The 144179-nt window shown below is 38.6% G+C and overlaps 1 protein-coding gene across 1 annotated transcript; it reads left to right on the forward strand.

Annotated features, from left to right (window-relative positions):
- The first annotated feature begins 12801 nt into the window (after positions 1-12801).
- Positions 12802-84484, forward strand: LOC141362585 (proton-coupled folate transporter-like). The gene is made up of 7 exons (XM_073864872.1): positions 12802-13108; positions 19902-20646; positions 25246-25343; positions 34624-34762; positions 42153-42236; positions 51625-51781; positions 84028-84484. The coding sequence occupies exons 1-7, from the start codon at positions 12992-12994 to the stop codon at positions 84071-84073; spliced, it is 1386 nt and encodes a 461-aa protein (XP_073720973.1). The 5' UTR covers positions 12802-12991; the 3' UTR covers positions 84074-84484.
- The last annotated feature ends 59695 nt before the right edge of the window (positions 84485-144179 follow it).

The following is a 144179-nucleotide window of genomic DNA, read 5'->3' on the forward strand; positions in this document are numbered from 1 at the left end:
GACTTTCTACAAAATGTAGTTAGCATATATTTAAAATATAGTTTTGGCCAGAGAAATATATTTTTATGCCGTATGGGTTTTCTTAAGAATGTTAAAAAGGTCTCAATACCAGAAATGATATGGCATTTATCGTGTATTCTTTATAGGTCAAACATGGCCTAAAGAACAGAAGAGTTCATATCAGACAGTCAGTCGATATTTTTAGGTCTTTTAATGCAAACTATAACATCCTAACCTTCACTAAAACACTATAAATTATTTTGACACAATAGACATCTTCAGTGCTATCTGGTTGAGTGTGTATATTTGGTTTGCATCATTTTCTATTCATAGCGACATGTGACATTTCAGAACAGACAAAATTCCCTGTTTACTGGATGGTGCACTGTCAAAGTGATATAATTAGATATGTTCTCATTATCAAACTGCCAAAGGCAGCTTTGCACCCCTCCATTTTGAACAAAACAAAATATATTCAGAAAATATCTTGTGATTTTCCTTTATATTCAGCTGTGTTTTAGTAAAGCAACACGTCTGTGCATTACAGTGATTTTCCAACTGGTAAGGGATGAATTTCCATGACTTGAAGCTTACTATTTTTACAAAACTGTGACAGCACCAAAATGATGAAAGATGAACGACACCAAAGTTTATGAAGCAGTTTAATGTATTATGGCAGATCAGGTGCATCCACCATGGAAATCTTTTCAGAAGCGATCCGCAGTCGCGCCGTGCAAATCGCGTTTAGCACAGATTTTGTGGGCACATTTGGTCTGTTACCTTATTTGCATAATTCGTTTAGTGAATCAGACACTATAACAGCATCAACCGTGGATACAATACACTTTTAATAAATGCCTCTTTACCACATTTCAAATCTCTGTCTGTCAGGAGCGAGACTAGAGTATTGAAAATCACACTGCGTAAAGTACAAAAGTGCAATATTTCTGCTTCATATGACCCAGAAAAAATTATGTTTGTAACCTAATGCAGTGTAATGAATTCAGTTAAAGGTATTATATAAGTTTTGAATAGAACCAGACAAAACATAAAGACTTAATGGTAACTTATTCAGCTAGTGGAAACCTGCTTAGTTTGACTCACATTCTCAAGCGTGTAGCATGGTAAAGTATGGTAAAGCATAAGAAATGCATGCTGCTGACTAAAGTTCCCAGAAGAACGGATCACCCGACCTTCATGTGAGCTTCAGTTTGCACAGTAATGTTTGTGATGCTTCTGTTGGATGCAGCACAATGGGCCCACGCACACACATACACACCTTAATATTAATATATGGCAACCTTAATATTAGCACTTTGGTTGAATCAGTGTAGTCCATACAATTCACCCCTGCACAGCAGTGGTGTAATTTTAGTCTCAATTTTCTGTGCAATACAAGGTTGTTTTTGCTAATTTTCTCTTTCAGGTGGGTCCCTAATGCGTTTTGATATGTTTTTCTGTCATGATGTCATGAGACTCTGGAGCGCGTGTTGAGCAGGTTTCGGACCCTGTCGAACGTGACACAGATGTGTAATAAGAGCCGCTAAGGCGAGCTGTTCGCAGCGCGTCTGACCTTGCAGTGCATTTGAGTTGCTCTCATGCATAAATGCATGCTCTCAGTTCTTTTGGACATCATTATCAAATGATACACCTACTAGAGAGATATTATTTGCTGGATGTTGCTCTGACAGATTACACGTAAGTGCTATCTGTGTGGATTTGAATAAACCGAAAACATTAGGCAAATTTGTTTTGCATCCTTTGTTGTTTCCGTCGCAGTGCTCATTTGCAATATTACTTTTCGTATAAACAACGTTCCACTTAATCAAATGCATTAAAATGTTGTAGAGGACCTACTCCTCGTGTACTGTAAACACATTCCCAATCCCTCCACACCACTGTTATTGTCTACCGCCACATTTGTCTTTATTTGAATCGAAAACATTGTGCGCACGCTGTAGTCGTTAGGTATTCCAAAGCTGTGAAAATGGTTTGCGTGACTTGAAAATGTTATAAATTGACAACGCGTACATAAACAAGCTCTAGTGATAAAGCTACAAAAATTCATCGGTAGAAATAATTACAGTATGTGCCGTGTAAAGCTAATGGCGGTAATAAAAATGTTAAAAGCCTTTGAGAACGAAGCCAAACCATAAGCCATCAATTTGGTAGTATTAAGACACATTTCTATTGAATTTAATACTAAGCACTTTGAAATGAGGGTAATAAAATGTGACTGAGTGCAAAGTCTTCTTGATCCAAACCGCATCTGCTGAAGATCATCATTATTTATCTGCGGCTGTAAACAGTTTATTTGCTTGAGAAAAAAAGATTTATAAGTCATGCAAACATCGTTGTCACTTTAATTAAAACTGGCAGGGAACAATCCAGAGGAAATGTTATTGCATTGAGACTGCTCTTCGTAGTTTGGGAGACAATGTTCTTAGAAATGTTTAACTGTCTCGGATGATTTTGTTTAAAATTCCAACAAATCATAACATTTTTAAGATTTAATACTTGTGTGAACTTGACATGCCTTTGGGAAATTCCAAAATGTCAACCTTACCATGAAAAGTAAAGTTTTTATCCAAAGTTTTTAAAGATGTTAATATTTGGTGTAAAGTGGTTTAAATACCATCCATAGTCTCTGTTTATAATTTTTTTTAAAATTATTTTTCAAATTAAGTGTACATTTCTACCGAGCCCCTAAGATGACATTGGAGTAAAAAATCTAAAGTTTAGTTTAATGTGCTCACGTGAAACTTTCATGTAATTTTTTTAAGTTTAGTTTCACATGCTCAAGTGAAACTTTCGCGCGCGCAGGTGATAGTTCCACGTGAGCACGCGAAAGTAAACGCGGGTAGTTTCATGTGCGCACGCGATAGTTTCACGTGTGCACACGACACTAAACTTTATTTATTTTTTGCTCCATGTCGCCTTTCAGTATTGTAATGTACAGAAGACAAGAATTGTCACGCTTTTTCTTCCTCATTAATGTGCAGACAAAAATTAAAATAAATAAATATTCCATGTTTTCTGAAGAGCTGTTCCTTCTCCATTATTACTTCTGGTTTGAATTCACAGAATTCCTACAAAATATGTTGTCTGCCAAAACCATCATTTTTTTGTCATATTTATAAAGCATGTTTCTCTCATCTTAAATTGTAAACAGGACTAATATTTTTCTGAACTCTATTATCAAGGTTTAGGAGAATATAAACAGATGGTTCAGTATATTGGTAATAAATGCATTCTTCGACCATTTGTATTTCAAGTTTTGACTGCAAATGTCACATCCATAACACTGGAATTGCTCCTATACATCATAATAGAAGTTTCTCAGTTGGTGAATGCTATCATCTTTGCTTTCAGTGCAGTTTCATCTGTTTAGTCACTTCCAAAAAACATTTTTAAAGAGCACCAATTATCCGATTCACGATTTTACATTTCCTTTGGTGTGTACTGTAAGTGTGTATTATTACATGTTAACGATATGCAAAAGGTACATACCCAAAGGTAAACGATGATGCTAGTTATCATCTCCAATGTAAATCACTTTTCTTGGACTACAACAAACACACAGATTATAGACAATAGTTTACTTCTTGGGATTTGGATTATCATAAATCCTCCTGCTTGGACTCACAGCCTGTAAGTTAACTCCTGTTAGCATTGCATAGTGAGTAAATCTTTCAAACATGGTAAGGAGCGTCACATTTCCAGCTGATGTCAGAGGTATTCAGACCAATCACAACGTACAGATTAGATGGCCAATCAGGGACACAGAGCTTTTCAAATTGATGAGTTTTGTGTATGAAGCAGTACAGTGCATTTCAGGAAAACAGGTAAATCTTGAGCTACAAAAATGTACGGTATGTGGGAAATAATGTGTTTTTTAACCATAAACCACGTGAACACATTGTATTATACCAAATACACAAAATAACATTGTTTTTTAGCATGAAATATGTGCCCTTTAAGCCAGTTACTTGAAAACTGTAAAAGTGATGTAAATGATCAAGAATTATGCACATGTGTAACAGATTTTCCCTCCAGGAATCTCTTTTTGCTAATCCCTTTTGATAGCATAGCTCTGATAATTTGGTCTTAAAAGTATCTTAAGAGAAAGATTTAAGCTTCATGTGGAAATTATTGGCTTTTGGACCTATGTGTTTGCAATTTTATTTTCAGATTTTTTTTATTTCTTTTGAAACTTCACAATAATCAGATGGGATATTAATGGGGTCTTTTTCAGTACAATGTGTGTCCATTCGTTCTCCATTGATTCTCATTAGTCTCTATGAGAAACAATGGATGAATAAACAAGATCTCATTTGCAATTTTTCTTTTTAAGAATTAAAAATCTAAACTGATACCTGTAAGCATATCTCAAACAATAGTGTTTATTTGCTTTTGCATTTCAGATCTCATCAACAGTTCCATTAGTGCCTCATCATGTGTGAATTCTTCACGCATTGAAAAACACTCGCAAATAAGTACATGTGCATGCATGAACTCGTGATTTATCACCCTAACCGTGTATCTGAGTAAATGTGGTAAGGTGAGAGATCCGCAAGATCTGTTTAATGTAGAGGTGTAGCCGGATCCCAAGAGATAGATCACAGAGAATTATTATGAGAGAGAGGAAAAGAGAGAGACCTGGTACAATACTTACTGCACCAACATTTCAGAAACCCTTTATCTCTTCATCACACAAGAAAAAAAGATAAATAGAGAGGTTGTGTGGAGGTATTTGAGTAAAAAGATCATCGCCAGATCAAAGACCTTGACTGATGGACTCATCTAATTCACATATAGTGAAAAGCAATTACCACATTTAAAGCTAATGATGTTTTTTTAATTTTAGCCCGCAGATAAATTGAAGGCAATGCAGCGAGATCAGGTTTTTGTAAGCGAATAGTAGATAGCAACCCTGAATAAGAAATTGCAGTATGAACTGTAGCGTGACAGGAAAGCTGCGGTTCTGCTGAGAACATGATTTTCTGCTTGGAAAGAAAACCGTAATGAATTCTTAACAAAATGAGCCAACTAAAACCAACGTGATGACGCATGATGCACTGCCCATCATGAAAAAGAGATTTAATAAAAAAAATCAATTTATCTCATAAAGGGCATGTACGTCACTGTTACCAAAGGTCTGTTTACTGAAAGGGTTTTCCTGAAACGCAGGTTTCATTCTGTACTGTATGTCCTTCATGCACTCAAACCTTCAAATGGGTCCTATATGTGTGCAGATTAGTCAGTTGTTTACATGCAGTACATTAAGATTTTAGAATTGAATTGTTTTTTTTCATATATTCAGTGCATTGTGCATGAAAATTGTTTTCCATAAGTGCAGTTTGTGAAAATATTCAGATATCTCATGATAATCCAGAACGGTAGTTAGGTTATTAGGGTGTCAGGAGAGAAACACGAAAAGTACATTTGATCTGTATTAAATTTGATTGGTCTCTACATTATTAAAAATGACCCAATTCAGTCATGAAACTCAATGTAACCAAACTAGTTGGCCTCAGGTAATTCATAGCAGTGATCATGCTTAATTTAAATCTTGTTGGTTTGCTGCTAGTAATATGGTGCAGAGCTTTTTAGCGGAGCTTTTACAATCACCTGCTCCATCCCCAGGTCCACCTATCTAGATCTGTTTACGGAGAGATATTGTGCCTGCAGCAGCATCATTTGCATGCTAACTGTAGCATATACATTAAAATAGGGATGCACCGAATATTTTCCCACCGAATTAATGCCACTTTTAATGCCCTTAATAGTGCACACACGAGAGAGACGCGTTTAAAAAAACAAGCGAACATTAAATCTTTCTGTTATTGACAGGGCACATACAAATAAAATGATTTCCACAGTATTCTTAAAAAAAAAACATTTGTTTATGTCTTAAAGGAACAGTATGAAGGATTGTGCAGGCCAAAATTGTTACTGCAATCACAAAACTTTGTGGCTAAAACTGGTACTGCAATCACACAACTGGTGGCCAATACACAACATGACAACATAAACATCAGTTGAGGGCTGCAACTCCACTTTTTAAATGACAATATCCTGGCCGGACCACTGTTGTCAGTGATATAAGTATTTGAAATGAAAATGATTTCTTAATGTCTAGTGACATATCAGGGCCATTTTATGATTAATTGATATACATTTCTTACATACTGTTCCTTTAAGTGTATGTATAGATTACAGTCAGAAACCAGTCTGTGCTTATTTGGTCTTAAAGAGACAGTAACTTCAATTAAACTACTTAAAGGTGTAGCGGAGGATTTTCTTGAATTTTAGAAAAGATCCGCCTTCTCCAATTTAAAAAAAAAAAGCAATTGCGCAACACTCCTGATTGACAACTATGAGGACCAATAGTCTTGATGATCCACCCGGAAAAAGAAAATCTTCCGCAATACCGTTAAGTCTGTGTCATAAATTTTAATCAAACAATCCAAAACAAAGAGAAAATCACTTCTGTAGCTCTAAAAATAATAATATATTTAATTTATACAATAAAGACAGTGTTAGGATTTCTTAAATTTGATTTCTATACCTAATGCTAATTTTCATATTTATTATGAATGTACAACTTTGTTGTTTTTTTATAAATGTTTGCAATTTCTTTATTTGTTATTCGATTTTTCCCACCCCCTTTTTGCTGATCCGAACTATAATCCGATCCGTGCCTCAAAAACTGTAATGTGATCTGAACCGTGAATTTTGTGATCCGTCACAGCCCTAGTTAAGTGAGTACACAGTGATAGCCATAAATGCAATGGTACTAATAATTGGCATAATAATTTCGGTGTTTCGGTTTTCGTCCTTGGTTTCCTGTTTTTTGGTTTGGCCAAGAAACATCCCTACATTAAAAGCAGCAAGTATTCATACTTGCTCTGCAACATAAGCAGCTTCACGTTTAAATGCTTATCCTGTTCTGTACACACAGTTCAATCATTTACGGGAGTGGCAATCGCATTCCTATACTGCATTAACTCCCGCAAAATACAGGTAGTGACAACCTCATTTATATAAACTGTGAATAGTGTGTACAGAACTAAACTGAACAACTTGTTGTTGATGAAGTATTTAAACATGCATCATTGATGTGACAGGTCTCCCTTCTGAAAAAAGAAATGCTTAGAAGAAGAAATGTTTTGTATGCACCGCACAGAAGATCACAGGTGTATGAGCATTTACTCAAATGTGTTGCCAGATCTTGCACATAAAAAACAACAAACAAGAAAAATAGCATGATAAACTGAAATAAATCCAAATGCTTTTCCTCAAAGACCAAAATAGTGGTACCCAGTTTAATAACAACAAAAACTTGATCGCTTCATGAGCCAACGCCAAAAATGGTTAAGTGCCACAATGGTATGTACTGCCCAAAAAAGACATGGACATGGCAACACTACAAAACAGCGCTCTGTGAAGCAGCCTCACAAATGCATACAACACACCACACCCGAGGTTTATTAAAATTGCAGAACATAGCGCTATAAGCAGTGAATAGTAACCATGTGAGACGGCAGAGCGTTGCTATGGTTACGTGTCTGTCAATCATCACATTTTGGGGTCTTGTTCCGTACAGACATGGAATGAACATTTAGGAGATTTACTCCTGCATTTAAATGCGGTTGTCACTATCAAAACTTTGAAGTGTGTACGGGGCCATTCTGTGGTATTCTTAAAAACTTTGTGGAAAACACATTGGCCATTGACTGAAGGTCAGATCATTTATCTCAACCTTTAGAAGAGCATTATACTGCACTTCGCACATGATCACATGGACCTAATGTAAAGCGTGTTAAAGTTTCGAGAGAAAGAAACCCAGATTCTCTGCACAGAGCTTTGGTTCATGATATTTTATGAGGTAATTTGCAACAATTACAGTTTTTACCTAGTGGAATACGCATTCATTATTCATGGCTGTCAAGGCAAATTCTTGCCATCTTATATATTCTATGCAATGGCACAGAAATGATTTGGAAAAAGGGGAAACACATTATGGGTGTTATTTATCTTCCGAGTGGGGAGATGGACATAAAATGTGTAGGTGAGGGGGCATAATGGTTATAATGGTTGCCAGACTTCTGATAGTATTGCTACATGTAGGGAATGTTGAAGAGATGTGATGTATAGTAAACACACAACAAAGTAAAAACACACTATATGAATATAAAAATTTTCCATGGACTTTGTTATATGGAACAAATAGTACAAGCACACTTTTCAAAGTATGTCATGAGGTAAAGTACAAATATGGTTAAAATACTAACTGTGTTGCTAAACTACTAAACTAAATATTTAGCTGCATATTTAAATGGATGACATTTAGGATGACTAGCATTATTTATTTGCAGATATCTCTTTTGTTTTATAATGTAATATCATTCATGTGTTTACATTTGCAGTGAAGGACAGTCAAATTTGTTAAATACCAAATGAAATGACTAAAGTGACATTTGTGAAAATACGACATTTCAATTACTGACTAATAACCGTTCCATTGTCATTAAAGTGAAATTACTGAAGAGCCTGATAAATAAATTGCAAAAATTTACAAGAAAACATGTCAGACACACTTAGTGTTTACATCTAAGCTCTTCATATACTTATAGTGTAAATAATACGATACAACAATCTTATGTTTGACAAGAACTGTGCTTTTCAAGCTGTATACAACGTGATAAACACCATTAAACATTTGAAGAAGGATGGAGCTGGTATTGACAAATATATAAGAGTGCAGTATGATAGACCAGGCTTGTGTCCAGACACAAATACATCTCCTCAGACAGCTAGCCTGTGTAAATATTTGAGCTCTGCCCAGCAGATATAAGGGTCCCTAGAGAGTCCAACACTATACCAGGTGAGAAAGGCTTTATTCCCATACTGCATTCCTGTTATATCTGATCTCTTTCTGTGGCTCATGCTTCTGGATACCCAGTCTGAAAGTATCTGAGGTGTAATCAACACCAAAATGCTTGAGACCAGATGAAAAATTTGGTGTTTACAATGTTAGTTGTTATGTAATCATTGTTCATACTGTTATAATTTAAGGGTCACTTCTGAGTGGTAATTTTGTTTTTACAACATGACATTTTTGTGTACAACCCAGACATTTTAGTTTAGTTGAGTATTTTTGTGTTTTAATATTACAGTGGTTTGCTTTAATTAGATTTAAAGGATTTTAAAAGTCAATGCTCTGCATGTGGTTTCTGGGCTACAAAAATGTCTATTATTATGATGCATTAGATTTTGTGCAAGCAAAAAAAATAAAAAAAATAAAAAAGACACTCTTGGAAAAACATAATGATTTAATATTAAACTAAATTATGATCTATTTTCTTGGCAAAATTTTAATAAAAATAATGTTTTAGTATTTTCCCATTACCAACTTTAGTAAAACTTTGGGTAAAAGATCATTTTAATATTTTACTGGCCTCCATATGTGGGGTGTTGAATAATGGGAGATCTGCAACATAAAAGTGCAGCCGACAAATCTCCAACTGTGTAATGCACACATAGTAATGTTTCCAGCATCATACTGAATCTATATCACAAATTAAAGGGGACATATCATGAAAGCCTGACTTTTTCCATGTTTAAGTGCTATAATTGGTTTCCCAGTGCTTATATCAACCTAGAAAATCAGAAAAATATCAACCCATTAACTTAGTTTTGGTAAACCATTCTCTGCAAATGTGAAAAAATAAGTAATTGAATTTGGCTCCCCCTGTGATGTCAGAAAGGGATAATACCACCCCTTAATCTGCACTATCCAACCACAGCACTGACATTTAGTGCAGAGATCAGCTCATTTGCATTTTAAAGGACACACCCCCAAACTGCAAATTTTTGCTCACACCTACAAAGTGGCAATTTTAACATGCTATATATCAAAATGATCTATATGGTATTTTGAACTAAAACTTCACATACGCACTCTGGGGACACCAAAGATTTAACGTCTTAAAAAAGTCTTGTGAAATGTGCCCTTTAAAAAAGTTCTGAGGTCCAATTCGATTACAAGCAAGGTGACCCCACACTGTAAAGAGTGAAAGTTTGATTAACTTAAACTCAAACCTAAAAAATTAAATTTTTTTAACCCAAATTTTCTCACTTTAACCCCCAGTTTCACAATCAAGGCTTAAGGCTAGTCCCAGAATAAAACACATGTTTGAGCTGTCTGAACAGAAAATAACTTGCACTGACAGATCTTAAAACATGCCAGTAAATTTTTTTTCTAAGGCATTGCTGTAAAGAACCTTTTAAGTACCTTAAACATTGAACATTATTTACTGTTATTAGGGGTGTAACGATTAACTATGCAAATGCGCATTTTGTCAATGAATGAATTTGAATGAATTACGGTGAAATCCTGGCACATCCGAACGCCAGGGGGCACTCTCATGCAGAAACTCCCTTTGTGCCACAGAAGAAGTAGCCTTACAAACGCTATTCCAGGAAATGTCTACAGGAATATTTATACACTGTTCTTCAAATTGTTTCAGGTATTTTCATGATAATAAAGAATATTTTGAATGATTTTTATTTAATAAGTGTTGCTTATGCACGTTATAAACGACTCAGACTCATAATGATTTTAGATTGATAAGGACTTCCTACTAACCAAATGCCGTAGAACACGAACAAGCTGTGCATGAAACAAAGAATCGCAGCCTTGCAATTCAAAATCGATTTCAGACAGGCATTTTTAATGGGACACGCGATTGAATCGTTACATCCCTAATTGTTATACCACAGGGCTGTTGAATGCTTTATTCTGATTGGCTGAGAAATGTTCCATGAGTATACATCATTTTTTGATAAACGCACACCTAGCCTGTCAAATGTCTTTAAATAACCACCAGAGCAATGTCTGTGGTAACCGTGGTATAATCTGAATATAATTGACTCCGATCCTTTGAATTATGTAAGGAATAATTGATGGCGGGCCGTTGAATTATAAGGTAATAATGCACACCCAAGTTGGTTATTGTCAGGATCCTGCTAGAACCTTGTCTCATTTTTTATATTAGTCCAGTATGGCAGGGTTCTGACATTACAATGTTTTGTGCAGGGAATGCGTGGTCTGTAGTGTGTGCTAACCACGTATTTCCCGTGTCTCGTCACTTTTTACCCGTTCCCTTACTTGTTATGATTTTCGCCTGTTCCCCTCATTAGTTCTCCTTATTTAAAGTCCTTAGCTGTGTCTGAAACCGTTCACTTATTCCCTATTCCCTATATGGGGAATGACAATTGAGTCCACTATATGGGGAAGAAGCAAATGAAAAGGAGTGAGCGATTTCGGACACTGACGTAAATATCATGCGTCATATATCATCATTAACATGTGGGGCTTTATTGTTGTGCTGTGAAATGGTAATGTTTACTTTCTTACTGTTTTCACATTTGTCATGTTTATTCTATTAGTTGATAATAAAGAGAGCAAAACAACTGCTTATAATATTTATTTACTGCTGTTTATTTATTGTTTAATAAAAATGTGTATTAGATATTAAATAAAAGATAACGCAATTATTTTTCATTTGTTTATTTTCAAAAAGAAGAAAATAACTGACAAGAAGAAGTAACAAAAGTGTATAAACCTAAATATTTTACTGTCAATATCCTTCAGCTGATTCAAGTTACGCGTTGTACATCGAATGTACCCTCAAAATCAGAGTGCATTGTGGGTAAAAAATAGTGAATGAATGTAGGTAATGAAGTTGTTCTATAGTGCACTATATAGTGGATAGGCAGCGGTTTCAGACACAGCTCTTGTGTTTGGTATTCTTTACTGGTTTGTTTTGTCCTGTCATTGTGAGTACCCTGAAGTATTGTTTAGTTAAGTCATAGTCCAGTTTCTTGTTATTGTCTTTGTAGTCTAGTCTAGTCTAGTCTAGTCTAGTCATTATAGTCCAGTGTTAATCATGTCTTCTGTTCAGTTTATTGTTTGTTGTTTGCCCCATCGTGGGTTTTGTTTTCTTGTTTTTTTTTTTTTTATAAAATAAAGTGTTTATTGTTACATCTACGTCTGGGCTTGGGTTCGCTTCCTGCTAATTTCTAGCAGTTATGCTGTGTTGCACCGCAGGTGTGCATTATTTTCAAATAATTCAAATGGCCAAAGTCAATTATTCCGCTTATACCCCGGTTACCAAAAATATTGCTCTGGTTCCTATTTTTAAGACATTTGAAAGGTTAGGTGTGCGGTTATTGAAAAATAATTAACCCCCATGGAACATTTATCAGAATAAAGCATTCAACAGCCCGTGGTATAATTTAAAATAATTGCACCCCCGCGGTTTAACGGGACTCCGCTTAGTGACTTGCATGCATTACCACCTTGAGTTTGCATTATTGCAATTATACCTTGTATATTGGCTCTTATGATTTATTATTGTGACTGACATGAATCAATAAAGATTAAAAATGTGTTTTTTTTTAGTCTACTATCACTTACTGTACGAAAGTAATAGTACATTTCATTGCTAAATTATTTAAAGAAACCTCTGGCTGTAACAGCCCTCTCAAAATTGAAATGATCATTCTTACGTCTCATTCTGCTATTAAACAGTTGTGAAGACATTTTAAGCTTTTCAGAGATTTCCTAAAACACACACTCTAAAAAAAGAGCACTATTCTGGCTACTTCTTCTTTATGCTGTGTGAATCTGTGGAGGATGTGTTCACAGTGTAAATAAAGGCCAAGTCACTTTTACAACCATGAATAAAAAGTACCTGATAAGAGAATGTTTAGTCAGACAGTTGTTGTGTGTGTTGCATCTGACATGCATGTGACTAACTTCAGAGATCATTTAAACAGGAAAAGACAATTCCCCTGTTCATGATTTCTTTTTGGACTATACAGACAGTTGACATGGATTCGTTCAACATAACACAGCTGTAATACAGAGACTGGATCTCATTTCCTTCCTTTTCCTTTAACAGTTACTGCTAAGCCGAATATGTCGACATGGAAAGAGAAACTAAGGCGAACTGTTACCGTGGAGCCGGTAATTTTCCTCTACATGACTGGCACTTTCATCGTGACACCTGCATATCAACAGATGATTATCACAAAGGTAAGAGGGCCGGTACTTCATATCACAGTGGGGGATTTTGCAAGTACGCAATAAAAAACAAGGAAAGGAAAAATAGGAGATAGCGAAAAGCGAAACATTAATCAAGTTTGTCCACAGAGTCAGCGCTGTGTTCTGTGCCCTGGAAAACAGGTCAGCAGGGTACGGTTCTAGTACACAAAACGGAAATGCCCGAAGCAAAACCACGGGGCGCTTGGAGAATAGCAGCAGAGCTCAAGATGTACTCAAAGCCCAAAACTATAGCAGGCATTAATCACGCCGAACCGACCATGACAGTCGGTAGAGCAAAACAACAAGCTCCGCTATCATTCATGCAAAAGATTAAACAATCGTTGACATTAGTCTGTATTCGGACGCTGAACTTAAATGTTGCCAGTGCTTAAGATAATTCACTGTCATCCTTTTAACCTTGTGCTTTGTGTGTGTGTATAGTATATCGTAACGCAATATATTTTAATATTTAAAGGGGACATTTCACAAGACTTTTTTAAGATGTCAAAAAAGTCTTTGGTGTCCCCAGAGTATAAAGTGCTCATAATGCCATATAAATAATTTATTATAGCATGTTTAAATTCACACTTTGTACGTGTGAGCAACAATGTGCCATTTCTGGGTGTGTCCTTTAAAATGCAAATAAGTTGATCTCTGCACTAAATAGCAATGCCGTGGTTGGATAGTGCAGATTAAGGGGCAGTATCATCCCCATCTGACATCACATGAGGAGCCAAATTTCAATTACCTATTTTTTCACATGCTTGCAGAGAATGGTCAACCGAAATTAAATTACTGGGTTGTTCTTTTTCTCTTTATCTAGGTTAAGATGAGCACTGGGGACCCAATTATTGTACTTAAATATGGAAAAAGTTAGATTTTCATGATATTTTCCCTTTTAAGAAATTTAACTGTGCATACACATTAGGGTGATTTAGCATCTGAATATTCATTTAAAATATTATTTGTTATTTTCTTTTCAAACGAATTTGTGATGGGTACAATGTGATTGTCCAACATTTGGTCCACTAATACACTCTGTGTATATGCCTCACATACAGAAAGTAATAGATCAGGCCTTGCGTACACTGTCAGAAACAAAATGGTCAAAAATGGTCCTTAGCTGTCACTGGGACAGTACATTTTAAAAATGTCCTAATATATACAATTTAGGTATAGATATATTAGGTACAGATGTATACATTTGGTACTTTTGGTACCCAGTTTGTGGCCTACACTGTAAAAAGTGAAAGTTCGATTCACTTAAAAAATTACTTCAATTGGTAACACACACAAAAAAGAAACTTTAAGTGAGAGATTTAAGTTAACAAAACATATATTTTTTGAAAGGGATAGTTCCTACCCAGTCTCATGAGATTTTGTGATATAGTCACATACATTTCTGATTCTTTTTTCATGATATTATCACAAATTTCTGCGTTTTTTCGTGATCGTATAACGAATTCCTGTTTTCGTGTGATTATAACGTATTGGTTACTGCTTTTTCCTATTTTCAAACCATTGTCGCTTCGGTTTAGGTTTAGATTTGGTGCTTGCATTAGAATATCACTTTATGTATTGGTTTATAGTATTTTTTCAGTTTTTTTTTAATATGTCGCCTGGCGTTAGGGTTAAGGGGGTCGCACACCGGCCACGCAGCTCTGCGCCGCGTGGAGTCGCATCTAGGTATCGTAAACCGGAAGTGCACATTAAATAGCGCGAGCTTCGTCAGATAGCGTCTACTTCAAAATGCAAAATATACGTTAGCAGCCAATATTAATCGTTAATGATTTGGGACAAATATGATGTTATTTAATGTTGTAACTATGTGAGTGGTGCTGTGTGTGGCGCGACAGGGATTTGAGCAACTTGCTGAGTTAAAGCTAGGCGGCGCGGACAGGCGCCACCTGGCGGCGCCAGTGTGCGTATGCTCATAGAAAACAATGTGTTCGATTTTTTTAGAACGGCGCAGCGCTGAGCTGCACAGCCGGTGTGCGATCCCCTTTAGAGTTGGGTTTGGATAAGGACAGTGGTGTAGTGCAGGGTATACGCAGGTATACGGAATATACCCACTTCTTTATTGGATGGCATGGAGTATACCCACTTCTACGTTTTAAAAATGGGGGCATAAATTAGGAGTATACTCACTTCAACAGGCACCACTACACCACTGGATAGGGATGTCATTTTATGTAAATCTAACCCTAAACTAAAGCGACAATGGTAAGAAAATAGGACAAAACAGTTGAGTAACCAATACGTAATAATCACACGAAAACAGGAATTCGTTATACGATCACAAAAAACCCCCCGGAAATTTGTGATAATTTATAATAAATTATATATATATATATATATATATATATATATATAATATTTATACAACAGTTCTTTCTGGTTCTCGAATCTGATTGGCTAAGAGCTATGCGATATTGTGCTAATATCGGCACTGTAACCGCTTCACCTTTTGTATCATTCCGCCACCTAGTGAATGGAGGTCCTAAGCAGGCTCATCTCTGAATGGAAAAACACAGACGCCCTGTTTGGATCACTCTCCGTGTATCTCATTTACTAGCTCATAAATCAGTCTGTGAATCCCCAATCGGAAGTTATTATTGGATGTTACGTTAAAGTTAATGGGATTAATGTCTTGTCACATCGTGTGGACGATTAACACTTGGAAAGAGGAATATAAACACTCGTTTTTTTCTGGAGCTATATTTCTTATCAGAACGCGAAAACACCGTGGAACTGCAGGTAAGCACCGCAGCTTTTAAATGTGGACATTGATCATTTATTTTATCGTGACGTGACTATTAAAACATGTTATGAGAGATCGCCACTGGTATATTTATAAGCAGCATGCAAAAACATCTCTCTGACACTTATAAAAAACCGTTTTATATAGTACTGACAAGAACAAAGTTTAATAATAATAATCGAGTGCTCGTATCACGTTAAGAATAAATGAGAAAGCAATAGTAACGTTATACAAGTTATTTTTTTAACTTTTACCTCGCGCCAAAACAATAACAACACAAAAGACACTAAATATGAATTAAAAAACAAGTAATAGTTTGATCATGACACCAAATACTGCTGATTTGATCTCATTTTGCCGATCATAAACAAACAAGGCCAACATGAGAGCCAGGGTATCTCTTTCAGACATGTAGCCCAGAGAGGGCGGTGGTCAGCGGGGCGAGTGAACACTGAAGTCCGCTCATGCTTTGGTTCTCATTCGTACCGAATCTCACTAAGCAAACGTTCAAACAGGCGCTATCTTTACTAATCGACTGCAGATTTAAATATAATACATATACATTCTCGACTGAACTAATCTTAAAACTACACTTTGTGACCAAGAAACGGTAATATAAAGTAACGGCTTTTCCGTCCATTGAGTTGTTATGAGCTTCAAAGCAGCCGAAAGTTTTACCTGTCATTCTGCCGCCCTCAAATCCGTGGCGGAAGAAGTAGTTCTCAAACAAAGAGGCTTTTAAAATAACTCCGTTGTTGTTTTCTAGTTTTCGTTTTTCAAACGTGTGCCGTCGAACTGTTGTATAAAAGCAATATCGCTCTCGGAGTCGTGTGATATAGCTCTATATCATCACGGCTGTGATTGCCTCCTGCACTCGGCCTACAGCCTCGTGCCTCTGGCCTAATCACAGCCGTGATGATATAGAGCTATATCACACTCCTACTCGAGCGATATTGCTTAAATATATATATATATATATATATATATATATATATATATATATATATATATATATATATATATATATATATATATATATATAAAAGTGACTATAACGTAATTTCGTGAGACTGGGCTGGTAGTTCACCTTAAAATTAAAATTCTGTCATTATTTACTCATTCTAATGTTGTTCTAAACCTGTATGAATTTCTTTTTTCTGATAAACACAAAAGAAGATATTTTGAGAAATAATGGTAAGCACACAGTTGAAAATACCCATTAAATTCCAACATATTTTTTATTCCTACTATGGAAGTCAATGGTCACTATCTGCTTTGTGTTTACCATCATTTTTCAAAATATCTTCTTCTTGTGTTTATCAGAATAAAGGTTTAAAACAACATGAGGATAAGTAAATGATGACAGAATTTTAATTTTAAGGTAAACTATCCCTTTAAGTATTAAAGGAACACGCCCACATTTTGGGAATTTAGCTTATTCACCGTATCCCCCAGAGTTAAATAAGTCCATACATACCTCTCTCATCTCCGTGCGTGCTGTAACTCTGTCTGACGCAGCCCCCGCTAGCTTAGCTTAGCACAAAGACTGGAAATGCATGGCTCCAGCTAGTATACTGCTCCCAATAAGTGACAAAATAACGCGATCATTTTCCTATTTATGTGTTGTGATTTGTATAGTCAAACCGTGTACAAATAACAAGGTGATATGAGACACAGCGATCTTTTAACAGTATACATACTGAGAACTATATTCTCTGAAGACGAAGCACTGCCGCATGGGCGGAGTGATCTGCTCGCAGCACACGAGAAGCCCCTGGTGAGGAGCAGAGAATTCGGTCAGAGTTGTGCAAATCACTCCGCCCATGCGGCAGTGCTTCGTCTTCAGAGAATATAGTTCTCAGTATGTATACTGTTAAAAGATCGCTGTGTCTCATATCACCTTGTTATTTGTACACGGTTTGACTATACAAATCACAACACATAAATAGGAAAATGATCGCGTTATTTGGTCACTTATTGGGAGCAGTATACTAGCTGGAGCCATGCATTTCCAGTCTTTGTGCTAAGCTAAGCTAGCGGGGGCTGCGTCAGACAGAGTTACAGCACGCACGGAGATGAGAGAGGTATGTATGGACTTATCTAACTCTGGGGGATACGGTGAATAAGCTAAATTCCCAAAATGTGGGCGTGTTCCTTTAACAATTGAAGTAATTTGTTCATGTAGATCCAGCTTTCACTTTTGACCTTTGAGGTATTACTATGCACTATTGCGTAATAATATATGTACCTTTGAGGTACTAATATGAACCCTTTAGATGCAAATGTGTACTTTTTGAAAGTGACAGCTTATTTGACGTTTTTCCTTACGTGTACTGTAACTGATGTAAACTAAATGCTACTTCCTCTTTAAAAAGAGAAACATTATAGCACCTGCCACCACCCTGCAAATACACTCACCTAAAGGATTATTAGGAACACCTGTTCAGTTTCTCATTAATGCAATGGTGTAATGGTGTGGGGGATGTTTTCTTGGCACACTTTAGGCCCCTTAGTGCCAATTGGGCATTGTTAAATGCCACGGCCTACCTGAGCATTGTTTCTGACCATGTCCATCCCTTTAGGACAACCTTGTACCCATCCTCTGATGGCTATTTCCAGCAGGATAATGCACCATGCAAACCTCAAATCATTTTAAATTGGTTTTTTGAACATGACAATGAGTTCACTGTACTAAAATGGCCCCCACAGTCACCAGATCTCAACCCAATAGAGCATCTTTGGGATGTGCTGGAACGGGAGATTCGTGCTCTGGATGTGCCTCCCAGAAATCTACATCAATATCAATGTGGACCAACATTTCTAAAGAATGCTTTCAGCACCTTATTGAATCAATGCCACATAGAATTAAGGCAGTTCTGAAGGCGAAAGGGGGTCAAACACAGTATTAGCATGGTGTTCCTAATAATCCTTTAGGTGAGTGTATGTCAGCAAAGTAAAACAAACCTGGTCACTAACACTGCACAGTAATATTATAAATTAATGTATAAAATTATAACATATTAAATGTAATTTAACTTATGACAGCGCATTAATTATATGAAAGTAAAATGGCAGGAAAAAGCTCTGCGTGAATATATTTTATGAATATAAATATTCCTGTAAATATTTGCACTAGCTTAAGGCTTATGTTTACTCGGCAAATCGTGTAGCTGTTTTTAACACTCAAGTCTCATTTTTAACAAGCATGCGTCCTTACCTTCTTTTCTCTCTTAATACTCTCTTACCCTTCCAATGAACTCTCAGAAAAAGCTCACAGAAAAAAACGTGGATGAATATATCATATGAACGAGCGCAACTCTGCGCAGTAAAAAACGTTCAAAGATTAAAAAGTGCCCAATCATTTATTGCAAAGCGCTCATCTACGCCACTCTTAATGGCCTTGATTCTCGCCATTTACTTCTCGATATCATCATATTTGTGTGGATGCAGTTCGGGAGATTCTGTAAGACGACGACTTACGATAACTGAAGGGTCCCCTGGCACGATGAGTAAGTGCCACCGTTCTGCATCATTCCCATAATGCCTTAGAGCATCATTACTGACACTGAATAAAAAATTGAGAAAATCCTCAAAGCTGACATAAGAAGTAATACCTGATTTTCAGTTCATAACATTTGAAGGAACTAGAATAAGATTTAAATGTCAAGCCTTCGGTGTGGGTCGTGGATTCACAGAAATCAATTGAAGCTTTTGTTAAATCCTGCTTTAAAAAAGTTACAGATCAATTCTTAGCAATTGTTGCGCTTTTTTAATACTTAAAATTTAATTTAGTTTTATTCCACTGCGTAATAAGTTATCATTATTAAATGAGTCTTTTTAAAAAAAATAAAAAATAACAACAAGTGCATTACAAGGTCACATTTTATTCCAACCTCTAATTCAATGTTTAACCTTTTTATGAGTATATTTTACTAAAAACTACAAAGTCCTTTATTACGTTCTGTAAAGCTTACAGTTGTGGGTGTCAAACAGGGTATTTACCTACCCATTTGTGTTTCATAGGTTTGTCATGAATTGCTCAAAAATGACACGATCTGCAGTAATCCTGAGCCCCACAAAGACAACGAAGAGGTTCAGATAAAAGCATCTTACATCCTCCTTTTCTTCAATGTCACCCTCAGTCTGGTCTCCATCCCCCCTGCAATACTGCTCGGATCATGGTCGGACCGCGCCGGACGCCGCATGGTCATGGCGTTCCCATCTTTGCTATCCCTGCTGAGTGGGGGTTTGTTACTGGCTATAGACCTGTTGGACATCAATGTTTACTGGACCATGATGGCTGCCGCTCTAGCAGGCCTGACCGGTGGCCATGTTTCTGTCTTCCTCAGCTGTTTCAGCTACCTGGCCGACTTGACCATGGGTTCTAACTCCAGCCGCACATTACGTATGGCGGTGGCTGAGTCGATGATCTTCGTAGGAGGGATGGTGGGCTTCCTACTAGGTGGATATTTGGAGCAGGATTATGGGCTTGAGGCAGCGTTCGGGGCTTACATTGGATGTCATGTTCTGGCACTTAGTTATATTGTGCTATGGCTGAGAGACCCTGTGATGACCAAAAACACATTTACGGTCACCTATAAAGAGGATACGGTCGAGGAAGATGCCCAAGTAGACCACTCTCGGCTGTTTATCTTAAAGTACGCCAAGCTTTCTTTCAAAGCAGTTTTTAAGAGGAGACCAGGGCAGGATAGACTGAAATTGCACTTTCTCATTCTCTGCACCTTCATAAATAACCTGGTAGCTGTTGGTCAGTACACACTTACACTTACACACACAGACATACTCACAAATACTTACAATACACACATACACATGCATGCATGCACGCACATACACACACACATATCCTGTGTGTTCAGTAAATTGTAAAAATATGTGGCAGTCAAAGTATGTATACTGTTGGTTAAATCGATCGATCAATTGATTTCTGTGATCTCCCGGCCCACACCGAGGGCTTGACATTTAAATCTTACTCCTTCAAATATTATTCAGTGTGCATTATTTTCAAATAAATCAAAGTACCACGATTACCACAAACATTACAAAACATTGCTCATTACAAAACAATAAGATATTTGACAGATTATGTGTGCCTTTTACAGGAAAATAATCAACACCCGTGGAACCAATCAGAATAAAGCATTCAACAGCCCAGTGGTATAATTATTAAAAACAGATGTATAACATTTTCCAATAAGGTTGTATTTGAAGAGTTTGGTTCTAAAACGCAATAAATCCATTTTGACTAATTTGGGTAAAACATGTTTTCTATACCAAGAAAGTGACAAGATGAAAACCACTATTTTCTGTTACAAACTTTCACATATCATCTTTACAATCACATTAAAAATTTAAATCCTTAATTTGATTTTCAAAGATTTGATAAAAACAGATTTTTTTCAAAATGCTATAAATCTGTTGAATTAATACATAAACGTGCTTTCATCTTTGCCATGTTATATTCATTTAGTTGACTAGTGGTATACACTGATTAAAAAAACATTAATGGCATTAATCAAAACACTTACTTTGTCATATTAAGAACACTGTCATTGCTGCTGTCATCCTTGGGACGTTGTTGCTGTACCTTTTTGACAGCGGTCAGCTGTAAGATTTTTTGGTCCTGATCGATTTTCGTTGACTTTGAGTAAAACAATGGAAATGTTTTTCATAAGATCCCCTGGGGTCAATGTGTTAGCATGACAGAAGCTTGATGCTGTTCTGTGAGAACAAGCAACAGCCGGCATTTTTCCTTTGCCCGAGTGCCTTTCAAAAAATGGCTTACACTTTTTTCCCGCCACAGAAAACCACCACAGGTTTATCAATGCCATCAAAATTACTTTTTGTTTTGTTTGTTTGTTGATCACGAGTTACAAAGTAGATGAGGAAAACTAGGATTCTGTGTGTATTCAAAGCGCCACCATTATTGTTTACAATGCGTGGAATGGTGCGCTGTGATTGGTTATGCGGATTTATTGCATTCTGCAGAGAAGGAGGACTGGCGTTTGTCGTGGTTTAGAAAAAAAGGAGAAAAGATGACAGAATAACAGGGTGGATATTGGAGTTTACTGACCTGACAGATTTTGTCTGTAACAGTTTTTTATGGTGTGGTGTTTATTGCGTTTTGGAACCAAAGTCTTCAATTGTTAACATTAGCAAGTGCATTAGCTAACATAAACGATAATACTTTATTTTGATGGTCCACTTTAGACATTTTACTAATTATAAGTAACTTTGCAACTACTTATCAACTACCAGTATTTTACAGTATAGACCCCTTCAAGGTTTGTAAACATTGAATGACTATCAGGTATGCGCGCAGCATGGGGTCAAACTGTTCATACCATCCAGGCGTTCTAGTTTAATCTAACAGGGCTAAAAAATTATGACTTACCTGAAATAAAGTGAGCACTACAAACACAAGCCTCTTTGATCTTTGCATTGTCCAAGTATGCACGTTTAATTGCTTGCAGCCACAGATGTTGTATTTTTTTGTTTTTGAGATTCTGCAGGAATCCCGAAAAACTTAACGACAGACCTGGTGCGATTTTTACAGCCCACGACGCAAGTAGGCATTTTAAACGATAACGAATAATACGCAACTCAATCTGCTGTAATGACTTTTCTGACCCCGACATGCGCAGTGGGAACCGCCTGTGACGTGAACTGTGAAGGGGTCTATTAGTAGACTGTCGGCTTAATATCAATTTATTGTGATGATCCCTCAACAGACATTCAACTGACTATAAGTATCTTTGCAGGTGCAAGTCAACTTATTACACTCATGGCCGTAGCCAGCTATGAGGTCACAGAGGTCCGGACCTCGGTAATTTTTTCATATTGAAAAATAAAATTTGAAGATCTTTGAATGACTAATTAGTTTTTCAAAACAAATCCGCACATATAATTAAGTTTAGACACTTTACTGTATAGTTTAGTGTAAAATGACGAAGATTGGTTTAAGCTGCGACGGCGCGGGTACAGAATTTGCAGTGTTGCCAGATCCCATTGTAAAGAATCCTCTTTAGACGTAGTGTTTTAGCAATTAATTTGACACTTTGACATTATCTATAAAGTGATTGTTAGGTGTAGGCTAGTATTAGCGATTTATCTGATTTATTTCTGAAATACAAGGTATGGACGAACTTTGTTTTTAAGGCCAATTATTTTTGCTTGTTTTTCGTACTAATATCTGGCAACATGGAAACTGAAAGTTATCAAAAAGACGCATCATTCAGCGTGAGCAGGTTATTGCTGATACTACATTCGGTAAAATAAAAGCAGTAATCATCATAATTGTGTCTGTAAGAGTATCAACAGTATCAACAACACTATCGAAAAACAGAAAATAACTCTGGTAAAAAGATGTAGAAGAATTGGGTTTAAATAAAATATGCCAAATATGTTAAAACACGTAGCGTAAAACCGTAAAGCTAATCTCAACAAAACATAAGCATTAAGAATTCTGTTATTTCATTTAATTTAGAAGTTAACCTTTAACAAAGTCATGCTGAAAACAATAAGAGCACTAAACAAGTTCTTGTTTAAAATCTTGTAACGTTTTTGTTAAATAATATTGCTTACTAAAATTTTTACAAAAATAAACATTGTTGAATGAAAAAGTAATAAATAATCCAGCAGTCCAAGTCCATCCCCCAAAACAGAGTGTGTACCCAAAGTGTGAAAAGGTTAAGACAGAATATTTTATATCCCAGGTAAAAATAAAGTATGCTTCAATGTACCTAAACCACTTAAATACTAGCAGGTACATTTGTAAGTTATGTAAAGTTATGCTACAAATATACTTATTAAAAGTAAAGTTATACTTGAGGAGTACTTCAGTTTGCCTGAAAAAGTAAGAATACCAGTAACAACTAGATTTTTATTGAAATAAATGATGTCTCAAAATAACACTTATGTTCTTAATATTAAGAAGTACCAAAAACAGATGTGATATATAAGCCACAAAATGAGTGCACGGAAATAGTACATTTACTAAGTGTACTTAAAAAGTGTATTTTATTTAAGTGCACTTTTTTCACCTGGGATAGCATTCGTTAACTCTTAACACCCCACCCTGGACCTCGGTAATTTTCAAACCCTGGCTACGGCCATGATTACACTAACCCTAACCTCTTCCCCAACCGTAACCCTTAAGGGGGTCGCACACTGGAAGCGCAGCACAGCCCGCATCTAGGACAACTTGGAGGTATCGTAAACCGGAAGTGCACATAAAATAGCGCAAGCTTCGTCAGATAACGTTTACTTCAAAATGCAAAATATACTTAGCAGCCAATGTTAATCGTTAATGATTTGGGACAAATATGATGTTATTTAATGTTAAACTATGTGAGTGGCGCTATGTGGCGCGACGGGGATTTGAGCAACTTCCTGAGTCAAAGCTGGGCGCCGCGGACAGGCGCTACCTGGCGGCACCGGTGTGCGTATACTGATAGAAAACAATGTGTTTGATTTATTTAGAACGGCGCGGCGCTGAGCTGTGCGTCCGGTGTGCGACCCCCTTTACTGTCTACTAATATTCTAATGAAAGTTAGTTGACATGTAATAGCAAAGTTATTTATAGTTAGTAGTATGTCTAAAGTGGACTATCAAAATAAAGTGTAACCACATTAACAATTAGCATTTAACTTAAATGAATAAGGGCTGTACAAGTATTGTTCATTGTTAGTTCACATTAGCTATGCATTAACTAATGTTACAAATAAAACTGCAAAGTGTTACTGATGTATACAGTACGGCCAAATCTATGCATTTGGCAGACACTTTTATTCAAAGCAATTTACAGATCACTAAAGCTATACATTTTGTAAGTGTGCACATTCAGTGGAAATTGAATCGATGTGCTTGGCATTGCTAGAACAATAAAATATTTCAGCAGTGCATAAACATCCTTATTAAGTTGCCAGGCAGATTTTTTATATAGTAATAAATGATCAGTAGGGCTAATATGCTCCCTCTGGTAAAGTCGCCTGTTTATGTTGATAATACTGTACCATTGAGCTACTGCAGGGAAGTTTTAGAGCACATGAATATTGTTTCTCTGGAGGCCAGATAGACACGGAGGGGTGAAAAATGAATTAAGTTCCATAAATTCTTAAAATGAGTAATTTCTCCACTTAAATATTATGTACTTGCCTAATATACTGTAATTATTGTTTTTATAGGTGCACAATGAATTCCCCTATAATCTTACAATATATGGCACTTGAATTACACTTCATATTGCTTTAAAAAAAACTGTGAGTCTTGTAAGTCATGCCAATAAAGAGGTGGAAAGAGAGAAGACATAAAAAATGTGTGCTTTTATGTGTATATGTCTCCACAGGGGATCAGTCGATCTTGCTGCTGTATTTGAAGTATGAGCCCAGAGAGTTTACAACTGCCCTGTTTGGAGTATTTAACGCTGCAAGGATGCTTTTGTTGGTAAGTACTCTTGTTTAATGCAGTAACGTTTCTTTAATGACTCATGGGCCTCTGCTGTTTAAAGTGGAGATCTGTAATGTCCTTGAAATACCAGGAAATCTTTCAATTTCAGCCTTTCTGTCTGCAGGGATCCAGCAATATGACCATTGACTGGACACAGCTGTGTACTTTTGACTATTTTTAATATGCTACTTGGCTCTGCATACACAGCTATAGGGGTTCTATAGTGGGGGATGTTCATAACCAAAATTTATATGTCTTTAATATTGGACATGTGCTTTATAAATAGGATCAGAGAGGAAACAGAAAATGATTGGAAATAGAGTGAATAAGACTGGAAAATGACATCAGCACAAATTAAAGTCTTGCTGTCCCACTGCGCAATATATTGAAACTCACATTCAACATCCAAGGGCACATCGTTGATTTTTTTTACATTTGAAAATGCCTTGAATTTGAAAATAACATCATCAATTCATTTCACCTCCATTGCATGACATGGCTAGCTATGTCCCACAAGGACTGTATCACTATGCTAGATGCAAATACACATTTACATATTGGAAAAACAGAAATGTCAGCGATTTTCTTGTTTATATGACTTTATAGAAAAATGTTCTCTTGCCATAAATTAAGCACATTAAATGTCATCTGATGTTGATTTTATAAATATACATGTATATATTCTTAGTATATATTATGTGTAGGGCTGTTCAATAACGTTGTAACTATATGTCAAGTGCCTCTAGTCGACTGTTAGGGTTAGGGTGAGAGAAGGGGAGAGTTAGTATAATACATTAACATGTAGTTGCATATAAGTGTTTTATATTAATTTGAATGTCTGTAAAGGGATCATTACAATAAAGTGTTAGTAGATATTAAAGGGACACTCCACTTAAATATATACTCATTTTCCAGCTCCTCTATGTCAGGGATTCCAGGACGAGAACCCAAACGCAGACGATGAGGGGTTAAATAAGAGACACTTTAATAAACAGAACAAGAAAACAAAGGCCCACGTGGGGGGAAAACAATAAACAGGGCAACAAGACTAAGACAGATAAACCACTAAACTTGGCACAATATAAAACACTAAACTTGAACACACAACAGTACAAAACTAGACTAGGCATAAATAGATCACACAACCCACAGGTAGTAGGACAACGAACGAGTGAAGAACATCAAACACAAGAGCTCTTAAATAGGGAGAAAATAAATTACAAACACCTGAAACTAATCACAAGTAAGGGACCGGGGAAAAAGTGACGAGACCCGGGAAATGCGTGATCAGAATAAACCAATACTAAAACCATGCATCTCCCACATAGAACATTGTACTGTCAGGACCCTGCCATACTGAACTAGACCTAAATACAAAACAAGGATCTGGCAGGATCCTGACACCCTACAGATAAACATTAGGTTTTTACCATTTTGGAATCCATTCAGCTGATCTCCGGGTCTGGTGCTATTACTTTTAGCATAGCTTAGCATAATCCATTGAATCTGATTAGACCATTAGCATTGCACTAAAAAATAGTTTTGATATTTTTCCTGTTTAAAACGTGACTCTTCTGTAGTTACATCGTGTACTAAGACCGACAGAAAATTAAAAGTTGCGATTTTCTAGGCAGATATGGCTAACTATACTCTCATTCAGGCATAATAATCAAGGACTTTGCTGCTGTAAACATGGCTGCAGGAGGCGCAATGATATTAAGCAGCAGCCGAAAATAGTCCCCTAGTATCTTTCAATAGCAGGGAACTATTTTCGGGCACTACGTAATATCATGTTACGGCAGCAAAGTCTTTGATTATTACGCTGGAATGAGAGTATAGGTAACCATATCTGCCAAGAAAATTGCAAATTTAAATTTTCCATCGGTCTTAGTATACTATGTAACTACAGAAGAGTCAAGTTTTAAATAGGTAAAATATCGAAACCTTTTTGCTTATTTTTAGGCACAATGCTAATAGTCTAATCAGATTCAATGGATTATGCTAAGCTATGCTAAAAGGAGTAACGCCAAATCGGCTGAATGGATTCCAAAACGATAAGAATCAAATGTTTAACTCTAGTGGAGCTGGAAAATGAGCATATTTTCAAAAAAAAGTGTAGTGTCCCTTTAAACAGATAGTCTACTGCTCCAGTAACTGGTAGTTAAACTATGTACCTCAACTGTCGCTGGGGTGGTACCCTTTCAAAAAGTACAACTTTGAACCTAATGAGTTTATATTACCTCAGAGGTACATTTTGGTACCTCAAATGTATATACAGTGAGGAAAATAAGTATTTGAACACTCTGCTATTTTGCAAGTTCTGCACTTCGAAATCATGAAGGGGTCTGAAATTGTCATTGTAGGTGCATGTCCACTGTGAGAGACATAATCTAAAAAAAGAAAATACGAAATCACAATTTATGATTTTTTAACTATTTATTTGTAAGATACAGCTGCAAATAAGTATTTGAACACCTGAGAAAGTCAATATTTGGTTCAGTAGCCTTTGTTTGCAATGACAGAGGTCAAACGTTTCCTGTAGTTTTTCACCAGGTTTGCACACACTGCAGGAGGGATTTTGGCTCCTCCACACAGATCTTCTCTAGATCAGTCAGGTTTCTGGCCTGTCGCTGAGAAACACTGAGTTTGAGCTCCCTCCAAAGATTCTCTATTGGGTTTAGGTCTGGAGACTGGCTAGGCCACGCCAGAACCTTGATATGCTTCTTACAGAGCCACTTCTTGGTTATCCTGCCTGTGTACTTCGGGTCATTGTCATGTTGGAAGACCCAGCCTCGACCCATCTTCAATGCTATAACTGAAGGAAGGAGGTTGTTCCCCAAAATCTCGCAATACATGGCCCCAGTCATCCTCTCCTTAATACAATGCAGTTGCCCTGTTCCATGTGCAAAAAAACACCCCCAAAGCATGATGCTACCACCCCCATGCTTTACAGTAGAGATGGTGTTCTTGGGATGGTACTCATCATTCTTCTTCCTCCAAAGACGATTAGTGGAATTATGACCAAAAAGTTCTATTTTAGTCTCATCTGACCACATGACTTTCTCCCATGACTCCTCTGGATCACCCAAATGTTCATTGGCAAACTTAAGATGGGCCTGGACATGTGCTGGTTTAAGCAGGGGAACCTTCCCTGCCATCCATGATTTCAAACCATGGTGTCTTACCAACAGTAACCTTGGAAATGGTGGTCCCAGCTCTTTTCAGGTCATTGACCAGCTCCTCCCATGTAGTTCTGGGCTGATTTCTCACCTTTCTTAGGATCATTGAGACCCCACGAGGTGAGATCTTGCATGGAGCCCCAGTCCAAGGGAGATTGACAGTCATGTTTAGCTTCTTCCATTTTCTAATGATTGCTCCAACAGTGGACCTTTTTTCACCAAGCTGCTTGGCAATTTCCCCGTAGCCCTTTCCAGCCTTGTGGAGGTGTACAATTTTGTCTCTAGTGTCTTTGGACAGCTCTTTGGTCTTGGTTATGTTAGTAGTAGGATTCTTACTGATTGTATGGGCTGGACAGGTGTCTTCATGCAGCTAACAACCTCAAACAGGTGCATCTAATTTAGGATAATAAATGGAGTGGAGGTGGACATTTTAAAGGCAGACTAACAGGTCTTGAGGGTCAGAATTCTAGTTGATAGACAGATGTTCAAATACTTATTTGCAGCTGTATCATACAAATAAATAGTTAAAAAAATCATATATTGTGATTTCTGGATTTTTTTTAGATTATGTCTCTCAAAGTGGACATGCACCTACGATGACAATTTCAGACCCCTCCATGATTTCTAAGTGGGAGAACTTGCAAAATAGCAGGGTGTTCAAATACTTATTTTCCTCACTGTATCTGCTTCTAATGGTACATATTGGGACCTTTTTAAATGGTACTGCCCCAATGACAGCTGAGTTACATATTTTGACAGTTTTTCTGACAGTGCAAAAAGTTACTTACAGCATAGTAAGTAAAATGTTACCCTGCCTGTAAACAAGGCTAAACTCTCAAAATCAAATTCATCTCAAGATTAGATCTCAGATATCAAGACTATGTTTTCACAGAATGTTCTTTACAATGTGTACTATAGGATAAATGTATGTAGAATTAGCCTACTGTATGTGTTTTCAAAGGCAGGGTCACAAATGTCAAAAGTGGACTTTCAAAATAAGCTCTAACCCAACGCTTGATCTCAAAATGCTTTATCTTATCTCAGTACAGGACAAATATAAAGTTTTTGTTAGTTGATTCTCTCTAAAACTGTAAAAATTGTGGCAATATCGAATCAACTTATCTGAAAAGCGAAGACTGGCTCAACCAATGACGTTCATTTTTGGAAGGACTCCCTAGTGAGTGTGACCAATGCAGCTGTGGTGCAGGGTTTAACAAACCTGTAAAAACTGTTATTTTCCAATTCGGTTCTGTGATACAACTACACATTTTTCCTTTGGGAAACTTTTGGCTTTTATTATCGATTTCCCTCAGAGAGAAAGCATTTCCCACACCCTGACATTAGCAGAAATGGTGTGCGGTTTGACGTGGACTTTACAGCAATAGCGATGAAGCAAACCGGTTAAAGGTATCTTTGTTTTGCTGTCTGTCTTAAGGAGGCCTGTCTCTCACAGACGATGTGAGCTGGTCGATGCCGTGTCTTGCAGTGACGCTTAGACAAAGACAGCCAGTTAAGAAGCACCTTCCTTATTGGAGAGGTGATGGTTCTCCATTTAAACCATGATGGGGCTCCAATCGCTCAGTTGCCTTTTGTGCGAAAGCTGAAGCTATCGATCCTGATTGAACCTATTATACATTCAATCTGTAGGGGTTGTCGTCCTGGCAGGCTGCCACCCCAAAGCTTTAAAAAGTTTTAATTAACTGCAATTGAAAGAAGAAAGAAGAGAAAAAGAAATGTATAAAAAGTATAGCATAGGGGAACAGATCTGGTACTTCTAAAGATCCGAGCCATCAAAATCTTGGCAGGTCTAAAGGCTGCGGTGAGCAGTTTTTATAAATGGCTAAAGGGCTGAAATTGACTTGTAATTAGGGTGGTGGTGTGGAGTTGGTGAGGAATTATTAAACACTCCAGGCCCTAATGAGTTGATGAAAGTAAAAACACGGAGCGCTGACCTTTTCCGTGGAATGTTTATGCATTCGCATTATGTTTTCTGCTGCAAATCAGAGTTGGTGGCAAAGTCTGTTGACACGGGGTCCGCATCGGGTGAATGGGGGAGGGAGGTAATTACATCAAAACTGTTTGCATGAGCAGGCAGGGCAAATGAGTCACGCTACATCTCACACACTCACACGCAAATGCGGACACAGGTGAGTTCGCTTTCAAGTGCTCTCAGACGTTATGAGTGAGACTCGCTGCTGTTTCTGACGTTGCCTCATCAGGCACAAACACTGAAGGTTAATTAATTCACTGCTTAGTTTTATAATGAGTCTGAGAAAATTAAAATATTTCAGGGCTTTATGTATTATTTGTTTTTTAATCAAAATCTGAACCAGACATTCTACTGCCTACATATTCTACAGTGCTACAATTATGTATTTTAGATATTTATAACAGTTCTCTACATTAAATTATACATCAACACAATATACTGGGATGAAATTACAACGATATAAAGTTTTTTTTAACACAAATAAAGAAGTTGTATGGTGAATATAAATTTTATTTAAGATGTAAACTAACAGCACTGCAAAAAATGATTTTCAAAAAAAAAATAGTATTTTTATCTTGTTTTCAGTAAAAATATCTAAAATTCTGAAATTAAGATGCTTTTCCTTGATGAGCAAAACGACCCAAGAAAAAAAGTCTACTTTTTAGACCAAAAATTTCAAATTTAAGTGATTTTTGTGCAGGACATTTTTCAAGATTTTTTGCTTACCCCATTGGCATTTTTTGCTTGTTTTTTTTTTTTATTTGATATTTTGGTCTAAAAACTAGACTTATTTTCTTGGGTCATTTTGCTCATCAAGAAAAAGTATCTTAATTTTTGATATTTTTACTAAAAACAATACTAAGATTTTTTTTGCAGTGAGGTTAACAGGTTTTTACTGAATATAGTACTTAACTGTGCTGGGTATACTGGATATAGTCCGCTTTTACTAATTCTATACAATATACTTTATTTCACTGTGGTGTTTTACAATTTACTATATATAATTTTTACTGGATGTAGTTTTTTTTTTTTTTTTGTACACTGTTACACTCGAAAATGACCCAATTTTAAATCCAGAGTATAAAATAACATTAAATCCATACCATGACAATAGAGTGTATATTTGTCACCAAGCTTTAGGTTTATTACAAACCCTATTCTTTTTAAAGGAAAACACCACAGTTTTTCAATATTTTACTATTTTTTATTTCAACTTCGACAAATGAATACATACCTATCTTTTTCATACCTATCTTTTTAAATCTTTGTACAGCGCGTCGTGAATGTGCTAGCATTTAGCCTAGCCCAATTCATTCCTTAGGATCCAAACAGGGATGAATTTAGACACAGTCGATCACTTTAAATCTAAACTTAAGACTTTTTTTCTTTAACAAAGCATTCACATAATTTGTCTAGTAAATTATACTTATCTCGCAATAGATAGCTTGTACGGAACAAAGCATTCACATAACTCGTCTGGGTAATATACTAATGCTGCAATAGCTAACCTGTCTGGAACCGAGCATATATTAATACACAATACTGTGTGACACTTGGATTACATGCAAACGACCCCTACGGTAATAGGATTTTGTTTCTCTCTCTATGTCAGCCGACATTCGCATAACTTAGCACCCTCTTGTATACGAGACATTATTAATACGCTCGCTTATAAAGTTTATTCATAGCCACTGTTTTGCTATTTATATTGTCTGTCGATTTTTCTGTGTTTCCCCCACTGATCTATATAAATAACTGGATTGCGCATAGAACGCTTAACGTAACAGCGTGAGGTGAAGCCAGCGCAGAGTTCGAGCCGCCATCTTGGTATACCCAACCAGGACAGCGTTATTGACTTCCATTCAAAATCTTGTTTTAAATTCACCTGTTTTACAGCGTATCAGTCACACAAGATTATTTTTAGGATATGTGTACGTAAATTAACTGTTAATTCTGGTGTTATTTTCAATGTTTATGCTTTAATCGGGCAGGAAAATGGATTTATAAAAAAACGTTAAGGTGAGTGTGTCTGCTGCGTTCTGTTAATGACACGGGTATAAATAAAGTTTTTTTTGACATTCAGCTACACGGTCAGCGTTATTTCTCTAAATAAGTTTAGGTAACTTGTAAGTTTAGATAACATAAACCAACAAATTATTGCATGCACATACGGTACAAAGTATGATTATTTATTTAGATTTCAGAATGAGCACGTTTGTCATTAATACTAAATATGTTGCGGTCTGTCTGCTGATCTGATACTGTAATGAAGATGAATGTATAATAACTGATTAAAAACTAAAATGTACAACTTTCAGTAAATAACTATGTACATGCTTAGGACGTTTGTGTTGTAATAATGTACAGGGTAACTTCAGATATAAAAACGAAGACTAGTAAAGTGATGTTTTATCATTAAAATCTGATCGCGTCCATTGATTTACTAGAACGTTTGGGTATACCAACATGGCGGCGCGGGGGCTTCACAGTTGTGACGTCATGCGCAATCCAGTCATTTATATAGATCAGTGGTTTCCCCTGCTTCTTTTAATGTAAAGCTACTTTGAAATAAAATTGAATTGAAAAAAATAAATTGAATTTTCCCCAAGACTATTACATGAGTAGTTACACGAGTAAGTATGGTGGCACAAGATAAAATGTGGGGATTTTTTTAAGCTGATAAAAAATGAAAACTATACTGTATGGCAGAAGAACACTTAGTTTGCAGCACTTCGATCTCGGGCGCAGTAATATTGATGGAAGTTTGAGCAAGAGGGGAAGTAGTCAGGAGTGATGATGTTACTGCGCACCGAAGTCAAAGTGCTGCAAACTAAGTGCTCTTCTGCCATACAATATAGTTCTCATTTTTAATCCACTTAAAAAATTGCATGTTTTATTTTGTGGCACCACACTTGTAACTACTCATGTAACAGTCTTTAAATAGGGAAAACATGGAAGTGTTTGGTGGCTTCTAAATTCATCCGTGTTTGGATCCTAAAGAATGAATGGGGCTAAGCTAAATGCTAACGCATTCACAACACGCTGTACAAAGATTAAGTGCACGCATTGAAAAATGATAGGTATGTATTAATTTATATAAGTTGAGGTAAGAACATTGTAATATATTTAAAAAAAAAGGTGGTGTTTTCCTTTAAGGTATATAATGGAATTTCTTTGCCATAAACTGACCTTGCCACGAACCAAATAACAGCAATGGTACCAAAAAGATGCATGCTAAGTCATTATTATCACAAATACCGTTGCTCATGTTTTAGGGTTAGGGATATAAACAACTTTGTTTGCTGAAACACTGTTTGTGCTCCGGGCATAAATAAAACCTCATATTGTGCAGCGTATTATTTCTTTTCTAAACAATTTTAATTCCAGAGGCCATAGAACAGACAAGGAGACTGTGGTTTGAGCTCTTTTCACTTGAACCAATAAAATACCATTTGTAAAAAATAGCATTGCTGGTAACAAAAATATCTTTTGTTTACGATGCATAACACTCTGTCATCACTACCAGACTTTTTAACCAGCATAACCTTCTTGGTCAAGCTGTTTTTGATTTATCAATGAACCACCTTTCAAATACACATACTCCCTATACACTGATGATCATTGTGATATTAACTACCCAAAACATCCTTAAAACGATGCATAGCATTTAGGCATGGACCGGTATAAGATTCTGGCGGTATGATAACCTTTAGCAGAAATACCACGGTTTCAAAATGTTGCGGTATTGCCATCACAACAATAAAATTTGTTATTTTCAAAAAAATAAAGCCTTCAAATTATAATATGCTTTCAAAATATATATAATATTTCCGTAATGTATATTAAATGTAAACATCAAATAAATCACATAATTCACTTATTTGATTTTACAATGCTTTCAAGCTATACTATATACTTTATCAGTACAGTATGTTCCATTGGAATCAAACCTATAACATTTGTGTACCTTTAAGACTGACCTACAATAGCAATAACCTTTTAAGGATTTTCTATAAAAAAAATGGTTCCGGTCACATCTTGTTTTGAAAAATATAGCATGTGATATCCTCAGAGTCAGATCTATTCATCTTTAACCTGCTCTCTTTAGGGCTTTGGTCTTCTGGGTCTATTTCCTCTGCTAATGAGGTGTACGAAGGAGATGACACTAGCAAAACTCAGCGCTGTGTTCAGAGCCGCTTCTTATGTCCTACTCGCCTTTTCCAACAATACAGAGATGGTCTTCCTTGGTAAGATCCCATCACTTACCTGTATGTGATAAAACATACAATTGTTTATGCACATATAGCTTGTGGATGTTAAAGATATTGGTAACACTTTATTTTACGGTGTCTTTGTTATACATGTTAAATGTAATTATTATAGTAATAACAGTTAATTATGCATAATTACATGCAACTAATCCTAAACCAAACCTTATTCCTAACCCCAACCCTACAGTAAGTACATGTTGTTGATGATTATTACTTGGTAATTAAATATATAATTACAATGTAACAGTGACGCCTTAAAATAAAGTGTAACCAAGATATTTTTTTAAATCGTTAATAGTCTGTCATTCTGTTATTATTTACTCACACCCATTTTAGTGGTGTATAATTTTCTTTCTTCCATGAAACACAAAGAGATGGATAAAGTAGAATTTTCCATATAATTAAAGTGATCGAATAACAAGGTTTGTCAAACTCTAGTCTTGCAAAGTCAGACCTTCCTGCTAAAGATCTGGCAACGATGGCAGCTTTGAATGGCCAAGCCCTACTGAAAAATCTAGCAAAGACCAGCATAAGCTGGTAGCTGGTTTTAGCTGGTTTAAGGTGGCAGTAGCTGGCCTAAGCTGGTCCTCCCAGCCTGGCAAAGCTGATGGGACAGCTGGTCTTCCAGCTTGACCAGCTAAGTCCAGCTAGTCCAGCTTAAAAAGTAACCCAAAACACAGCTAGACCAGCTCAACCCAGTCTCACCCCATGTCGTCAATATTTGACGACACTTGACCATTCGTCAATATGTGACGCGGAGGGTATACCTTTCGCGTCATTTTTTGACGAACTGGGGACTTCAATACTATTACGTCCGTTGCATTCTCTTCTCCTATTTTCTTACCATTTTCGCGTCGGTTTAGGGTTAGATTTACATAATGACATCCCTACCCAAACCTAACTCTAACCCCAACGCCAGGTGACAACTGTTTCTAACCCCAACGCCAGGTGACAACTGTTTAATTTCGCGTACACTGTTTAATTTCGTGTACACTGTTTAATTTTGCATAATCTAACCCTAAACCGACGCGAAAATGGTAAGAAAATAGGAGAAGAGAATGCAACGGACGTAATAGTATTGAAGTCCCCAGTTCGTCAAAAAATGACGCGAAAGGTATACCCTCCGCGTCACATATTGACGAATGGTCAAGTGTCGTCAAATATTGACGACATGGGGTGAGACTGTGTTAACCAGCTTGCTACACCAGCAGTACCAGCTAAAACCAAACTGGGAAACCTGTTAAAACCAGCTCATCAGCTTATGCTGGTCTTAGCTGGATTTTTCAGTAGGGAGGACCGCCAAAGATGCCACATGACTGACACATAAAGCAACCAGTCACGTTTCACTTTGTGCCATGTCATGTTTAGGGGCTTAGAGATGTCGCCACAATAACAAACCAGTTAAGGTTGCAACCATCATTCACGGACATCCTCTAAAGCAAACACATTAAAATACCTTGCATACTTTTAAACATGCAGTGTTAAAGAGCACCTATTTTCTGATTCACGATTTTACATTTCCTTTGGTGTGTAGGTGTGCATTAGTACATGTTAACACAACCCTATATCACGAAATTGCGTGACTATTTCACGCATGGACCAGCTTTGCCGCGTTTGAGCGTGTGCATGTCACGCTTTCTGTTTGTGTCGCTGTCACGTATTGGTTACTCAACTTTTTTGTCCTATTTTCAAACCATTGTCGCTTCGGTTTAGGGTTAGATTTGGTGCTTGTGTTATATGTCACTTTAAGTATTTGTCACTTTAAGTATTGGTTTATAAAATAAAAAGATACAATACTTATTCTTTTATATTTTCTAAACTTTAACCAATTGTCACCTGACGTTGGGGTTAGAGTTTGTTTAGGTAAGGGTGTCATTTTATGTAAATCTAACCCTAAACCGAAGCGACAATGGTAAGAAATTAGGACAAAAAAGTTGAGTAACCAATACGTGACAGCGACACAAACAGAAAGCGTGACATGCTCACGCTCAAACGCGGCAAAGCGTGACATTGTCACGCTGGTCCATGCATGAAATAGTCACGCAATTTCGTGATACTGGGTTGTGTTAACAATATGCAAAAGGTACATAATCCAAAGTAAACAATGACGCAAGTTATCGTCTCCAACGTAATTGTAGGCAACAGTTTACTTCCAGGGATTGGTGATGTAGACAAGAGCGACATTATCATAATTCCTCCCACTTCCGACTCAGCCTGTAAGTTAACTCCTGTAAGCAATCGAATCTTTCAAACCTGGTAAGGAGCGTCACATTTCCGGCTGACGGCAGAGGTATTCAGGCCAATCACAACGTACAGATTAGCTGGCCAATCAGGGACACAGAGCATTTCAAAGAGTGAAATCTGTAGCTACAAAAATGTATGGTATGTGGAAAACAATGTGTTTTTTTACCATAAACCACGCAAACACATTGTATAATACCAAATACACAAAATAACAATATTTTTAGCAATGAAATATGTGCTCTTTTATTCAGTGTTGATTAGCATATGGTCACCAATTTAAACATGAAAGTGCAGTGACAATTTTGAAATCTCCAGAAGTGTTTCCACAAAAGGGTACCATATGCTTAAAGGGCCCATGGCATGAAAATGTTACCATTGCCACTTTGTAGGTGTGAGCAAAAATCGTCGTTTTGGGTGTGTCCTTTAAAATGCAAATGAGCGGATGAAGTGCAAACACTGATCACAATGATGGTTGTTTGATGCAATTCAAACTCCATTGTGCTGTCAATTATTTTCTCTCTCTCTCTTTCTCTCTGCACTAAATTGAATAGTGCATATTAAGGGGGTGGTATTATTATAATAAGAGCTCCTTATGACATCATAAAGAGGGCCAAATTTCAATAACCTATTTTTGCTTACACCTAAAAAGTGGCAATGCTAACATTTTCATGCCATGGGCCCTTTAAGATGTTCAGCCAACAGTCTGTGGCACCATAAATGCAGTTCATGCAGACTTGTGCACGATATTCCAGGTCTTCTGAAGCCATGTCATATGATGCATGATTTCTATGAACAAATACCACATCAAGATATGTTGCATAATTTTTCATATATCATTGATGCCTAACATTGGTTATTTTTAACACAGTGTTGGAGATACAATACCGTTAAAAAGCACCGTCCGAGGACTTTGTGGTCATTAAAAATCCCAGGATGTCTTTTGAAAAAGACCAATCATCCCCATATACTGTATATACGAATTGGCTTTATCACTCCGTCTCCTCTCCACTAATAAGCTGGTGTGAGGTGGACATTCTGGTGCAATATGACTGCAGTTTCATCATCCAGGTGAATGCTGCACATTGGTAGTTAAGAAAAATCCCCCTTTCATGTGTAAAGCACTTTGAGTGCTGCAGAAAAGCGCTATATAAATGTAACAAATGATTCATTATTAAAACGGACGAACCCAACCCATTAGGTTGTCATTTAGCCTATGCTGGGTTGTTCCAACCAAAAATGCTGGGTTGTTTGTACGTACTGTATTGTTGTGTCAAATATAAACAAATATATATCATTTTTTTAACCCAGCCGCTGGTTCTGACCTTTTTGACCTAATGCTGTATTGAAAATAACCCAGCAATTTTAGACTGTGATTATGTGAAAATTCAAACTTCACAAATAAGTGAGAGACATAGTGCCAGGAATTGCTGGAGAGATGAACCCAAAAGCACACGATGTCGGGGAGAACAGAAAATACTTTATTTTAACTACACAAAACAAACACCCACGAGGGGGTACACAACATGAAACAGGATATTTAGACAGATAACAATAAACTAGACAAGATATTGGTTAACTAGAACCCACACAAACATGAGAACAATACAAAATGATCCTGCACAGAACTAAGGACCAAACAAGATAACGAGCGGGAACAGGTGATGGGAGAAAACCAATGATCACTAATAAGCAGGAGAACGAGGGTGCGGGGACAAATGACAAGACACCGGAGGCACATGCCACAATAAACAAGGCATGAGCCTTCACATAAAGCCTGGGACTGCCAGAACTCTGCCACCATGCCAAAATACAAATATAAAACAAGACTCTTATGGCAGAGTCCTGACACATAGGTGAAGATGTTGAACTTTACTTTTGGTGTGGTTGTCACAAAAGAGCTTTTATATATTATCCATTTTTTGTGGTCCGCAGAAAAAAATATTTGGGTTTAAAACAGCCTGTTGATAAGAAAACAATGACGACAATTTCTAGGTAAACTATCCACTTATTCTTTACGTATTGATGTTGTGGTAGCGATGATTTGTTGTTTTCCCAACTCCATTGTTCACAGCATGAGAGCCTTTAAAAACAACAAAACTTGAGATGGTTAGCAACAGCACAGCTGACCCCGTTTCAAAACTGCCAGAGGAGATATCAAAGCGCATTTTTCTTCCCAAAACCAATGCAGATTCCTGTTGTCAGTACGTGACGTGCAAGCAGCAACTTTTTCTTCCCACTCGAGGCCTCACCGCCTTCACTTTAGCTGAAAGTCAAGTGGGTAAATGCTTTAAAAATGTCTACCTGACCAGACTTTTGCACTGCTTCCTTGTGCCGTGGGGCTGCACCTCTGAGGGAGAGTTCTGAGAGTGGTAAGTAATGATAACATTGTGTCGGACACCATAGATGGCCACTCTTTGAGAGAGAGAGACAGACTGGCATTAATGCCATTAATTAAATAAATGGTTGTGGAAATTGTTATTCTAATCGATGTGGCGGACCAATGGCTTTTAAATGGAGATGAGCGCCGGCTGCGATGAATAATCAGAGCGGGGAGGGTGAAATCTGCATGCTGGTGTTCTGTTGTGTGCGATAATAAGGGGCACAGCGGCAGCATGTGAGAGTCATAACCTGCATTTACAGCACACACACATGTGCAGACACACACACACTTATACCTGCAACACATGTGCAGACACACACACACAGTAACACAAAGGCAGAAAAGCTTTTATTCTCATTAGGATGAGAACTGCTCTCTAAACATGCATGAGAAAGCTGCTGATATGAGTGACTTTCTAAGCCATTAGTAAAAGCCCATGCTTTGTAATCAGAATTACCTTTCGTGATTTCATACATATAGACTACCTCCATGAATTATTGAACATTCCACTTTGGATTCACTTACACTTGCTTAGCATTTCTGTACTAGCCATAGATTTAAGGTAATTGTGGCTTGTAGGGAACACAGATTGTAATAGTGTAATGCTTGTATTTTATGTTCATAGTGCGGTTCAAATGTCTGGGACCAAAATGATCTTCTCGGATTCTGGAATTTTGAAAAAAAAAAATGTTAAAGAAATGAATGTATAGAATAAAGATCCTGCATTATTTCTGGTTCACTAAATAAATAAGTTAACTCTTGAAAATGACAGTCTTAACTCATTTGTACTAAAGATCATATTACTTTCATTGAAGGTGCAATGTGGGAATTTAAGAAGGATCTCTTGACATAAATGCATTGTAATATGCATGATTATCTTATCAGTGGTGTATAATTACCTTATATAATGAACTGTATTTTTTATTACCTTAGAATGAGCCGTTTTTATCAACGTGCAAGTACTGTGCAAAAGTCTTATGGTGCATTCCCACCAGCCACGGTAGAGGCGGCAAAAACGCGATATTCACACGTAGTTGGACGTTTGAACATTTTAGTTCAATTGCTTCATTCGCGTGTGAAAGCTGCTCGTGAAATTCTAGTAAATTAAGACATTCACGCGGAAATTTGCGTCATGGGAGGGGCTTCTGCGACTCCGCTGAGACTCCGCCACTCTGCACGCTTCCTGTAATCACGTCACTACTACAGCAAGGTACTGATTGGTTAACGCGGCGCGGAAATTCAGATTTTTTAACTTGCGCGTTTTCCGTGGCAATGCTCGATTCACGCGGAATGCGCCTTCCGCGCCATTCGGGCCGTGCTTACCGCGCCGCAGGATGCATAATCGCGTCTTTGCATTGACTTAACATGTAAATCACTTGCGCTTTCCGCATCTACCGCGTCTGGTGTAAACCCTGCATTAGGCCACCATGTGCACAAATTAGATTTGTTGTTTTTGCAATGTTATAGTGATCATATATAACTCAGTCGCTTTAATAGAATACATCCAGAAAATACAGGAAATGTGTATGTAGTATTAAAAACTGTATAAAAATGTAAACTGATGTGTCAAGTTTTTAGGGTAAACTCACCTTCCACTTGAGCAATAGCAGGAAACTGCAGGATCTCTTAAACCTTAATTAAAATAAATCCTAATTTTTAATTTTAAAGAAATTTGTCTTTTTATTTCAAAGAGAGGTCACACTAAACACTGACGATGCCTAAATAATTTTTTTTTTTTGTACATATTTCCTGTATTTTCTGTTTGTGTCTTAATAAAATAGATTGAAAAATAAATATGAATGGACATTAAAACTTCTAAAACAACAAGTCTGGTGGTGGTGGCCTACCAGCCGCGGTAGAGGCGTCAAGCGTGAGGGATTTCACGTCTAGTTTGAGCGATTGTCGTTGCAGCGGGAAATGTGCGAGTTGAAAAATTTGAACTTTGGCGGAAAAAACTTGCCGCGTTAACCAATCAGGAGCTTGCTCTAGTAGTGACGTGATTACAGGAAGCGAGCAGAGTCGCAGAATCCCCTCCCATGACGTGAATTTTCTGTGTGAATGTCTTGATGACTAGAATTTCACGCGCGGCTTTCATGCGAGAATTAAGTGAGTACACTCAAAACATTCAAGCGTCCATCTACGCGCGGTAGACACAAATTTGACGCCTCAAACGCGTCTGGTGTGAAACCTACATAAGACTTTTGCACAGTACTGTACACCATGGGTCTCCTAACATGGAAGTCGCCGTCATGTTTCTACAGTAGCCCTAAATGGACAAACTGTTCTACAGAGATCGCATTTTGTCCCTGCGTTGTCCCAGATGACGACATGCTTGTCCTCTGATGGCTACCATAGCTTCACTATGCATTTCAAAATTGATGGGTGAGCTGTTGGTTGCAAATCGCAATCTCACTGCTAAATGCAGCAAAAAAACCACATTGGACTTTTAAAGTTCACAAGGTGCTCTTTGAAACGCTCTCAGATCATGCTGGTTAACATGGATTATCCAACGCCAGCTGGATTATCAGGATTTAACTTCCGTGGCAGGTTAAGTGCATGTTGCACTGAGGAAAAGCATACTAATTGTACATTTTTTCTATTCAACTTTTGCTCTGTTTGTGGTGACTAATGCAAACACAAAACAGAAGCGTATTATTAGTTGACCTCGTTGTATATTTAATCATAATATATTATGCATACTGTTTTCTAAGGATTGTGCGTCTGATCTGTCTTGTGTTGTAGCGGCTGTAGTTGGCGCTCCAGCCGGGATCAGTCAAGCAGTGATTCGTTCGGTGTCTTCTGCTATCGTGGGACCAGATGAACAAGGTACAATGTTAAAAATCCACAGCAACAAAAACATACCAAAACATTTGCAGAATATAAATGAAGGGTATCAGAGAAAGCAGCGTTTTAGTGAAAGACATTTACATTTATGCATTTGGCAGATGCTTTTATGCAAAACCACTTACAGTGCATTGCAATGTATACATGTTTTATCAGTATGTTTATTTCCTTGGTTTGAACCCATGACATTTTGTGCTGCTAATGCAATGCTCTATCACTATGCTATGCAGGAGCACATGCATTTAAATTGCATCAGAGATCTTAAGAAAGGGAGTTCTGTTCTTTGGTTGTACACTGTTAGAGAAAAAGGTACAAAACTGTATATTTTCTGTCACTGGGGTGGTACCCTCAAAGGTTAATTTTTGTACATTTATGGGTATACAACACTGTTGAAATGTTGTACCTTTTTGTGAAATATTTTATAACCGAAGGACCTATTGTGTACATTTAAGGACCAATTTTGTACCAGTTAAATGTTAGGGGTATACAAAACATTTACTGTACCGTCTAAGCAACATAATAGGTCCTTAAAGTACAGTAATGTTCCCAGCATTGTATTATATTCCTATAAAGGTAAAAACAAACCTTAGGATAACACCCCAGCAACAGTGTAAAAGTGGACCAAATGTATATGTACTGTAAAATCAAATAAATACATTTTGCATTAGTGAAGCATGTCAGAAAAAAATAATACTATGTAGTACACCAAGAAAAAAATCTTTGAATGAAGCATGCTAATTAGCTTAAAGAATAAAAAAAACATTAATGCGTTACATTTTGTCACCAAAAATCATTGTAAAAATTCTAATCATAAGGTGAGACAAAGTTAGAATTTATGATATAAATTATCTTTGGTTCAATCTTACGCTTGTTTGATATTTGAACATGCAAAATGGGAATACACAGTGTGTGGTTTCGATTCATTCTGTAAACATTTCACAAAAATGCTTGTGGTGCACATGGGCTTATTTTGAATTTTCAGACACAAAACATTTCAGGACAGGAAAGGTTGGATAAACAATAAACAATCATGTTATGACTGGGAACCATGGTAAATGCAGTCTGATCTCACAGGAATTTGGACATATTTTACTGGTTGGCTAATAGAGTGCCGCAAGGATGACGTATTTTTGTAGGCCAACGTTTGCAAGTTAGTAGGACAGTGGTTCCCTTGCTAAAAATCCCATTCATTTTTCACACAGACTTTTGGATTATCGCAAAAAATAAGCTCTGTGTTTAACAAAAGTTTGTGACACTTACCTCTTTCCCCGCCAGCATTTAAAAAAGTTGCCAGCCAGCGCCAGCATTTTTCATGATTTGCACAAAAGTTTAATGCCTTCCAGAAAATGTTTAAAGAACTTGTGAAAGAACAGCCCCTCTGCTTTAAAAAAAAAACTTTCATCCTACCTTCATTAGTTCTCTTTTTATCACCTCTCAAATATGGGTAGGTCTCTGCAAAAACACCCAATTTAGAGAAAAAAGCTGAGATAATTCAATTTTTGTGAATGACTTTTGGTAGAGATCAGATGCAGAACGATCATTAAAACATACATTTCTCTTTCATGTGTGGGGCTACTTCCGTGTTGTATAAGTTGCGTAACCTGGTGGATAATAGCGGTATTGCGGAAAGCCGGAAATTCTCGTCATTGGCAGGGAAGCGTTTTCTCTTAATTCACGAATTATCTCGTCAATGGCGGCGAAAGAGTTAAGGGGCGTGCACACCAAAGCGTGGCTGAAACGGCAGGCGGACACCAACTGCCAGTTTTTTCTGCCGACTGCCAGCTTTCTTCAGCTGAGTGCTTTGGTTGCTGTGATACTTCTGCTCGGTTTATCAGTCGTTGTACAATGCGCTGGTTGGTTGTTGCGATGTTTATCCTGCCCCTCCTACACTGTGATTGGATGGCCGTGTGAGAACTGACATTGACGAGCTGAGCTTTTCACTCAAAGTTGAATTTTTTTTTACTCTCGGCCCTGACCGCAGAAAAAACGCAGAGCGGCAGCTTTCAGCGCCGAAAAAAAAAACGGCAGTTGCGCTTTCATTGGAAGCAATTGAAAACATATGCCTGCCGCCGGCATAAAAGCTTTGGTGTGCACACCCCCTTACACGTTTTGTCTAACAAGTCAATGTTCACAGATGAAGTAACATAAACATATATGTTGATTTGACAAAAATGCTGCATTTTTTACAGTGTAGAAAAAAATTACGTTAAAATTTGTTAGAAAATGTGTAAGTATCATAAACTTTTGTTAAACACCAGGGACGGCTTGTGACTGCTCTTCCGAGGGGCGCAAATTCAAAATATGTGTTCTGAGTGTTGTGTGTTCCTTGTGTTTTCAAAATATGTGTTTGTTGTGTCATGTGAACCATGTGCATCACATGTTTTGTCAAAATAAGTGCCTGCTGCAGACACGTCAAATCCGTTTATGATAAAAGTGACGCTCAAGTTCACAAAATACACGCAAGACACTCCCTTAAGAGTAAACTCTGATTACACATGAGATTATGCGAGTATCTGGCAAACGTGAGCGCCTCTTTTATCGTAAACCCTTTAGACGCATCTGCAGCAGGCACTTATTTTGACAAGACACGTGATCCACATAGGATCACTCGAAGCGCAAAACACATATTTTGAAATTGCGAACCACACACAAGACGGGCTACATACATGTTGTGACGAACTTCGCATTGTGCGCCCTCGAAAAAAGAAGTCACCGACCGCCACTGTTAAACACAGAGCTTATTTTTTTATGATAAATTAAAAGTCTATAGGGAAAAAATGGGCTTTTAGCTAGGGAATCAGTATCCCGCTAACTTCTGGGGTTGGCCTACAAAAATAAGTCATCCTTGCGGCACTTTATTCGTACAAAATGAATCGTACATACACATATGATTATAATAAAAAACAATAATGAAACCCTATTCCTTACCCCGCCCCTAACTTCCAACATCACAGGGGCTAAAGAAAATGGTAAAAAAAACATACAAATGTGGTTGTACGAATTAATGCGAATTAGCCACCTCGTAAAATACATACGAATTGCCTACATTTTTAAGGCACCAACTTCCACATAAAATGAATATGATAAAACATTCAGTCTGCAAGCACAACATTATTATTTTTATAAGGCTGTGCTCTATTCTTTCATTGTTTATGTCATGATGACATCATGACTTTTACAGTCCTACTGTTTGATCTTCACGCCCACAAATGAGCTGAAATACCTTCAGGAAGCGCCAGAGTGTTTTGACCTTCACTATGACAAACAGATTTGAGTCATGCTTTTCTTCTGAATCTTTACTTTCTCTGACATTTGTTTCTGCCTGATAACGTAGCTAAAAACCCAAGATTTTAATCTACATTGTCCTTATGAGAGGCGGTGCAAAGTGTATAATTAACTGGGGATTTGAAGGCTGAGTTTTCACCAAAAACACTGAATTATCAAACTCTGCTAAGTGGAAAAGAATGCAAAAGAAACCGAGTAACAACAAACAACAGCTTTAATAGACTTTCGGATTCAGAACAACGCTTCTCTTGAAGCTGTTAGCTAAACTCGCAGGAAACATCTACTTTGTTTGAGGACACAAGCTACTTTCTCTCCATTTATGTTGTTTATTTTCTTGTTGATTTAAGAGGGACAAAACTCTGAATGGACATATTGATGACAGGTTATGCCCAAGCATCAGCTCAAGGTTTTCATTGCGTACACAAAGTCGCCTAACTCCATTTTGACATCCATTACCTCAATCTCTGTCTTAGATTGCATGTGTCACTGAATCTACTGCAGTTTGCACTCATTCAGGGCCACTCAGGCGACTTCTAGTTCCAGCTTAGATCAATAAGTATTGCATGTTTCAGGCACTTAAAGGCTGCCCCGAAGCACTGAGGTTCATTCTGCTCCAGTTAGTCAGAGCAGTCATGAAGTTCGAAGCAGCTCGGGGAGATATTTTATCAAAGTGGATCAAACCATTATTCATGCCAACGATCTACTTCGCAGACCTCAGTTTCAGCGGCCATTATTCTTTCATTCAGATAAAATCATAGGTTATGAATTTCAGGTGCATCCGCGGCATATTAAAGGCTTGGTGCTGGTTTCGTCCTTACAGAGTTTGATATTTCTTCATCAAATAAAAAGTCATAACTGAGGGTCATAATTTGTAACATAGTCAATATAAAGGACAATTTTGGCCTCTGCCAATTAAAAAAAATGTGATACCTTTTATCACCATGTTAATATGTACTATATATAAAAATGGCGAGTTCACAGATTTGATCATACTGATAATCATAAGTTACATATCTGTGCATTGCTAAAGAACATTATGTTAAATATTATGTAATGTCCAGATGTACTTGCATCACCGCACATTGATTTTACGGTGTTATAAAAAACACAATGGCAGAGTACAGTCAATGGGTATTGTGGATAACAGTCAAAGGTTATCACCCACCCTAGGGTGCGTTTCCCAAAAAAGACGTAACTCGCTGCTGAACCACCACAGTACGATGCATAGTTGGAGGAATTAACTACCTTGTCAAGATGTTTCCCGAAAACATAGTAACTTTGTCACACATTCGTCGTTTGAACCATATTGGTTCAACAACATAGTTGATGATGTCACATGGGAAGTGGAGTACTAATTAATCTGTTTAAATCAATTTAATGTCCGATTATAACTGTAAATATAGTAAATTGCATTAGAAGACTGATTTTGTTATCATGATTTAGTCCTCTGTTGTATTTTTTATTAATCCGCAAGTTCCCTCTTATGTCACTCCTCCCAGACATTCCCCAGGGTCTTAAAACCCGTACACTCATGCTTACACGCTTGCGCATTTTTCAAAAACAGTGCTTTAATTCTGTTTACAAACTGAAAGACGTAAATTAGACTTTGTTTATGAAGAGTTTGGTTCCGAAACACAATAAACGCCATTTAAAAAAAAATAGTTACCACCAAAACCAGTACTGTATCAGGTCAGTATTAAAAAGTATATTCTTAATTTTACGTAAAATACGATATTCGCCGTGTTATTCTGTCAACTTTTCTCCCTTTTTTCTCAAAACATGATGAACGCCAGTCCTCCTTGCAAAATGCAATAAATCCACTCAACAAATCACAGCGCACCATTCCACGCATTGTAAACAACAATGGCGGCGCGTTGAATTTACACGGAATCTTAGTTTTCATCATCTACTTTGTACTTCGTGATCAAGACAAAAACAAAATAATACTTTTGATGGCATTGAAAAACCTGTGGTGGTTTCTGTGGCGGGGAAGAAACGTATACCACTTGGGCGACGGAAAAACGATTCCATTATTTTACTCGAAGTCAACGAAAATTGAGCAGGACCAAAACAAAAAAGTTCAGTGACGACGTCCCAAGGATGACAGCAGCAATGAAAGTGTTCTTAATATGACAAAGTAAGTGTTTTGATTAATGCCATTAATGTTTAATCAGTGTATACCACTAGTCAACTAAATGAATATAACATGGCTGCATTTAAGATGAATGCACATTTATAATATTGATTTAATAGATTTATAGCATTTTGAAAAAAAAACTTGTCATGGATTAATAAATCTTTGAAAATCGAATTATGGATTTGAATTTTAATGTTATTATAACCTAAAGATGCCTATGTGAAAGTTTGTAACAGAAAATAGTGGTTTTCATCTTGTCACTTTCTTGGTATAGAAAACACGTTTTTACAGAAATTAGTCAAAATGGATTTATTGCGTTTTGGAACCAGACTTTTCATATATTAAGAATGATGGATATAGCATGCTCTGCATGTTGCTTGCTAATTTTGTTTTAAAGCATGATCAATGCCAGTCTACATGTCATAATAAAAAGGATCTATGCTTCTAACCAGGGGCGCTGCTAAGGATTTTGGGCCCCATGAAAAGAATCTTGACAGGGCCCCCAACCCAGCTGAGACTTTTTTCATATTAATTTACATAAAATCATGCGCTTTTATGGTATTTTGACTACCAATGGGGTGAGAAAATTTTTATTTAATTTTGAATTAAGTGTTTAAGAAAAAAGAAATCTTATTTCACAATTTTTTTCTCACCCCATTGGCAGATCATTTTGCTCGTTTGCTCGTTATTTCACTTAAATTGTATATCAATTTGTCTTAAAACTAGACTGATTTACTTAGGTCATTTTGTTCATCAAGAAAATGCATCTTGATTTAAGAATTTTTAGATATTTCTACTGAAAACAAGACAAAAATACTAAGTAAGAAAGTCATTTTTTGCAGTGTTGAATGTTTAACTAAAACTGTGTATTGTTATTTTTTCCAGAAAATTGAGTTCCCTTATCATGCACTTTTAACACTAGAACGGCCACCAGTAGTCATTTTAACCGCAACATTTAAACTTATGCATTGCAAAAAATGATTTTCAAGAAAAAAAATTTTAGTATTTTTTTCTTGTTAAGAGATTTTGTGCATAAAACAAAATCTGCCAATGGGGTAAGCAAATTTTTCTTGAATTTAGTGTTTAAGAAAAATGTTCAAGATTTTTTTGCTTACTCCATTGGCAGATTTTTTTGCTTGTTTTATGCACAAAATCCCTTAAATGTAATATTTTTGGTCTAAAAACTAGACTTATTTTCTTGGGTCGTTTTGCTCATCATGAAAAAGCATCTTTATTTAAGCAATTTTAGATATTTTGACTGAAAACAAGACAAAAATACTAAGAATTTTTTCTTGAAATTCATTTTTTGCAGTGTGGTAATTATCTTTAACACTAGAATGAACAAGGCATCATTTTGACAGTTTGAAATTTGCAATAACTTTGTCTAAATAAATCACGTGCATAAATAAACGTGCTTACTTGTCGAAAAATGCTACCGTAGAGACCTGGGGCCTTCTGTACAAAGTGTGTGCGTTAGCACAGAAAAGTGCCGTAGGCTACGATCATTGTCACGGACGGGCGGTCCACTAACAATTTAGGCCTACTTACAAACCCACCTTGGTAACATAATGTCGACCCTTTGCCTCTTTCACTTCTTATTTTTTTCTCTTTCCGTTTTTGACTTCCAGATTTTTTAAGCATTTTCACTTCCTTGTCAGTCAAGTTGATATTCTGCCGGCACTATAAGTGAAGTCAAGCTGTGTTGCCTGGATTATATAATTTGGGCGGACTAAACCATTTTATGACAATTTTGAGGGGGGAAAGGGGCCCACAGACGTTTGTGTTTCCTAAACAAATAAATTTTTTGATACCAGGAAACAGCAAATAGAATCATTTAAAGTTAATAATTTTTACTATTAAATATTTTTTTAGCACATCTCCATACACTGCAGGTCCCTCTATGTGAAAGTTGCCATTTTGTGCCACCATGTTTCTACAGTAGCCATAAACGGACAAACTGCTCTACAGAGCCATTTTGTCACTACTGTATTTTATCTTAGATGACAACATGTTTGTCCTGTGGTGGCTACCATAGCTTCTTTATGCGTTTCGGTGAAGGGTGGACTGAGCCGTTGGTTGCAATTCACAATCTCACTGCTAGATGCCCCTAAAATCTACACACTGCACCTTTAAACTATGCTGAAACAATGGAGCTTGCGATCATAGTTGGCGAACAATGCTTTTGGAAAATGCACTCCTGAATGGTTAAAAATGTTTTTTTTTTATGAGACTATGCATCATTTTAAATGTAATGGGAAGACATTTATGTGGACAACATGACGTTTAAGTATGATTATAAAACGGCTCGTTCTGGTTCTTCATTCTGATTGGTTGAAACGCGTTCTAAGCCGTGATAAAATACCCCGGTAAACCCACGGTTCGCATCACAAGTATCACTGCGCCACTGTTGCTGCGTATTGATTTATGAAAATAAACACCACAGTCTTTAATCATTTTTTAATTTTTCTACCTTTGCACAATTATGGCGATATCCAGATAAATGTCAATAAATAAAACATTTCATCAATAAAGAGAAAACGTTCTCTGAAGTTTTTTTTGTCTTATTGATATTTCCGCTATTATCCACTAGAGGGCAATCTTACCCAACTTAAACACTGAGGCATTCACTCGACACAACAGCGTTGTGGTGGATTTAGCGTGTGTTTTGATCAGGCTCTGAATCTGATCTCTAAGTTCCTCACAAAAATGGAATTATCTCCGCATTTAGCTGAAAATTTGAGAGGTGATAACTGATAAGACAACAAATGAAGGTAGGATGAAACGTTTTTTGATGTTGTTGGAAAGCGGATGGACTGTTCTTTCATTTGATATCTTATGTTTATTTAAAGAAGATCATTTTTCTGTAAGGCATTCAACTAAAACTGGGTGGCAACTTAAAAAAAAACTTAAAAAAAAACGCTGACGGGGAAAAAGTTAAGCATGCTTACAAACATATTTGATCATCACTTCAACAGTTGCACGATATAAATGTTAATGTATAAATTAGATGAATGTTGATATATAAAAATAAACACCACAGTCTTTAATCATATTTTCATTGTGCCTTTGCTGCGTCTCTGTTGTTTGTGAACTGCGCTCTGTTGCAGCCACACTTGATTCTGAGGAACTACTTTGTTTGGCGGAAGAGTAATATTTATACTAATATAATTACAACTTATTTGTGTTTTATTTTATAAAATCCCGCTAACGTTATGCATATGAAGTAACCGTTTTATAAACGCAATAAACCCCTCGAAGCGTTGGGTTACCAGTGCATTTTATAACAGCTAAGGGGGTTTAGGCACTCCGCTTCGCGTCGTGCCTAACAACGCCCCTTAGCTGTTATAAAATGCACTGGTAACCCACTGCTTCTTGGGGTTTATTGCTTTATTATATAAGGGTACTTTAACAGCTAACAACTGCTTATGTGGCCTTTAAATCAAATGAATGATTTAATTACAGTAAATGTATGATTGCATAAAACTGCATGTATAAAATGTAAAGTTCTTTTAAATTACATCAATCTGTGAAGCTCTTATCCATAGGGAAACAAAGGAAAAAATATGTTCCAGTAACTTATTTTAAATGAGCATAAACAGAAATCTCACTATAAACCAGTATTTTTTCTTACCATTGGTCTTACCAATGTAAACGCATTTCAGATTTAACAACTTCATGTCAATCATCGAGCATTATGATTTTTCCTAATACTGTCTCGGTTTTCTTTTTTACTATGGTGGACCAGTACTTTAAAAGAGAGACTGAAATATTACTGTTTTGTATTATTTATATGCGCTTCACATTTTACTCCAAGCCAAAAGATTAGTCTGTGTAAAATGCAATGTAAATTTACTTAAATATTAATCCTATCCACCTGGGCCTGGTTCAGCTGAATTTCTCTTGACGTCTGTTTCATGTCCTCATTGACCTGAATATTGATGTCCTCAGGTGCCATGTTCTCCTTCTCTGCCTCAGTGGAAGCGACCTGCATCCTTATTGGTTCCACAATCTTTAATGGCCTCTACCCCCTGACCCTGCCTACATTCCCTGGCATGCCCTATATCATCATGGCTGGCTTTATGCTCATCGTACTAATTCTTTTACAGTAAGTTTCTTATTATTTCATACAAATATTTAACACATGGAATTCCTATTAAAGTGCTTATTACAATTTTACAAAGCAGCTTTACAAGGAAACAATTTAGTTAGAAAATAAAAAGATGAGAGTGGCAAGTAAATATATTTAAAGATAGATTTAAAGGAATAGTCTACTCATTTTCAATATTAAAATATGTTATTACCTTAACTAAGAATTGTTGATACATCCCTCTATCATCTGTGTGCGTGCACGTAAGCGCTGGAGCGCGCTGCGACGCTTCGATAGCATTTAGCTTAGCCCCATTCATTCAATGCTACCATTTAGAGATAAAGTTAGAAGTGACCAAACACATCAACGTTTTCCTATTTAAGACGAGTAGTTATACGAGCAACTTTGGTGGTACAAAATAAAACGTAGTGCTTTTCTAAGCGGATTTAAAAGAGGAACTATATTTTATGGCGTAATAGCACTTTTGGGAGTACTTCGACTCGCCTGAAAAGTCCGCTCACCTTCTCACTCTCATAATGCGAGAGGGAGGGTGTTACTGCGCCGAGTCGAAGTACTCCCAAAAGTGCTATTACGCCATAAAATATAGTTCCTCTTTTAAATCCGCATAGAAAAGCGCTACGTTTTATTTTGTACCACCAAAGTTGCTCGTATAACTACTCGTCTTAAATAGGAAAAACGTTAGTGTGTTTGGTCACTTCTAACTTTATCTCTAAATGGTACCATTGAATGAATGGCGCTAAGCATATTTTAATATTGAAAATGAGTAGACTATTCCTTTAAGGAAGAAACTCTGAGACAAATAAAGAGTCAGCTTCGAAAGCCCCACCTGGGTAGTTGGCATAATCTGCACTGATATGTATGTATTTTGGCAGGTACTTACAGTGCAATGGGTATATGTTTCATTTTTTTATCAGTACCTTTGTTCCTTGGGAATTAAACTACTGCAGGGTTGTTAGCGCCATGCTCTGCTATACATTTATAAAATTTGGTTGAAAAAGTTGATACAAAATGAGTCGGGTACTTACTATTTTACAGACTTAAAGACATGCATAGATATATAATATGACCAGGTGTAATGCACCACATAATAATTGATAATATTTGGTTAATTTGTTATTCAGTGAAAAATAATGATGATGACTTTTAAATAATAGAAGTGAATATAAAAAGGACACTTATTGCTTTCATAATTCACAAATGTGTCATAGTCATTATTGTTGGCATGGTTACTCTATTGGTCAAGTGGAGCTACAATTATGGTGTAATTTTAATGTTAATTGCACCCCTGGTGTTCAGGATAATTGCTTCCAACATTTGTTTTACAGTTAAAAGCAAAATTTTTGTACAGCTTATTCAGAAGAAACAGTTTTTACCGACCCTCACAGGATTTTAAAAATGGATAACCTTAAAGGACCAGTGTGTGGATTTTAGCGGCATCTAGTGGTGACTCCACAGCTCACCCTACCTTTCGAAACACATAGGGCCCTATCTTGCACCCAGCGCAATTGGCTTTGTCAGTGACGCATGTATCATTCGTATTTTGCACCGGCGCACAGCGGGTTTTTCCCTCCCCAGACACATGTCGGCAAACTAGTGACTGCCTGGGCGGTTCAGCGCAAAAAAGGAGGCGTGTTCCGGCGCAAACCATCCCTGATGCTATTTTGCAGTTTCAAAAAACAATTGCGCCACTGAAAAAAAAAAACTAGTCTAAAGTCAGTGGCGCGTTGCCCGTGGTTCATTATGCTATTTTAAGGGCGCATGCTTGACCATAATGTATAGCGTGCACAACGCGCACACACTTTGCTTATCTAATCTACACAGATGCAATAGTTATTTTTGCAAATCATAAATTGTTACAATAAAAAAAAAAATAAAACATAAGGGAAATCATAGTGGTGAGCATTGTGGTGATAGTTTTTATTTATTGTGTGGTTGCGTTAAAAAATTCTCATGCAAATAATGATTAAAGTATTTTCATAAGTTTGTTGTGCGGCTGTATTACGTTTATTTTATGTAAATAATAATTAAAATGTTTTCATGAGAAACCTTAATGTATATGAACTTGATTTGTAAGTGTACTTTGTGGTTGGACCTTGCTTGCGTTTCTTGGGTCCGATTTCAAAGCCCCCAAACCCTTTCAGCGGTGAGGGTGGACGCAGCAATGTCCTCTGCTGGAGTCAGGTCATGTGTAGAGGCAGATCCACCTCCCGTTACACGTCGTGCCCGATTTATGCTGGCAAGCTTGGGATTCCCCCGTCTCCTGACATCATTGTAGCGCTTGGCGCAACGATGGGGATGCCAGCTGATGAGACAATTGTGGCTATATTTCCTCTCACGCCTGTTTAACCGATGCTGATTTGGGCGGGTTTCTCCTATCCCCATACAAAACAACTTCTCTGTCTCTGACTGCTCTTACAAGAACGTGGGTCTCCTCGGCTGTGAACCGCTCCTGGCGTGCGCCTGGTAAATCCGTCATAATAATAGCAACCCGCCATGGAACTTGTGCCCTTGCGTTTAAAGGGAATGTTAGATAGCGTTCTGATTAGTTTATTTGACGTTACGCTCAAACCACACCTATGAATAATGAACCTACTTCAGACCAACACCTTATTGACACGAGTTATTTCTCCCGCCGGGAAAATAGCAACAGCGCCCAAGATTGCGCTATGCGCTTCGCACTTGCGTTTCAGATCGTTGAAATAGGGCCCATAATGAAGCTACGGTAGCCGCCACAGGACAAACACGTCCTTGTCTGATGCAACGTATGTCACGGTAGGAAAATCCATTGTTTTCCTCCGTGTCATGTTTGTGTGTGTGTGTTGTTCACTTACCCTGCCATGTGCTCGTTAGAGCGATCCCTTTCACCTGTGTGTTGATTGTCTCGCTCCAGCTGTTCATCATTACATCATCTCCATAAATACTCACCTGACTTTCTGTTCCCTGCCAGATTCTATTGTTTGCTCAGTCTCCGTGTTGCTTGGTTGTTCCCTGTGCTTTGGATTACGTGTTTCAGTTGGATGTGTATTGTCGTCGTCGTCTTCGTGTGGATGTTCCGTGTCAGCCTGGATTTCACCACTGTTCACCACTCCACCAACGTCGCACTCAAAACACCAACTTCCACCGTAGTCATCGTCACCATTGCCAACAACAACACCGGACTGGATTACTTCCGCATTTGACTTTGAATACTCTCTCTTTGTTTATATTTAATAAACATTGTTTCATTTTTTACACCTGCGTTTGCTTCCGTCTTTACAAGTCATTACAGAAGAATCTGGCCAACATGGAAGCAGCAGGTGGCCAGCCGATCTCCGGGTTGGAAGAGTTTCTCCAGCGATCTCTGGCTCGTATGGATCATCAGGATCAAACCATCGAGGACATGCGGAAGGCCGTCCAGGCAATGGTGGCGAAGGTTTCCGAGCTCTCTCAGCGATCTCCGAACATCACGCCTCCCACTGCGCCACCCATGCCGCCCGCACCATCTTCACCTCCAGGGGGTAGTTTCATCCAGGAACCGAGACTGCCGATCCCGGAGAAATATGCCGGTGAGCCCAACTACTGTCGTACTTTTCTCTCTCATTGTTCTCTACATTTCGCCCAACAGCCCCGGACATTCTCGCTCGAGGAGACCAAAGTGGCGTTCACGCTCTCACTGCTCTCGGGCAAGGCTGCCCTCTGGGGGACGGCGGTATGGGAAAACCACGACAGCTGTTGTTCCTCGTTCGCCTCGCTTTCCGAAGAGATGAAGAGGGTTTTCGATCGCTCCGTCGCCGGGAGGGAGGCCGCCCGGCTCCTCACGGATCTCCAGCAGGGGGAGCGGTCGGTCTCGGACTATGCCATCGAGTTCCGTACCCTGGCGGCGGAGTGCAGGTGGAACGAGGAAGCGCAGTGGGACCATTTCCTGCATGGGTTGGCGGATCGGATCCATCGAGAGATCATCACGGCGGAATTACCGAAGTCGCTCAACGGTCTGGTGGACTTGGCGATCCGGGTTGACGCACGCCTGTCTACCGTTGCCAGAAGGAAGACTCAAGTTCTGCCCCTACGTCAAGCGGAGTCCACGGATCCTCCCATCGAAGTTTCCGCCGGTGGTCTCTCAGATCCGGAACCCATGCAGGTGGGTCGAGCTCGGTTACCCTGGAAGGAGAGGAATCGGCGGAGATCCTTGGGTCTTTGCCTATACTGTGGTGAGTCGGGTCACCAATGTCAGAGGTGCCCGGTAAAAGACCAAGCCCGATAGTAAAACAGAGGCTACTATCGGGCAGGATCTCCGCACAGAAGACCTCTACTACATCCACTCTCCTTCCGGTGAGACTACGGTGGTCCACTATGTCACACTCGGGGCACGCACTTCTGGATTCGGGGGCGGAGGGCAACTTCATCGACAGCTCACTAGCACGTAAGCTCAAGTTACCTTTCACTGCACTCACCCACCAGATTGCGCCCTTCGCCCTCAATGGACATCAGTTACCCACTATCAAGTACACCACAGCACCTATCACACTCATCACTTCCGGAAACCACACAGAGACTATTTCATTTTTTATTACTGACACTGCTCTCTCTCCCATAGTTCTTGGTCATCCGTGGCTTCATTCCCATAACCCAAGAATTGACTGGAAACTGGGTTCTGTTACCAGCTGGAGCGAGGAGTGTCATAAGTCCTGTCTTGTCTCTGCTTGTGTTTCTGTGTCTGAGTCTGTGTTTCAGGGGAAAGCAGTGGATTTGTCTACCGTGCCCGCGGAGTACCATGACCTGAAGGAGGTGTTCAGTAAGTCGCGGGCTGATTCTCTTCCTCCTCATCGTCCCTATGACTGTGCGATAGACTTATTGCCAGGTACGTTTCCGCCTAAGGGCAAGTTATACTCTCTGTCTGTTCCGGAGATGGAGGCCATGGAGAAATATATTTCTGATTCTCTGGCAACGGGGTTCATTCGCCCTTCCTCATCTCCAGCGGGGGCGGGGTTCTTTTTTGTGGGGAAAAAGGACGGATCCTTGCGACCTTGTATTGACTACCGAGGGTTGAACAACATCACGGTAAAGAATACTTATCCTTTGCCGTTGATGTCTTCAGCTTTCGAGAGGTTGCAGGGAGCGTCCGTTTTCACTAAATTGGACTTACGTAATGCATATCATTTGGTTCGCATCAGGAGGGGGGATGAATGGAAGACTGCGTTTAACACCCCTCGTGGCCATTTTGAGTACTGCGTGATGCCTTTCGGTCTCACGAACTCGCCGGCAGTCTTCCAAGCACTCGTTAATGACGTGTTGCGAGACATGGTAGACCAGTTCATATATGTTTACCTGGATGACATATTGATTTTTTCTTCGTCTCTCCAGGAACATTTGCAACACGTACGACGAGTGCTTCTGCGGTTGTTAGAGAATGGGCTTTTTGTCAAGGCGGAAAAATGCGTTTTTCATGCACAGTCTGTTTCTTTTTTAGGACACATCATTTCGACTGAGGGTGTTCGCATGGATCCTGAGAAAGTTAAGGCTGTGGTAGATTGGCCATCCCCAGAGTCTCGCAAGGCCCTGCAGAGATTTCTGGGGTTCGCCAATTTTTACCGGCGTTTCATTCGCAATTTCAGCCAACTAGCCGCACCTCTGACCGCTTTGACTTCCCCTGGTTTGACGTTCAGGTGGTCAGACGCAGCTGAGGCTGCGTTTGCCAAACTGAAAAGCTGCTTTGTTTCAGCTCCCATTCTTGTAACCCCTGATCGTTCACGTCAATTCATAGTGGAGGTCGACGCGTCAGAGGTGGGGGTAGGAGCAGTGTTGTCCCAGCGCGCATCCTCAGACGGAAAGGTTCATCCTTGCGCATATTTTTCCCATCGTTTATCTCCTGCGGAAGTTAATTATGACATTGGCAATCGAGAGTTGTTGGCGGTCAAGCTAGCACTGGAAGAATGGCGTCACTGGCTTGAGGGGTCGGGTGTACCTTTCATTGTATGGACGGACCATAAGAATCTCGAATACATTAGAACTGCCAAAAGACTTAACTCCAGGCAGGCTCGGTGGGCATTGTTTTTCGGACGTTTCGATTTTACTCTTTCTTACCGGCCGGGTTCCAAAAACATCAAACCCGATGCTTTATCCCGTCTTTTTGAGCGTTCCGATCGTACTGCTACTCCCGAGCCTATTTTACCAGAGAAAATCATTATCTCTGCGCTCAGATGGGAGGTCGAATCGAAGGTTTTGACAGCCTTAGAAGGGGTAACGCCCCCGGCTCGCTGCCCACCGAACCGTTTATTTGTGCCGGAAGGGTTACGGTCAGACGTTCTCCAGTGGGGTCATAGTTCCAGTGTTGCTTGTCACCCAGGGGTTAGTAGAACTAGGTTTCTAGTCAAGCAACGATTTTGGTGGCCTGGTATGGCTCGTGACGTCCACGACTTCGTCTTGGCTTGTTCGGTTTGTGCCGTTGGTAAGACTTCCAATCGTCCTCCAGATGGGTTACTTTTACCGCTGTCTGTCCCTTCGAGACCCTGGTCCCACATTTCGCTAGATTTTATTACCGCCCTCCCACCCTCTAAGGGTAATACTGTGATTTTGACCGTAGTGGACCGGTTCTCGAAGGCGACCCATTTCATTCCCTTGCCCAAATTACCATCAGCCAAGGAAACAGCGGTAGCTGTCATTGACCACGTCTTCCGAATACATGGCCTCCCGACAGACGTGGTCTCTGACAGGGGTCCCCAGTTTGTGTCCAAATTTTGGCGAGAGTTCTGCAAATTGCTAGGGGCGACTGTTAGTCTTTCATCCGGGTTTCATCCCCAGAGCAACGGTCAAACCGAGCGAGCCAATCAGGACGTCGAAAGGGTGTTGCGATGTCTGGTTTCCAAGAATCCTTCGTCCTGGTGTCAGCAACTCTCAATTGTGGAGTACGCACACAATTCTCTGCCGGTGTCATCTACGGGCATGTCTCCATTTAAGTGTAGTTTAGGGTACCAACCACCTAATTTTGTCAGTACTGAATCCGAGGTGTCGGTTCCCTCCGCAAACGCACTAGTCCAGAGGTGCCACCGCACCTGGATCAGAGCTCGCAGAGCTCTGCTCCAGGCAAGGTCACGCACCAAGGCCAAGGCCGATCGCCACCGGTCGAAGCCTCCCCGATACGTCGTTGGTCAAAGAGTGTGGCTTTCTACCCAGAATATTCCGATGCGTTCCGTCTCGAATAAGCTTGCTCCCAAATTTATTGGCCCGTTTTCTGTTACCAAAATCATAAATCCGGTAACAGTGCGTCTTAGCCTTCCTCCTGCGTACAGGAGGGTTCACCCCGTCTTTCATGTCTCCAAAATTAAACCGGTGATTTCTTCCCGTCTTAATCCGCATACCCCGGTTCCCCCTCCGCCTCGTATCGTTAATGGGGAGACCACTTATTCGGTTAACCGTATTCTGGACTCCAGACGGAGGGGACGCGGATTTCAGTACTTGGTGGATTGGGAAGGTTGCGGTCCGGAGGAGAGAAGGTGGGTTCCTGCTCGGGACATACTGGATCACCGCCTTATTGATGAGTTCAATCAACAGGTAAAGCAGGCTGGGAACGCCGAGGGGCGTTCCTAGGGGGGAGGGTACTGTCACGGTAGGAAAATCCATTGTTTTCCTCCGTGTCATGTTTGTGTGTGTGTGTTGTTCACTTACCCTGCCATGTGCTCGTTAGAGCGATCCCTTTCACCTGTGTGTTGATTGTCTCGCTCCAGCTGTTCATCATTACATCATCTCCATAAATACTCACCTGACTTTCTGTTCCCTGCCAGATTCTATTGTTTGCTCAGTCTCCGTGTTGCTTGGTTGTTCCCTGTGCTTTGGATTACGTGTTTCAGTTGGATGTGTATTGTCGTCGTCGTCTTCGTGTGGATGTTCCGTGTCAGCCTGGATTTCACCACTGTTCACCACTCCACCAACGTCGCACTCAAAACACCAACTTCCACCGTAGTCATCGTCACCATTGCCAACAACAACACCGGACTGGATTACTTCCGCATTTGACTTTGAATACTCTCTCTTTGTTTATATTTAATAAACATTGTTTCATTTTTTACACCTGCGTTTGCTTCCGTCTTTACAAGTCATTACAACGTAGTGAAAAAGCGCGCTCTATAGAACAGTTTGTCCATTTAGGGCTACTGTAGAAATATGGCGTCACAAAATGGTGACTTCCTTGTAATGGAAGACAAAAAACGGCTCATTATAAGGTAATAAATACAATACAGTTAATTTTGTAAGGTCTTTCTACACAACTGATAATATAGTTATGTATAATATATTGCACTTCTGTCAAGAGATCCTTCTAAAAGTTACACAATGAATGCACCTTTAATCTCTTCCATATGAAATTGTGCAATTGAAGTTGTCTTTAAATAAAAAAATACTGGGTTATGTTGGGATGTAATTTAACCTAAAATGCTGTATTGTTTTACGCATTATTGAGTCAAATATAAACATTTTCTAACCCTGGGTTTGACCCTTTCTGATCCAATTAACCGAGCATTTCTTAAGGGGGTCGCACACCAGACGAAAAGCGCATGCCACGTAGTGTCGCATCTAGGACAACTCTGAGGCAGTAGTGGAGTGGCAATCGGGAGAGTCGGGACATTTCCCGGAGGGCCGGTAGTGTTTTGAGGCTGCGAGGGATGGTCTAGTTATACATTGCGAGTTATAAAGCAACCCTGTCTCTACTTCGAAATGCAAATTATACTTTAAAATTCGCTAACGATTTGGGACAAATATGATGTTATTTAATGTTAAACTATGTGAGTGGCGCTCTGTGGCGCAAGAAGGATTTGAGCAGCGTCCAGAGTCACAGCCGACAGCCACCGGTGTGCGTACATTTATAGAAAATATGTTTTCTTTTTTATATTCATGGTGCGACCCCCTTTAGAATGTAACTACAGTTACTGACAATGGTGAGTATTAAATGTGCTGTGTCTAGATTTAATCTGCATCTAGTAATGAGTTTGTGAATTGCCACCATTCATCCCTCACTTTCGAAACATAGAGAAGCTACGGTAGCCGTCACATGTCAAAGATGTCAACGTCTGAGACAACGCGATGAAACCGTTTAGAGCTACTGTAGAAACATGGTAATGCAAAATAGCAACTTCCATGTAAGGGGACTCGCATACAGTAACAGTTTATTATGCAAGGTCTTTATACTGAAGTGTATTATACAGCATTTCTGTCAATAGATCCTCTTAAAATGTACACAATGCACCTTTAATTGCTGTGTAGTTTTCATTTTGATGCATTATGTCTCCATTGGATTTAATTTACAGTACATTTAGATGGAGAAATGCATAACATTATGTGCTAATAGCACAGCATAAGTCATTACACACTCCAGTTTTAATCCAACTGCTGTAACAACAACCCAGCATTGGGTCATTTTTAACCCATCAGTGTGTACTGTCCAATATTTAACCAGCATGAGTTAAATATAACACATAGTTTTGTGCATAGCATTTGTGCATTTGTCACGTAGAAAACACAGATGCCAAATTCCAAGATCCATCATGGATTCCAATGGAACCTTGTCCTTTAATGCACAACCAGACGTACATGAGTTTATGGTTTGAATCCAGGTGTAAGTCGTTTTATCTCTAATATCTTTGGCTCATTGATTAAACACGATAATCGGCTCTGCACAATGAGGCAATATCTAATAAGCTTTTGAAGGGATTCCCGGAGAAGCTTTGATCCAACTGACGTGCTTGTCAGTTTGGCAATAAACGGCTTTACCGCCTTCATTATCAGTCTTTAAATTGATTCTGACGTGCATTTGATGTTCTTCCTCAGACTATATAATTAAGTGATTGTCTTTGGTAATGAAGGCATTAAGTAATGTACACCTGCAATAAAGCCTCTGTGTGGTGGGTACTGGAGTGTAGCATAGTTATCACACCCAGGCTGTAATTACAGAACTAATGGGCTGTTCCCGGAGGCCATGCCCGCTCAGGGTCGCAAACTTTCCCATGATTCTTGTCCTCTTTTCTTCATGCGCCAAGCAGCCCGTTATTAAAAATGCAAGACATACATAATCCGTATGTAATCCATTATCTAACTGTGAAACGAAGCGTTTCCAATCAGAAATTGCAGGTTTTGTGAAAGTACAAGTTATAGCCATTAATGTTTGGCTTTTTGACGTTCATACATTATATCAGCATTGATTGAACTTTAAGTTTTTGTGCCAAGTAATGGCAATAATAAACAGCTGCACAGTTCGTGGGTTTGAATTTTTAGTCATTCACTTTTGACAGAACTTCACTCAAGACTCTTATCGACATGAACAAGCTTTTCATCGAAAACAAATGTGAAATGTGAGATGCCATTTTGTTCATTGTCATCGGTGCCAAGAGTCTTACCATGTTTCCATCACAGTCGACATATTGTAATTTCTGTTCAATCTTCCCATAAATATCAGATTCTGGTAATATGTCTAAAAAGATACAACAACTGTTGGAAAATAGTATTTAGAGTTTAAAAAGTAATGTCAGATCATTTGATCTTGAAAGATTTGGTAAAATTCTCATTAAAATCTCAGACTTGGATATGATCCGAGCACAACTTTGAGACATCATAGTAATCCGTTCTGAAACTCTAGATGAAACAGATGTAAGATTATTTCCTTAGAGGAAAAATCTGAGAAGGAATGTAGTTAAGCAGAAATCTCAATTTGCATTTCATTTGTCATTGCTTTCTATGGAGAAAAAATTAGATATTAGCTCAATCTGCCATAATTCATAGGGACTGCTCTTTAAAATGCAGAAAGTGAACTTGTGTACCCCACGCATTTGGATTTATTCCTTGTGCTAATGCTCCTCTGTTGATGAACAACTGCTGGCAAGACCAATAAAAATGTACACAAGCAGTTTATTAAAATACAAATTCTTGCTTTTCATGGAAGCGATGTTAAAGGCGGAGTCCACGATGTTTGAAAAACGATTTGGAGAAGGAGACGGGCCGACTACCAAAACACACTTATAGCCAATCAAATCAAATCAAATGCCGGGTTGCGTATGTGTGGGGCGGGTCTATCAACAGAAGGTCCAGATTCTATTGGGGTAGGGGCGTGTTTGTTTAGGTGATTTCAAATATCAACATTGGCTTTCAAACATCATGGACTCCGCCTTTAATGGCGTTCTTGTGCAACACAATGAAAAACTTTTGCAGCACAAAAGTTGGTACCTAGAAGAATTCAACTAAATTGTGGTGGTTTGCACTGAAATATAGCACAGTTTAGTGAATTCGTTCCTGTGTGTATGCATATAGCATATAGTATCCGGGGTGTCAGTCAAAAAGGAGGAATTGCAGAGTGTATGATTCCTGACCCTATGGAATATTGATGTGCCTGAGGAGAAATAAAAGGGAATAAAAGAAAAGTAATGACAGAGCAGGGCTGGAGAATAACAGCAGTCTGCCTCTGCGGTGCCACTGACTCAAATGAGAGTTTACGCAGGGACACTGAAGCCTGAAGACTTAAAATCGGTCTTAATCCATCCATCAAAGCCTCTCTCTCATTACGTTAGACAATTACCCTCACTATGAAGTTGTCTCTTTAAATCCAACATCAAACAGTCTTTTCTTGTTTTTAAGTGCTTAAGCTTTCTTTTCTCTTTATCTCCTGCCTTGATTTTAAATGTGATTACATATCCGAGTAAACCGGAGCTGTTGTTTGAAGACTTTACATCGGTAAACTACTGTAGTGCAATGTGACTGCAAAGTGAGGATGCAAAGTGAGGTTGGTAGTGATGAGAACAAAAAAAACATGTGTTTCATTTGAGGAAAATGTACTGAACTTTATAAAAAGGTAGGCCTATCCTGATTGGTCAATGCAAAGTTTCAATCATGCTGTTATAAATAATACATTGGCAGCTATGACACAAAGCACCTGTTCATAATGTGCTGTAGCAGTTAAAGTTGTCACATAGCTATATTTTGTAAAATAAAAATGATCTTATATTGCTTAAAAAGAGCACCTATTTCATCGCTAAAAAACAATGTTATTTTGTGTATTTGGTATAATATAATGTGTTTACGTGGTTAATGGTTAAAAACACATTATTTTCCACATACTGTACATTTTTGTAGCTCAAGATTTCACTCTCTTCCTGAAATGCATGGTCCCTGGTCCATGCAGCATGGATTTGAAAAGCTCTGTGTCCCTGACTAGCCAATCTGTACGTTGTGATTGGCCTGAATACCTCTGACATCAGCCGGAAATGTGACGCTCCTTACCATGTTTAAAAGACTTGGTTGCTAACAGGAGTTAACTTACAGGCTGTGAGTCTGAAGCGGGAGGAATTGTAATAATGTCAGCCTTGTCTGCATCACCAACCCCAGGGAGTAAACTGTTGCCTACAATCTGTGTGTTTGTTGTAGTCCAAGAAAAGAGATTTCCGTTGGAGACGATAACTTGTGTCATCGTTTACTTTGGAGTTTGTACCTTTTGCATATCGTTAACATGTACTAATACACACTTACACCCCAAAGTAAAATTGAACAATAGGTGGTCTTTAATTTCAAACTTATTTTAAAGCAAACCTTAATGCACTGCAAAAAATGACTTTTCTACATAGTATTTTTGTCTGGTTTTCAGTACAAATATCTAAAAGTTCTTAACCTGATAAGGAACACTGTGCCGTACACGGTACACCCCCTCCCTTGCACGTGAGGCTGCATTATGTCATTGTTACTTTGAAGCATTAAATCTTCAAAATATACGGTCATGCGGCACATCGTTGGAAAGCTTAGACTTTAGGGATTCCATTAAGCGCACACACAAAGCATAATATGATTTTTAGGAGTCACAAAACTGTAATCTAGTTGTTAGTTACCTGAACCGGGCGGCGCCGATTTAGGATATTTACTTACCTTCAAAATCTTCCCTTTATCCGCTTCGGTGAAATTGTCCAAAACAAATTGTTCATAAATACCCAAAAGTCCAAGAAAATGGAATATCCAAGCTTTTAATCCAAAACGATTTGTTCATCTCACAATCTTGACGTTTCTGACTGAATTACGATATAAATAGTGCATACAATTGGTTCATTAACGGACATTCGTTCGAATCTCACTTTTCATTCACGATTTATAATGAATATATTCAGATTTCACGTTTATTGTGCAACGTCTTAGGAATAAATACGCCCCCTTGTGGAATTTCAGCCGTTCCATAAGAGGCTAAATCAAGATGCATTTTCTTGGGGAGGATAAATTTGATTTTTTTCCTAAAATGTCTAAAATAAAATAATTAATCTGCCAATGGGTTAAGAAAAAATGTAAATAAGTTTACTTTTTTCTTAAACACTTAAAGGCGCTCTAAGCGAATCTGTGCGACGTCACTTTTTGTTGATGTTTGAACTGTTTTCAAACAAACGGAGCGTAGCTAACTCCTCCCCCTCCCCCTTCCTTCCGTGCTTTCATGAACACACCCAACCCCCAACCCCAAATCCTCCTTGGCGTTTATTGGCTGGAACACTTTGTTATGGTTTCTGTTTGTAGGTTTGGCCACGTTTTTTTACAGTTTGACCAGTGGACAGGCAGCAAGCAGATTGTGAGGAGATGTTTGCTGTATGTAACAAAAAATTTTTATGATCTAAAACGCGTGAATTCGGTTAGAGCACCTTTAATTCAAGAAAAATGTCTGCCAGATTGTTTGCTTGTTAAGCACAAATTTAATTAAATTTTATATTTTTTGTCCAAAAACTAGACAAGAAAATTCATTTTGATTTAAGACATTTTAGATATTTGTGCTAAAAACACAATTTCTATTTTGCTTCATAACAGATAATACCCATGGGCGTAGATTGTGCTGGACATATCCCCGCATTCCGTGCATGTATTTATTTATTTTTGTTACTTAGACAGTCTTTAAGAACAAATTTATCTCGAATTAAGGAAAATAAAACACTTAAGCAAAATATGGTCAGGTCAACGTGTTTAAATCATTTTTGGTCTTAATTTTTTTAATCAGTTTTATTGTGTCATGTGAGGGGGAGGACTTAACCCAGTTGCAGACAGCTCTTGAACAAAAGACTTTTATTTTGTAGCAAAAACACCCTCAAGGGGGCAAACAATGACAATAATCAAACACAACATGGTAAAACATGACAAGACTCACACAACGGCGTCATAAGATACACAACGATCCGGCACAAGACATCAGACACAATGGCATTAAATAAGGAAGAACTAAACTGGGAAAAAGGAAACACAAGTGAAGGGCATAAACTAATAATGAAACAAGGGGGTGGGGTTAAGACTGAAGACAGGAGAGCACGAGGTACACCAAATATAAACACAGGCCACGTGCCTCTCCACACAAAACAAGACAACAGTGAGGGCTGCCATGACCCTGTCACATGAAACACATAAAAATACATACAGGGCTGACAGGATCATGACATATTGGTAGACATTTTGTTGGGTATAATGTCATAGTTTACTATATTTTGCTTTACTATATACATATCATGTCCCTGTCCTCTTCACTTTTTAGATGCCCATTGACCATTTCTTTCTGACAGTGTGCATATAACTAAACAATCTTTCTTGATAATGCACAGAAATCTATGCAGCTATTGAGCTTTGCTCAAAGATAAATGCTTAACACATTGTTCACGCATGAACAGTGTGAGAGAATTGGTGAAAGATTGTAGTTGTATGAAATTTACGCATCCAGATTTTCAGGCATCCATATGGTGATGCATCAGGTAAAACACATTTAGAATTCTGGACTTGGTTATGCATTTGCTGAAGATGTTGTGCTGCTCATCCAAGTGAAACACTGGTGAAAGCATTTTTCTCACATTCATATTTTAAAGATGTGCACCAAGAACAGTTTTCACGCATCATTCATACAAATGTGCTGGCTTGTGTGCAAACTTGAAGTGTTGGATATTTGCTGTGCCCAATAATATAATAATATAGTTGCTTTGGACGGACCAATATATATCGTCCTATAATCGCTACCGGCAAATAAAAGCACACAGCAAAATCATCAGTGTTAAATTTACACTGCGAGGGTTTATGAGTAACACCAGACCTGGTGGTCCCCTATTGATTAAACACTGGTGATTTTGCTGTGCATTATCGGACATCGGCCACATGTTTAAAAACAGCCGATGAGGACATAACATTCTAAAAATTCTAGGTTATTTTCAACCCACAGTGGGTCAAAAAGGGACAAACCCAGATGTTGGGTTAAATTAACCCAGAAAATGATTAGATTTGACCCAACAATGACCTTTTGAGCCCATTATAGGTTAAATTTAGGGCTGTCAAATTTAACGTGTTATCGTAAAAATAAATTTTAACAACATTATTTTTTAACGTGCAATTAATGCAACGTGCAATTTTATGACCCTAGGCCTAACCCGTTGGATAAATTGAATTAAATAGTCATTAAATGTCTAAAATGATCTTTATTTGTACGTGTTCTGAGATGTGTACTAATACAAAATACAAAAATGCGTGTCTATCCTCTTGCGCGTCTGAGATTTTGGTTTCGGTTTTAAAACATGCAGGAATTAGAAAATAAAGTGCAGAACTTGCTTGAATTTAAAATAATTATTAAAGGAATAGTACTCATTTTCAATATAAAAATATGTTATTACCTTAACTAAAAATTGTTGATACATCCCTCTATCATCTGTGTGCGTGCACGTAAGCGCTGGAGCGCGCTGCGACGCTTCGATAGCATTTAGCTTAGCCCCATTCATTCAACGCTATCATTTAGAGATAAAGTTAGAAGTGACCAAACACATCAACGTTTTTCCTATTTAAGACGAGTAGTAATACGAGCAAGTTTGGTGGTACAAAATAAAACGTAGCGCTTTTCTAAGCGGATTTAAAAGAGGAACTATATTTTATGGCGTAATAGCACTTTTGGGAGTACTTCGACTCGCCTGAAAAGTCCGCTCCCCTTTTCGCTCTCATAATGGGAGAGGGAGGGTGTTACTGCGCCGAGTCGAAGTACTCCCAAAAGTGCTATTACGCCATAAAATATAGTTCCTCTTTTAAATCCGCTTAGAAAAGCGCTACGTTTTATTTTGTACCACCAAACTTGCTCGTATAACTACTCGTCTTAAATAGGAAAAACGTTGATGTGTTTGGTCACTTCTAACTTTATCTCTAAATGGTACCATTGAATGAATGGGGCTAAGCTAAATGCTATCGAAGCGTCACAGCGCGCTCCAGCGCTATAGAGGGATGTATCAACAATTCTTAGTTAATGTAATAACATATTTTAATATTGAAAATGAGTAGACTATTCCTTTAAGAGAGATAAAGTTCAGCACCTGATTGATGTTAAAAGAGTTATTAAGAGCGATAAGACATAAAAATGATCTTCCTCGCGCTGACACATCTGAAGCATGCACACAGGCGTGCGAACAGATGTATGCTAACATAGACAGAATTACAGTTTTGACAAGAACTTACACCAATATAATCTGTTATGTCTTATGTAATTGTTTAATTAACTGTTGGGGAAAATTTTCTGAAGTGTAAACATATATTGATAATGTTTTTGACTTTGTATGTGCTAAATCTATTAGTTTTTACCGGTGATTGTAAGGTATGGATGCAGTGTTTTTTTTTATTTAAAAAAATCTTTAACTATTTTTTTCTTAATTAGTTTTGCTGATTTTTTCACAAACATACATTTGCATAAGGCATCCATATTTGTCCATGCCCATGTTGATTAGAGTATTAAAAACCTGAAAGTGTTAAATTAAAGTAAACAGATAAAAATGTGCAATTAAGTTGCAACTAATCACAAGTTAACTCATGACAATGTTAAATTACAACCCAATAGGTTGGGTTTGTCTCTTTTTGACCCAACGCTGGGTTGAAAATTACACAGCATTTTTTAGAGTGGAGGAAAGATTATATCCTGGAAATCAAAAAGGGTTGGAAAAACACAAGCTTTGATAGCGGTGTAATTATTCTGAATTGGGTCAAAATCACAACAGAATTGTTGTTTGTATGGTCTGCACTTGGATTTCATGACATAATAGTACGAAAGAAAGAGTAAAAAGCAAAACTATTAGTATTTATGAGTATCAGTAGATGTCATTCTACAAAAATGCTTGATGAACCCATGAGGAAAAAGTCCTGGAATGCTGGTCAGCAGGTCGATTTGTTCGACAGTTGGGACACGCAGGTGTTTAGTTGAACTTCCTTTGATGATTCAGACTGGATTTATTGGACTGTACCTCCAGCCAGACCTTGTACAGCATCAAACTAAAATGTGCATGGCAGTTGGTCAATACATTCCACTTGTTTAATTGTTTATTTATTTATCGGCTCTACAGAAGAAATGTTTACTGGCGCTTGCCTAGAGGAAAGTACAGTGTTGAGATAAAATTGTGTCTGGTTACCATGGTGGCACTATGACAATAAGGGTTGCTTTGCGCTCTGAATCAATAATGACCGAGCTATTCGGTCTGTATATTATATAAAGAAGATTTGTGATAGCCGTAGCCAAAATACACAAAGCTTTGATATATGCATCTCAGGTTTTGTCAAGCAGCCGTTTTTCATGTCTCAAAATTCATTTCATATTGCAGACCGTTGTTAGGATTAATGTTTCATGGCTCTCTCAACTTTATTGGCCAGACACATTACGGGTTATGGGAGATTTGGAATGCTGAGAGAAGGTCTTTTGCATGGCTGTCTTTAAATATGCAAGACCCCGAAGACTTTGCTTGTTGTTTAGACTCTTGTTCTATTTTCATCATAAATAAATATGCCCTTTCTCAGCCAAAACAACAAGTTGTGCAGGTATGGGTTATGGCTCAATGCCTCAGCTGAACCTGTGAACCTGTGAGCGAAATGTTGAAGCCTGCAGAGAAGAATTTTAAAGATTTGTCTTTCTGCAGCTATAGGCAGTTTTTGAATCTTTTAAAGAGCCCCTATTACATTGCTAAAAACAACACTATTTTGTGTATTTGCTGTAATACAATGTTCGAGTGGTTCCAAAAAACACATTATTTTCCACATACCGTACATTATTGTTGCTCCTTTGTCCCCTGCTTCCCTTAAACCTGTTACATTTGTACAAAGCTAATTGATGTGAAAAGCGCAGTGTCCTCCGATTGGCCAGCTAACCTGTACATTGTGATTGGCCTGAATACCTTTGACGTCAACCGGAAATGTGACGCTCCTTATCGTATTTGGAAGATTACTCCCAATGCAATACTGACAGTAGTTATTATCGTCTTTACTACCCAAGAAAAATCCAAGAAAAGAAATTTAAGTTGGATATCATAACTCTCGTCATCGTTTACTTTGGGATTTGTACCTAACATGCACTAATACAAACTTACACACTAAAAGAAATGTAAAATCATGATTCGGATAATTTGTCCTTTTTAAGACTTTTACCAAAGAGATCCACAAGGATGTGCAAAAACACATTTTTTTTTACAAGTGATGTTTATCATATACTTTTGCCTTCCAAATACACAAACATCCACATCTTTGTACAGTTCAGATATTAAATAAGCAATTAAATGCAATTAGATACTTTTATTATATTTGGTTACACTTACTTTTACAATGTCCTTCTTACAGTTTAATTATACATTTAAATTCTGAGTAATAATGATTAACAACATGTACTTACAATAGCAGAGGTTTTCAAGCTGTAGGTCGCACAGTGCGATAAGGTGGGTTGCGAAAAGTCTCTTTGCTGTTGTGGTGAATAACACAAAAACAGTTTATTCTAATTAACGACTAAAATGATTTTTATATGATATACCATAAATTAATTTAATATTTCAATCAAACTTTGATTAATAAAATGATAATGAAAATAAAAACGACTTAATTATAAAAGAGGTAAAATGTGTATTTTTCTCATTTTTCATTTAACCTGTTAGCCAGCACTTCTAATTTTGAGCATTTTTTGAAAAACGACAACTCCAAACTAAAACATCTGCAGCTCTTATGGTCTATATTCACAATTCTGGTCTTGTTTGAAACTAGACACTTGACATATTGTTGCCTAATAGTCATAACAACTCAGAGTAGTAAAGAAACAGAGTAAAACAAGGTAAAATATACATTAAATGACTTCCGTTTTTCTTTAAATAACATTCACTTAGCAAAAAAGGTATGAAATGGTCATGTAAGACACCTGGGGACACCATATAGGTGAACTGAATGTCTGACCATGCTGTGATTCAAATTTGAGAATGATACTCCAAAAATTTTTGTTTCTGTGAGCTTTTATTTAAAAAAAGTCAAGGCGTCCTTTCAGAAAAAGTGCACTTGGAAACTCCAAATATACACATGATAACAAAATGACATGATTATCAAAAGAAAATGAGTCAGGAGTCTCAGGACTACATATAACATGATGTATATCAATTCAGAACTCCTCTGCCCACCAAAGCACATAGAAAAAACTATTTCAGAAAAAAACATTTGCACATTATAACAAAATACTTGTTATTTTGAATGTGGTCGCTCATGAATGCACTCCAGATTGCAGTCCTCCTCTGTGTCAGCTGAAGACCTGTTACAACACACACACAAAGCAAGAGAGGATTTTAGTTTGAGTCAAAAGTTAGAGACATACAACTATTTGTATGAGAAACTATGATGTAATATACATGAACATAATACATACATATACACTAGGGTTGTGTATCGCCAACAATTTCCCGATACGATACGTATCCCGATACAAGGGTCCCGATACGATGCGCATCACGATACAAGACTATTTTGAATTACATTTTTTGTTCAGAATTTAGTAACATTATTATTATTATTATTATTATTATCTGTTTATTGTACATTAAATAAGCAGTGTTGTAACAGTTGTGTTTTTGCCATTCATTTATTATCTTTTGGGGTAACATAGAAATGCTTAAAATCCCAGAGTTACTTATGTTTTTTTTAAAGCAGTTTTATAAAGATAGTGCCTTACTCTAGGCATTATATTTGTCTCTCACTTAATTATTCTATATCTATGAATATATCTATAAACATGCAGTCAGAGTTAATACTATTTAGTAGAAATCAGATTATTAATGTGACAGCTATAGTTTGAAGTAGCTCTGTAACTCTTCTCTAGACGTTCACTTTTCACATGCAAATCTTTGTTGTGTTTCTTCCCAAATGCGTTAGTACTGTTTTATAAGAGAGTGGCTAATAAAGCCCTTTGCAGTAGTATAGGCTAAGATATCTGCGCTTTCATACTGAACTCATTGATTTTAAATACACGCGCGCAAGAGAGCGCGAGTACGCGACTCGCTATGCAGACATGTGCGCCAGCAAGACAGACACGCAAAGTGAAAGTATACCCGGCTACCTTTAATTCTACGTATTCCACGGGACACATGCGTCCTTTCCATATGCATCACGGATCAACAGCGATTCGTCACGCTACTTTCAAAAGTGCATCCGAATCGATACGGAAGGTGCTGTATCGATGTGCGCATCGTCAGGCATCCATGACGATGTATCGTCGTATCGATATTTTGAACACAGCACTAATATACACACACACATTACATGAATATATTTATTTAAAATTACAAATGTCTTATGTTTGCCAAATAACCTATGTTTCTCAGCTGGTAATACTCATATTTTCCACCACATATCATATTTTCTAGTTTTTAGTTTGTATATTCTGTGCATTGGATTCATATAGCTAAAAATATGATGCATTTATATAACATGTCATAGAAAAATGAAACCATGTAAAACTCGCATCTTAGTCATCTCCAATGTTACTTTATAATCAAAACAGCTAACAAGAAACAAGAAATGTAACGTAAAATAAATAATGAACAAAATAATCCAAACTTACTTCATCCAAGCGAGCGCAGCTGAGCTCATAGTCCGGTCCATCTCTCCTCGACGACGCGGTTTCGTTTATATCCAGTCTTGCATTTTTGCTCCGCAATCGTGCTCTTTATCAACTTCTCCAAAACACTCTCAACACAAAAAAAGTCATTTGCAGTCCACGATCCACAATGGAGATGTTATATCTAACCTTTGGAGAGGCTCCGGAGAGCCTAGCCGGCTGCTATGCTACCCAAACAAACAAACGCGCAAGGAGGGGGCGTGGGCATTTCTCTCCATGCGCTTCTGTAGATTTGCGCAGAAGTACACTTTACTGACGTAAGTTGAATCCTTGTAATCTTTTCATGATTGGTTTGTACCCCTGCCCTTCAAACTTTGCTCGCTATGCATTGGCTGGCTTCGTTTTGGCGTAATCCAGTCAAAAGCCTATGGTGAGCTGAAGGACATCTGGCTCAGCAAATCGGGAATCACATGGCATTTTGAGTTGTCAAACCTTTTCTGATTGTACAAAACAGAAAAATAGGGCGGGATATTTATCGGAACAGTATAACGAAGCAGGAAGAGATGGATTTTCACTGATAAAAATCTATATGATAGAAAATAAACATGATCGATCATACTTAGCAGACGCGCGGATGTAAACAAAGGAGGATATTGCTGGATTTCTCACTATTTTTCATTGTTTTGGATTAAAACGTGGGATGCTTTTTGAAGAGTGGACCCTTACGTTGCAATGTACGTTGAAGTTTTTGGGAATTGTCAGAAATTATCAGAACCATATGGCAAGATATGTGAGTACCCACAACCATTTTTATATGCATTCCGTCTGCATTTCATTTAACCCTTTCCACACCAGTGTATTGATTGCAAAAATAAGTTCAGAACATGAATTTGGAGTGTTTAAACTTTCAAATAATGCAAAGTTTATGATTGTTGATTGAATATTTGATGTTAAACAAAGTACAAAAACACGTAAAAACGCCCCCTAGGGCCCGCCGCCGGGCCGGTGCGTGTTAATTAATTAATTCCCCGCCATTGACAACTTAACTTGTTATCTTGTCAATTAAGAGAAAACATTTGCATGAAAAAACGTGTTCTTGATGAGTTTTTATGGTTATCTGTAATACCGCGATTATTCGCTAGATGCACTTACCCAATTTATAAAAAACTGAAGCAAAATGTTTTATTAATTTTACACTGTGTATATTTTGATAATCATTCTGAATCTGATCTCTAATAAAATTCCTTAACAAAAATGCAATTATTTCAGCTTTTTGCTGAAAATCTTGTATTTTTGAAGAAAAATTCCCATATTTAAGAGTTTATAAACAGAGAAAACATAAAGATAGGATGAAAGTTTTTTTTTCCATTTTGTTTGTTTATTGTTTGTTTGAAAGCGAGAAAGAGGGTCTGTTCTTTCATTTGATATATTTGTTTGTTTATATATTTTGAGAAGAAAATTTTCCTGGAAGGCATTTTGTGAAACTTTTGTGAAAATCACAAAAAAGTTTAAGTATTGTGGTTGGTCCCGGGATAGATTATACATTTTTGAGTGTGTTGCAAAATGAAAAGTTTGGGAATCACTGTACTATAGGGTTGGGGTTAGGTAAAGGTTTGGTTTAGGGTTAGTTGCATGTAAATATGCATTATTTACTGTTATTACTATAATAATTTATTGCATGTAATGCTGCGTTTACACTAACCGTGTTTGAGGCGTCAAAATCGCGTCTACCGCGCCTAGTTTGCTGCTTGAACAGTTTGAATGCATTCGCGCATCTAGAGCGAAGTAGAAAGCAAGCATTTGACGCGGGTCAGAGGCAAAATCCGCTTCTTGTGGGAGGGGCAAGTGCTATGCGGGTGTCTGTTTGCAAGATGACTTATGTTGATTGTGTATTTCTCAAGAGGGTTACCGGTTTGTATTTGGTAACATTACTATACGCACGAATGAGCGGAATCGCGTCTTCCGCGCCGCACTAAACGCCTCATTCGCCATAAGACCTTCAGACGCGCGTCAACGCATCTTCACATTGACTTAACATTGAAATCACTCGCGTTTTACGCCTCTACCGCGCCTGGTGTAAACGCAGCATAACATGCAAAAATATAATAAAAAAATTAAATTAAATTAAATTAAATTAATAATGTATGTAAACGTTTTAATAAAAATAAAACACATCAAAAGAAATTATAATACAGTATCTGTCACGACTGGGATGCAGGAGTGAGGAAGTTAGGACGCAAGTGCAGAGTTCACAATGAAATAAATAACATTTATTAACAGAACGAGAATAAAACAACGGGCAGGTAACACAGGAACATCCAATAGAAGAAACAGGAACAGACATGAAAGTAGTGACAATGACAGGGGGTGCAGCAGACGGCTGCGGAGACAACACAGGAACAGTCACAGGGGCCGCTGCGGACGGCAGTGGAGACGGGACAGGGACAATGACTGGAGGTGCAGCGGGCGGCTGCGGAGACGACAAAGGGACAGTGACAGGGAGCTGCAGCGGAGGCTGCGCAGACGGCAGAGGCTGCAGCGGAGGCTGCGCAGACGGCAGAGGCTGCAGCGGATCAAGGGCCTGAGAGGTGGCAGCAGGCTGCAGAGCCTTCCTCTTCTTCTTCTTGGGACGCGGAGCAGAGAACGGGGCAGGTGGAATGAGCGCCGTGGTGAGAGTGGCAGGATCCGTGGAGGACCCCTCGGACGCCGACTCCCACGATATCCGCCGCTCGCGCTTCCCTCGAAGGTTGTCAGGCTGGGCAGAGCCTGTGGAACTAGATGTGGTGGGTGCTGAGCTCTCGGGGACCACCATCCCGACGACGCGGCCCTCAGGGATCGGTGGCAATGGGTTAGAGGAAGCAACCTCGGCTGAGACCCCGGGCTGAGGACGATTCATGGCATAGTTCATCAACTCAATCAAGCCCAGGGACCTCCGCATGCCGAACTCGTTAGGGCTGAGAGGCTCATCGAGGCCACTGTTGAAAATGATCTTGAGCTCCTCCCAGTCTAATTCGGTCTCTCCCATGGCATAAAGGAACTCATTCACAAAAGCGCTGCACCTTCTTCCCCGCTGACGACAACAGCGTAAAAGTTGATCCTGACGGGCTCTGTCAGCTGGATTCTGCTTCGGTTGGTCCATATCTGCGGGATCCAGTTATGGCAAGTCCGTTCTGTCAGGCACAAAACACAGAGGATCCCAGTGCAGGTAACAGAAAATGTTTTATTTAAACAAAATCCCAGCGAAACTTCCTGGACAGCAGATAGCACAAATGAAATAATAAATCCAAACTAGAAATCGACACAAGACAAGACTGGAAACTAGCTAAGCTAGTGATGGCGAGAACATACACAGTGACAGACGCGTATATAGACAAACGGACTTGCCAAGACACACAAGACACACAGAGATTAAATACACAGACCAGACGAGATGATAACAAGCAACAAGTGAGGAAGACGAGAGGAGGTAATCACACTGAACAGGAACACCTGTGAGGGAAGCACACGTGAACCTGAAAAACACATACAAAAGACAACCACAGTACCAACAAGACAAAACCATAAATATATTTATATATATATATATAAATATATACAAATATATATACACATGAAAACAGAACACTAGACTAAACAAGACATAAAATCAAAGACTGGAAAATGCAAGGGAGCGGGGAAAATAACACACAATGACAAGAGAATACAAGGGAGCGGGGAAAAGTCACAAGACACGAGAAAAGCGTGGTCTGATATGACAATACCAAAACCACGTTCTCCCACACAAAACATTGTACTGTCAGGACCCTGCCATACACAACTAGATATAATTACCAAACAAGATTATGGCAGACAGAGGCGTCATGCCCATTCAAACTGAGGGGGCAACTGCCCCCTTGGTTTTTTTGAGCCAATGGATTTTGCATCCAACCTCAAAATCAAATAAGCGTCCATTAATCTGTTATTTGACATTTAATCTGTTTAATATGCACAATATTATACATTCTGTGCTGCATCCTTGTCACTTTTCGGAGATTTTCGCCGTTTTTATAGTGTTTTGATCATGTTACATTACTTTTATTCTGGCGGCAGCTGGAGCAGGAGTCAGCGCAGTCGCAGACGTCATCAGCATCTGGGCGCGCTCACGAGCTCTCTGCTGTTGCTGGCTTGCTGCTGCATTTGGCTATCTGAGGAATTAAAACGGGTTAGAAACGCTCACAACATTACCAAACCCCAGTACGGTAATGTGCAGTTAACCTCCTCTGTGTAGAAAATGTATGGTTTTAAATGTGACCGTCTCAACGTTATATTAGTAGAGATTCATCTTCTTGGCACAATGCCAAAGTTCGCCAGAGTTCACGCGGGCGCGGAATCTCACATGCTCACATGAGGTAAAATTTAATGCAAAAATCCGTTCCTCTAATAATTTTATCTAAACATATTTTTTAAAATCATTATTGAACATTAAAATCAATCACGTGGCTATAGCTTATGTCATTTTCCTTGTTTATATACTTTATGGATTTAAAATTACAAATGATAATGTAGTTGTTGTGCAAAATGCATTAATGACACAATTAAACGAGCCATTAAGACTTAAATAAAACATGCCGTTTCAGATGTAAATATGATGCAAATGTGTCATTATTCTGATTGAATAGTATTTGATTTGAAAGTTAGTCATCACTCTTATTTTGGAGGTTTTTGCATGAAAGCAGGGGTTTTCAGATTGTTAGAAATGTAAGTGCCATGGAAAAGACTGAAAGCTCTATAATATTTCGTTTGATTTCTGTGTATGCACAAATTTCTGTGAGCTGTTGACACTGTGCCCCCTTAAAAAAAATTGGTGCATGACGCCCCTGATGGCCTCACAGTATCAAGTGAAACAAAAACCTATCAGACTTCATAATATCTGATGTGCTTAACACCGAACATTTCTGATACGATTTTATCATTAATAACAACAAAACAGCAAGGCTCTGCCAAAGTTAAGGAAAATAGCAATTTTGAGTGTCAAGCTATTGCTGCTCAGCACTTGTACTCTCTCATTAACCCATTTGTGCCCAAATTTTTCTGAATGGTTTCATGCATATAATTGTGTTAATAGTGTCCTCTGTAAACATGTTCTGCATTTATTTTCCCCATTTTTATTTTTATTTTTTTGAAAATCGTATTTGAATGTGCGGCAACTATAGTTGCCGGTGGGCAAAAAGGTTGTATGCACCCCTTTAATGTCAAATTTTAATACATTTGGCATCTTACTCAAAATAATGGCTTTCAACAGATCAACCTTTATTCATAAACACATTTATTATGTATAACAGTCAAAGAACATTCGATGCGAACCCCCCCCAAATAAAAATGCATCTAGCTTATAATCTCTTGTTCAATTCAATTCAATTCAATTTTATTTATATAACGCTTTTCACAATTGTTAATTGTTGCAAAGCAGATTTACATGAGTAGATGTAAAGGAGAACACAGAAAATCAATAGATAAGAAGTAGAATATAGCGAGCCTATTAATAATGTAACGTATACAGTAAAGTGCTAAGTTAAGGACTCTCTCGGGGACGAAAACCCCCCTAGGAGAAAACCCTGTGGGAAAAACTCCTAGAAGGACAAAAACCCTTGGGAGAAATTAATATATATATTTATATATGGGTCAAAGACGAAAAAGGGGGTTTAAAGCATAAAAAAATAAAAGTGTAAAAGAGCTTTAAATTTAGTCTTTTTCACATACATTAGAATATGTCCTGTTTAACTTTATGTTTTTCTGAGCAAAAAATAATTACTACCATACATTTTTACTGGAATTTTACAGAAGACACCAACTAAAATGTCATTCAGTGTAACAATATTTTTATGCAAAAAAATATTATCAGACATTTTTAAAAAAACTATTATTTGATGACACATTACAAGACTCTATTTATAGATCACAGTGCAGACACCAAATACTAACTATTTGTCATTTTAAAGCATTTTACTTCGCCAATATCCTTTAAATCATTAGGTTTTACCCATTTGTCAGCAAGAAGTTTTTGTAAGGAAGTGAAAATCAATTCAAATCAAATACAATTTTTGTAGGATCACACATTATTTTACATATTTTAATAAGTACAGCTCAGAATAAGTATATTGTTTCATTTCTACATAAATATATCTGTTACACCGAATGACAATGGTTTGTTACACTGAATGACATTTTTGACAAAAATAGTGTCATTGTTTCCATTATTGCAATGTTTTGAATATTATTCTGTATCATTTTATTCCTAAACAAATCACAGAAGTAGATGCTGAAATGAATAATCATTTTATTTCACAATGCATATCATATTCGTAAAAATTAACTAAACAGGTGGTAATACTGTATAATAAGATCCAGAACTGCCCTTATACATTTAGCTTCTGCCCTGTGTTTACTTTGATTTTCCCGCCATTGCTTTCGCTTCTTCTCAGCTGCAGCATCTGATAAATTCCTGATTGACGGGTGATCAGGATTTGCAGCAAGGCAGCTTGCTTTCTTCTCTGGTTGCTGAAATACAGATTCCATGTAATTATTGACATAAAACGTGTTATTAATTAAAAATACTTTCTGTTTGGCAACATAAATGACATGTTATCAGGATTTGTATTATGGGCGGAGAATCCCCTCAGTGGCCTCTCTTAAAGGGATAGTTCACCCAAAAATGAAAATTCTGTAATCATTTACTCACTTTCGTGTTGTTTCAAACCCGCATAAATGGAAGGAAGATATTTTGAGAAATGTTGGTAACCAAACCTTTTGTGGACCCCATACTATGATACTAAAAATAATACTATGGAAGTTAATGGGGTCCACGAATGGTTTGGTTACAAACATTACTCAAAATATCTTCCTTTGTGTTTATCAGAACAAAAAAAAATTTGTTTGTGGGCATCTAAAAGAAATCAGTACCAAAACGACAAAAATGCATTAAAACATTAATATTGATAAAGTTTGATATATTTTTTTTGTGCTAAACATCCCTCATTTATCTGAAATAGAAATAAAATGCTAAAAATGTTATCTAAACAGTGACACTGTCATTCAGTGTTATGTATGACACTGTGGTGTAACATACAATTTGCATTACACCGAATGACAAAACATTACCCTGAATGACGAAACTTTTACTTAAGCTAATATTAGTAGTTAACAACTAGATACCTATATCAAACAGTGAACTTGACCAGAAAGGTTTATCATCATTATTCACAACATCTACTTATTTTTCAAAAAATCTAACAATAAAAGTGTTTTTTTGCATTTCACTGAATGACAGTCGGTTTTGTTACTCAAGATACCACACTATGAAAAGGTGAAATTATCAAATATTTAAGAGCAATAAACTTACCTTGCTGAATCACCACATGGTCTTCAGGGGGCCTTTTGATGATGTCACAGACTGCTTGATGAGTATTGTTTGTTTATTTAATTTCAAAATGGCTTCCTGATCCCATTACACTGAATGACCTCTGACAAACTGCATATTCGGGACAAAAGTCCCCTAGTTGTTTCAATATTTAACGAAAAAAATAACACATAGTCCTATTAATATAAAACAGCCAACACTTATGTGAACATGCCAAGGAAGCAAATTTTTTTTTTAACATGGTATTTTATACGTTTATTTCAAAATGTATTAGTAAAATCATAGTCCGGACCATTACGCTGAATGACGATTTTACACTTTGGAGCATTATTAAACTCATATTTGGTCATTGTATTTTCACAAAAGTTATTTGAAACATAAAAGTAGACATTTTACTTGCATTTTATATGTTTTTTTTGTATGTAAAATCACTTTTGTAAATTATATTTGATGCGGACACCAAAATGGTGACGTCTCGTCTTTGACCCATATATAAACAGGGTAGGGATAGGAGGCGGGTAAGCGGATTAAACTGGTTCAGCCGGTGGTCGCGCATCAGCTGGGCATCACGTTCAAGGACAGCCAGTAGATCAGTGGTGTGATGACCTTCACAGCAATAGGAAATGGGTCTGTTTGTCCCATTGTCCTCGGGGTCGAGGACGAGACAGGGAGAGAGAAACAGAATTCTATTAGCGTAGGGGCCGGTCGCATGAAACGCAAGTGTCATGCAGTATTGTAGTTTAAAAACGCTCAGTTCCAGACAGGCTACCTATTGCAGCAATAGTATATTACCCATATGAGGTATTTGAGTGCTTTGTTCTAGACAAATAAACTATTGCTGGACAAGTACAATTACTGGACATTTTATGTGAATGCTTTGTTAAAGAAGAATGTCTTAAGTTTAGATTTACGAACGCGTGCTAAGTGATATAAACTGTGACTTGTTCAGGTTTTTTATTATTATTTTTATTTATTTATTTTCTCTGTTGCTTTTAGTGCTTTCTTCCAGAAACAACGGACCATATGTCAGCTCCAAATCAGTTCATATCACTTAGTTCATATTACTTAGCACATCGTTCGTGGCTCGACTTGTCGAGTCTGTTTTTCAAGATGTCTGCTGTCTGAATACACGTAATGTGCTGTCTTTATAAAGTAGCTTCTTATTAAACTGTTTGTACACTTACAAAGTTCTCAATGCTTCGGTTTGCATGTAAGGACCCTCATTATGCTACTGTGGTAGTGTGAGGCTATTTTGAGCCTTGTTAGTGGTATTAACTAGCAATTTACTTGTACTTACTCTTTGCCCCATATACTAGCGCTATACGCTTATCTGTTTTTATTGATAAAAAACTCTTTACATTCGATTATCATGAAAACGCATCCCAGAGAACGATCTACTCGGTCACCATGTGTTAATTACCCCTAGGTTCATTTTTCACCGGAGTTGTCCTTTAATGAAAATAATATGAAAATAAATCAATAAAATTGGCAACCAGTCTTTGGAAGAAGAGGAGATCTCTGTCTCCCTCTTTAAATGACCTGTATGAATGGATTTTATTCCCTATCAAATTAAGGTCTAATGGACAGTAGAGATGTTAGTTAAAGGGTTTTAGGTATGATATTATGAAAGAAAAAAGCACTAAAAAGACCAATAACCTTGATTATTAACCTATTGACACAGTATACACCATTTCCCCATGATATATGTACTTACAAGGGATTTGCCCACCGGCAACTATAGTTGCCGCTTGGACTTTTGACTAAGTATATAAAAAACTATAGATCTCTTGTAAGATTTGTTTTGTTTGGATGACTCTAGAGACCTTCATGATTATGTAGATACATAAATGTCATCCAAAAATACTTGTTAGTAAAATGAAAATTACCTTTCTTTGGGAGGGTTTGCCTTCGCCATGTTTCTTGAAAGAAGAGGTAAGAAGTTGACAGCCTCATGTGACAGGAAGGAGATAAATACCTTTTCTTTCTTTTTAAAATCCTTTATTTGATTGTTAGCTTGCATGTCATTGAGAAATAAAACATGGATAACATCTAAAAAATTCTTAAAAAAAGGAAAATGACAACTATGCACTGTGGCAACTATAGTTGCCGGCGGGCTGAATGGAAATGGTCTATCTCACTGTCTGCCAAAGCCAAACACCTCATTTGCGTTGCGAGACCTCCAGACGCGCGTCAACGCATCTTCACATTGACTTAACATTGAAATCACTCGCGTTTCACGCCTCTACCGCGCCTGGTGTAAACGCAGCATAACATGCAATAAAATAAAATAAAATAAAATAAAATAAAATAAAATAAAATAAAATAAAATAAAATAAAATAAAATAAAATAAAATAAAATAAAATAAAATAAAATAAAATAAAATAAAATAAAATAACGTATGTAAACGTTTTAATAAAAAGAAAAAACATCAAAAGAAATTATAACACAGTATCAAGTGAAACAAAAGCCTTTCAGACTTCATAATATCTGATGTGCTTAACACCGAACATTTTTGATACGATTTTATCATTAATAACAATAAAAACAGCAAGACTCTGCCAAAGTTAAGGAAAATAACAATGTTGAGTGTCAAGCTATTGCTGCTCAGCACTTGTACTCTCTCATTAAGCATGGAAATGGTCTATCTCACTGTCTGCCAAAGCCAAATGCATTCAGACTAAGCCGTGCGACACACCTGCACTCTGTCTGACAACAACAATTAACTGTCCACACTGCATTGAGCTCAAACCTTCTGCAGAATCATTTTCATTAGTGTCATTCAAAGGCTGTATTGTTAAAATCTCTTTTAGAGAGAGAATGGCTTCAGAATATTCATTATCCGTGCTGTGTCTCATATGCTCAAGCTTTGAAAACACTCTTAGTTGGATATTGAGAATGAATTGGATTAACGTGTCTCGGATTTTGAGAAAGTGCTCGTCTTTGTGGATTTACACAAGGCAAATGACAAATTCAGTCGACGTCAAAAGTATTTGTCAAGTCTGCAGGAATATTCTGGGTTCAATGTAAGTTAAACTCTATCAAGCCTCTACGGCATTCCGTCAATTTCTCTAAAAATAATTCAGATTTATATCATAGTTTGGAAAAAGAAAAAGATCAGCATATTTTGTTTATGTGAAGCACCACTCCAGCCACATTTGATTGGATTTAAATTCTGTCTGATATAGGCTATAAGAGCCATTGGTCTGTGATAGCCATAACCACTCATTATAAATGACATAAATATTTGTGTGCGATATCAAGTAATTTGTATTTAAGAAGTGGCAAAAAATCTGAACAATTTTTTCAAAGCCGAACAAAGATGGGGTTACACAATTAACATAAAAACTCTTTTATACATCGTGCCTGTGAAAGTTAAAGCCAACACTTTGCTTTAAATTGTAAGATTTTGCTTAAATTGTGTTAGTATAAGAAGGTGGTATCCAGATTGATGGACTTTTAAGCACCAATGTAAATCAGATTCAATGGATTATGCTAAGCTATGCTAAAAGTGGTACCGCCAGACTCGGAGATCGGCTGAATTTATTCCAAAATGGTAAAAATCAAATGTTTAACTCTAAGGGAGCTGTAAAATTAGCATATTTTCCAAAGAGTGGAGTGTCCCTTTAAGACTAGACATATTCTATTGAATGCAGGTGGAAATTGACAGGAACTGTGGTACAATACTAATGGAAACTTATATGAGTTTTTGGACGCAGAGAAAGGAAGGTCTATGGATATTGAGTCTGCCCTTGACATTGCATACTAACCTCGCTGTGAATAATGAATGGCCTGTTTATGACACCTGGTGGTCTAGCGCCTTTCCTAAGCCAACCCTGATTTACTCATATATATAAAAACATTTTCCACTTCATTGCTGCCCTGAAATTGTTTGTATTTCGCATGCAACAAAACCATACTAACATACCTAGGGGCAGAGTGATGAAATGCTAAATGTTTGTTGTGTAAAAGTGTTCATTTGCTTTGGGATTTTTTGACTGACATGTCTTTGTTCTTGTTTGTAGGTGGATTAGCGAGATGCCCACTACTCTGCCCCGCCTCGTGCTGTAGGACGTCACTTTTTTGTTGGGTTATTTTTCAAGTACAAAGTGGATCCATAATTCAAGTTTTCCGTAAATGCAACGCAAATGCCCTTGTCTACAAGAGTTGCTGTTTGTAAAACATTTGTTTTCATAAGAAACACAATGGCTGTGCACCATTTGGAATCAAATTGAGTATATCTGTTAAATTTCAATGTAATTTCTGATTATATACTATTTGAATACACTTTTATACTTAGCTGTATATGCTACTGTACTTATTTACTCAACAGATAAGGTTATAATCTGAATGCAAATTCAATGCCATGGTCACAATTAAATGTACAAGTTGCATAAATATATATTACATATTTTATAATATATGTAAGCACTATACTGTATAATAAATATCAAACCACTGTACAGAATATCTTGCAGCAAGGCTTTTTCTCATACAATGACTAAGCACTGTACAAGAAAGTGTGTCTCTGTACAAAGCTCAGTGCTAGTGTTTGCAAATGGATTGCGGTTTGACTTGGTGTGTGGCGAGAGGGCATTAATAACCCCTTAATAAAATCGGAACGGTGAAAGGTCAACTCTAGAACTGGAAGAAGTAATTGAAAATTGCTGCTCTAAATTGTTCTTCCTGATAAGCCATTCACCACAATTAGACTGAAACAGCTTCTTGGCTTCCATAAAGGAATGCTGGAATCATTCTTTAATTAAATAAACTGCAGGACATCATGGAAAGTAGAGGTACTTTAAAAACATATCCTCCAGTTACTGGGCCACAGCATCCCTCTCTGTGGCGCTTCAGATCTTAAAGTGACAAAAAACATACGGGCTCCATAGTCATAGTCAAACAATAAATACATTTAAAATGGGTGTCGAGTGAGGCTCCTCAATGGTGGTTGGAGTGGAGAAGTATTTGCAGTACCACTGTTTTCATTGGAGTAAAGGCCAAGGTACAGTATAGTTCACCTTTACACTTTTTATAAGGGTTAATGTACAGTGTGCATGATGTAAAATTCGTCATCAAAATAGTGCAGGGACTGTACGTGCCGGGTTTTTGTAACCGCACATACTTTGTAAATCGCAAGTCACACATAAATTGCTCCAGACTAAAGTCGCATCAGTCAAAAATGCGTTTTGAAGGGGAAAAAACATATATAAGTCACACTGGACTATATGTCGTGTTTATTTAGAAAATGGATTTACAAAATCCAAGCCCAAGAACCGACTTTTGATCTGGAAAGACAACTTATTCAACTAAATACATGTTAACGCAACATTAACATTTATTCAGCTAACACAATAGCATACCTTACACAGTCCCTCCAGAAAAACGTGATTATGCAAACGCATGATTCAATGCATAATCAGCCAAAGTCCGCAAATGTATGTGGGAGCCGCATAAATTGCAGATTTTCGCACACAAAATATGCAGTCTTGCATGATTTCATAATCCCCACATTTTCGTAGCAAAAAGTCACATATATTAGCCTCGCCCACAACATTTGAGGTCAAAAAGTTCGATCTGGTGTCGCTCCGTTGTGGCGCAACTATGCTCGAACCAAATCAACAGTAACATAATCACGTCAGCATTTCTGCCATCGAGTTTGTCGTGAAAATTCTGCCATCGAGTTTGTTCTAGAAGATATTGACAGCGCATTGATTTTAAAAGAGGAACAGAGAAATACGATCAAGGCATTTGTTTTTTTGGAAAAATGTTTTTGCCGTCCCTCCTACGAGTTTCAGCAAAAGTTAAATTTATCAGCTGGCTCCGATGGTTGCTAAGAAGATGGAACACAATGAAAATGGGCAACTCTGCGTGCACGACAACGCGGATATAACTAGCAGTCGTTGCCAGATCCTTTTTGGAAGCCCGTGGATGAAGTTCATCTAACTTACAAATGGTAAGAGATAGTCTGACAGTATGACTTAGTCAATAACTTACAATGTCGTAATATGTTTTCAAACTTACACCATGCGTCTCCTTCAGACTGTAAACGAAGCTCAGGCACACAAAAAACCCAACTGGGGCACACCAGATAACACGTCAGGCGTGTCGTCTGTCAGCTGCATCACTGCAGTCACGTGACTTCAGTCTCGTGCACGCGCTTCACAACAGAACCGGAAGAGAAGACAATGCTGAATAAAGTCATTGTTTTTTGTTATTTATGGACCAAAATGTATTTTCGATGCTTCAACACATTCTAACTGAAACAATGATGTCACATGGACTACTTTGATGATGTTTCTATTACCTTTCTGGACATAGACAATATACCCTACGTAGATTTTTAATGAACGGTCAGCAAGCTCTCGGACTAAATCTTAAACATCTTAAACTGTGTTTCCAAAGATGAACGGAAGTCTTACGAGTTTGGAACGCCATAAGGGTGAGTCATTAATGACATTATTTTCATTTTTTGGGTGAACTATCCCTTTAAAGGAGTTGCTTTGAAGACAGTTCACATGGCTCTTCCGCAAGCAGCCTCGAAAAAGGGCAAAAGTATCATGGAAATACTTCATTCACTATATTCCATGTCCTCTGTGGTAGTTTTGTGTAAGAAACAGACTGGAATATAAGTTGTTGTTCCTTCATATTTAATTGACTAGTTTAGCTTGTAATAATGCAAAGGATGTAGATATATATACAACATGACAATGACATCATCGAATGCTGCATCATGCTGCAAAATAGAGTCTTGCGGGTGCTACATATTGACTGGCTGATTGTGATTGGTTGGAGAGTCCCTCAACAGCCGTGCTTTCTCCCATCTCGTGGATGTTTGGACATATGCGACCGCATCTGAACACACATTACTGCATGTGCACAAACATACACACGCGATAAATGCGTCTGAGCAGTAAGAGGGCAATGGCTCCCCAAACTACCATCTCCGCTAATGAATCTCATTACAAATGAAAGTTGTTAGCCGTAACACACACTCTTTCACTGATATACACACAGTGCAAACGGCTCCCATCAGTTGTAATTATCATTGGTACGTCTAATGCAAGCTCTGGCAAGATCAATCCAATCACCGCACTGCAGCGTGACTAAAATTGAATCGTAGTGTATTTAAATGATTTGTCTGATAGAGACCTTATCAAGACTAGATTCGGTAAACATTGAAACTGTGGAATTGGACAAAGCAGTCCTCGAAAAGCTATTGCGCAAGCTTCTTGTACCTCCAAAGTAATCAAGCCACTGGCATGTACACATCATAAACCCAGGGCAGAACGGCCTCAAAGCTTTCTGTTTGTGTTTCAGGAGACTGAACTGCCCTTGAGCCGCGGGTAAAGATGATGCTGACATCCACCATAATGAGAAATAGAAGAAGACATTAATTGCCTGGCATACATTCTGAGGCGGTCGAAAAACCCATTCAATCTCAATGCATCTCTCAAAGCAATATCTATGCATAAATACAGAAGAGAATCATTATTTTTCTATAGTCCCACCTAATTGCCCCTTTAATCAATACAATTCTGCATGCCTGGATGGAGTTTCAGCGGACTGGGTACAGTTTTATTGCATCACTGACCAGCTCAATGCTGACCAAAGGAGGTTTTTGTGCCAACAGTGTTTGACAAATCATATATATTGCATTGTACTGTACCGAGGGTTTGTCTAAATCTATAGAGGTTTATGCTAGAATTTTGCGAAGCATACAATTTATCCTAATGTTGTTTCAAAGGGATCACAAAGTTACAGTGTGGGCATATGCTATATAAAACACAATACAATCACACAATTTAGACAGTAGTGAATTTTTACACCGATTAAAAATCACTTTGAAGGCATTTGAAGACAGGATAAAGCAGTTTAAAATTGAATGTAAATGTGTGACAATTTTTTTTATCATTTCACATATTCACTCTAAAAACAAACGGTGCTAAATAGCACTAAAAGTGTTTCACTGGCTCGTAATAATAGGAGAACCATTTTAAGTGCTATATAGCAACCATTTAGTATGTAGTACCTGTGTAGAACCATATTGTGCTATATAGAACCATATCTGGTGCTAAAGTGGTGCTATATCAACCAATGATGGTGGTTTATAGGTGCTATATAGCACTTAAAATGGTTCCCCTATGATTATGAGCTTTTAGTGCTATTTAGCAACATTTTTTTTTAGAGTGTTCTTTATCACAAAGACAAGCTAGTTTAATAGATGTTTGAGACCATGATTCTCTTTATATTGGCTTCTCATAGACAGCCATCATATCATAAACAGGAAACTAGTAGTTGCCAAAATCTTTACATGAATAAAAATTCAACTACAGTTTTAGACTGCAGTGTATGTGGTCTAATCCGTTTGTTGTTTTTCAACGTCCAATCCCATGGCAATATTTAAACGAGAATTTACTCACCGTCATGTTTTTTTAAACCTGTATGAGTTTCTTTATTACGGAGCCCCCAAGGGGACATGGAGAAAAAGTTTCATGTGTGCACGCGAATGTTTCATGCCAAATTTTTTGAAAAAGTTTAGTTTCGCGTGCACAGTAAAACAGATTCTATGGAAGTCAATAAGTAACGTCTCACCCCATGGCGTCAATATTTGACGACACTTGACCATGCGTCAATATGTTGACGCGGAGGGTATACCTTTCGCGTCATTTTTTGACGAACTGGGGACTTCAATACTATTAAGTCCGTTGCATTCTCTTTCCTATTTTCTTACCATTTTCTACCATTTTCGCGTCGGTTTAGGGTTAGATTTACATAATGACATCCCTACCCAACCCTTTCCCTAACCCCAATGCCAGGCGACAACTGTTTAATTTCGCGTACCTAATAGTATTGAAGTCCCCAGTTCGTCAAAAAATGACGCGAAAGGTATACCCTCCGCGTCAACATATTGACGCATGGTCAAGTGTCGTCAAATATTGACGCCATGGGTGTGAGACCGTGTTACAATAAATACATCAATTGTATACCATCATTTTTCAAAATATTTTTTTTGTGTGCAACCAACTAAAAAAAAAAGTACCGAGCCCCTAAGGTGACATTGGAGTAAAAAAAAGTAAATGGGTACCATCAACTTTTGATTTTTTTTACTCCAGTGTCACCTTAGGGGCTTGGTACTTTTTTTTGTTGGTTGCACACAAAAAAAAATATTTTGAAAAATTATGGTATACAATTGATGTTACTTGTTGACTTCCATAGAATCTGTTTTTCCTACTATGAAAGTCAATGGGTACCATCAACTGTTTACTTACCATCATTTATCAAAATGTCTTCTTTTGTGTTCATCAGAAGAAAGAAACACATACAATTTAGGACAACATGAGCTGTTCGCTATACCAGTGTCATTGAAATACTTTATTTACTATATTCCAAGTTCTCTGATGTGGTATTTTTTGTGAGAAACAGACTGAAAAAATCGTTTTTGGTGAACATTTGTTTGATCTCTGGTCCTTCAAATTTAATTTACTGGTTTAGCCAGTAATAATTTAAAGGATGTAGAAATGCAACATGCCATTTATTTGAATGACACCCTTGAATGATGCATAACAAAGCAAAACTGTTATAGCTGGTGCTTCAACTGTTTGCTTACCATCAATTATCAAAATATCTTCTTTTCTGTTCAACAGAGGAACTCATACAGATTTAGGTCAACATGAGGGTGAGAAAATGATGACAGATTTTTTTTTTTGGGGGGGGGGGGTTGGGTGAACTATGCCTTTAAAGGAAAACACCAGTTTTTCAATATTTTACTATGTTCTTAGCTCAACTTAGACTAATTAATACATATCCATCTTTTTTCAATGCGTACACTTAATCTTTGTACAGCACGTCGTGAATGTGTTAACTTTTAGCCTAGCCCCATTCATTCCTTAGGATCCAAACAGGGATGAATTTAGAAGCCCCCAAATGTTTTCCCTATGGTGGCACAAAATAAAACGTGGCGATTGTTTTAAGAGCAGATAAAAATGAGAACTATATTGTATGGCGGAAGAGCACTTAGTTTGCAGCACTTCGACCTTGGCGACCTCATCACTCCTGACTACTCCCCTCTTGCTCAAACTTCCATCAATATTACTGCACGCTGAGGCCGAAGTGCTGCCAGCTAAGTGCTCTTCCGCTATACAATATAGTTCTCATTTTTTATCCACTTAAAAAAACCGCCACATTTTATTTTGTGCCACCATACTTCCTCGTGTAACTACTCACGTAACAGTCTTTAAATAGGGAAAACATGGAAGTGTTTGGTGGCTTCTAAATTCATCCCTGTTTGGATCCTAAGTAATGAATAGGCTAGGCTAAATGCTAACACATTCACGACGTGGTGTACAAAGATTAAGTGCATGCATTGAATAAAGATAGGTATGTATTCATTTGTCTAAGTTGAGCTAAGAACATAGTAAAATATTGAAAAACTGTGGTGTTTTTTTTTAACGCATCTGAACATTTGCTGCATTACACAGATTCACTCCAAAGTAGGCATTTATACAGTTAATACTGTACAGCTCAAAATCTCACCCCCAATGCCAAACACATAAAAATTCTTCGAGCCGTGGCCCATTGCCCCTGAATTAAATCAAATACTTGTGTGACGCGTTTACCATCACACCTGTGAATCTGAAGGGCAGAATAGAAGGTGAGAAAAAGATAAAGAAAGATAGAGAAAAAAATTGCCACACTGACACCCAGAAATTCAAGACAATCACACCTGACATGCAATTCCTCACTTGCATTTTCGCAGCGTTTTCTTTAAGGAATAATTCACCCAAATATAAAAGTTTTCTCATAATTTACTCACCCTCGTGCCAAATGAATAATTTTCTACAGAAATGTTATCTTCTTATGTGGGGCTCAATATGGTGAAGCTCCAATAAATCATCGGTGAAAGGCGCGCCATAAAATGTTTTTCAATCATTGCATTCGGCCTGAACAGATTTTTTTTATATAACTCATGTTTGAGTGCGATTCAAAATCATATGAACCACTCATAAATCGCTCTTGCGGTGTTGGGATGTTATACGCTTATCTATCTAAAGTCGAACACACCTATTTTGTTCATCTGAAGAAAGGAAGCCATATACATATAGAATCACACACGTGCAGTGTTTTTCTATTTCAGTTCTCGCACCTCTCCCCCTCCCAGAATGTTTTTGAGCTTGTTAGATCAGCTTGTTAGTGGCTGTTTATACCTGGTACACTTTTGCACCTTGTCCAATTTACTTAACACAGATTTTTTATCATGTTGAACCCACTTATATTTTTAAAAAATTACATTAACTTTACTAAGTTTAGATTTACTAACTGGGCTTTGAATTGGTATTTCCCAGCATGCATTAGCTAAGAAAGACTTAAAGGAATAGTCAATTTTCTTAAAAGAAAAATCCAGATAATTTACTCACCACCATTTCATCCAAAATGTTGATGTCTTTCTTTGTTCAGTCCAGAAGAAATTATGTTTTTTGAGGAAAACATTGCAGGATTTTTCTCATTTTAATGGACTTTAATAGACACCAACAATTAACACTTAACTCAACACGTAACGTTTTTTTCAACAGAGTTTCAAAGGACTATAAACGATCCCAAACGAGGCATAAGGGTCTTATCTAGCGAAACGATTGTCATTTTTGACAAGAAAAATAAAAAATATGCACTTTTAAACCACAACTTTTCGTCTAGGTCCGGTCCAGCGCGACCTAACGTAAATGCGTAGTGATGTAGGGAGGTCACGTGTTACATATATAAAACGCACATTTGCGACCATTGTAAACAATAAACTGACACAAATACATTAATTAGTATAATTCAACATACAACAAAGTCGGAACGGTCCTCTTTCAACACACTTGTAAACACTGGGGCGGAGTTTTGCGTTCGTCCTCTGTGACCTATTGACGTCATGACGTATTATGTGAGGTCACGCTGACGCTTTAGATAACACACTTATGCCTCGTTTGGGATCGTTTAGAGTCCTTTGATACTCCGTTGAAAAAAACTGTTACATGTTGAGTTAAGTGTTAAGTGTTGGAAAAAACTGTTACATGTTGAGTTAAGTGTTAAGTGTTGGTGTCCATTAAAGTCCATTAAAATGAGGAAAATCCTGCAATGTTTTCCTCAAAAAACATAATTTCTTCTGGACTGAACAAAGAAAGACATCAACATTTTGGATGACATGGTGGTGAGTAAATTATCTGAATTTTCTTTTAAAGGCGGAGTCCATGATGTTTGAAAGCCAATGTTGATATTTGAAATCACCTAAACAAACACGCCCCTACCCCAATAGAATCTGGACCTTCTGTTGATAGACCCGCCCCACACATACGCAACCCGGCATTTGATTTGATTTGATTGGCTATAAGTGTGTTTTGGTAGTCGGCCCGTCTCCTTTTCCAACGCGTTTTTCAAACATCGTGGACTCCGCCTTTAAGAAAATTGACTATTCCTTTAATAGTGTTTAATGTGTATTTATCTTACGGATTTAAAAGTGTTTGTGTTATATTTTTTCAAATTGTTTGGTTAATATCGTGCATTTATGGATGTGAGGTACTTCTCTTAAAGAGCACATTTTTCATTGCTAAAGAGAACAACGTTATTTTGTGTATTTAGTATAATACAATGTGTTTGTATGGTTTATTGTTCAAAAAACTGTCCCTGATTGGCCAGCTAATCTGTACATTGTGGTCTAAATACCTCTGACATCAGCTGGAAATGTCATGCTCCTTACCATGTTTGAAAGAATCGGTGTGTGACATCTCACATTTCTGCGAGAGCATTGCAATAGTAGAGTAGGCATTTTTTATGTAGGGAGACTTCTAAAAATTCAGGGGGATTTGGGAAACACTGCACGAGGGTGAGTAAATTATGAGAGAAACTTTAATATTTGGGTGCACTGTTCCTTTAACCGTGAATACTATTTGTGCCAATTCTAGAATTTAAAAAATCACCATAAAACGTGAACTGTTTTAATTTGACTTTAATAACGGCTTGTTTTCTCCAGCCAGTGGTAACTAGCCAAGTGATAAATTAGCTGACTGTTGCTTAGCTGTTGATGTGGGTGGCACTGGGCAACTTCTAACATCTATTGAGCTTGTACAGCAAGTCATTAAATATTGACAAATAAAACCCAAAATTCCCACTGACATAGTGATTATCCTTAAAACAGGTTGCAGCTATTTTGTTTCCAAGCACAGAATTACAATCAAGCTCATTGGTGAGTGCAGAATGTCATCTTGCATATTCAGTCAGGGCAGATGCTTGCTAATTGAATCACATTAGACTTCTTAATGTGGCTTTAAATTGTGAATGATCAGTGACTATAATATAAACACTCATTTATACAGCACTTGATTTTCACTTAGAGATAGTTCTGCAGTGAGCCGTGCAGAGGTCAATGCTGACCTTCCTTTTTTGTACCTCCCCCATTCATTCTGTCCATCTCATTTGAAGGTCACCGAGTTGTTGCCTCCAGGTGTATAAAAACTGAAGTTGTCATAGCTGACCAATTCACCTTTGCTGGCTGCACTATACAGCTAATGCTCAGCATCTTCATCTCCATCAGAACCTCAGACACTTCAACAAAAATGAGAATCTCAACTCAGTTTGCTCATTTAGTTTTCAAGGTCACTTGCCTTAAAAAATCTATTGAAAATTTCCTAGATAGTTACAGTAGTATGAGGCAGTACAAATGGGGCATGTTGTTACACTGCCTACAGTCAGAGGCGTCATGCCCATTCAAATGGGGGGGGGGGGGGGGCACGTGCCCCCTTGGTTTTTTTAGCCAAATGGATTTTGCATGCAACCTCAAAATCAAAGAAGCGTCCATTTATCTGTTATTTGTTTTTTAATCTGTTTAATATGCGCAATATTATCAATTCTGTCCTATATCCTTGTCACTTTTCAGAGATTTTCGCCATTTTGATAGTGTTTTGATCGTGTTACTACATTACTTAAAGGATAATTCTGGTATTTAACACTTTGAGTCTCATATTTGGTTTGTTTTGGATGAACTACAGTGATGGACACAGAAATTTTGACAATGGGTCGAGTATCGACTTTTCGACTCATTTAGAAGCGTCTCTTGACTGCTTCAGAATGGAAGTCAATGGCCATGCACAAACATGTCATTAAAACAACACTTAACGTTCATTTTCAAAACTGTACTACTCACCGAGTGGTTCGTGGTGTTCGTTGATGATTAAAAACAAATATATTGGCGCAATGTATGATTTCAATCCGTGTTATTTGCTATAGTGGAACTATTTTTTCAGATACCTCACAACCGCGTATATACTTCCGCTCTATATTTGAGTCTGAAGCATGAATGAACGTAGTCCAACAAACTGTAATAAAACGGTAGCATACTTTCAAAATCAAGTTTATTTATAACACTTACACCATCCTGTCACGAATTCGGTTTGGTCGATTGTTTTGCTTTGGGTTTTTGTGTTGTGTCTGTGTGTGTTCTTATTTTGACAGCTTTCATGTGCGCGCCGTTTCACTCGGGTGCTCCTCCCTTCACTCATCATTCTCACCTGCGCCCGCACCTGATGGTAATTAATTCCTCCTCTCGGTTTGTTATTTAATTCCCCTCTTCCTGCAGTTCTCTGCGAGTCCGTTGTCTTATGTTTATCGCCAATCTAGTCTTGCCCTGTTTATTTGTTTTCTAGTCTAGTATTTTTTCCCTTGTGCATTCTGTCGTGTTTTTGCCCGTGCTGCCTGGTGTGCTTTTACTTTCTCTGCTTCAGGATTACGCTCTGTGTATCTCTGCTGTGTTGGACTGTGATTGACAGATCTTCAGTACTGGCGCTGTCCAGTGGTGCTTGCTGACCATACTCGCTGCTAGTTCAGAGACTCTACTGACTGTTTGCTTCCATCTGCTCTCCCTGCGGGTTACAGCGAGTTTTTTTCTCGTAGTGTTGGAATTGTGGATTATCTTACCATTGTAATCTACCACTACTTCTCCCTGTTTTTATACAGAGAAATCTACACGTTGGTTACGACCAGCGATCTCATCACCCTGTCTACGCGCAGCGGAGCTCGTCACAATTTGAAGCTAGCGAGTGTCAGAGATCAAGCATCACCGCGCTGTCTATTCGCCTGTCAGTTATAGCAGAGATTTCTTCACCCTGTCACCAAGCAGTGGATACGTACATGATCAGCAGAGATTTCTTCACCCTGTCACCAAGCAGTGGATACGTACATGATCAGCAGAGAATTCTTCACCCTGTCACCAAGCAGTGGATACGTATATGATCGAGCAGAGATTTTTCACCCTGTCACCAAGCAGCGGATACATTCACATCGGAACTCTCCAGCTAGACTCTTTACATCTATTTCACCCTGCTCTTCAAGCAGCGGATCTCCTCTCTCTCTCTCTGTTTTTGGTGACTTTATTAAAAGAACACATTGCAATTGGATCCTTGTCTGTTTGTTATTTCCTGACAGACGGACTCGCCAGAAATGGATCCAGCGGATGTGGATACGGTACGGAATGCACTCACTCAACAAGGAGCTTGGCTGGGACAGCAGGATTCCCAGCTTTCTGCCACCACTCGAGAGGTTGCAGGTCTCACTGCCAGGATCACAGAATTAACCACCCAGATGGATCGACTGCGGCTGGAGTCTCGCCGTTCTAATGAATCAGAACCTCACATCACTAATCCTCCCACTTACGATGGTGACCCAGGTTCGTGTCGTTCCTTCCTCTCTCAATGCTCTCTTGTGTTTTCTCTGCAGCCACGAAGATTCACTGCCGAAAATACTCGTGTGGCTTTTGTCATCACTCTTCTTACCGGAAGAGCTAGAGAGTGGGCAACGGCAGTATGGGACACTCAGTCTCCGTGTTGTCACTCATTCGAGGTCTTTAAGACGGAGATGATGAGACTTTTCGATCGGTCAGCACAGGGAGAGGCGGCTGCAGCCCGGTTGGTTCGGCTGAAGCAAGGTGACCGGACAGTCACGGATTTCTCTGTGGAGTTTCAGACATTATCTACTGTGTGTGGTTGGAACGATGCGGCTCTACGGGCACAATTTTTGGAAGGATTACGAGACGATATCCAGGATGAGATTACCGTTCACGAGATTCCTCGCACCTTGGATTCACTGGTTGAGCTGGCCCTTCGCATTGAGAGTCGTATGTTGTATCGCAGCCAGCGCCAGTCACTTCGTCATCGGGTTTTTTCTGATGAGATCGTTACTTCTGTTTCACATTCTAACTCTGTTAATCCTGCTGTCCCCAGCGAACCCATGCAACTTGGCAGAATGCGGCTCACACCAAAAGAGAGAGAGAGGAGACTCAGCAATGGACTATGTCTGTATTGCGGGAGGTCTGGACATCTGGCGAGGAGCTGTCCGTTAAAAGCCAACGCCCACCGGTAGTTCCGGGAGTTCTGGTGGGCACTGCTGTGAACGAAATCTCCTCTTCTTCTTCCACGCATCTACCTGTCACGGTTTCGTTTGAGGGTACGGATTTTTTGTCGAGGGCTCTCGTGGATTCGGGAGCTGAAGGAAACTTTCTGGATGAGAGGACGGCTCGAGAGTGGGGACTTCCGTTTTGTGAACTTAGGGTACCTCTGGCAGTATGGACACTTAAGGGACAACAGACTGCACAGGTCACTCATTGCACTCCACCCGTAAGTCTTTTTGTTTCTGGTAATCACCGTGAAGAGATTGTGCTTTACCTTCTGCATGATTCATTATCTCCCATTATTTTGGGTCATGCATGGTTGGCACAGCACAATCCTCACATTGATTGGCAGCGTAATGTTATTTTGAGTTGGTCCTCTTCTTGTCACGTGTCCTGTCTTGGTGCAGCTGTTTCGGGCTCTTCTTCTGTTTTTCAGGTTCCAGCGGTCGATCTTACCGGAGTCCCGGCGGAGTACGCTGATCTCTCTCAGGTGTTCAGTAAAGCCCGGGCCACTTCTCTGCCTCCTCACCGGTCATACGATTGTGCTATCGATCTCCTCCCAGGCACTTTTCCGCCTAAAGGTAGACTTTATTCTCTGTCTGCTCCTGAGAGAGAGGCTATGGATAGTTACATTAATGATGCTCTTCGCGCCGGTCTCATCCGCCCCTCTACCTCTCCAGCTGGAGCAGGGTTCTTTTTTGTTAAAAAGAAAGACGGCTCTCTGCGTCCGTGCATAGATTACAGAGGGTTAAATGACATTACTGTTAAGAATAGGTATCCCCTACCTTTAATGTCTACAGCCTTTGAATTGCTGCAGGGAGCTCGTGTTTTCACCAAATTGGATTTACGCAACGCTTACCATCTTGTGCGTATCAGAGAGGGAGATGAGTGGAAGACAGCATTTAATACCCCGTCCGGACATTTTGAATATTCCGTTCTGCCGTTCGGGCTTTGTAACGCCCCTTCTGTCTTCCAGGCTCTGGTCAACGACGTATTGAGAGACATGATTAATAAATTTGTCTTTGTGTATCTCGATGATATTCTCATCTTTTCTCCCTCTTTACAGATACACACTCAACACGTTCGCAGAGTTTTACGGCGTCTGCTTGAGAACCAGTTATTTGTTAAGGCGGAGAAGTGCGATTTTCATAAGGAGTCAGTTTCGTTTTTGGGTTTTGTTATCGCCGCCGGAGAGATACGTCCTGACCCAGTTAAGATTAAGGCGGTAGCCGAGTGGCCAATTCCCGACTCACGTAAAGCGTTGCAACGATTTCTGGGTTTCGCCAATTTTTATCGGCGGTTCATCAGAAATTTCGGTCAGATTGCTAAACCGCTTACTGCTCTCACCTCCACTAAGGAGAGTTTTTTCTGGAATCACGATGCTCAGGAGGCCTTTGATAAGTTAAAGGTCCGGTTTATCTCTGCTCCTGTGCTTTCTTTTCCAGATCCTAAGGCTCAGTTTATTGTTGAGGTGGATGCATCTGATGTCGGGGTAGGCGCCGTCCTTTCTCAGCGGTCCTCTAAGGATGGAAAGGTGCATCCTTGCGCCTTTTTCTCCCATAGGTTAAATCCCACTGAACGAAACTATGACATAGGTAACCGGGAGTTGTTAGCGGTCAGACTGGCTTTGGGTGAGTGGCGTCATTGGTTGGAAGGTACCTCGGAACCCTTTCTGGTCTGGACGGATCATAAGAATCTGGAATACATCCGTTCAGCCAGGAGGTTGAACTCGCGACAGGCTCGTTGGGCTCTCTTCTTTGACCGGTTTAACTTTACCCTCTCGTACCGGCCCGGTAGTAAGAACGTTAAGCCCGATGCTCTCTCTCGTTTGTTCGAGGGTCCCGATGCTGTGAGAGCCGAAACCATCCTTCCTGAAGGAAGGGTGGTTGGAGCTCTCCGCTGGGGAGTCGAACAGCGGGTGAGGGAGGCCGGACGAGGGGTAGAAGTGCCAGAAGGGTGCCCGGCGGGTCTGTTGTGGGTTCCGGCTGCACTCCGTTCCGAGGTCATCCGGTGGTGTCATGAGTCCAAGTTTGTCTGCCATCCAGGAATTCGGAGAACGTTGCTTACCGTCCGTCAACGTTTTTGGTGGCCCTCTATGAGTCAGGATGTCAGACAGTTTGTATTGGCCTGTCAGGTTTGCGCACGCTGTAAAACCTCTCATCAGTCACCTGTTGGTCTGCTTAATCCCCTTTCTGTTCCCTCCCGCCCTTGGTCACACATAGCCGTAGATTTTGTTACCGGCTTACCTTTATCTAAAGGCAACACCGTGGTTCTTACGGTGGTGGATCGCTTTTCCAAAGCGGTTCATTTTATTCCCCTGCCCAAGCTTCCCTCTGCCAAAGAGACGGCCCAGGTATTAATTGAACACGTTTTTCGGTTACACGGTTTGCCTACTGACGTGGTATCTGATAGGGGTCCTCAATTTGTTTCCCGTTTTTGGCAAGAGTTCTGTAGACAGATCGGTGCCACTGCCAGCCTGTCTTCAGGTTATCATCCGCAGACCAACGGCCAATGTGAACGTGCTAATCAGGATCTCGGTCGAGCCCTCCGCTGTCTGACATCGCGATATCCGAATTCTTGGTGCCAACAACTTCCCTGGGTAGAATACGCTCATAATTCCCTGCCCGTTTCATCTTCCAATATGTCCCCGTTTAAAGCCTCGATTGGTTATCAGCCCCCTCTTTTTCCCTCTCAGGAACCCGATGCGGCGGTTCCGTCTGCTCTAGCTTTTGTTCGACGTTGCAAGCGCACTTGGAACAGAGCTAGGTCAGCCTTGTTATTGGCAGCGAGACGAACCAAGGCCGCGGCCGATCGTCACCGGCGACCTGCCCCTCGTTATATTTGCGGGCAGAAAGTATGGCTTTCCTCCAAGGATCTGCCTCTCCGGGAGCCTTCTCGCAAACTTGCTTCTCGGTTCCTTGGGCCATACACTATCACTAAGGTCGTTAGTCCGGTGGCGGTTAGGCTCAGATTGCCTCCTGCTCTCGGTCGGATTCACCCGGTTTTTCATGTGTCTAAGATCAAACCTGTGATTTTTTCCCACATTAACCCTGTTCCCTCTGTCCCCGCTCCTCCTGCACCCCGACTAGTGGACGGGTCTCCTGCTTACACTGTCAGGAGATTACTAGATATGCGTCGTCGGGGCAGAGGTTTTCAATATTTAGTTGACTGGGAGGGGTATGGTCCGGACGAGAGGTGTTGGGTACCGGCCCGGGATATTCTGGACCCTGGCCTGATCGAAGACCTCCGTCGGCGACAAGGTAGGCCCCTTCCTGGACCGCCTTGAGGCGGTCGTTGGGAGGGGGGTACTGTCACGAATTCGGTTTGGTCGATTGTTTTGCTTTGGGTTTTTGTGTTGTGTCTGTGTGTGTTCTTATTTTGACAGCTTTCATGTGCGCGCCGTTTCACTCGGGTGCTCCTCCCTTCACTCATCATTCTCACCTGCGCCCGCACCTGATGGTAATTAATTCCTCCTCTCGGTTTGTTATTTAATTCCCCTCTTCCTGCAGTTCTCTGCGAGTCCGTTGTCTTATGTTTATCGCCAATCTAGTCTTGCCCTGTTTATTTGTTTTCTAGTCTAGTATTTTTTCCCTTGTGCATTCTGTCGTGTTTTTGCCCGTGCTGCCTGGTGTGCTTTTACTTTCTCTGCTTCAGGATTACGCTCTGTGTATCTCTGCTGTGTTGGACTGTGATTGACAGATCTTCAGTACTGGCGCTGTCCAGTGGTGCTTGCTGACCATACTCGCTGCTAGTTCAGAGACTCTACTGACTGTTTGCTTCCATCTGCTCTCCCTGCGGGTTACAGCGAGTTTTTTTCTCGTAGTGTTGGAATTGTGGATTATCTTACCATTGTAATCTACCACTACTTCTCCCTGTTTTTATACAGAGAAATCTACACGTTGGTTACGACCAGCGATCTCATCACCCTGTCTACGCGCAGCGGAGCTCGTCACAATTTGAAGCTAGCGAGTGTCAGAGATCAAGCATCACCGCGCTGTCTATTCGCCTGTCAGTTATAGCAGAGATTTCTTCACCCTGTCACCAAGCAGTGGATACGTACATGATCAGCAGAGATTTCTTCACCCTGTCACCAAGCAGTGGATACGTACATGATCAGCAGAGAATTCTTCACCCTGTCACCAAGCAGTGGATACGTATATGATCGAGCAGAGATTTTTCACCCTGTCACCAAGCAGCGGATACATTCACATCGGAACTCTCCAGCTAGACTCTTTACATCTATTTCACCCTGCTCTTCAAGCAGCGGATCTCCTCTCTCTCTCTCTGTTTTTGGTGACTTTATTAAAAGAACACATTGCAATTGGATCCTTGTCTGTTTGTTATTTCCTGACACATCCAATATGTTTTTTTCATCAGCAGGACAATAAAGAAGATATTTTGCAGAAACCCCGGTGCTTCGTCATGCAAGTCAACAGATCCGCACACTTTAAGAGCTAAAGCATATATATCCAATACAACAGTAATCCCCCATAACTACGTGTGACATATTGACGTCTTGTGAAGCAAATCAATCAGTTTTTGCAAGAAACTGAACGTTATTTACAACACTATTAGCGTAAATGCCAAAGCAGGAAGCGCGCTTTACGTTCAAGGCGATCTCTTCCACTGGTGCCGTTTGGTGGCTGTTGGCTATGGATGTTGGTCTGTCTGCGCCACCTATAGACCGGGAGCGTGAAGCGCACTTCCTGCTTGGCAAAAGCTCTGCATTAGCGCTGTAAAATATTTATATATATATTCGAATCTCAAAACTGAAAATCGAATGTGAACCCACGGAACGAATATTCGAATATTCTGGTCCAACCCTACAAATATGGGAAAAATTTCTTCTGAGAGAAACCGAGCGAAAAAAATACAACCACATGCAAACAGACCCTTTTATGTTTCCCGGCGGCGGAGTGATATATCAGCGAGCAATGAGTCTTCCAAGAGAAGTCAATGGAATTTTACAAAATGCCAAATAAAACACAACAGAATCTGTATTTCGCTACACAACTTGTTTTTAATCATCAACGAACACCATGAACCACTCGGTGAGTAGCACAGTTTTGAAAATGAACGTTAAGTGTTGTTTTAATGACATGTTTGTGCATGGCCATTGACTTCCATTCTGAAGCAGTCAAGAGACGCTTCTAAACGAGTCAAAAACTCAAGACACAACCCATTGCCAAAATTTCTGTGTCCATCACTGTAGTTCATCCAAAACAAACCAGAAATGAGACTCAAAGTGTCAAATACCGGAATTATCCTTTAATTCTGGCGGCAGGCGCTGCAGTCAGCACAGACGCAGACGTCATCAGCGTCTGAGCGCGCTCACAAGCTTTGCTGTTGCTGCTGCATTTTGCTATCTGAGGAATTCAAACGTGTAAGAAACGCTCACAACATTTCCAAACCCCAGTACAGTTGCAGTTGTTGTGCAAAATGCATTAATGACACAATTAAACATAAAGTATAAATGACATAAAGTAATTTATTAAAATTAAATACATAAAACATGTTGTTTCAGATGTAAATACGATGCCAATATGTCATTATTCCGATTGAATAGTATTTGATATGAAAGTTAGTCAACACTTTTATTTTGGAGGTTTTTGCATGAAAGCAGGCATGTTCAGATTGTTAGAAATGTACGTGCTACGGAAAAGACTGAAAGCTCTATAATATTTTGTTTGATGTCTGTGTATGCACACATTTCTGTGAGCAGTGCAGACTGTGCCCCCTTAAAAAATTAGTGCATGACGCCCCTGACTACAGTATATGGGGTAAATTGTCCAAATGAAAGCTGCTATTAAAGGAAAACACCATCGTTTTTCAATATTTTACTATGTTCTTACCTCAACTTAGATGAATTCATACATACCTATCTTTATTCAATGCATGCACTTTTAATCTTTGTACGGCGCGCCGTGAATGTGTTAGCATTTAGCCTAGCCCCATTCATTCCTTAGGATCCAAACAGGGATGAATTTAGAAGCCACTAAACACTTCTAGCGCGCATATGCGACCTTCGGAGGTTGCAGCCTTCGCATTGAGAAACGGCCGTGTGCATTACGCAGGAGAGTGATGTGATAACTATGCGCATATTATATTCCCACCACGAAGCTATCTGTCTGGAGCAGAATAAAGGAAAAAACGTGAAGCAAGGGAACAAGAGGAAGGTAGTTTTGCAAATTGTTTCGTTTTCCATTTATAGGTCGTTTTCAGTAATTAATAATTTATGTCAGTAAATAAAGTTAACCACATTTATGCACTCTAATGTGTTTGTCTTTCAGTCTGTTTAGGTTTGGTAAATGGGTAAAGTTTTAAATTTAAATTTTTACTTTTTTACTGTATTAACAGTATGTATTTAAATTTAATTTGATTCATTAAATTAATTTTAATTTAAATCAGGATTATTTTGTAGTGCTTCTTGCAACACATTTTAAATCAAAACAGCTTTATAGCAAATACATGTTTCATGTTATAATCAGCAAGTTTATCAGTCAGGGTTTCAAAGTAATGTGCATATGGAAATAATACACAGCTGTAAGATAATACACTATGTGGTTAGTTAACAAATAACTAACAGCAACATTAAATGGGTTTTATGAATGCACTGACAGAGGGCCCCTCACACAGGTTTGCTTAGGGCCCCCCATCATCTACCGGCACTGGGAATGAGTAAAAAATATCTTCCTTCATGTTCATCAAAACAAAGAAATTTATACAGGTTTGTAACAACATGAGAGTGAGTAAATGATGACAGAATTTAAATTTTGGGGTGAACTATCCATTTTGGGGAAAGCCTCTGCCAGATGCATAAATGTCAATGTAAGTATCATTGGTGATATAAATGGAAAAATGGGGGTAAAGGCAACAAATTAATGATACTTCATGTGACTGATTTGCTTGAACAGACTGAGGTAGTTATTTAGTAAATTATTCATGTCACTTGTATATAGCAGGTTTGATCATTTGACACAAGAGGGTTTAACACATCAACCTGAGCGAGAACATTTAGATGTCACTGATAGAATAAATGTCATGTAGATAACCCTGCTGTGAGAAACGATATATGTCATTGCATCTGGTTGGTATTATGTGACAAGTCTGCACTCTCTGGCATGCAAATTACACACAAAGCCTTTGAAACATTTATGTTGGCCTAATGCAATGCAAACGAGTTGAGTGATAACTGAAACACTAATGTACTGCACTATTATGTGACTACTGCTCTGCTTATTCTGGATTACCAAAATAAACACTTTTGCATACAGAAGGCTACATGGTGTGTGTTTCTTATACAGTATGAAGCATGCACACTTTTAAAGGATCCCTTAGAATATTGAAGTTATTAAACATGTTTAATCAAAGATATTTAAAGCCATTATATTTAATTAACATTGCTAACACATTCATTTAAAATCATAAAACGTTCATTCCTTTGTATAATTCATGAAGACCGGTTAAAACCAAGCCGCGCACACGCCAAAGTGCGTGATGAATTTTATTAGGATGGCAATGACATTTAGAAAATTCTCCACAACAGTGAACATTCCCGAATATATATGAATGGCTAGCTATAAGTTAATGTTTTGCTCTTAGGTTACCAGTTAGAATGAATGAACAGAGATTAATATTTTTTAAGTCATGAATTATACACATCGATGTGTGGCTACTGACCTTTTCAATACTGTGTATCCCACAGAGCCTCAGACCAAAGTTTAAGCACCAAGCGACCTTACAATATATTCTATTGTGAATAAAAATGGAGGTGTAGCCAATGAGGCAAGATTCACTTCGCAGCAGTTGTCATATTTCACCTCAGATTATCGGGCCTGTTAATGTAATCTATATGCCCTCCTTTTTCTACACCCTCCATTTTCTGGAATCGTTTATGATTAGCATGGAAGCTTGTGACAACGACGAGCCAGCACAAGCTATTACTCCGCTCCGATCTCTCCGTTCCCTGCGTATAAGGGCTGAAGAATTAAGTTACACTGAGCACCTTATAAAGGTTTTATAGCTTTCACAAGGATATCGGGATCCATTTTGTTTATACATCATGTGTCTTGGTGCATGAAATTGCTTTTTTCCCTCCTGTTTCCTGTTACAATAAAAAATTTAGGTATAGACTCCGAAAGAATATTTTAGCAGGAAGAAGTGCCAAGACTCTTGATTATGACTGCAGCTATAAATGACTAAAGGTTTGCCTCAGGCCAAAGGTACCATAAACAGTATGTGCTGCTGCTTGTTTGTAACACATTAAGGGACCAGATATATCTGTGCTGATTAACTGTAATGCATGTCCTTGCTTTAGTTTTCTGGCTGCACTTACAGTCTGCACATTCTTAAAGGGACAGTTCACCCAAATTGAAATTTTAAAGAGGACATTTCACAAGACTTTTTTAAGATGTCAAATAAATATTTGGTGTCCCCAGAGTACGTATTTGAAGTTCTATCTCAGAATACCATATAGATAATTTATTATAGCATGTTAAAATTGCCATTTTGTAGGTGTGAGCAAAAATGTGCCGTTTTGGGTGTGTCCTTTTAAATGCAAATGAGCTGATCTCTGCACTAAATGGCAGTGCTGAGGTTGGATAGTGCAGATTAAGGGGTGGTATTATCCCCTTCTGACATCACAAGGGAAGCCAATTTCAATTACTTATTTTTTCACATGCTTGCAGAGAATGGTTTACAAAAAGTTACTGGGTTGATCTTTTGCACATTTTCTAGGTTTATACAAGCACTGGGGACCCAATTATAACACTTAAACATGGACAAAGTCAGATTTTCATGATATGTCCCCTTTAACTCTTTCACCGCCAGCGTTTTTTAAAAAAGTTGCCAGCCAGCGCCAGCGTTTTTCATGATTTTCACCAAAGTTTAATGCCTTTCAGAAAATTTTCTTCTTTAAATATATAAACATACAATATACCAAATGAAAGAACAGACCCTTGTTTTCAAACAAAAAATAATAATAATTACATGTTTGTGACGGACTTTTCATAGAGATCCCATTCAGAGCAATCTTTAAAACAGACACGGACATGCAGCAGCTTGCCATAGGGCAATACTTCCGGGTTTAAACAGTTGCGGAAGGGCGCCACCTGGTGGATAATAGCGGTATTGCGGAAAGACGGAAAATCTTGTCATTGGCGTTTTCTCTTAATTGACAAGATATCTCGTCAATGGCGGTGAAAGAGTTAATTGAAACAAAATAGGTTTGGCGACGCCCTGTTGCTGAAAATTCTCTCCACAACATTTTTCAAATCTCCCATTTATTTAAGGATACCTCACGAAGATGTCAATGATTGCGTTTGCATGCACAGAATAAGCGGATAACTATCACAGTTCATAAAATCTGCATATTACAGAAACCTGTTTTTATGCATTTATATGCAAATCAATAAACCGGAAATGCCTAAAACTGCAATAACATGGATTTGGAGATTTGTCAGGTTTCTCGTAGGTAGTGACGTCACCGCCTAGTACATAATAGTCATTCAAAAAGCAGACAGTAAAACTGTCTTAAGCTATACTGTTGTAGCTCTTTTAATGTCTCCAGAACCTGTAAATGTAACATGAGCTTTTATTTTCTCTGCCAACTGATTGAGTCGAGTGCAGACTTTTATGCGTTACTTTGCGCTTACTTCCACGTGTGATTTTTTACACACAGAGACGTGCGTACATGAACAAAACTGTGAGAAACCATTTAAGGTGTTTAAATCAGGGTAATAAGCAAAAACTACTTGGTTTTTGCTTACGTCGTTTGAGCTTTCCCAGATAACAGAAAACCGTTTTACACATTTACATGACCTCACACGCTACCAGTTTATTAAGCATAATAATTCGGCATTGATTTTTATGTGTCATGTGATTGTTTGCCACACGGCGGGTATACACAAAAAAGAGAGGCAGAAATGCAGATGATATAACGTTAGTACAGTATGAGAGCTACAATAGAGAGGAGGATTTTACATGAGTGGCTTTCAAATGGTTTTCGCCTCAGGATTTTACCACTTGATTGAACATCAAGTTATGTCTTTCACAAGGATATCGGGATCCATTTTGTTTATACATCATGAGTCTTGGTGCATGAAATTGCTTTTCCCCACATGTTTTCTTTTACAATAAAACATTGAATTATAGATTCACAAAGAATATTTTAGCAGGAAGAATTGCCAACAGTCTTGTTTATGACTGCAGTTAGAAATGACAAAGGTGTTACCTCAGGCCAACAGCGTCATTGGTATGTACTGCTGTTTGTTTTCCATACATTACATAGTGAGATCAGAACAAAGTGTCTACACCATTTAACTCTCTGATCAATTCCTTGTTTAAGTTTGACATGAATTTGTTCCTTTAAGGGTTACTTCACACAAATTGAAAATGAATTTACTAACTTGCATGTTGTTCCAACCGGGTAAGACAGTTTTCAGTAATGAGGAGTTGTCAAGCTCCAAAAAAAATATGTAATACATATAGTATGACCTGAACTATATTCCAAATCTTTTAAAGTCCTATGATAGCTTTATGTGAAGAACAGTTATTTACTTAAAATCTTTTCATTAATGCAGATGCTTTTATCTAAAGCAACTTAAAGTGCACATAAGATAACTGATCTACAGAAATGTTATGCATGACGAGCCCAGTCATTGGGTTAAATTTACCAAAGAAAATCATATATTTGCACCAATAATGGGTTTAAACTACTAGGGCTGTGACGATAAATTGCATGTCCCATTAAAAAGACCTGTCTGAAATCTATTCTAAATCGCAAGGACATGGTTTTGTGTTTCAGGCGCAGATTGTGCATGCACTACGGCGTTTTGGTCAGTAAGAAGTCCTTATTAATCTAAAATCATAATGAGTCTGAGTCGTTTATAACATGCATTTAAAAAAGCAACACTCGGTAAACAAAATCATTCAAAATATTCTTTATTATCATGAAAATACCTGAAACAATTTGAAGAACGGCAATATAAATATTCTTATAGACATTTTTGGAATAGTGTTTGTAATGCTACTTCTTTGTATTGGTCCCTTTTTGACCCAACACTGGGTTGAAAAGAACCCAGCATTTTTTAGAGTGTGATATTTACATTTAAAGAGCACCTATTTCATTGCGAAAAAACAATGTTATTTTGTGTATTTGGTATAATACAATGTGTTCACGTGGTTTATGTAAGAGAGTGAGAGAGACTCACTTTAAAGAGAGACGCACTCACTTCTCTCTCGCTCGCTCACTCTCTCTCTCTCTCTCGCTTGCTCTCTCTATCTCTCGCTCGCTCTGCAAGTGTAACTGTGTTACTATGGTTACCAATGTTTATAGTAGCGGATTAATTTCTAACTGTAATCAAACTGACTGGAACTACCTGTGCATTAAACGGTTTTAATGCTCACCTTCCAGCCAATCAGAATCGAGTATTTAAACAGACCATGGTATAAGGTAAAAAACACATTATTTTCCACATACATACATTTTTGGAGCTCCAGATTCCACCCTTTTCCTGAAACGCACAGATTTGAAAAGCTCTGTGTCCCTGATTGGCCAGCTAATCTGTACCTCAGAATGCAATGCTAACATGAGTTAACTTACAGGTTGTGAGTCCAAAGTAGGAGGAATTATGATAATGTCGGTCTTGTCTACATCACCAATCCCAGAAAGTAAACTGTTGTCTACAATCTGTGTGTTTGTTGTAGTCCAAGAATAGAGATTTATGTGGAGATGATAACTCGCGTTATTGTTTACTTTGGGGTTTGTACCTTTTGCATATCATTAACATGTACTAATACACACACACACCAAAGGAAATGTAAAAACATTAATTTGAACAATATGTGCTCTTTAAGTACTGTTTACTTTAACATGCCACAAGAAAATTACCTACCAAAACTTACAGTAGTTGGCTATCATGGGCCATATGCTCAGACTTATTAACACCAGTGGATAAGAAAAATATCGATGAAGGGTGAGTAATGACTTACATTTCAGTGTGTTCCTCACAATATCCCACATATATCTTCAGAACAAGCAGAATATAGCACATCAGCCTAATGAACTGCTTAATAGTTATTTGTCTTATTTGACTGTCTGTTGCACTCTTAAAACCCCCCTCCAAAATATGCAATTGCAGAACTATTTTTGGTTGTATGGTTACATTAAGAACCTTTAACATCCAAATAACCTTTCTGTTGTATAAAACGGTCCTTTATTATGGGAAAAAAATATGGTTTTTTTTAGATTCTAAAAAGACATGAAGCTTTGACTGAGCTAGTATCACAGACAAAACACCAGTACTATCTGCAAGTTAAACTTTTTAGTGAAAAATTGTCGAAGGAATGACCAAGCATTTTGGCAACACGGATAACAGAAGTCTAAATTTGGTGCCTTTTCACAGTGATGGTGCAACTGCCGTAATAAATCTGTGATGATATCTTCTTGGGTTCTCTGTTAATGTAATAATGGACTAGATTTCATTTTGCATTTACATTTTAATATAGATTTTAACTGAAAGGCATAGAGTTTGTGTTTTGACCCATATGCAGCTTACATTGCAAGCAGCAGCGTTGGGTCAAAAAGGGACAAACTCAGCCGTTGGGTTCAATTAACTCTGAAAATCTTTATATTTGACTCAACAATTGAATAAAACAACACAGCATAGGTTAAATTACTGTACAAATCAGAAGGTTGGGCTTGTTCCTTTTTGACCCAACACCATGCAGAGCGCTAAAAATAACCCAGCATTTTATTTAATAATGGTAAAGATCGACAATTTGCAAAACTTTTTGGGTTTTTCAATGAAGAAAGAAAGTCACAGGGGTCTAGAATCTCATTGTTGGATGAACTATTCGGTTAATGACATAATTACGTTTTCAGACCAGCCAATTCGCACAAGTACCTGCACAAAGGTAATTTGAAAAGCGCAGACTGTGCAGGTGAAAGGCAATCAAACATAAGGGCAGCAAGATTAATAAAACTGTGCTTGTGTCTTTGTCACATTGAACAATAGAAGAACTGCCATAGTGTCACTGCCACAACGTGATGCATTGTTTGACATTAAGGCTAATTACATTATACATAAACATTTGTAAACTTTGCTTTCTCCACTTCCTCAATGTCTTTCCTTGGACGCTGCGTTATTTTCTCACACAGACAAACACAAATTGAAATACACAGCTTGTATTAGCTCTTATGTGACCCATTATGTCGATGGTGCCTGAAATGTGAGCATTTTTATGTTATCCACGATACCTGGAGAGAGGAGAAAACGGCCCCCCTTATCTTTGAATTGCATAAAACATTTCTTTAATAAAGTCAACACACGGATGATCTTTATGGTCCATAGCCACCAAAAATCCCTACTTCCCGTCTACCTGCTGAGAAGTCTACACTCTCTGTGTTGACTTTATTTGATTTGAATAAAATAACACAACCGACTCAGATAAAAGAATATTGAACAGATAAAGAGCAGTCAAACATAAAAAGAAGTAGAACAGGGCCCTTCACTTTAACGAGTAAAGGCGGTTTATCAATGTGATGAATCTAAATTTACAAGATGTAATTTTTCATGGTGTAAAGAGTGGATTCCCTTGGATGAAAATCTCTATTTTTCTTTTTTACAGTTATTGAACACCATACTGGGTAACTGTCTAGTAGTCTGTTGGGCTTATTTATCCCTTTAAAGAACTACATCCCTGAAAAATACTTTCACTTTATTGAATCCCTTGAGATGTACGGGAGCAGGCCGACCAACCCAATCTTACAGGAGTTCTTTTGTATTTTATGATTTCATACAACGTGAATCTAATTAAAATACAAATATTAAAGACATATGTAAAGTTTTAGCTCAAAATACTATAGATAGTTTGGTAGCACTTTATATTACAGTAAGTGTACTTACTGTACCTTGTACACACACACACACACACACACACACACACACACACACACACACACACACACACACACACACACACACACACACAAACATACACACATAAATATATATGATAAATATGTGTGGTACTTACTTTCGAGTATCTACATGGTAATTAAAGGGTATTTATTACTGTACCTGCTACCTAGTCTCAAAAATTATGTACCTATAGTCATTTTTTTAATTCTTTTTCGTGAGACTGTCACGAATTTTCAAATTTTTCAGAATCGTATCACGGATTTCTGTTTATTTGTTATTGTCACATATTGGTTACTCAACTGCTTTTCCCTATTTTTAAACTTTTGTCGCTTTGGTTTAGGGTTAGATTTGGTGTTTGCATTAGGATGTCACTTTAAGTATTGGTTTATAATATTATTTCTGTTTAATTTTTTTATATTTTCTGATTTTTAAACCATTGTCGCCTGGAGTTAGGGTTATAGTTGGGTTTGCGTAAGGATGTCATTTTATGTAAATCTAGTTAAGTAACCAATACGTGACAATGACACATAAACAGAAATTTGTGATCCTAAAAAAATGCTGAAATTCGTGACAGTATCACGAAAAAGAATAAAAAAATTATGTGACTATAGTATACGTAATTTCTTGAGACTGGGCTGGTACTTACTAGTGGTACATACTTGGTAGTTATTATGTAACTCGAGGGAAGTACTGGGTAATATCGGGAGTAACAAACGCATTTAAATGCGGAGTGAATCCCGTAAATGTTAGTTTCATGTCTGTACGAAACAAGACTTACTCCTGAAAATGTGATGATTGACACAGAGATAACCATAGCAACGTTCTGCCGTCTTGGTGCATATCACTTACAGCTTTGGCCAAAATAATTTAACAGCGTTATGTTTTGCAATAAACCTCCATCTTGGCGTTGTGTATTATACGCATTTGTGAGGCTGCTCCACAGCGTGCTGTCTTGCAGTGTTGCCAGGTCCTCGTCTTTTTTATAGTTACATACTATTTTGGCACTTAACCGTTTATGGCTTTTGGCTCATGAAGCGATCAAGTTTTGGTGTTATTAAGTGTGACAATGTCGATCCCAATATTTAGATTTTTGGGGTAAAGCATTTGGATTTATTTTGGTTTATTATTGGATTTTTCTTGTTCACTGTTTTTTTTCGTGCAAGATCTGGCAACAAACGCTCGTGCCTCTGTCATTTTCTGCACCGCGCATTCAGAAGACTTTTTCCCCTTCTAGGCTTTTATTTTTTTCAGAAAAGAGAACTGTCATGTCTATGATGCATGGTTAAACACTTTATTAACTACTAGTTGTTCAGTTCGTTTATGCACATGTTATGCAGAGTTTCTGTAAATACTGTTGTAAATGCAGTTAATTTGGTTGTAGAATGCGGTTGTTGGTCCCGTAAATTACTGAACTGTGTGTTTACAGAACAGGATTAACATTAAAAGGTGAAGTGACAACCGAATTAATATGCAGTGTGTACGGACCATAGTGTAGTTATACTGTAACTTACAAGAAACACTACTGTACTTACAAATGAATGTACAATATAAGTATTTAGTACTTACAGGCAAGTGTGGGTTAACGACAGGTACTTAGTGTACATATATGATAACTAAGAACAAACACTACTGTACTTACAAATTGTATGTAAGTATGCTGTCAATTATTCTCTCTCTCTCTCTCTCTCTCTCTCTCTCTCTCTCTCTCTCTCTCTCTCTCTGTGCACTAAATGGCAGTGCATTATTTTTAATAAGATCCCATTTTAAGATCACAAGGGTAGCCAAATTTCAATGCTTGCAGAGAATGGTTTACCAAAACTACAGTAAGTTACTGAGTTCACCAATTATAGCACTTAAACATGGAAAAAGTCAGATTTTCATGATATCTCCCATTTAATGGTACCCCACCCCTAACACCACCCCTTAAACTACTGGGTCGAAAGCAGATCATACAAAAACGTTTTAATTTGTAACGTAAAATACATACAAATTGCCACGAGACTGTATTGGGCCAGCAGAATACATCTTCAGAGGAGTAAGGATAAAGTGATGTAAATGAACATCAAAATTGCTGAGGGACTTGTGTTTTGTGTTGGAACATGAAAAGGAACTTCTTGATAGCGAGGACTCTTGGCCCATTATTGTATCTCTCTCATAGAATTTTAACGAGCTCTCCAACAGCGATAGTTTTTTGTCTTATTGCTCTTCGAGTTGACTTTAATGTGCTCCCTTCACAGCAGCTAAAAAAAGACAACCTCTATACGAGTTCACAAACTCTGCTGTACTGAGTCATCAAGTTCATACGGCCCCATCAGCAAGCCTTCGTCTGACATTAAAATACGATAACTTTTCAGTTGAAAACTCAAGTGTTCCTGTGGCTTTAGTGTTGCTACATTGTGCTGATAATGGCAAGGTCATGGGTTCCATTACACTACGATCAATGTACTGTAAATAGATGAGCCAGTGTACTTACTCATGCAAGCAATTACAGTAGACACTGGCCAGAAATACAACACATTAAAAAATAATATACTGTAAAGTATAAGTAAAATAAATATTTATAGAAATACACAAGGCAAAAGCAAAAATGATGTACAGATATTAATGCATGCAAGGGAAGATACACAAGAAATGTGACAGTACTGTATGTAGGAATTTTAATCAATTTCATTGTGGATTAGACTCTGATAAAAGATAAAATCCTTTACCAAATCCATAAATCTAAATGTTAAAACAGTAATATCACATAAAATAGTCATTGCAGAAAAGGGTTTGGCAGCCTTAAGTCACATTTAAAATGTATAATTGTAATTGCAGAAGATAACAACATATCAAACCAATGGCAGCTGCAAATAACTGCTGTCTTTTCTCAGAACTCATTTAAATTTGTCACATTTTCGCAATTTATAAAACAATGCCTTGTTGGACTTAAATTTTAATCAACTTACATTTACAATTTATTTAAACTTTTTTTTACAATTAATTCAAAATCAACATTCTTGTTGATTAAACTTAAAAATGTAAGTGCAACAAGGAATTTTAGCTGGTCCTAAAGTCACGATGTACTGTTTTGTAACGTATGCTCTAAATGAAGTGAGTGAGAAGTGAATCCATGTGCAAAAGGTGTTTATTTAGTAAAATCCCAATAAAGGGCCAGCAACCAAATCCAAACAGGGTAAATCCAATACACGTAATCCAAATAACAGGCGAGAGGTCAAGGCAGGCAGAGTCACAATCATAAATCCAAACAAACAGGCGAAAGATCAAGGCAGGCGGCAAACAGGCGATAAATCCAATAAAACAGGCGTGGGTCAAAAACAGGCAGATACAGGTACAGGATACAGGATTACAGATAACAGATAACAAACACAGGTAACGGGCTGGGCATACGAATGTAATATACAGCAGGGAACAGGTGTACAGGAAGTGACTTATATACAGGAACAAACAGGAAGTGTGAAGCGTGACATGGCATGATGAGTTTCAAAATAAAAGTCCAAACAAAGCAGAGAATCAAAATACAAAAACAAATAACAAAAATACACAAAATACAAGAAAACACAAGACAAGACCTTACAGAATCCCCCCTCTAAAGGGCGACTCCCGGAGCCCAACATTCACAAAACAAAGTCCAAATAGAGGGTGGGTGGGCGGGCCAGGACCTCTTGGCAAGGCAGGGCAGTTCATAAGAGGTCCTGGGTCATGAGGCCAGGATGGTCCAGGGTCGTGGGGCCAGCATGGTCCCGGGTCGTGGGGCCAGCATGGTCCCGGATCATGGGGCAGGTGTGGGCCCGGGTCATGGGGCAGGTGTGGGCCCGGGTCATGGGGCAGGTGTGGGCCCGGGTCATGGGGCAGGCTGGGACCTGGGTCATGGGGCAGGCTGGGACCTGGGTCATGGGGCAGGCTGGGACCTGGGTCATGGGGCAGGCTGGGACCTGGGTCATGGGGCAGGCTGGGACCTGGGTCATGGGGCAGGCTGGGACCTGGGTCATGGGGCAGGAATAGACCTGGCACACAAGGAGAGGAAGGGTCCGAGCACACTTCGGCCTCCGCCTTGGTGTCCTCTGCCTCCTCCCTGTGTCCGGGTACTACCCCCCCCCCAAAAAAACTTGGGAAAGCTCCCACTGTCCCAGGTGGCGATGTCTCAGATGGTGAATCAGGCCGGACAGACAAATCCGATGAGTCAGGCAGATCAGATGAGTCAAGCAGATCGGATGAGTCGGGCAGATCGGATGAGTCGGGCAGATCGGATGAGTCGGGCAGATCGGATGAGTCGAGCAGATCGGATGAGTCGGGCAGATCGGATGAGTCGAGCAGATCGGATGAGTCGAGCAGATCAGATGAGTCGAGCAGATCAGATGAGTCGGGCAGATCAGATGAGTCGGGCAGATCAGATGAGTCGGGCAGATCAGATGAGTCGGGCAGATCAGATGAGTCGGGCAGATCAGATGAGTCGGGCAGATCAGATGAGTCGGGCAGATCAGATGAGTCGGGCAGATCAGATGAGTCGGGCAGATCAGATGAGTCGGGCAGATCAGATGAGTCGGGCAGATCAGATGAGTCGGGCAGATCAGATGAGTCGGGCAGATCAGATGAGTCGGGCAGATCAGATGAGTCGGGCAGATCAGATGAGTCGGGCAGATCAGATGAGTCGGGCAGATCAGATGAGTCGGGCAGATCAGATGAGTCGGGCAGATCAGATGAGTCGGGCAGATCAGATGAGTCGGGCAGATCAGATGAGTCGGGCAGATCAGATGAATCATAGGAGTCGATTGAATCAGAGTAGTCGGATGAATCAGATGAATCAGATGAGTCGGATGAATCAGATGAGTTGGATGAATCAGATGAGTTGGATGAATCAGATGAGTTGGATGAATCAGATGAGTTGGATGAATCAGAAGAATCAGAGGAGTCGGGCGGATCAGGTGAATCAGGCGGATCAGGTGAATCAGGCAGATCAGATGAGTCGGGCAGATCAGATGAGTCGGGCAGATCAGATGAGTCGGGCAGATCAGATGAATCATAGGAGTCGATTGAATCAGAGTAGTCGGATGAATCAGATGAATCAGATGAGTTGGATGAATCAGATGAGTTGGATGAATCAGATGAGTTGGATGAATCAGATGAGTTGGATGAATCAGATGAGTTGGATGAATCAGAAGAATCAGAGGAGTCGGGCGGATCAGGTGAATCAGGCGGATCAGGTGAATCAGGCAGATCAGGTGAATCAGGTGAATCAGGCAGATCAGGTGAATCAGGCAGATCAGGTGAATCAGGCAGATCAGGTGAATCAGGCAGGTCAGGTGAATCAGGCAGGTCAGGTGAATCAGGCAGGTCAGGTGAATCAGGCAGGTCAGGTGAATCAGGCAGGTCAGGTGAATCAGGCAGGTCAGGTGAATCAGGCAGGTCAGGTGAATCAGGCAGGTCAGGTGAATCAGGCAGGTCAGGTGAATCAGGCCGGTCAGGTGAGTCCAGGGGTTCGGGTTCAGGGCCTTGAGAAACACAAGAGACAAACGAGCAGCAGGCAGACCAAACGCACCACAGGGCTATGGCAAACTCAGAAAGTCTATAGTCCAGGAGACATACCTCAGCTGTTGGTTCAGGCATGGCGGCTATCTTCACGACAGGTGCAGGGTGAAAAATAGCTCTCCTAGGTGCAGGTGTGGTGGTGACGATGGCCCTCTGAATAACAGGTGCAGGAATGGTGACTTTCTCACAAACGGGTGCAGGTGCAGACACAGACAGGATGGCGGCCATTTTGGGAACAGTCAGGGTGGCGGCCATTTTGTGAGCAGGCATGGTATTTGCAGACATGGGCAGAACAGGCAGATCATGGCGTGGTGTGTTATGTGCGCTCACCGGAGGTGTATCCCCAACACCCACAGTGAACGGTGAACCACATAACAATAGTGCAAAATCAATATATTCCTCCAGTGTCCAAGCATCCATATCCCGTGGCATCAATAAAAGCAAATGTTTATCCAGGGCATTATAAAACAGACTTTTCAGTGTTGTGTTGTCAAAATGTACCTGATAACTTAAATCCAAAAAATCCTGAACGTAATCCTCAATGGTGCGGTGGTTTTGGCGAAGTGCAAGCAGAGTGTAGATGGGTTTCATGGTGCTGGTGGGAAGTTACTGTCCTTTGCTGGATTCCGGTATGGCTGTATATTCTGTAACGTATGCTCTAAATGAAGTGAGTGAGAAGTGAATCCATGTGCAAAAGGTGTTTATTTAGTAAAATCCCAATAAAGGGCCAGCAACCAAATCCAAACAGGGTAAATCCAATACACGTAATCCAAATAACAGGCGAGAGGTCAAGGCAGGCAGAGTCACAATCATAAATCCAAACAAACAGGCGAAAGATCAAGGCAGGCGGCAAACAGGCGATAAATCCAATAAAACAGGCGTGGGTCAAAAACAGGCAGATACAGGTACAGGATACAGGATTACAGATAACAGATAACAAACACAGGTAACGGGCTGGGCATACGAATGTAATATACAGCAGGGAACAGGTGTACAGGAAGTGACTTATATACAGGAACAAACAGGAAGTGTGAAGCGTGACATGGCATGATGAGTTTCAAAATAAAAGTCCAAACAAAGCAGAGAATCAAAATACAAAAACAAATAACAAAAATACACAAAATACAAGAAAACACAAGACAAGACCTTACATGTTTAAGTTAATTCATTTCACATTCCCACATTTCACTTTCTTTGTATTGGTATTGGTACTTTATTTATTTATTTGTTTATTTATAGAGCACTTTACAGGCTACTCTGTAGCTCCAAAGTGCTGTACATTGTCAGCAAATCAATTATTAAAATACAATAAATTAAACAAACAACACAGCAAAACATATCATTTATCATCAATGATAAATATCCCTATATAAAGTTAAGGCCCAGGGAAAACAGGTGTATTTTAAATGACTCTTGAAGATGCTTAGGGTTGAGGATGATCTAACCTCGAAGGGAAGCTTATTATTATAGCCTTGGACCGGTTACAGTAAACACACGCTCTCCCTTAGATTTAATAAGTACTTCTGGGATTACTAATAAAAGTTTGTTTGAGGATCTTAGATGTAAATTTGATTTATATGGCTTAAAGTAATAGTCTACTCATTTTCAATATTAAAATATGTTATTACCTTAACTAAGAATTGTTGATACATCCCTCTATCATCTGTGTGCGTGCACGTAAGCGCTGGAGCGCGCTGCGACACTTCGATAGCATTTAGCTTAGCCCCATTCATTCAATGGTACCAGAGATAAAGTTAGAAGTGACCAAACACATCAACATTTTTCCTATTTAAGACGAGTAGTTATACAACCAAGTTTGTTGGTACAAAATAAAACGTAGCGCTTTTCTAAGCGGATTTAAAGGAGGAACTATATTTTATGGCGTAATAGCACTTTTGGAAGTACTTCGACTCGCCTGAAAAGTCCGCTCCCCTTCTCACTCTCATAATGGGAGTACTCCCAAAAGTGCTATTACGCCATAAAATATAGTTCCCTTTTAAATCCGCTTAGAAAAGCCTCTTAATTTCTGTTTTGCACTCGTTTAACTGAACAAGATTATCTGCCATCCAAACGTTCACTTCATCCAAACATCTATGGAGTGTTGCACAGGGATCAGTACAGTTGGGCTTTAAAGGCAAGTAGATCTGCGTATAATCCGCATACAGTATAAACGATAAGAGATACCATATTTTTTTAAAATCATTTCCAGTGGGAGCATACAGTAAAACAAAATAGGGCCCAAAATGGACCCCTGAGGAACCCCACTAGTAGGTTTCCCTAGATGCAACGAGAAATTACTAACCTTAACTATAAAAGATCTTTGCTCTAGGTAAGAAGCAAACCAAGAAAAAAACATATCTTGTATTCCCACAAACCACTTTAACCGGTTCAGGAGAATCGAATGGTCGATGGTTTCAAACACTACAGAAACATCCAAAAGTTTTTAGACAGCATGGTTCCCTGCATCACTTACGAGCAACAGATCATTCACTACCCTTAAGAGTGCTGACTCAGTACTATGTTTACATCTAAAACCTGATTGGAATTTATCAAAAATATTATGCTTAGTTAAGAAAGTACATAATTGTCTAAGGACTACTTTTTCTATAATCTTGGATAAAATAGGAAGTTTCGGTATATGGCGATAATTACTCAGATCATAAACATCCAGTCTTTCTTCAAGAGCGACCTCAAAAATAGCTTGCTTTAAACAAGGTGGTACAACCCTATTATAAAGACTACTATTAATAATTGCTAGAATACTCAGAGTTATAAAATCGACGCCATCTTTCAATACACTTGCAGGGACAGTGTCACTGGGACAGAATGAATGCTTCAAATGAAGAATAATATCATGAATTTCCAAAAGTGACACAGTTTCAATCTGACTAAAACAGAATCCCCTTGTATCCATTGCACTCGATTTAGCAGCAGGAATACCAACTCTGGCTCTAATCCTATTAATTTTCTCCACAAATAATTTAGCTAAGTTGCATGTTGCTACTGAGGGAGTCAAAATTAATTTTGTTCTGTGACAAAGAAGTCTATTAACCACTGTGAATAAATCTTGTGGGGATTCAGAGTTGTTCGCAATATTATTAGCAAAACAACGTTCTTTAAAGTATAAAGTACAGCTTTTTGATATTTAGTAAGACTATTCCTCAACAATTGAAGGAATAAACTATAAACACTATAATATGTTTGTTGTTTTTTAAGATTTTTTATATAAAAAAAAGTGTATGTAGTACAGTCCATGTATTGTTCTATAATTTAAAACCAACATTTATAAAAAAATTGTCATGGTTGATATTTTTTGTGTATTTTTTTGTTTTTTACTTGACTTTTTGGTATTTAAAGAGTTTGAATGATGCTTTATTAGTGCTGTTCATTGATTTTAGTAAGTTTTTTGACATTTGGATATAAAGTGCTTCAATACTACAATATATGGTAAAAAAACGTCTGAGTGCTGCCCTCTTCAGGTTGAACGGTGGCTACTGCAGTTGAATTTTCCTATTGGATGTTGGGTCCTCGAACTCGTGACGTAATCAGTTTCAAGCTCACCACACCCTTGTTATGATCTCACCACACACTTGGTACAAGCTTAGATCGTCCTCTCTCTCAGTTTGGATCTGCCCACTTTTCTTGCATTTTTCAAATATTGCCAGTGGGTGGAGTCAGGTTCTGACCAGGGGTTTAGTTACGCTTTAAACATCAATTTTAATGGTTAAATGTTCTTGGCACTAAAGTCTAATAATCCAATTATGAGATTGGGAGCATCAGAGTTTCATTTTGACTTCACTTTCATTTTTTGGCATGACCTTACTCAGTCAATATTAAAAATATTTAAAGGTTATATTTGCGCAGAATGTTTTTTACATTATAAGGATGATTTTATGTAGAAAACTAAAATTACAAAATAAGACTTTAACTGGGTTTTTGCAAGAGTGGTCACATATTCAACAGTTTTAGTTGCATTATGAAATTTCTAGCATAGGTAATGGTTTTCAAGGATGTCACTGAATATGTTCATGTAAGGATCTACCTAATTGGGCTAGCTTTCATAAAATTTCACAGAAGAACATCAGGGAAAACTTTTAAGACTATTTATTTTGCTGCCCTAACTTTTATCCTATATTATCCTGACTGATGTGGTGTACTGATATACAGTATATGTGTTGTACTGGTATGATATTTACCTATGTTCATGGGAAATATTATATCGGTTGGAAACCACTATTTTATGTTCTTGGAAAGATATCTGGCATAAATGTAAATTGAAACTTATTCTACATTCTTTCTGGCCGTTGTGACAGTTTTTAAAGCTACACAGACCAAAATGTGTATTTTTAAGCCTTCTTTTTGTTAGCAAAACAGGTTATCAATCATGTCACGAAAATGTGCATTGGAAAATGTTGAATTACACAAGGTTCTTTATCTCTATGTAAATGTTATGCAAATAAAGCTGAGTTAGTAATCTTAGATGGTATGCTGCTTTTCATTGTTGACAATGGAATAAAAAGGCGAAATGCGTCGTCTGCTTTGTGCTATATGGAGAGCGATAGAACCCTGGCGACAGATGATTGATGAGGTAATCCATCTATGGGGTTATCAGTCGAGAGCAGTAGTGTTGTGTCTTTTTATACAAGCAAACCCACCTCATAGCTCTTGGTTTCTCTTTCCCTCTCAATTGTCTTTTTCAGTTTTCTTCAAATAACACTGACCATAAATACGGATGCCATTGTGTGCCATAAAGCCACTGTAAACTGTTACTTAGAAAAAACGGATAAAATGCCCCCCTCAAAAATAAATAAATAAAATAAACATTAAAGCTAAGACATATAAATAAAAAGCAAATCAGGCAGTATTTCATGCACAAACTTCAAAGCTGTATTGTTGCCGTTAGGACGAACAGGGGGTAGGACTCAGTAGTTTGGATGCTAGATACCCAGAGGAGTTTTGTAATGTGTTTTCTTCGTTCGTGGGCACCTAAGGAGATCTTGACAATCGCCTTGGTGAAGCTGGATCTGAAGAATGTGAAGTGACCTGGTTACAGCGACATCAGCAAGTAATGGCATGCGCGATTGCGGTTTGATGTTTAAGCTCCTGTAAGTGCAGAGCAGGAGGGAGGATGGTGCTATCGCAGCTTCTTAGCAGACGCCTAAGGCATCACCACTGGCTAGAATTCACTTAGGGTGGATAGTGAACTACTCTAATGCTGTTTGCTGAGAATTGCACGCTGAAGCTCAATAAATGATGCACCCTCCTTAGGCTCATGTGCTTGATAAACAGACCCGAATAGGCATTGAGGAACCCTGAGTGACTAGAATGTTTGCTTTTTTAAAATCAGCCTCATTGCGTTTTGCAGAATTTTAAAGCACACGGCACGCTGATACATTTAATTATAGGGAGGTTACCTGAAAAATCCTGAAAAAAATGGTCAAAGCCTCAAAGCTAAAAATCTGATGGTCTGCCTGGTGTTTTTTCTTGTATGCGCCTGCAATAAAACTTTGAATTGCAGCATTCAAAATGTTAAAATGTCTGATTATGGCTTGAATTGTACAGTATAAAGTGCTTTAGATAAAAGCATCTTCAAAATGTATAAATGTAATTGTTCACAGCTTGACTGTTGCAGAAGATTGCTTGTCTTTGAAACAACTTTTCACTTTATAAAAGATGAGAGACCTTGCAGGCACCTGTACAGTAAATGAGCAGATGGAATATATACACTGTAGTGTCCTGGCAGTTACTATAAAAGCTTGAGTGGATTTAACTAAAAGAACAGCAATTTATTTAAACACATTTTTTAAAACAGACACCTCATTTTCAGTCTTCAGTGCGGCTTTGCGACTTTAACAGAACCTCAATTCATTGAAAAACAGCACTTAACACATTTACAGTCAAAACTCCTGTGAAAATGTTTTAGCTGAAGTGGATCTGAAACTGTTATATTTTATGTAATATGTATTTTTTTTTTTTTTAAACTGTTCAAAACCTCAATACGGTATTTAAGTTCTAATATTACAGTTTTTCTGAATTGCTAAAACACTAAACCCCAATCTCTGAACCAAATTCATTGTGGCCTAAACCAATTTGTCAAATCATGCACTCTTTTTGCAAAACTTTAAGCACAAACTTGTCACTTAAACACACAATTTACACTGAAATACACTTTTTATTTCACAAAATTCTAAACACAATGGCAAAAGTTGAACACAACTACAACACAGTTATCATCAAGCAAACGCAACAACTTTCTAATGTTTTTTTTACCAATTGTGTGGATTGGAAACAGTCTCAGAGGCAGATGAAGAGTATGAGGAAGAACAGGACACCAGAGACTGACCAGAGACAAGTGCTGCCAGTAATATTGAAATCTTACTATTACTTGCAATACTTACGGTATAGTATTCACTATATTCACTGAACTAAACTTTTGATTTCGATAAGAGATTTTCTGAATTGCTAAAACACATTTTTTTTTTGAAACCATCACTCAGTTTCCCAAAACCTTAAACACAAATCCAAATTGTCAAACTAAATTCACAGAACCCCTGACTCTTTTGGCAAAATCGAATAATTCCTTCAAAACCATTTCATCATTGTAAAAATCTCTATTACCATAATCACAAGTTTAGTTCAGTAAATATAGTTGTCAGGATTACTGGAGAAAACCCAAGCGCAGACGTTGTCGTAAGGTTAACAGTGAACACTTTTATTAAACATACAAAAATAAATGCTCACGAGGGAGAAAACACATTACAGCACAAACGAGATACTAAACACTGAACTTGACTAAGACTCTTTGACAGAAAACTAGACTACAAACAAAACGAACGCGCACAGGACAAAGAACACAAGGGCATTAAATAAGAAAGACTAAACAGGATAACAACGAGAAAACAAGTGAAGGTACTGTAATGAACTAATGATTAAATGATGAGCTGGGAGAACAAGAGACAAGAGACGAGACACCAGAGGCACATGACCCAATATATACAAGGCAGTCCTTCCAGTCCTTTTGCGGCACGTTTTCTTAAAAAATGCGATGGAATATGCGGGATATTTATGCAATTTATGCGATGGAATTGCGGGAATTTGTGAAAATTGCGGAACTTGCAAAAACTGCGGAAACTTGCAAAAGCTGCAATGATGTTCACGTCACATAATCACATCACTTCATAACATTCCCATGGCAACAGAGGACATGGCTGCGCTTGTGTGAAGTAAATGCAACAATTTTCAACTTTCTGCTAATATATATGTGACTTTTGCTACGAAAATGAGGGGATTATGAAGTCATGCAAGCCCCACATATTTTGTGCGCGGAAATTTGTAATTAATGGGGCGAAAGTCCGTCGTATTTGGAAAAAATGCAGCCCCGCATATGCGGACTTTGGCAGATTATGCAATAAATCGTGCGATCGCACAATCGCGTTTTTCTGGAGGGACTGACAAGGCCATGAGCCTCCACATAGAACATGAGGTTGTCAGAACCCTGCCATCATACCAAAACATAAATATAAAACGAGACTCTAATGGCAGGATCCTGAAAATAGTGAATACTTTACTGTAAGTATTGCAAGTTTTATCTGTTGCTTCCAAAGATCTTTTTAAATGGCATACATTCAGGCAAATGCTAAATGTTTCAATGCCCCACTACTGTTTTTTTCCATGAAAAATAATAATGGAAAACACACTGGCTTTTTGAAGACAACCTTTTGGTCATAATTATTCCATGGTTAAAGATTAAAAATGATTTGTATTCATTTTGTGTTTTGCTGATAAAGAACAGCTATATACTGTAAAGCTTATTGAGCACAGCACAGAAGTTGAGATAGATTAGATATAGCATCAATTACACACATCATATGCATCACTTGCTCTTCATTTTGTTGCATTAGCACTATAAAGCTTCCTTTGTCCTTTTTCCAAAAAAAATAATTGAATGCATGTCAAATTGTAATTATGACTCCAACCACTGTGTGTGTGTGTGTGTGTGTGTGTGTGTGTGTGTGTGTGTGTGTGTGTGTGTGTGTGTGCGCGCGCGTTCGCGCGTGTGTGTGCACGAGCAAAATAAGTCAAATTGATTCATTAGCTATACTTGAACCTCTTAGAACCCAAAAAGTTTTTAAAATTCCTTCAGTTTTGGGAGTATCAGTTCAATGCCACCCCAGCTCTATTATACTGTGACATTTCCATATGTAAACTGGGTTTTTTTGGCCAGCAGACCATTCAGCATTACCTTGCTGAATGAAAAAGCAAGAAACAAAATAAAATCTGTTTTCAGGGATCAAAGGAAACAAAGCTCAGTGGCCTCTGTGGTCTGATATGTCTTTACCATAGTCCATTAGTCAGTCATGGGTAGAAAAGCAAGAGGTGTTCTCCTGCTGGGTGCATTCAGAAAAGCGATGTCATTTTCCTACACGCGCCGACGACAGCCGGCGCCCCGCTACCACGGCGACACGGGCTCCATCATCCATTTTGCACATGCAGAGGAGTAGTTTAACTGCCATGGCCTCACGCAGCATGCATTAGAGAGGCACCAGAATACTTATGAGGGCAAAACCAGTGGCTCAGATTCAGTCAACCTCAAAGAAAACTTTTAATGATGGCTCTAAGTAAAAGGGTGCAATTCCCGGAGGGAGAAAGCATTAGTTGGTGAAAATTTCGTAGGAGAGACAAAGATGCCGCCGGCTAGCAATGTTGCTGTGATGTTCGTGTCGCATATTCGGTGGCATCGAGTGTGACAAATACAATTTATTTTCTGGAGAATCAGCTCCGGGGAAGCTCTCAACTCTGAAGTCCAAAATCATAATCTGACCTTGAGCGGTGCTGATAAATGCATAAGAATCTGTGACAAATAAAAACTCTTGGGTCACACAGTTTTAGCAGAACTGTATGTAGTTAACAGCTACTGTAAAAAGCTTAAGAACAAACTCACTTGAATCTGCTGTGTGTCAAAATATATAACTTTCACAACTTTATCAGCAGTTACTAACTTTTAAAATGTATGACATTTTATTTAAAAAATAAAACCTCATTGTCACTCCTGTAGTATTCATTTAATTTTTGTTTCGTAGGCTCAAATTGCACTAAAAATACTTTTTTAGGTTGTTTCAGCTGCTGATCATGCATGCAGGTCTTATCGATTGACTTCTGCCAGAGCAGCCATAGTGAGCGTTGCATACGCCTTAGGGGCTAATCACACCAAACGCACTTTAAACGCTTGGAAACGCAAGGCGTCACACTGCCTTTTTTTTTAAAAAAAGAGCAGTGCGACGCAGCTTTTTATATTGCTAAGCAACCACCGAGTAAGCTATTGTGTCAGTCAAATATTGAAGCGTGAGTGCACTTTTGCTGTTAACTGTCATATTAGCAGAAACTATAAAAAGAGGGCGCTTGCTCTGACCTTGTTTGAGGGTGAGAGGTGCACAAACACGCAGGAGAGAGTGAGCGAGTGGAGTCCGGTTCTTCAAAGCAACTGTAAACCTCCCTCACCACAACATAAGGCCCACCTCTCCCCTCATTCAATTGGACAATGGAAAGACGCAAATGACGTCTGGCACTTCTTCGCTCTCAGCCCTCCTTCAAAAATAACGCATTCTTTTTTAAATGTACACATTAATATTTGAGATACTTTTAAAAAAAAGTAATGCAAATTACTTTTTAGTTTACTTAATTAAATTTAAAAAAATGTAGTCACATTATGCACCCTTTTGTGCATTATGTGTACACGCCTGTGTGGGAACAGTTTGAGTCAGAAACTAAGATGGCAGGCCAGAGCTCGACATTTTTGTGATGAAATATGCAATTTCTGAATGCAGACCTTTTCACTCATAAAAAAACACCTGCAAGGCCTGAAAGAGATCAAGCCTCAGCCAAGAAAAAGTAACGCAAAAGTAACTAAAAAGTAGCGTAACCATTACTTTCCATGAAAAGTAACTAAGTAATGGAATTAGTTACTTTATTGGGAGTAACATAATATTGTAATGCATTACTTTTAAAAGTAACTTTCCCCAACACTGCTTACAACATTAGAAATGAACGATTAACCAATAACAAAACAAAACAATTTACATACACATTGTGCTGCTCTTATCTCAAAATTAGGTCATATGTCTCTTCTGATTTGAACAATTCATGATTTCTAAGGCTGTTTGTCCTGTGGAAATCTGTAAAATGAGCTATTTTTCTGTGTTTTGATGGCTAAATGACCAGCATCCCGGTACAAAACAATAGGTTTAAAGCTCACCCTCTGGACGTTCATCCCTCACAGCCTCGTTTTGGAATCAACATGGCGGCGGACTGAATTAGGCTTATTGTGCCCCTATAGAAGTGCTCAGTCTTGTAATATTCAATACCTTTGTTGTAGTTTAGTTGGTAGCAGAGGTCTTCACAAGTCCAAAATTTTGAACCCGAACCCAAAGAGACCTGCGAATGTGTTACACAGAACTGACCCAGACCCGTCTAAAATGTAAAAGTTGGGTTTGGACCCATGCAGAATCGTGAAATGTCACAAATTTAATACCTGAACCCGTATTTGATAGCTGGACCCGCAGTGACTGGCAGTGGTGAAAATAAAACATTGTCTTACCTTAACAACGTTCTCTGTTGTAGATTACCTGACTTTGATGCATACAATCCATAGCCTAATTATTCCTCCCTTGCTGATTAAGTAAGGGATAAAGGTAGAGGCAGTGGGTTGTTATCGCAGAAATAAGCCCCGACAGTGTGATCAGTATACAACACAAAGGGTCTTGTATCACACTAAAGGGGCTTATTTTATGATAACAACCCGCTGCCTGTACATTATACCGCTTATTACATGGCTATTTGCCTCATAATTTACATAATTTTTAACAAATTCAGACCTTCTGCTAGAAAAAAAGTTTTTTTTTCAGTTTTAAAATAAGACAAAATGTTTAATTGTCACATTTAAGTTGATTAGCGCCATTCTGGTTATCGTGTGTTATTACTGTAGTTTCATGCGGTTGTTATTGGTTTTCTTGGATTAACATATCTTGGAATGGCGTGACTAGCCAATCAGAATCAAGCATTTTAGAGTGCCGTGTAATAAAATAGCTTAATCCATTTATTATTCCAGTCTATATGCTGTAACTGTGATGGGTGACTTTACATTACAGCTTTTATGTTTTACATCTTAAGTCAGCTTACGTAATAAAGACTGTTTGTCTGTAATGATTGCTTGTTTAGTGCAATGGGCTTGAGATTAACATTGCTTATTTGCTACCATCTCTGTGCTCTCTGAGCAAACATTTTATATATAACAAGACCGTTCGTTCAAAACATTATAAAAAAATGTAGGAAAAAAGTGCAGTTATCAGTCGTAATAGAAACCAGAGGGGTGCTTGAGACTGCACATGCACTTTCACAGCCAGGTGCTCTCTTACCGTGTCAGGTTTCACACACAATGTTAATCAAAGCCAAAGTAATTAAACTTGGACCATTTAAGATACTATAGACCCAGAAACATAAGTGCCCGGGTCGGGTTCTCCGTAAAAACCTCTAGTTGGTAGAGCATTGCATAAGCACATTAGCAAAGATTAATTACCAGCAAACACGTGTAATGTTAATGAATATATATATATGTCACGGCTAGGGGCTGGCTGTTAATGGCTAAAGCCACGCCCCTTCTCAACTTCCACCTCGAGGAGGTCCCCAAAGCCAACCCAATGACCAGACAACACGAGAACAGGTAAGTATTAAAACAAACTTTATTTAAATATTTAAAATAACTTGGGGAATGGGGAAGGGGCAATTAAAACTAAGCTTCCTCTCTGCCTTCCAGGCAGACCACGGCACAGGGAGGTGGCAAGAAGGGGAAGAGGGCAACGGGGGTTCCAGGGGGGGGCTGGTGACCAAAGGTATAGGGGGGGGGACGGGAAACACAGGCTCCTGCCAAACTCCGCTATCCGTGGCGCCCTCCTCTTCTTTCCTGGAGGCAAAGACAAAATAGTGTGATTTAGGGGTTTAACTCTCTCTTCGCCCGTTGTACCTGTATCGCGCTAGGCAGACGCTTCACTGCTCACTCTCCTTTCTTCCTCTTTCCACAGGCAGCGACTGGGACACAAAGACACGTTTAGTTTGGACTTGGGTCGTCCTCACCTGTCTGCTGCTTACAGCTCTTGGTAAGTGTGGTTTTCCACAGTTCGCTCTCCTGACGTTCGCTCCTGTTCTCTCTTTCTCCACAGGCAGCTTAGACACAACAACACGGTTAGTTCAACTTGGATGCTGCTCACCTCTCCGCTGTTTACAGCTCTGGGTACGTATGGCTATCCGCAGTTCGTTCTCCTGACGTTCACTCTCGTTCTCTCTTTCTCCACAGACAGCTTGGACACAACAACACGGTTAATTCAACTTAGATGCTTCTCACCTCTTCGCTGTTTACAGCTCTGGGTACGTATGACGGTCCACAGTTCGTTCTCCTAACGTTCGCTCTCGTTCTCTCTTTCTCCACAGGCAGCTTGGACACAACAACACGGTTAGTTCAACTTGGATGCTTCTCACCTCTCCGCTGTTTACAGCTCTGGGTACGTATGACTGTCCGCAGTTCGTTCTCCTGACGCTCGCTCTCGTTCTCTCTTTCTCCACAGGCAGCTTGGACACAACAACACGGTTAGTTCAACTTGGATGCTTCTCACCTCTTCGCTGTTTACAGCTCTGGGTACATATGACGGTCCACAGTTCGTCCTCCTAACGTTCGCTCTCATTCTCTCTTTCACCACAGGCAGCTTGGACACAACAACACGGTTAGTTCAACTTGAATGCTTCTCACCTCTCCGCTGTATACAGCTCTCAGTAAGTGCAGCTTTTCCTTAGCTCGCTATACGGCGTTCGGATCGACAATGCACGGGGGCGGGCTTACGACGGCTGGCCTGCACAGAAGGGCAAACGGGCGATGATTTCCCCAGAAGGCGCCGGGGGCCAACCCTCTCGGCGAGTTCGCTGGTCAGCAGGGGGCGAACTGTCACACCGTCTCACCGGGCCGAGCGCTGCCCTATCCTCAATGCCCGTAGGGCGATCGAATACCGGACAGGGGCACCCTTTTGTAGAGACCACGGGGCGGCGGAACTCCTTCGCCTCTCACTCTGCCACAAGGGAGAACACACAGGTAAGGTAGCAATGCAAAGGCCCGTAGTTGTACTCACACACACACTGCCAGCTTTCAAGTCTTCACCGCCACACTCCGAAACCTGTCGACATACAGACGGGGGCGGCTTCCAGAGGCCCACACCGTCACTTCACACTCAAACCGCACACAGCGTATAATAGATGATGTTACTCGCGACCGTCAGCCTCTCCGTCTCTTCCTCAGTAAAAGGGATGATGCGGGGTACGTCTGACAAGACACACAGCACTTGCACAGCAACCCACAGCAAATACACAGCACCACTTCAACGTGAAAGGTTTTTCAAATTACATGGACTCACCCACCACACTACAGGTGTACACAAGAGACGCCCGACGTCCTCCACTTCGCTGAGGTCGGATGGGGGCGATGACAATACGGCCGGGATGTTTAGATCTGCTGCTGTGGCTGCTGAGTCCAACTATTCCTGCGGCTCACCTACCGCGCTGGATCAGGGGTAGGGCCGCCCTCCTCTACCTGGAGGTGTTCGGTAAATGCACAGGTTAGTTGTTACACTTCATTTAAATCCAGAAGCTAATACTCACAGCGGTCCTCTTGGTTAATGTTTTGCAAAACTATTTCGTTTCCTTCTTCCTTGGTTTCTCTAAATGTGTCACGTATACCGATGTTTCCTCTACCCACAGGGTTTTCTCTTACGCCAACATCCACTGCGAACTACGACAGAGAGAGAGAGAGAAAGTACAACCAGCCTCCAATGCGTATCGGACGAGCACAGCTCCGCACCTCAATTCACACACTAAGCACCCTCCGGTTACAAAGCACCCTCCGGTGCAGTGCTCCTTTAAATATCACAGCTCCGTCCTTTTCGCCTCTCTTGGCTGCCGCACTCTTTCCTCTTGCTATAAGCACTCCGTGGATCAACGGCGCCCTCCGGCTCCTCCAAGGACGGAGCGTGTGATTTTTCTGCCCTAGGCAACAAAAGGAGCTCGTGCCCGAAACAACTCTTCACGTTTGTGCTTTCCTTAGATCTTTTATGGGTCTTGTCTCTCTTCTCTCCTCCAATCACGAGTTGCCAGCTTAATCTATAACACCTGTGGCTCATCTGCCCGTGATCTGTGTTGCCAGGGAGACCAGGAAGTAAAATGTGCGGTTAAAAATCGGGCCCGGGCGGAAACCATCTTCAGGCGGAACCTTTCTCCGCCACCTTCGGTTCCCCGGTGTCACCCGGTGACATATATATATATATATATATGTCATTTAAATATGACATTTATATAGAAACAAACTCAGGACAGCCACTTCGTTTGAATGTTTTAAGGGAAAGTTCGCCTAAAAACAGGGGGCCCTATTTTAACGATCTAAGCGCATTGTCTAAAGCGCACAGCGCAAATGGGCGTGTCCAAATCCACTTTTGCTAATTTAACGACGGGAAAAATGGTTTGTGCGCTGAGTGCATGGTCGAAAAGGGTTGGTGCTATTTTTGTTTGTACTCTATAAATACTTTATTTGTTACAAACAGGAGATAAAGAATTTACAAACGACTCTCCGCACGTTTCAGCACTTGGACAGCGTCATGAGTTTTTTTAAGCATTCCTTAAAAATGTTTCTCATCTCACCATATCCACAGGTACAGAGTCATCATATACAATAAATCCGTGGGGTAGCATTTAAAAACATTTAAAATTAGATGCATTTGTTTAAAGCAAAGCATTTATTTACTTACCAGGCTGCAGGTGAAGCAGCTCTTTGCGCCTTCTAACGTCTCATAAATAGTCCTCATTTATGTCCAAGAGACTCAATAATCATTTTTTACATTCAATCCTTTAATCTTTCATATTTAAAAACGTTTTTGTGCTGCTGCACATTCATGTATGTGATAAGCAAACCCGCGTTGTCGTCCCGTTTATAGGCGCATATTACTGATGCGCTCTTTAAATAACAAAACATATTGCGCCATTGACTTTAGACTTTAGACCAGGTTTTTGCTGGTCAGTGGCGTAGTCTATTTTAGTTGCCTCAAAATAGCAACCCGCCAACAATGCGCCTGAACCAGTGGCGGATGCAGAACGTGACATATGGGTGGGCATGGATTAAGTCCGGGTGGGCCTGAATCTATGGGTGTCACTTTTGAATAAGAAACTATAACAAGTCTATAAAATTCGTCAAAACTTTAAACAGCATACACACACACCCGAACTGCACGTCACATTTTTGACATTATTGATACTTTAAATTGTAATGCAACGTGACATTTATTAAGCCTTTTTGGTAAAAAAAATTTGGGCTCTCATAGCCTACAAAAAAGAACCTGCACACAGTGACAGGAAATATAAATGAACCCAAAAAAACCTTATACTTTTTTAAATAACCTATTAAAGTGTTTAAATAAATACGGCTACTAAATGCTTAAAATGAAGCTTCTAACATCATATTCTCTTCATGCAAATCACTAAAAATATATTTTCGTTCTCACATATTTAAGTTAACTTACTAAATAAAGAAAGAAAAAGGGAATTGCTAGAATAATGTTAGACTCTGGGGTTAAACGAAATGACAAATAAATAAACATTTAATATACTTTTTGATGAGCACAAGAGCAAGCCTACTCGTGAAGAGAGGAGCCGAGGAGCGCGCATATCAGACGTGAACGAAAGGAATAATGGATTTAATGCTTTCACTTCATTTCATGACAGTTTCACTTGTTAGTGAGGATAGTAATGGCTTACAAGATGACGCCGAATTACATACAACATAATTACCTAATTAAATCTGAGAGAATGCAAACACATTACAATATTTTTTCCTCCGCCCGACGGCCAAGGCGCATCATTTTTTTTTAGCCCGACAGGAATTCGCAAAGCCCGTAATGGACGTCGGGCAAGCGATTTTGCGAGGTTTGTTTTGTAGAAAGACTTTCTTTAAAGTGAATTTCGTTTTGTATAAATTGTATCTTAATATTAATCAATGTTTGATCAAACAATTGCCTCGATTTAATAAATAAGAAGCAAACCAAGAACGTCTGTGGTGTGGATTGAAGTGAACCCACTATATTTCCGCAGCCTACGTCTTTCTGCTTTAATGCATTTCTTAAATTAATGTCTCAATTACACAGTAGGCTTATAGGTTGTTATGATAGGCTATTTGTTGCTTAAAAGCAATAGGCTATATTGTATAAAGTGTAGCAATAAACGTGGCGTGACTTATAGTGCTGCTATATCGCTATATCAAACAACATCACTATGATCAGATGTTTTCTTTCTATTTTTTACCCTGCTGTCATATTTGTTGTGTGTTTATGTTATTGAGAGGAAAGCGCGCAGCACATATTTATGTTGTTATTCAAAATACGTTTTCTACTTGCTTGCAAAAAAAGTTCTCAAAGTGATCATGGCTGAAAGCTGCTCGGGAATATTTCATTATAACGCAACATTCAACTGCTTTAATAGTTTTTAAATAGTTATCAGGCTTACTTATAATTTTACTGTTTTTAACATAACATGCAATAGATAAATTACACCACATAAAGTAGTATACATGTCTATACAGAGTAGTATTTTTTACATTTCTGATTGGGCGGGCCAGCTGTCAATCTGGGCGAGCCCAGGCCCCCCCAGGCCCGCCCATAGCTCCGCGCCTGGCCTGAACACACCTCGTTTTCAGACTAGAACGCCCATGGGCACAAAAGGGGGCACAAATCCATTTGCTATTTAAACAACGCGGCGCTAAACGTGAAAATTATAAATGCGCTGGGTGGAAACTAGCAAAATACACTTGCTTCGCGCATTGCGCCAGGTGTAAGATAGAGCCCAAAAACTTTATAATATAAAAATAAAAATGTAAAATATTGCAGTCTGGCAAAACCCGTCAGATGGTCCGCTGGAATGTTTCCAGAAAAATCTAAAAATAAATTAAATGTCTTTTTTTTGTCAAAATTGGATTTTTATTAAATTATTATTATTTTTATATTATTATTTATAACATCTTGTCTATCATCTCTGAAAATATTTTGTCAAAATTCACCTGTTTAGTCAGTAAAATAGCAATTCATATAGTGGCAAGTGTCTTTCTCTATTGTTTTAGGACACGACTGGCACAGGTGCAACAAAGTCGCTTTTAGCTTTTCCCCTCTTAATATGACAAAGACAGTTCACCTATTAAAATAAACCACATGTAAAATGAAGGTCTATCAATGCAAACTTCCCACCAGTCCTTTTTCTTGTACAATGTTATCGTGAGATCACGGAGCACACGATGTCTAAGCAGCTGCTAACTTGAATGGGATTTTCCAGACACGAGTCAAGTGGAGTTATTGTTCTGGGTCCTTTTAAAGAGCACCTATTGTCCGATTCACGTTTTTACATTTCCTTTGGTATGTAAGTGTGTATTAGTACATGTTAACGATATGCAAAACGTACATACACTGAAAAAACTAATACGCTGGATTTACTAAAAAATAATAATATTTAGTGCACAATCTTTGCACCCACTTTTTAAAGTAAGTTTTACATGGAATTTTAAGCAGTTTAAGCATTTGCAATTTTTAAAGTAAGCTTTACATGGAATTTTAAGCAGTTTAGGCTAAAAAAAATGTAAGCAATTGCTTAAAATTACATGTGAAACTTGCTTAAAAAGAGGGACGCAAAAATGATGCACTATATTTTTTAGTAAATTCAGCGTATTCTTTTTTACAGTGTACCCCAAAGTAAACGATGACGCGAGTTATCGTCTCCAACGTAAATCTATTTTCCTTGACTACAACAAACACACGGATTGTAGGTAACATGTTACAGACCAACAGGAAACAGACCGACATTATCATAATTCCTCCCACTTCGGACACACAGCCTGTAAGTTAACTCCTGTTAGCACTGCATTGTAACCAAATCTTTCAAACATGGTTTTTAACCATAAACCACGCGAACACATTGTATTATACCAAATACACAAAATAACGTTGTTTTTAGCAATGAAATAGGTGCTCTTTAAAGCTTAATTAGGCAGTCACCATCCACTTCCACAGGTTGTTGGAAATACAAGATAAATCTCTTGGTGCTATAGAGCAAAAAAAAAAAAAAAAAATTAAACCGTTAAAAGTGTACTGCAGTACATCATAATGTTAAAAATGCCTCTGTTAATCTACCACTCAAATTTTATGAATGTTTGAGCTCTACTCCACATATCTCTTGTTTTAATTTAGATATCTGTCAGGTAACGGCACGAATGGGTTTAGCTGCCTGTCTATGAAATGGAGATTAAAGGCTATACATTTCATCAAGAAACCCTTATCAGGTAATTGTTGCTATAAACTTTCAATTGATTGCATCTGAAGGACAGTTCTCCTGAGACAGGCTTTAAACAGATCTTATCAGATGTCACGATCATTGGTCCAGTGTGAATACGTCTTCCAGGATGGGGTACGTACGCGTATTTAAGGGGCACACATTGAGCGCTTGTCACAAGCGGATGAACAGACGGCAGTGATGAGCCAGCAAAACCCGACCTGGCATCACAATGGCCTATGCAGCATAATTTACCCCCATCAGTCCAGAAGCTCATTAAAATACGTTCAAAATTATCCATTAGTATGAGGCAAAGACTTCATAGTAATTCATTCACCTGCAGTCTCTTTTGACACATGTAGCATGACATCACAGCCTCTCCTGGACGCTAGAGCCCCGAATTCGCACCATTCATCACTATTCCAGCATGTTTGCAGCAGCTTAGGTGACCTTTAATTAACTGTGACTTTCAACATTGTAACAATTATGCCTTGCGCACGCCTGACTGGCTTCCATTTACCACAGTGTAGCTTTGTTATGACTGTTTATAATTGAGAATGCGGAGCTGCTGTTGAGATACTGCGGTTATCATTAATTGGGAGAGCGCATGTATGAGGAGTATGTAATTGCTTAAGGTTCGCTTGCTTTTTGCTGTATGTTTGAGCATCCGTGCTGTGATGACTGGGACATTTTGTGTTCTTTTTGATGTGAAACATTTGTGTGCTATCGGCGTACTCAAAGTGTATAAAGCTCCTTCAGCTGAGAGTGTGACCGACAAGAGATCATTCTTTGTTATTGTGCATTTAAAATAGTAGAGAAGAGAAAATATGCAGGTGAGAATGCAAGATGAGAATACCAAGCACATTTATGAATGCGAATGAAAGCTGAAGCTGGAAAGGGTGAGATTATGATGACAGGTTCAAGATGTGACCCATGTAAGAAATTAAACAAGATGGGTTAAAACCTTGCTAAACATGCTAAGACGTTGTATTATAATGCTGCATCCTGGATATGAATGTTGTGAAGCTGTTTGACTGTTAAAGGAAAACGCCCACATTTTGAGGATTTAATTTATTCACAGTATCCCCCAGAGTTTGATAAGTCCATACATACCTTTCTCATCTCCATGTGTGCTGTAACTCTATCTGACGCAGCCCCTGTTAGCTTAGCTTAGCACAAAGACTGGAAGTGAATGGCTCCAGCTAGCAAACTGCTCCTATTTTCCTATTTATTTGTTGTGATTTGTATTGTGCTATCACAATTATTAAATAATCGTCTCATCGCGATTGTTTGACCTCATTGCGATCATTTCAGATCACCGCAATGATTGCACATCTCTCTAAAAAACACAAGGGGGAGCTGGAGCGCCTGTATAAACGAGACAGTATCAGATTACTTTTTAATATGTGTTATGTGTATTAAAACAATGTGTAAAAATTATTCTATGAACAAACAAAAAATGTATGAGAATTAATTGCAATAAAGCAATAAAACAAGCAATTAATCGTCATAACCGCCAAAGTCCTAAAACAGGTCATTAATCGTCATAAATGTCACAATTTATTAGACAAATAACCGTAAATTTCTAACCATGACAGCTCTATCACGCCATGTACAAATAACAAGGTCATAAGAGACACAGCCATCTTTTAACAGTATACAGTACATACTGAGAACATTATTCTCAGAAGGCGAAGCACTGCTACAGGTGGAGTGATTTGGTCGCAGTACCCGAGAAGCCCCCTGGTGAGGAGCAGAGAGTTCGGTCAGAGTTGTGAAAATCACTCCACCCAAGTAGCAGTGCTTCGCCTTCTGAGAATATAGTTCCCAGTATGTATACTGTTAAAAGATCACTGTGTCTCATGTCACCTTGTTATTTGTACACATTTGTACACATAAATAGGAAAATGTTCACATTATTTTGTCACTTATTGGGAGCAGTTTGCTAGCCGGAGCCATTCACTTCCAGTCTTCTTGCTAAGCTAAGCTAGCGGGGGCTGCGTCAGACAGGGTTACAGAACGCATGGAAATGAGAAAGGTATGTATGGACTTATCTAACTCTGGGGGATACTGTGAATAAGCTAAATTCCCAAAATGTGGGCGTGTTCCTTTAATTAAAGCATCAAATTAAGTAATGTTTAAACTATTCAAACCTTGCAAAAATGATACACCTCCCTTAAATGTTTGTAAAGAATTATAGATGTTAATCAGTATCTTTGTCTCACTGGCATGACCAAATGAAACAGCAAATCGTACCATTACAAATCTTTTAAAGTGAATGGTAAAGTCTTTATTTGAAAGCAGTGTTTGCCATAGAAATCTGTGAGACTGTGGTGCTGGATGATGATATTACGCTAATTAATAAAGCTGTTATCATTCACATATTTTCAGGTTTTGTTGTCACTTAACTAACTGTCACTTCCACTGAACTGCTAAATTTGACACTTTTTAACTCATCTATTTAAAAGGGAAGTGTCAGCTGCATCCTCGCGGGTTACTGAAAGCTAAGATTTGTCCAAAATGTCGCTAGAGTTATTGCTATGCACTTTTTCTGGAAAAGTTTATAAACTGGCAATACTGTATGCGCGTTCCAGTGTGTGTGTGTGTGTGTGTGTGTGTGTGTGTGTGTGTGTGTGTGTGTGTGTGTGTGTGTGTGTGTGTGTGTGTGTGTGTGTGTGTGTGTGTGTGCGTGTGTGTGTGCGTGTGTGTGTGTGTACCTCCATCACAAAATGTCCCCTAAGATAGGAATCTTTGACCTTGTGGAATATTTTGAGGTCCTCATGAGGAAACACGCTTATAAATCAAACAGAATGATGTTTCTTAAAGAAATAGCATTAAGTTTTCTGTGAGGGTTGGGATTTGGGTTTGGGTTTTTGTGCCTATACTGGTACTTCAAATAAATATATTTTGGTACCTCAAAGGTAGAGGAGAGCGGGGACGAATCTAACACTTTTTGGTTTTTTAATTATATCTTTACACAAGCAACATACACATCTCTGCTACAAATAAAAATTTGAAGTTTGTTTCTATTATTTACAATTCTTGGACAATTACACCAAACATGACAGAAGTGCAAACATTACAACTTACCCCATAGGTGGGGTTAATTGTAACAGGCAGGGGGTTAGTTGTAACACTTGCTAAAAATTAAGTTTGCAGGCAATTATTTCAAAACTACTTTGTCTATATACTTGAGGTGGATATTGTTTATATATGTGTCTATAATCAGTCCCTCCAGAAAAACATGCGGGGCTTGCATGATTTCATAATCTCCGCATTTTTGTAGCAAAAAGTCACATATATATTAGCAGAAAGTTGAAAACTGTTGCATTTACTTCCCAAAAGCGCAGCCGTGTCCTCTATTGCCATGGGAACATTATGAGACGTGATTATTTGACGTGAACATCATTGCAGCTTTTGCAAGTTTCCGGAGTTTTTGCAAATTCCCGCAATTCCATCGCATAAATTGCTTAAATATCCTGCATATTCCATCGCATTTTTTAAGAAAACGTGCCGCAAAATCGAGGATTTTTGTCTGCAACAATCACAAAAAAACTCCGAGTTTTTCTGGAAGGACTGTATAATAGACAGGTATCTACACTATTCATCCCTCATCTAACCATAGTTCAATTATAAATGGATACAAATGTCTAAATATGTGAGAAAAACAATTGTTAAATTTTTATATGTGACCCAGTCTGTAAAAACCATACTAAAGTCTCAAAATCAGATTCTGAGATCTGATTTTAGCCATTAATTTCAATTTGTTGAAAAAAAATTTGACACACAGTTTTTGATAAGACAGGCACATTTATTTTGTTGGCAGCCAGCAATCATTTGTGTGTAACCTATTTATACATAGCCAGATGGATCTCATTAATAATAAATACATTTACAAAACAAAATTTATAAATACACAGCACAATTTAAATATGTGCCCAAATGCTCACAAAATAAATAAAACCTAAATAAATGTAAACTGTTTTCACAAATGTGTATATCAAATTCTTGAATTTATTTCTGTCACACATTTATGAATGATGTCACATGTATTTATGTATCCCTGAATCTGCATTTACAAATCGTCACACGCACGTGGATTGCTTTGAATTTGTGTGTGGTATTTTTGAGACTGTCCTGTCACATCAAGATTCATAAATATCTTTTTTTTTGAGGATGTTCTCTTTAGCCAATCACGTTGAGCTCTTGATCCACCAATCAAAATGCTCCTTACTGAATAGACTCAAGTAGTACAATGCTGCGCTTGTACTGCGCAATGTCTCATGATGCACCGTATAGACACATGTTCTGAGGCCACAACAGTCACATCTTTTGCTCTTACAAGCATGAGAAGAGCATGGACGTGATTTTGAGTGTAGTGCAAGTGAATGTTGATATAGGTGGGCGAAATGGCAAAAATCACAGTTTAAGTAACTTAATATCACTGTTTCTGTATAGGATAAGCATGAGCCTATTCTTTACCTCGGACATCGCGTTATAAACATCCGTTCGGGACACATTACAGAAAACGCATCTTAAACAGGTCTGGTAACAGACGGTGTGAAACGAAAGAATGTGCACGTGAAATAATCCAGTACTGATCAAGGTTTCGAGGTCCTTGCATGATAAGGAGACAACCACACGCACTTTCACTGATGCCCACAAGCATATTGAGTATTGCATTTGAAACACGGCTGAAAATCACTTTAACATTCGCGTTTCCTAATTTTGTATGAACAACGCGTGATGTGATCATTCATATGCTCGAAATACTGTGCCGGCGTGGGCTCAGTCTCTTCTTCCAACGTACCCCTCAGCACAACATCCGTCCGGACACCTCTCTCCTATCAGCAGGCAAATGTTCATTGCATTCTTTCGTTTACACATAATAATGAAGTTAAAAATTAAAAATGTAAATTGTGCTGTGCATTTATAAATTTTGTTTTGTAAATGTATTATTAATGAGATCCATCTGGCTCCATATATTTAAAACAAAGGCAAGAATTAATTAATTAATTAAATCGCTCAACCCTGTGCAACAATGTCAACGGTCCATGTTTACCCCCCGTTAGTTTTTGCCCCGCACACCCCTACATAACTGTGGTACATTTTAGGACCTTTTCAAAGGGTGCCGTCCTAGTGACAACTTTTGTACCTTTGTTTCTGACAGTGTCTTGCCGTGTGAAAGGTTTTTACTAGGGTGTCCAGTTCTGCTCTGGGGCGCTGTACTGCAAAGTTCAAACCCAAATCAAACCAAGGTGGAGGTGGGATTAAACTCTATAGTACGCCAGTACAGTGGCCCACTAGAAGCACAAGTCCAAAACATTTTTTTGATGTGAGACAAAAAGGAGCATCTTTTTAATGCCTTGTGAATTATTTATTTGTAAATCCCTTTTGTTGAAAATATTCAGTTAAAAGTATGATCTGTCTTTGAATGGTACAAACGTTTCCACAGTTCTTAAGGGACATCTGTGTATATCAAAGCAGAAAAAATATTTGATACATTTTTTGTTTGTCTGCCCAAGGCTGTGTCCCAGCTGAGGACTTGCCCAAGCTTGTAGTATGTATGTCTGTGTGTGTGTGTGTGTGTGCGTGTGTGTGTGTGTGTGTGTGTGTGTGTGTGTGTGTGTGTGTGTGTGTGTGTGTGTGTGTGTGTGTGTGTGTGCCTGATATCTGTTGTTATGCCATCCAGACCGTCTGCTTCTCATCAGATCTCGTAGAGCTGCCATCTTCAATCCAAGTTTAGCGCCTCAGCGTGTCTCTCCAGCTCTTGTGGGCTCAGAAAGGTCCCTCTCTGTAGTAGCCGAAAATGAAACCACTCACCACAATCCGAGAAGTCTTATTAATTCTTGGCATTATAGTGAACACAAACAGTAAACAAATCAAAAATAAGTTTCAGTTTGATGAAAAACAATTGTATTTGTTTATTCCAGTAATAGTTTGGTGGTTGAAAACATTTGTTTGCCCATTTTACATTCTGCAGACCAATTAAAACGGAGCTTGGGGCCACTGGGGCTTGTTGTCACACATTTCACTCCAATGAATATTTCTCAGGTTAGATTTATTTTTGAAAGTTAATTTCTGTCTTGGCAAACGAACGTCTTGGCTAGAATTAAGCTATTCTGCTATTCCACTGGTCATAGAAAACATGTCCCAAATGTAAAACATTTCACAAGCCTTTCGCCATCTTATAGTTACAATAACAGCTCCAAATTTAAATGAGATGCATTTTAGGAACCGATAAATAAGCTTCTGGATGTTTACAACTAACCATTGTCTGTTTCGTAAGTACATACTGTAAATCAGTGTTTCCCAACCAAGGGGTCGGGGCCCACAGATTTCCAAGGGGCCCTCACACTGCAAAAAATGATTTTCAAGGGAAAAAAATGCTTTTTCTTGATGAGCAAAACAAAAATAAGTCTAGTTTTTTGACCAAAAATATCAAATTTAAAGGAACAGTATGTAAGAAATTTATATCAATTAATCATAAAATGGTCCTGATATCTCACTAGACATTAAGAAATCATTTTCATTTCAAATACTTATATCACTGACAACAGTGGTCTGGCCAGGATATTGTCATTTAAAAAGTGGAGTTGCAGCCCTCAACTGATGTTTATGTTGTCATTTTGTGTATTGGCCACCAGTTGTGTGACTGCAGTACCGGTTTTAGCCACAAGTTTTGTGATTGCAATACCAGTTTTGGCCACAATCCTACATACTGTTCCTTTAAGTGATTGTGTGCATAAAACAAGCAAAAAATCCCCCAATGGAGTAAGCAAAAAAATCTTGAACATTTTTCTTAAACACTAAATTCAAGAAAAATGTGCTTACCCCATTGGTGGAGGGAACAGCAGTGTTGTGCCTGAACGAGTTCCTTGAACGAAAGTTAATGAACTTGTTCATAATTTTGGTCGAACGTGAACTGAACATACTGTATTACTGCCTCATGAACGTTACTCTGAACTTGTTCATTCTGGTGTTTGTGAACGGCACGCTCTCTCAGTGTACGTCGTTCAATAGGGTGACAGATTTCTATAGAGTCTTCCAGGCGAAAACTACACTGTAAACAGGCCTTAATGTGTAGAGGAAAAAACACCCAATCTGGCAACACCAGCCATCAGTGTTTCAGGGCTGCATGCGTCATCAAAACAAAAAGCAGCATGGAGGTGACGCACTGACTCTGGACGCTGCTGAAATCTCTGCTGCGCCACTGCGCGCCACTCACATAGTTTAAGATTAAATAACATCACATTTTTTTCCAAATCGTTAAAGGATAATTCCGGTATTTAACACTTTGAGTCTCATTTCTGGTTTGTTTTGGATGAACTACAGTGATGGACACAGAAATTTTGACAATGGGTCGAGTCTTGACTTTTCGACTCATTTAGAAGTGTCTCTTGACTGCTTCAGAATGGAAGTCAATGGCCATGCACAAACATGTCATTAAAACAACACTTAACGTTCATTTTCAAAACTGTGCTACTCACGGAGTGGTTCGTGGTGTTCGTTGATGATTAAAAATAAATATATTGGCGCAATGTATGATTTCAATCCGTGTTATTTGCTATATTGGAACTATTTTTTTCAGATACCTCACAACCGCGTATATACTTCCGCTCTATATTTGAGTCTGAAGCATGAATGAACGTAGTCCAACAAACTGTAATAAAACGGTAGCATACTTTCAAAATCAAGTTTATTTATAACACTTACACTATCCAATATGTTTTTTTCATCAGCAGAACAATACAGAAGATATTTGGCAGAAACCCCAGTGCTCCGTCATGCAAGTAAACAGATCCGAACACTTTAAGAGCTAAAGCATATATATCCAATACAACAGTAATCCCCCATAACTCCGTGTGACATATTGACGTCTTGTGAAGCAAATCAATCAGTTTTTGCAAGAAACTGAACGTTATTTACAACACTATTAGCGTAAATGCCAAAGCAGCAAGCGCGCTTTACATTCAAGGCGATCTCTTCAACACTGGTGCCGTTTGGTGGCTGTTGGCTATGGATGTTGGTCTCTCTGCGCCACCTATAGAGCGGGAGCGTGAAGTGCACTTCCTGCTTTGCAAAAGCTCTGCATTAACGCTGTAAAATATTTATATATATATATTCGAATCTCAAAACTGAAAATCTAATGTCAACCCACGGAACGAATATTCGACTATTCTGGTCCAGCCCTACAAATATGGGAAAAATTTCTTCTGAGAGAAACCGAGCGAAAAAACTACAACTACATGTAAACAAACAGACCCTTTTCTGTTTCCCGGCGGCGGAGTGATATATCAGCGAGCAAACAGTCTTCCAAGAGAAGTCAATGGAATTTTACAAAATGCCAAATAAAACACGACAGAAACTGTATTTTGCTACAAAACTTGTTTTTAATCATCAACGAACACCACGAACCACTTTTAAAAATTAACGTTCACAGTTTTAAAAATGAACGTTAAGTGTTATTTTAATGACATGTTTGTGCATGGCCATTGACTTCCATTCTGAAGCAGTCAAGAGACGCTTCTAAACGAGTCAAAAACTCAAGACACCACCTATTGTCAAAATTTCTGTGTCCATCACTGTAGTTCATCCAAAACAAACCAGAAATGAGACTCAAAGTGTTAAATACCGGAATTATCCTTTAACGATTAACATAGGCTGCTAACGCATATTCTGGATCTTCAAATAGACTCTGACTAAGCTCACGTTATTTAACATGACGTGCGGTGTGCGATACCTGTGAGTTGTCCTACACGCGATGCCGCGCAGCGCTTCTCGCCCAGTGTACGACCCCCTTGAAGCACCCGGCCAGCCTTCAATGTATGTGCAAGCAAATACAAAAATTAAAAGACAATGCTAATGTAAATCCTGGTTGGATAAGGATTTAAAGTTGGATATGAAGATAAAAATTTACGCATTTAGCTTAAGTGTTAAAACTGATAAAATAATTGCTGTCTGTGGTTCTATATGGACTATAATGGCAATATTTTTTTTTTAAAGTTTAAATTTTTTAAATATGAACTATGAACTGAACTAGTTAATTTTCAAATGTTCAAATCAAACAAGTTCATGTAGAAAGTGAACTTTCCCAACACTGGGGAACAGAGCACTTAATAGTGTGTAGTTATTCAATTAATAATAAAACAGGAGACATTAATGCACATTCATATAATATTTTATGTATTTACCTTTTTCTAGACTGTAGGCAAACAAAAGCAATATATTGTACAGTGCGTGGGTGTTTTTTATCTGATTTCATCTGATTTAGAGTACACAACAGGCCTACAGTCCCACTTTGAAGTTACAAAATATTTTTATTGGGGTGCAAACAATAAAAAATAATGTTGTGAGTGCATATATTACATTTCTTTACACAGACAAAAAAATCTATTTTATTCTTATTTTCCAAGAACCTTCCTCCATGCGTTTAAGGAGTTGACCGCATGCTGTTTGTCAATTTTACACCTTTTTTAAAGTTTTTCTTTGAGCATTTGTTTTTTTTTTTGGCCAAATTTCCATAAAGCACTTCTCTGTTGGATTACAGTTGTCTACAGACAAATATTCACATTTCCACTGTAGATCTTTCCATGTCCTTCATCTCCTCTATTGTAAATGTCCTTATCTTGGCTGTTTTATAGTGGTACCATATTTCCTCTTAGTTATAACGAATTTAACGATGCTCTTTGGGATGTTAAAATTTTGTGATATTTTTTAGAATCAACCCTGATCTGCATCTCAAACCTTGCATCTTAATAGATTGCCGCAGGGAGTTAGCGGGACACTGGTAAAGAGCCCATTCCCTTTTCCCATAGACTTTTGGATTATTGCAAAAGAGCTCTGTACTTGAGAAACGTTAAAGACACTTACACGTTTTTTCACAAGTTAATCTATCTGACTTAAGTTAATTGGT

Source organism: Misgurnus anguillicaudatus, unplaced genomic scaffold, assembly GCF_027580225.2.
Source record: "Misgurnus anguillicaudatus unplaced genomic scaffold, ASM2758022v2 HiC_scaffold_28, whole genome shotgun sequence".
NCBI classification, from domain to species: Eukaryota; Metazoa; Chordata; class Actinopteri; order Cypriniformes; family Cobitidae; genus Misgurnus; species Misgurnus anguillicaudatus.

Bases quoted from the DNA above. Each gene is read 5' to 3' on its own strand.
- LOC141362585 (XM_073864872.1), top strand. From the start codon at position 12,992: ATGTCGACATGGAAAGAGAAACTAAGGCGAACTGTTACCGTGGAGCCG. The intron at 20,647-25,245 runs GTCAGTACACAC...ATGTCTCCACAG, and splicing joins AAATAACCTGGTAGCTGTTG to GGGATCAGTCGATCTTGCTG. The intron at 25,344-34,623 runs GTAAGTACTCTT...TGCTCTCTTTAG, and splicing joins CTGCAAGGATGCTTTTGTTG to GGCTTTGGTCTTCTGGGTCT.